We start from the raw sequence: 119,475 nt of genomic DNA, 5'->3' as shown, positions 1-119,475 counted from the left end.
TTCAGAACCAAAGAATGTTTCCCACTTTGTAAATTGCTTTCCTGTATATTTATAATCCCAATAGGTAGTACTTAATTTTATAGAATAAGCTTTCCTGTTGGAAGGCGGTTTTTCCATTAAAAGTGATCTAAATTTGTATCTGCATCTGCTGGGTCAAATTGTATATAAAAGATAGATTCAACATTCATAAACGGTTTGACGTGTAATCACTATGGAGAGAAATCTCGTATCACTTAAATGGGGAGATGGATTTAACCCCTTAAGGACCAAACTTCTGGAATAAAAGGGAATCATGACATGTCACACATGTCATGTGTCCTTAAGGGGTTAAGGTGATTATTACTGGCAAGTAGTTTTTTTTTGGTGGTGATATATTCCACCTCTATGGAGGCATGATTTAGTGACAATGCTTTCCAGGAAAAAGTGATTATTGAAAAGAGAAGTTTGCTCTATTTTTCTCATTGATATATTTAAAGATACATGAAAAGTTTCCTTTACTCTGAAGGCACAACGTATAAAATGGCTTCCTCAGGAAAAAATTATAGCTTTTTTAAGTTTAACCATTAAATAGAGGGATTTTTGTACAATTTAAGCTGGGAGTAATAATTACTCATTTTTTTTCCTTTGATGATATCTTCCTTTTGGAGGCATGACCTATTAACAAGGCTTTCCAGGAAAAGTGATTAACAAATACTATAACAACATGACTGAAGATAGAGGTCACTTCCTGATTTCTAGCAAGGGTTTTCCTTGCTAGAGCGTCGCTGGACATCCTCACGCCGTGTGAGGACCTCCAGCGTCGCTCATTTCCCCATAGGAAAGCATTGAAAATCTTTTTCAAAGCTTTCCTATGGGGAGCGCTAATGTGCATGCGCGGCATTGCCGCGCATGCGCATTAGGTCTCCTCGGCCGGTAGGCGGGATCAGTCTCGCCGCTGCCTCAGGTAAGTGACTGAAGGGGTTTTCACCCCTTCAGTAACCGGGAATTGGTGGGTGGGAGGGAGAGGGACCCTCCAGTGCCAGGAAAACAGATTGTTTTCATGGCACTGGAGTTTCCCATTAAGAGTTATAAATCTCTTGAACTATTTTCATAAAGAGACAGACATTCTGTTTTATTTCTCTCAGCCTCAGCTGTGATACATTAGACTTCCTTGGCAAAAGCAATAACAGAACATCATTTGAAGCTGAAGAAGCTGTAAATACTTTTCTATATTTTACTCTCATTGAACCTCACTTCATTCTAAATCTATAAGCGGATATTATTCTCCTAAATCGATTTACACAGGTCGAAAATCTCTTTTTAAGGCATAATGCCCTTCTCCAAAGAAACCGTTACCTGAGAATTATTTTGATCGAACTATTGGCTCTTCAATCCCTGTTAATCAAAAAATGTTGTCGCAAACATTGGACACTTTATTGAAGAAGATCAAGATGGAATTTAAACTGAATTCAGGAGAATGAACCAACAGATTACAACAATCACAGAAAACTTGGAAAGAAATTAAAATTTTAACGTAAGAATGAGAAACATAAAAAATTCACAATCAAAATTTAAGTAAAACTGAATATAAACTGGCCGATATTGAAGATCGTTCAAGAAAGAACAATTAAAGAGTGAGACGTGTATCTAAAAACATCCCAAATTAACTTTCAAAACCAAATAATCTGATTCTAGCAGATAAACCTAGAGACACAATAATATGTTTTAATAATTCATATGTAAAGGATTTATTCACCAGAAAAACATGAAAATCCTATAATGTTTTCAGACCTTTCATTGTATGCAAGGAATAATAGGAAGAAATTTGGTGTAGCAACTGCTTTTTAAGATGGCTTTTTCTAACAAGACTATCTGTTACAGTGGACAAACACACTTATGTATTTGAGGATCCTTCTCGAGCTAAGACCAAATTGCATATAAAGAATATACAGGGTGTCGTGCTTCTTTCTCGTATCTGTTTTGTGGGGTGGTTGCCCCTGGCTAAGTAACAAGACTTAACTCTTAGAACAATAAATCATACATCAGAGGAAAGAAGAATATATTAAAGGAAAAGAAGAAAAGACAGCTTATCCTGCCTATGGAACCATTGGTGTGATTGTTGTCGTACCTATACGCGTGTGGGGCTGCTGTCTCTGTTGTGTCCTGCCTGATCCATCATATGTGTGTCCCCTCATTTGTCTGATTTTAGAAAATTGATCCAAGGACCCCAAGTGGTGACATGCAGGCCATATTTGTGTGTCAGGGAGTAATGGGTATCTTCCATCAAGTGGATGCACTTGACTTTTTGAATCCATTCCCTAACCACAGGGGCTCTCGGTTGTTTCCAGATTGTAGGGATAAGTGCGTTCGCTGCTGTCAATAATTGTATGATAAGTGATTTTGTAGACCTGGGTATTGGTTCGGGGAAGTGAAAGAAAAGAGATGTTTCCCGCTTGGTGGGCACTTTGATATTTGTTACCAACTGGATCATTCTGAGTATTTTGAAACAATATTTAGTAATGATTGGGCAGTTCCACCAGATATGACCCGGTCTGCCCGCAGGGAGCTTGCATCTCCAGCAGGAGTCAAAGGCATTAGGAAAGATCTTATGTATTTTAGAAGGTATTAAGTGTCATTGTGTTTAAACATTTGAAATTACATTCTTGAGTGTATGTACTAATACATGTCTTATGGATGTTAAGGGAAATGCTTTTTCCATTTGGTTTGCGTTAGCTGGAGATTCGGTTCAGATTCCCAAGAGCTTGTGTATTTGCGTAGGGAGTGTAAGTTGACGTTTGTTAGTAGTTTATACATAGTAGATAAGTGTTTCGTTTTTATGTTGCCAGAGGTGCAGTGATTTTCAAATAAAGTTTGTTGTCTCTGTCCCTTGGGTAAATCTGGAGTAGAGGAAAGAAAATGTGCGATCTGGGAGTGCTGGTATTTTTGTAGCACTATTTGGGGGATTTCAGCCTCCTGTGGGTTGGCTTGATCATTGCCTTGGAACTGTAGCACTGTGCGTAGTGTTAGGTAATGTGTGGCTTGGAGGGATGCACATGAGGATCGATGGGTACCTGGTAGGAATTGTGGGTTGCGTGTAATTGGGTATAGAGGGGATGGGTGAGGGGCTATATTCTGTGAGAGTCTAATTTTTTCCCATATTTTCAGTGTTGGTGTAATAGTGGGGTGGTGAGTGTGTATTGGTTTAAGAGAAAGTTTGCCCTGTGTTTGCCAGGGAATAGTGCACAACGGGTGCAGGAAGGCTGCTTTTTCTAGTAAAACTCATTATTTGTTGTTAGTAGGGAGTGCCCAATCATAAATTCTGGATAGCATGACCATTCTGTAATACATTTCTATATCCGGGAGGTTCAGGCCCCCTTGGTGTTTGTATGCGGTAAGTAATTTGAATGGTAGCCGTGGATGTTTGTGCGACCATACAAAACGGGTAAACAATTTTTTGATTTCTGCAAGAAGCTATTTGGTAGGGCTATAGGAATACCCTGTAGGAGGTATGAGAGTTTCGGCAGTACATTCATCTTTATAATATTTATTTGGCACAACTAGCCAAAGTTAGGCTTGTGCCATCTCGTTCGGTCTTGTGAGATTGTTTGGAGAAGAGGTGGAAAATTTAGTTCATAGAGTTGGGCAAGGCATGTAGGCGATTGAATCCCTAAGTACTTGACTGCTGTGGGTGACCAAATAAAAGGGAAGGACTGTTGTAGGGCCGCTACTTTGTATTCAGTTCCTTGCACTGTAATGCCATGGATAGTCAGGTTGTCCCTGATACCTTGGAGAAAAGGCTCCTTAACACCTTAAGGACACATGACATGTGTATCATGTCATGATTCCCTTTTATTCCAGAAGTTTGGTCCCTAAGGGGTTAATCAGGACAAACAGTAATGGTGAGAGGGGGCACCCCTGTCTCGTGCCATTAGATATTGGGAGGGATTCGGACAGCTGTCCGTTAATCCTGATACATCCTCGAGACTTGGAATAAATGGAGTGTAGCCATTGAGACCAGTTCGGGCCAAAGCCCATAGCCTTGAGGGTCGTGAATATCAGGGACCAGTCCACCCTGTCAAATGTTTTTTCAGCATCTATTGCTTAGAGCAGGCTTTGAGATTGTGATTGTCGCACCATATGCATTAAATGTAATAGTTTTGTAGTATTGTTTTTGGCCTCGCACCCGAGCACAAAGCCCACATGGTCTGGGTGGACTAGTTCCTGCAGGAGAGGGCGTAGTCTGGTGGCTAGGATTTTTGTAAAGTTTTGAGATCCGTTTTAAATAGTGAAATCGGGTGGTAACTCCCGCACATAGTGGTGTCTTTTCCTGGCTTGGGGATTAGGGTGATGTGGGCTTCTAGTGCTGAGTCTGGGAGTTTTGGGGTAGTGGTGAGTGAGTTGAATGTGATCACAAATGGTGTGGCTAGGAGTTCAGAGAATGTTTTGTAATATTTGACTGTAAAGCCATCTGGTCCAGGGCTTTTACCTAATGGGGATTGCTTGACTGCTAGCAGGAATTCTTCTGGTTGTATTGGCGAGTCTAAATGCTATAAAAGGTTATTGGGTATTGCCTGTTTGATGCGAGGGGTTAAGTATCGTTCCAGTTCTGGAATCGTTGGCGATGTCGTGAGAATGTTGTAGAACTCAGTGTAGAACTTATGGAATTCCTGCAGTATGTCTGTGATTTTGTGAGATATATTCCCTGATTGTTTTTTATCTTGGAGATGAATGTATTCTGTCTAGCGTCTTTGAGTGAGTTGGCTAGGAGGCGTCCACACTTGCCTCCTCTGGAATAGTAGGAATATTTAGTGAATAACATCTGGCATTTCATTTGGGCATTCATGAGTTTTTGCAATTTGGTCCTCTTTTAAGTCAGTAGTTTCTAGGGAGATTCTAGGGAGATGTTCTGTTTATGTGTGTTTTTCAGAGATCTAATGTCAATTAGGAGGGAGTTGGCCTGTCCTGTGCATTTTTTCTTGAGTTTGGAGGGTATAGCAATGAGAGATCCCCTTATTACACACTTTTGGGCTTCCCATACTATTGTGGGTGGCGTTGTTTGTGTGGTGTTTTCGTCAAAGTATTGCTGGATAGCTAAACGAATGGATGCAGACGCGGATGCGTCGTTTAGTAGTAAATCATTCAATTTCCATTGGAATGAATGAGGTGGGAGGTGGGGTATTTGTATGTCAAGAGACAGGGGTGCATGGTCAGACCACGTAATTGGTCCATACTCACAGGAGCGGACATGGTGTAAGTATATGTGTTGTGCAAAACGTATATCTATTCTTGAGTATGATTTTGTCGCATGTGAGTAGTATGAGAAGTTGTTGTGAGTGGGGTGGGTTATGCACCATATGTTGAATAGTCGTGTGTCGTGTAAGAGTGAGACTATCCTTCTTTTGGCAAGGCTTGGTACCTGGGTGCGTTGGATGTTGTGTCCATGTGCGCATCTAACGATATGTTGAGACCCCTGAGCAGAAGTTTTACTTTTTTTTTTTTTTTAAATTCTTTATTTTTAAAAGATTTTTGTTTTATGGGGTGGGGGTACAGAAAAGAAAACGGGGGGTTTAAAATTTGTAGTACAAATTTCACAAAACATACATGTAATTTTTGCGATAGACAAACAGTTCAAGTGTGTATATCATATAACTGTTGGTGGTTTCCACCTGTTTTAGTTGCAAATAAACAATTTCTACCTTCTGGTCGATATCTTTTGTATCTGGGGATTGGGGTGGGGTACAGAAATGAAAAAGGGGGGGGGGTGGGGAACCTATTCCTTAACTTTGCGTCTCTAGCATTGTTCCGGTAATGTTTCCTTGCATTGTTTGTGTTTTGTAACCAATATTGGGGGTGTCGTTCCCATAGACTATTTAACACATTTTCAACTCAACCTAAATAACATACAGTTATGTAACTTTGTAGCGTTATGATGAGCAGTAGTTAACCTTTGCTAGGTGTAGGGGGGGGGGACATCACTCAGGGGTGGGGTATGTTTTATTTTTGGGGGGTCCCCTGTTTTGGGGTGTCTAGAGGGGTAGTGGGGGGGGGTTGAGGGGTGGGGGCGTAGGCGTCCCTGACATCTGGGTTGGGTGATTGCTCGTTATGGACTCAGGATGTTTTAGTGGTATCAAGATTAGCCCTGTTGTGTGGTTACAAGTGAGACCGGGTTTGAGTATAGATAGATCTTACTGCCTGTATGATAGCTTTCACAGGTCTGGGGTAATTTTCGTCTGTGGTGGATGTATCACTTTGTATGTCGTTTGTGTGTTCCACCTGAGTCGACCAGGTTATGGTTCTCCTGTGTACCAGTTGCCAGTCTCACGGTGTATACGCTTTCTCTGCCCTCTGTTTCCTAAGTGGTTGTGGAGGGTTCCATGAGCCACAGGTCCCATATTTTATTGCAATGTGTTGTGGTATCGTGTATGAGCGCTGATAAGTTGTCCATCGACCTGGCCTCGTTCATTTTCTTTTTAATGTCTGTGAGTGTCGGGATTGTGGGTGCACCCCAGTGGGACGCTATGGCTCTCCTAGTGGCCAAGGCTAATTTGGCTAGTAATTTGTTGTGGGCTCGCGGTGTGTTTTCGAGCGGTTTGGATAATAGCCATAGCCACGGGTCCCTTGGGATATTGTCGTGTAAAACTTTTGAGGCAAGGGCCGCTACGTCTGTCCAAATTTGTGTGATGTGGGGACATTCCCACCACATGTGGTAATAAGTTCCTTTGTGGCCGCACTTCTTCCAGCATCTATCTGATGCGGATAGTCCCATTTGCTTGTGTCTTAGTGGGGTGTGGTACCAGCGCATTAGGGTTTTGTATGCCTGCTCTTTATGTGTTACACATATTGTAACCGTTGCTGTGGCTTCCCATATGGCTGACCAATCAGTGGGGTCTGCAGGGGGTCCTAGATCCCTTTCCCAAGCTGTGACATACCCTGGGGGCCGTGTCCCCGTCGTTTTGAGTAAGTGTGCGTAAGTCGTGGAGATCTGGCTTTTTTGTATGGGGGCATGTATACATGTTTGTTCGAAGGCTGTGAGTGGTGTGAGACCGGCTCGTTTGTATGTGGGGGTTTCCAGGAGGTTTTTAATTTGTAGGTATCGGAAGAAGTCGTGTGTGGTGAATGGTCTGTTTTGAGGTAGGTCTGTGAATGCAATGATTTTCTGGTTTTGGAAGAATTGGTATGTCCGTATGAGGTCATTGTCTTCGTAGTGGGTGAAGTCTTTTGGGGTCATGCCTGGTGTGAAGTGTTTGTTTCTCAGGATTGGTGTCATGGGGGAGGGGTTCGTCGTGAGTGCATGTTTTATGGAGAGTTTGTTCCAGATTGCTATGGAGGTGTCGAGTGCCGGTGTGGTGGGAGGGGGTTGTGGTCTTGCTTGTTTTGGGACCCAGATATAGAGGGAGGGGAAATCTTGGCCAAATAAGTCATGCTCAAGGTCCACCCATCTTTTCAGTCCTATGGGGGTGTGCAGTGCTTTAATCTGAGCTAGTTGAGCTGCGTGGAAATAGTGGAGGAAATGGGGTAAGCCAAGACCTCCGGATCGTGTCGGGAGGTAGAGGACGTCTCTCCGTATCCTGGCTCGTTTGTTGGCCCAGACAAAGCGGTCTATTTGTGATTGCAATAGTTTAAAGTCCTTGGCGACTACTTGGACCGGTAGTGTTTGGTATAAGTATAAGAATCTCGGGAGGAGATTCATCTTTATGCAAGCTACCCGTCCTAGCCAAGAGATGGGGTGTGATTCCCAGGTTTTGAGGTCGGCCGTTGCTTTTAGCAGTAAGGGGGAGTAATTGAGTTGGTATGTCTTGGATACGTCTACTGGTAAGTCTACACCTAGATAGTGTATGTGTGTGAGGTTGAAGTGGAACGGGTAGTCTGATTTTAGTGCGTCTAGGTCCTCTGGGGGGATTTGTACCGGGAGTGCTTCCGTCTTGTCTAGGTTGAGGCGGTAGCCTGAGACCCGTGCGTATTCTTGTATGGTGTGTAGTAGGGATGGGAGTGAGTTCCTCGGATCGGTGATGGTGAGGAGTAGGTCATCGGCATAGCCTGCCACTTTATATTCTTCGTTTCTAATGCGTACTCCTTTTATTGATGCGTCAGTGCGCAGGGTTTGGAGTAGGGGTTCTAATGAGAGGGCAAATAGGAGTGGGGAGAGGGGGCAGCCCTGTCTCGTCCCGTTGAAAATGCGGAAAGAGGGGGGCTGAGCATTTGGGATTAGGAGGTTTGCTACCGGTGTGGAGTACAGGACTTCTAGTGCGTTTAGAATTGTGTCCGGGAATCGGAATTTGTGCAGGGTGGCAAAAAGGAATGGCCATAACAGTCGGTCAAATGCCTTTTCGGCGTCTAGGGATAGGAATAGGGTGGGAATTTGTCGGTGAGATGTCGTCCATAGGAGGTCGAAGGTTCGTCTTGTGTTGTCGTATGCCTGTCTAAGGGGTATGAAGCCCACCTGGTCTGGGTGGATAAGTTTGTGTACGTGGGGGTTGATCCTGTCCGCAAGTAATTTTGTTAGTAGCTTTACGTCTACGTTTAGTAAGGATATCGGTCTGTAGTGGCTTGGATCTAGGTGGGTTTTGTTAGGTTTGGGGAGAAGGCATACATTTGCTCTTAGGATGTCGGGGGGTATGGGGTGTCCTTGTAATATTGCGTTAAAGAGGTTGCAGAGGTGGGGGAGAAGGATGGCGGGGAAAGTTTTGTAATATAGTCCTGTGAAACCGTCCGGGCCTGGGCTTTTATTTGGTTTGGTATTTTTGATGGTTTTTGCAATTTCTTCGATGGTGACTGGTTCACTTATTTTGGCTATTGCTTCCGCTTTTAAGGCTGGTAGGGGTATTTTTTTTAGGTATTCGTCTATGGATCGTCTGGTCTTGTCGGGGTCTAGTCGGGTGTTGGGGCTGTGGTCGTATAGCGTGGAGAAATATTTTTGGAAGACCTCCCCGATCTGAGTTGGTGCTTGGTGTTTGGTGCCGTCTGGTGATTGTATTGTGTCTATTCGCTTATGGTCGGCCCTGCGTTTCAGTTTCCTGGCAAGTAGGGTGTCGGCTTTGTTAGATTTTTCATAATAGGTTTGTTTGGTCCATTGCATGGCTTTGTGTGTGTCTTTTGTCATAAAGTCCTTGATTTTGGATCGGCATTCTGTGATTTCTTTGAGAATGTCTTGTGTGGGGTTTTGTTTGTGGCTCGTTTCCAGGGATCGGAGGTTTGTGAGGGCTGTAGTTAACTCTGCTAGTTGGGTTTTTTTCAGATGTGATGCTAGGCTTATAAATTTCCCTCTCAGGACCGTCTTATGGGCAGCCCATAGTATGCCTGGTGAGGATGCTGTGGGTGCATTCAGTGTGAAGTAGTTTGTCAGTTCCGTGTGTATTGCCTCTGTTATTTGAGGGTTGTGTAGTAGCGTGGGGTTAAGTTTCCAGGACCAAGGTCTAGCTACGTCGGGGACTTTGATTGATAATGTAATGTCTGCGTGGTCTGACCACGTGATGTTGCCTATGTCAGCCGCTTGGGTCATGTGCGTGAGGGATGGTGATATCAGAAAAAGGTCAATGCGGGAGTACGAGTTGTGGGGGTGGGAATAGAATGTGTAGTCCTTAGTGGTCGGGTGGAGTATGCGCCAGACGTCTACCAGTCTCTGTCTTTGTACGAATTCCTGTAGTAGTTTGTCCATCTTGGTTGTTGTGTTTTGATGTGTCCGGGTTCGTCTTCTGTCCACTGTAGGTGACAGTGTGGCGTTGAAGTCGCCTCCTACGATTTTGAGGTGGCCTGGGGTTAGAGCTAGGTGGGCTTGGAATGTGTCCCAGAACTCTTTATTTGGGGTGTGTGGCGCATATAGTGAGGTTATGGCGTAGCGGGTGTGTCCTGCTTGGCCTGTGATCGTGAGGAATCTACCTTGTGGGTCTTTGAGTATTTGTTTTATGTTGAGGGGGCAAGTTTTTCTCAGTAGGATAGCCACTCCGTTTTGTTTGGTCCTGGGGGAGTTTGCTGTGTAGTACTCTCTGTAGTGTCTGCTAGTAAGGGGGAATGGTTTGGATTGTGTGAAATGGGTTTCTTGTAAAAGAATTATGTCTGCGTTGGTACGGTTTGCCCATCTCATTAGTTTGTGTCTCTTTGCGGGGTTATTGAGTCCTTTGCAGTTGATAGATACGCATGTCAGTTTGGTGTTCATGGCGTCTTGGTGTGTGTGGGGTGGGTCGGTGGGTGGGAGGTGAGTGTGGGTCCGGGGTGGAAGGGTTATCTGTTCCGTTGTTGGCTGTTGAGTGTGAAGAGTCGGGTCTTTGAGTGAGTGAGGTCAGGGGATCGCCTTTGGGTCGGGAGGAGGGTCGGATATGTCCTGGTCTTATACCTACGCTGCCAGGTGAGGTGGGGGCGGAGGCAGAGGGGGTGTAGGTGCCCTTGTATCGGTGCAATCCTATTCCAGGTCCCTCGTGGGTGTTCTATGGGCCTGTTGGAGATGGAAGCGGGTTTGGTCGCTTGTTACCAGGTGGATGTAGTTAAGGGTAGGATGTGTGAGTTGAGTCGGAGGAGTCTGGAAGGGGTAGAACCTCGCTTCCCGTCCTCTCCGAGCCATGGGTGTGTTACCTTGATCGTTTTCTTTTGGCGGGTCCTTGTGGCCCGGTGACTGGGGTTGCGTTTAGGAGGAGGCCTCGGCATGGCCGGGTGTGTAAAGGCGGAATAGGTTCTGCGGATCTGTGGAGAGAGTGTACATATCGTTAGGCTTTGTTATCAGACGAGGGGTGAGCTGAGGTGGCTGGGGGTCCCTGGTGGGTGGTACCCTGGGTTGTCCTTTATGTTGTAGGCTTTACGCCTGAGTGGTGATTGTGCGTTAGTAATCTCTGAGGGGGGGACCCCCTGTGCTGGTGTATTTTGTGTACCTTTACTCTAGGTTGTGTCTCCCTTGGTACTATCACAGGTGGGGTGAGCTTGAGGAGTGTAACCGTATAAAAGTTACACGGTGCAACCTGTTGGGGTAGATAGTTCTTAGTCCTTATCCGGGGTTTAGCGGTAAGATCTGCTGGGTGAGAGGAGTGTCCCTTGGCTTTTGTGCCACAGTATAGAGCGAGTTATAACCTTTTGGTCCTAGTATGGGCAGGGTATTGCTAATTGTTACTCATGTCGTAGTGGATGGGGGGAACAGTGCCTCCATACTCTTGCGTCATAATATCGGAGGCGTTAAACGTTGTGTGGGATTTTTATGCTCGTGGCTCTTTGGGTGGCTGGTAGTAGAGAATAGTTGGCCCGTGGCATGTCCGCTTTTCGTGCTGGCGGGTCGTACCATGGCCTGCTGAGCATTGGGGACATAATTTGGGCTGTATAGAAGTACCTGCCATACCCTCGCCATTTTGGCGGTTCGATGCTGTGGGGGATTGTGAAAAGAGAGAAAGGGGAGAGGGTTGTCTGTGGCCTAGTTGTAGTAGGCTTGGCCCTCTGGTCTGGCATATTTATTATGCTGGTACATCAGTCTGTTACCTCTCATATAGACTTAGTAGCAAGGGTAAGCATAAACAGTATAACAATAAGATATTTCAACATTGTAATGTAAATGGGTGTAGCTGTCTACGTCCCCGTAAGAGGCATAGCGGTAGGTTCCGCTGTAGGGAATACGTGTCTATTGACCTTTGTGCCACCGTGAAGGGGGGACAGTGATACCGCCGGATTTGAGTCCTGGCAGGGTGATTTCTGGTAACAAGGGGGTCAGCGTTGTTTGGTGCCCCCGTCTCAATTGGGGGGGGGGAGATAGCGCCTTGTCATTAATGAGCCCTGTTACTAGTAGCGTAGTGCTACCCAGAGTAGTTGTGTTGGGCTTATTCGCGGGGTGGACTAGCGTGCCCGGGTGGCGGGTTATATCCTGGCTCTCAGGGTAGAGGGAATGTGAGGTGGGCCGTAGAGTGGTGTCCGCCAAACCCTCATCTTCCAAACGGCCCAGTATTGTGGGTGATTATTAGGGTATCTCAATAAAAAATTGGGGAGGTAGGGACGGGGATTTTCGGCTGTGCTGGTGGCTTAAGCCTTTTTCCCCCGGGTCTGGTGTGTTTTGCGTGGGGGTGCGCCAGCCTATGATTTCACATATTAAAACCTCTTAACGGGAGTGAGTATTAACAGAAAAGAAAGTAAACATTAACACAATTCAACATTTCGGTCCTTTAAGGTATACAGGCCTGAGTCCTTGTAGGGTTTACAGCGGTATGGTCCACTGGATAGAGAGAAAGTCTACGGGCCGTGAACGTTTTGATCAAGTCCCAGTGGCCTGGTTTTCAGTCCCGGTTGTCGGTGGGGGCCCATTCCTTGTTTGGTGTCGGTGCGATGGGTGAGGGCGGTTGGTCGCGTTGGCCTCTCTGATTTCGCTGTTGTTGCGTCGGTCTCTTGGCGGTGCTACGGTGGCGAGCTGTAGTCCCAGGGCCGCTGCAAAGTCCTCCATGGCCGTTGGGTGATGTAGGACATGCTCCTGTTCTCCAATGCGTAATTGGAGTTTGAAGGGGTGGCCCCACCGGTATCTTAGCCCTTGTTGTGTCAGGGCCACTGTAAGGGGTTTTAAGTCTCTTCTCTTCCTCAATGTTGTAGGGGCTAGGTCCTGGAAGAAGGCTAGTGTGTGATTCCCATGCTTTGGTTGTGTTGTTCTGGCCGCCGCCATGATTTTTTCCTTTGTGGCAAAGTGTAAGAGGCGTACTATCACGTCTCGGGGGACTGATGGGTTGAGGGCTGCTGGTCTCAGGGCCCTGTGTGCCCTGTCTATCTCCCTGTCTTGGTCTGAGGAGTGTGGGAGTAAGGATCTGAATAGATCTTGCAGTGTGGGTAAGATGGCGTCAGTGTCCACAGTCTCTGGCATACCTCTTATTCTGATGTTGTTCCTGCGTGAACGGTTATTTAGATCTTCAAGGCTGTCTTCCAGAAATTGCACTTTATCACTTAGATAATAGATGTCTTGTTTATGCTGGGTGGTGTTCGCTTTAATTTGTGTGATGTCGGTTTCTGCCTGGGTGGTGCGGTCGTTGAGGGCCTCGATTTCTCCTTTTAGGCCTGAGATGTGTCGCTCCAGTTCTGCAGCCGTGTGTGCCTTTATGTCTGCCGTGGCGTCTTGCAGCATTTGGCGGAGGTCGGCTTTGGTGAGCGGCTCTCGTGGTGTGCGGTAGGTTGTTGATGTGTCTCTGTCAGGGGCTTCACTTTCGTCGGTTTCTGCCCCGGATTCTTGGGCCTCTTGTGACAAAGATGGCCGCCCGTGTTCCCTGGTGGCGCGGAACATCGAGGCTACTGTTAAGGGGGTGTCCTTTTTTTTTTTGGTGCCTCCCATAGCGATGTTGTGTGGGGGGTTCACTGGCAGGTGTGTACCCCTGAATTTGGAAGCAGATTGTCGGATAAAGGTGCCGATGTTAGCTGATTATGGCTCGTGGACGGGAGAGCTCAGGCTTCACACGTCTTTCTCCATTGGCGTCCAGCAGAAGTTTTACTTTTAAAACCTAAGTGAGTAGGTAATTAGGACTTCTGTTAATTTATTCTTTTTGTTTTTATCTAGTGTTGGTGTAACTAATTTGTTTGTCAATTTTTTTGTATGCACTGTGACTATTTTTGTTCATAATAAATATTTCTTTTTATATCTATATTATTATGGTTAAGTATGGGTGGTGTTAAAGAGAATTTGTATCATTATTTCTGGTCTACTGCAGACAAATAGTGAACTTTAACCCTTTCACAACCAGCACTAAGTCACGCACATTCTTGGAGTACGGTGCGTTTGTGACATGCCCTAGGTTCTTTTTTTAATTCATATTGCACTAAAATTTATATAATAATTTTTTTTAATTTGAATGAAGGTTGCAGTTTAGCACATTATTAGCATATTATGATATGGGTATTAACTTAATGAATGTTTGTGGCTAATTATGGGGAAATATTTTGTTGTATTTTTACGGGTACCAATTTTATGGCTTTGAAGTATAATGGATAATAAAAGTTTTTGCCCTATGCGATTACACCACCTGCACTAGAATGTAATTTTTGTAAATTTGTTATTGTTTGCAGAGTACTTGTTTCTTTGGAAAAAATAATTGTTAGTCTTTCAGGAACTTGAAAATGTTATTTATTTTTTTTTTTTTTTTGCAGTGCAGGTGGTAACAAGCAAGTATGTTATGCCACAACAGCATCAACAGACAGGAATAGTTAGACATATTGGTGCATCGGTATGGCAGGTAATTACTGTGCACTATATTTTGTTTAAGATAACTTGAGAACATTCTGAATAAGCAAATTGATAGATCTTAAGAAGAGATTCACACCTAGTATAGCATACGTTGTACATTTTCAGTTGTGGTAGAATGAGATAGCATATAGCTCATACTAGCCAAGTTTGAAGAACATTGTCATAGTGTATTTAGCTATGTATCTTGATTATACAAAGTATGCATATGGTGCAAGAGAATAGCAGTGTTTAAATCAGGCTAGGTACAGGCTAATACATGTATCAACACGTGAGGTTCACCTATTGTGTGAACAAGGCTACAGCATAGTTAGCATGCTGGATTGAGGCGAGGTGATTGTGCATAGCGATGTGGTTTGGGGGAGAGTGTTTGTGTGAAGCAGTGTGTTGTTGCCTGTGAGAGTAGCCCCTGAACTGCCTTAAAGGGACTCTCCAGGCAGAGTCTTTTACTCACCTGGTTCCAGCGCCGGGAGCCTCGTAAAGCCGCGCCCCCAATTTTGTCAAAATGACGAAATAGGCGGGCGCAAGCAGGGAGCAATCAGACGCTTCCATTTGGAAGCGTCATTGCTCCTTTGTGCGCATGCAGGGCCTTCGCCGCACATGCGCACATACTTCAGAGGGCGGCATTCATGCCGCCCTCTGAAGTCCTGAGCGCACTACCGCGCATGCGCGCGGTCGCGAGCTGACTGACAGCTCAGCCCGCGGTCTTAGCCCGCCCCCCTCCTCTGCTAACAGGCTGGAGAGAGAAGGCGCGCACACAGTGCCTTCTCTCTCCTGCACACGTCAGACGTATTTTAATACGTCTGACGTGTACAGGGCCTTTTTAGGGCCCTGCATGATAGGAAGTCCCTCTGGTGGCCGTCTGAGTGACGGCCACTGGAGGTATTCCTATCAATCAATGTAAACACTGTATTTTCTCTGAAAATACAGTGTTTACATTAGATTGCCTGCAGGGAGCTATAGATCATACCTGAACAACTACATTAAGCTGTAATTGTTCAGGTGACTATAGGTAGGCGGTTAATAAAACTAGGGAACGTAAAAGTTTAACATAAAATCATGACACAATATGAAATTGCTACAAGAGCGTAGAATTGTCCAGTAGCGTACCCAGGTGACCTAGATAATTGCGTGTGTGGGCGCAAGATTATCCACCATTATAAAGAAAAAAGAGTCAACATAATGAACATATTGAGTTCTGCAAGTTTTTTTAAAAGAAGGCAAATGTGATATGGGAACACAGTGTGTCGCACGTTTTGGCTTTGATTAAACAGGTTGTGTGCCTAACATTCACAAGTTCCCCAGAGAGGACGGGTGTAGCAGTCCAATATAGGTAGGTTATGGTGCCACTGCGGTTGGAAAGCGTGCCCCTCATCTCCATTTAGGTGGTAACAGAGGCATAGGTGTCCGGTGTGGCATTCCGTGGTATAAATGGGGCAGTTCTCGCCGGATCTCAGCTGTGGGCCGGAGAGGTGGGGGCTCGAGGTCCCGCTTGGGAGAGTGAGTCCTGTGGCAGGCCCAAGGTGTGCAGAAGATCCGCTGCATCCTGCATGCCGTGGACTTGATGTGTTTTTCCTCCGTGCTGCATGAGCAGTGTGTGGGAGGACCGCCAGTTATATTTTATGTTGTGTCGCTGGAGCATGGAGGTGAGAGGCCGGACCTACGCCAAGCCAGAGTTCCGGGCCAGGATGGGGAGGACAGTAGATCTCCCCCATCTTTATTTAGGGCCCCCACACACCGCGCAGGGGTGGGGGCAGGACACCACCTGCGAAGGGGGAGGGGGGGGTTATTAGGTTTTTTGTTTTTACAGTGAGCAGCTATAGGCTGCTCACTGCTTACTACACATGCCCCTACTCGCGATATAGCGAGTAGGGGCATATTATTTACTAATACTAAGTAATCTTTACTTAGTATTATTAAATTTGTCTGAAAGACAAATTTAGGTCTTTCAGCCTTTTAGTAGATAGCTCCCTGATACCGTGGGAATTAGGGAGTTATCTACTAAGCGGCTGCAAGATGCAGCCGCGGCAATGAATAGGATCGGAGTTTCATTCATTAGAATGAAATTCCGATACGAACAAAGTACCGAATTGCATCCTAACACCAATGGAGAAACTCTTCTCATTCTGTTAGGATGCAATTCGGCAGTTTTGCCGGCGTTCTGTCTAAGTGACAGGACGTTCGGCAATACTGACAGGAAGCATAGTGGGAACAGGGAGGAAAGCTAGGGATCATGGGAAGAGCTGGTCAAGCGGAGGAATCCTCCATAAGGCAAAGAGTCCCTACTTTGTCTTATGATTTTAAAGAAAACTAAAGAAGACAGGAAGAAAAGAATAACAGATCCCGAGAGAGGGGGAGAAGAGGAAGAGATCGAGGAAAGGTAAGTTCAGCATGACAGTGCCGCTTTAAGTGCCAAAGGTTGCCTATGCCTGCTTTATGATAAGCAGGCATGGTTCTTTACTCACATGTCACTGTTATTAATCAACAATACAATTATTAGGTGGTCGTGTTTCAGATAGCCTCATAAGGTTCCCCCTCCTCCCCACCATATCTTTATTTTTTTCTTCACTCTTTATTTTTATTTTTTACTTTAGTGTATGTATTATCCATCATTTGTCTGAAGAGCTTCTCGAGGTCTGAAATAAAGTGTTAGGTTAATAGGTCATATTAAAATATTTTCAGAATACAAACCCAAATTCCAGGAGTTCAAGATTACAAAAAGAGAGGAGGAGCAAAGTAACATATCATTAGTAAATAACAAGTAATCATTTTGACATGACCAAAAAAAAAGGCTACTCTAAATATACTTCTTCCTATTTAAACCATTCAAGTAGGTGAGCACTTGGGAAATAGTGATCACAATATAGTGTCCTTTGAAATAAACTCAAAAAAACAAAAGCACATGGGGTATACTAAAACATATAATTTTAAAAAGGCCAATTTCTGTAAGTTAAGGGCAGCTTTACAATATATTGACTGGCATAAACTCTTTAGTGAAAAGAACACTGAGGATAAATAGAACATCTTCCAACAAATATTAGAAAGGTACATTTCTCAGTATGTACCATTGGGTAATAAATATAAAAGAAACAAATTAAAACCAATGAGGCTTAGTAGAGAAGTAAAACAAGAGATTAAAAATAAGAAAAGGGCATTTAAATCAGACAAATCATATGCATCTTATAAAAGATATAAGGAAGCCAATAATGCGTGCAAAAAGGCGATTAGATTTGCTAAATTTCAAAATGAAAAAATGATAATTAAAGATAGCAAAACCAACCCCAAAGCATTTTTAAAGTACATAAATTCTAAAAAAAAACAAAAAATGAAAGTGTAGGTACACTAAACACTGAAACGGGGTTGTTAGTTAATGAAGACCAGGAAAAGGCAGGAATTTTAAATAACTATTTCTCCTCCCCATATATTAAGGAAGAACCCATGGCAATAGATGTGCAAATGATTGCTACTAAAAACTTGCAGAATAATTGTAATTGGTTAACTCAAGACAAGGTGCTGCAGCAACTAAAGAAAGTTAATATAAACAAAGCTCCAGGGCCTGCAGGTATCCATCCACAAGTACTTAAGGAACTAAGTGTAGAAATAAATGAACCTCTGTGTTTAATCTTTCAAGATTCTTTTCCCTGAGGAGAACATGGTTATCAGCAAAAATTAGCATGGTTTTGTGAAGCACAGGTCATGTCAAACTAACTTGATTGTGTTCTAAGAAGTAAGTAAGTAGAAGTATAGATCAGGGTGTTGCAGTGGATGTGATCTATTTGTATTTTTCCAAGGCATTTGATACAGTTCCACACAATAGATTAGTGTTCAAACTCAAGGAAATCGGTCTAGATGAAAATGCTTGTTCTTGGGTGGAACATTGGCTTAAAAATAAAGTACAAAGAGTTGTCGTTAATGGTAAATTTTCAAGCTGGGCAGAGGGTCTGTTCTGGGACCCCTTCTATTTAACATGTTTATAAATGATCTTGAAAAAAGTATTGAAAGTCATGTTTCAGTTTTTGTAGATAACACAAAACTCTAAAATAATACAATGTGTGCAAGATATTACTTTGCTGCAGAGGGATTTAGATAGACTGGGGACTGGGCACTCAAATGGCAGATGAAATTTAATGTTGAAAAATGCAAAGTTATGCACTTCGGCGTATACCCTTAATGGAAGAGAATTAGGGATAACAACACACGAAAAGGACTTGGGAATTTTTATAGACCACAAACTATGCAACAATGTGTTATGTCAATCAGCAGTGGCTAAGGCCAGTAAGGTATTGTCATGCATGAAAAAGGGCATTAATTCTCGGGATGAGAATATAATTTTGCCTCTTTATAAATCACTGGTAAGACCACATATTGAATATGCTGTGCAATGTTGGGCACCTGTTCTAAAGAAGGATATTATGGCACTAGAAAAAGAGCAGAGGTTACAAAATTAATAAAATAAATGGAACATATAAGCTATGAAAAAAAGGGTAACAAATTCAAACCTTTTTTAGTTTAGAAAAACGTTCCCTCAGAGGGGATATGATATTATATAAATATATTCGGGGCCAATACAAACCATTGTGTGGAAATCTATTCACAAACCGGACTTTACATAGGAGACGAGGTCATGCGTTTAGACTGGAAGAAGAAAAGCAAAGGAAAGGTGTTTTTTTTTTACTGTAAGAACAATAAGGATGTGGAATTCTCTACCTGAAGAAGTGGTTTTATCAGAGTCCATACAGATGTTCAAACAGCTACTAGATGCATACTTGCAAAAACAGAATATTCAAGGATATAATCTTTCAATGTAGGGTAATAACTGCTTGAGCCAAGGACAAAACTGACTGCCATTCTGGGGTCAAGAAGGATTTTTTTTCCCTAGCTTGTTGCAAAATTGGAAGTGCTTCAAACTGTTTTATTTTTGCCTTCTTTTAGATCAACAGCAAAAAACAAATGTGAGGAAGGCTGAACTTGATGGACGCAAGTCTCTTTTCAGCTATGTAACTATGTAAACCACTGTTTCTTTGTGGGGTAAAAAAAAAAAAAAAAAAACCCAACAAAAATACACAATCAAACTTATACACCCCAAACAAAACTTCATAAACAAAATTAAAGAAAATAAACAATGCGATTTGTTGTTTTCTGGTTTATTATGTGTTTTATTGAGTGCATGAACAATCAAAGATGACTAAAAATCGACATTTAAAGTTTTAAGATTTAAAAATAGAATAAATTATGGTATGATGTGAACAATTCACGAAGCCAACCACTTATATTAACACAAGGGGGCTTTGACACATCAAATTTATAAACAGAAAGGAACAACCAGAAGACATCTATATTTTAATCTTCACACCATTACTCATCAAAAACGTGCATAATTTAATTCACGTTAGAACGCTAAAAATTCAGAAGACAATACATTTAATTTTAAACCCAGTGGTACAAGTAAAAGGCCATAATTCATTTTTTTTTTCTTCAAACAGCGGTTTATTTTTTAAATCCATGATTAGGATACCATCATACAGTACTACCAGCATAATGTAAATCTAATACTTTAGCAAGATACTTTGTGAGAATAAAAATAATCAAACTGACACAACTTTAATGACATGAACTTACAAACAAGGGGTTTCTTCCAAAATAAATAATATTTATGTGACATAACTAATTGATGTTGTTACAAATTTGGTTTACTAAACGGACTGTTGTCAGGCCAAGCTGGAATAACGTGAACACCTTAATTTTAAATTCTGGAGGCTTTATCAGTGGAAGCCTGTAACTGCAGTTGTGGAGTCTTTAGCCCCATTATAATACTCGATTTTAAACATTTTGCATCCACAGCCCCAGGAACTCTACCTTCCACAGGTTCTTCTAGTTTTGGACGAGTGGTAGACCCAGATACTCCTTCACCTTCAATAACTGAAATGAATCAAATCTACTAAAAAGGACCATAAGTTATGGGTTTTTTTCACACTGAGAACAGAAATGTTTAATGTGAAGAAAATACATAAAAATAGAAAAACATCTGGCTTTCTGACACTCAGGCATAGCAAATTGCCTTTGCTTTCACTTTGTGTAGTGGACATAATTTATAATACCATGAGCAAATCCATGGTAATTATAGGAAAAACATATTGGAAATACAATACGTAATAACATTACTTCTCACAGCTTATCTTAAGTTGGAATGTAATGAAAACAGAAAGAAAGTGAATCTAGGCTGCCAGTTAGTTTAGAAATTGCTGGGTTGTAAAAAGGCGAAAAAATATGAAATGAAATATTGAGCAGCATCATAAAGTTTGCCAATTAAGTGGCTGTCTAGTTATCTTACAAAACAATGCAACCAATGGCAAGACTTTAGAGATAGTAGCTCTCAATATATTAAGATTTTTCTTTTTTAAAAGGATAGTGTTTAATTAGTATAACAATGTTGAACATATTGGGAACTAAAAATGAATCAGAAGACACAATATGCTGAGAAAAGGATCTATTTATACTATATACTGCTTTGTATAATATACTAGAATATTGCACATTAGCGACAAGCTGTACATCTTATGCATCACTACTACCCTGGGATCCTACATCACTTAGGCACAAAATTGACAACGATAGTTCATGAAATACCAGATAACTGGTAGCAAAGGAATACATTGCCCTAATCTTAATCTTCTGAATGTATTTCTCACTTATCATGACAGTCAAGGGAATAATGCTTTGTGGCTGAAACTATTTCATTAATACTATATAGTGCACATAGAAGGAAATTATTCTGTTAACAGCCCAAGAAAGCAACCAGTGATATGCAGTAGGACAAGGTGCAGGTGCATAGAATATAAAACTGCCCATTGAAAGAATATTGTTGAAGGGACACATGCATATAATTGAAGGTTACAATTAAAAGCTTAAAGGACAACGTTCCAATTTTACTTAGCATTTTTTCAGAGTGCAAGACAATTCCAATAAGCCAAATCTTCTTTAAGATATGAGCATACATAAGCTACTGAAGGAAGATGCATAAAACATTTAGCTCAGTATATTAGTGAGTAAAGAATGACATGTATGTGAAAAGTTTGCTCTCAATGTAAAGTAAAACAGGATCAGTGGATTTAATTTCATCCTCCAAGGAATTATATAACCTTATCATCCTGAGACAGAAGAAAGTTCATATTCACTTGAAGAGCTTATTTGCCTTTCAACTTTCTTCTGTTTAATTTTCTGAACTATGTCCACTTTCTTTTCAAAGTAGCTAACCAGGGCAGCCTCTGTCAGAATTGAGGCCAGAATCTGTTCAAAGGAAATTGACCATTCAGTGTCAATGGTGCTGCCATATTTGGGTGTTGAGTTTCCCCCTTCACAACCTACTAAAACAGTATCATCTGCAATATCCTCACATTGCAGTGAGGTGGCACTGACCATGGAGTAGGAGGACACAGATGTATCGTCCTTTGTTTCATCATCTGAACCTGGTTGTGTTGGAGGGCTGTTTTTTAGTGCTCCCCTTGTTTCCTCTTGTAGTTTCTGGATGTCATCTTGGGTGAGTACTGCTTGAGTATTGCATGACACTGGGATATCCTCCGCAGCCTGTTCTAACTGTTCCACAGTTTTTTGTTGGCCAGTCTCCAAACCCAAACTCTGCTCTTCCTCTTCACTAGATGGCTCCCTGGTCATATTTGCATGTGTATCCCCTGCATTCCTAAGCGGTGGATTGCTGAATTTCTTACCAACCTCTCCAATCCGCAGAAGGAGGCTGGCAACTGTGGCAATAGCATGGTATAGCTCTTGTTCAACAGGGTCTTCACTGAACATGTTGTAGAATGTCTTGCACAATTCAATAAATTGCTCCTTTGTAATAAAAAACAAACAAACCAATAAGTAAAAGTGGATGCCAAGTACACATAATTAAGCAAAACATAGACTAGATTAATTTCAAGATATGTATTGATATTTTATGATTTGTTTTACTTTAACCTGTACACTCAAAAGAAAATATCATCAAGTTATATTTTGCATGTAATTAGTAAGTATGGAGTTCAACTCGTACCCTAATGATAACATATGAAGTCTGTATTACAGTGAAAAACAAACCCAAGGGTAAGAGTTATACTCCAGTGCCTAAATACAATATAAATAAAAAGTACTGTTTAGTAGATAAACTCTGCATGCCTTTACATATGCATTTTTGTCATTGGGGGTATAAAACCTAATTGCAAAACCTGCAGTTTCCTCATCTGCCTTTGTAAGCCCTCCTCTTCTAAAACCACACAGATTCTCTGTGACTGTCCAGTTATAGACTTCCCAATGCAGCTCAATGAGAAGTCTTTGCAAGGCTAATGCTCAGGGCAATTGCTGCCTCTTGAGTTTAGCTCATTTGAGATAATCAAACCAGGAAGTAACAGAACAGGTTGTCTGCTTGAAAGCCAAGAAGGTGTAACCAGGTAAACTTATAAAAGTGTAAATTTCTATTGAAATCTACACTTTTGGCAACATGAGAAAAATAGGACATGCTCTTCACACACTGATTTTCTGCAAGCTAAAGTGCTTTATATGTCTTCAGTGTTCCTTTAAAAAGATCAAAACATACATAAATAGCTTTAACATCCACTGTAAATTCATGTAATTTATTAAATGTATATTGGGTTAAATGTGTGTGTTGTGTATGTGTATGTATAGCTTGTTATTTTTCTATTATCATTTAAACATTATAATCTTGTCTAGAGGTAAATTATTCTTTGCCAGAAATTTTAATTATTTTGCCAACCACAAAAATTGTGTTTTAATAAACACCAAGCAAACTTACTATAATGGTCCACCACTTAAATTTTTATTTAAACTTACCGCTGTTCCAGAGCGGAGTCCAAGTTCTCCCTGCAGGCGATTCTCCTATGATGACATTACTCCCCCTCAGTGCAGAGGGAGGAATTTCAGGGGGAGAGGACTAGAGCCTTCCAAATGTACATTGTAAAATCTATTGGCAATGATATGACTTCTTACCTGGGTTATTTGAGTGCTACTTCCAGCCTTTATGGGAGCCAAAAGCTCTTTAGCTCATTGGCTTAAAGTGATGTAATGATACTCTCAGCCAATAAGTTGACCCTGCACTTAAGGGTTTAGCTCAGGAGAGCTATCAGCCTCTCCATAACTGAAGAGGAAAGAATGGCACATGAACCCCAGGTACAGAAAAAAGGAAATAGTTTGACTCCTTACAATGAGGTCAAATTGGCACTCCTGGTATTATAACCACTTCCGCATGCTGTAAAGTTACAACCAGGGTACAAATTTAATTGGACGAGAAGAAACAGGAAACTTTATATACGGGGATTAAAATTTTTATTTTTTTTAAATAAAAACACAACAAAAACAACAAAACAAACAAAAGCTAAATTTTACCAGTTGAAAACTCAGTTTTACTAGTTGAACAATAGTACATAAACACCCTTTAGCAATGGATGTTTATTTTGGTTTCCTGTGACTAACTGAACAAGGTGCAAATATCTTATAATGGGTATTTCTTACCAATGAAAATAGTAACATCAATACACGAATAGATTGGGGAGACACTATTTTATATTGACTACTACCATGCACCATTCTGAATTTAGGATCAGGAGGGGTTGGGGTATTAGACAGTCTGCATGACGAGTGCAGTATAAAACAGTGTTTTTTTCCAAGCTCTAATGCCTTCAATTGGACAATAACACTAATAATAACCAAGATGGCTCCTCACCTGGTTCATTTTTGGTAAGTCCTTAATAGTCTCTTTCTTCTGCTCTTTTTCACTAGCCCACATGCGCAGGTAATACTTGTAGTCAGGAGCACTATTTGTTTTCTCTTCTGTAAGATAAAGAAATATAAATATTGAGGGAAAATATTGAAACTTTCTTTTGGATTACACGGCACTTTAATAATTACCCATGTTTCAGATTTTAGCACTTTCATGAAAAACAAAACAAAATTTTGCTATGTACAAGAAAATAAGGGAAGTGACAACAATGTTCAAAAACTGTCTGGCGTACGATGTACGAAACAAAGTTATAGTCTCTCAGAGCTGCTTCGTTCTTTCCTCCATTTTGTTTTACTTTCTGAAAGGGTGCACTTCAATAGTAGGATTCACAATTAACCTCTTCAAGTCTAAAGACCTTTACAGTTATTCCATTTATGCTACAGGAATTGCAGTGGCAGGTGCACTTTCTTTTATTTGGAGTGTCCCAAGACTTGTTTTGTGATCAAACTAAATCTAGGAGTGATGTCCTTTCTAAACCTGTAGACTTGCTCTTTAAGACTTTTCTCTTTGAAATAGGTTTATTGCTAAATATTCCGTTGGTGCTTGTATAGTCATAGCCAAGATTTTGTGACTAGGAAGTCCCTTCCTCCACTTGTGGTAGTGTACAAACTCAGGGACATCCATCTTAATAATCTCATAGCTAGAGTTAGAGATTCAGCAGCTTAATTTCAGAAAGTCTGTGGATTATGATGTTTATACAGGGGATGTACCTCATTAGGGGATTATTAGAGATGCAAAACTGTTTCTTCTCTCGTGTTTGTTTTAGGTTTATTATTTTATTGAAACTATTCCAGTGTACAATAAGTTGGAACATTGCAAGAAAAATACCATTGTGATATGGAAAGAATGACTTTTAGTCAAAGCACATTGACAGCAAAAACGACCCCCTCCCCCCCCCCCCCCCTTTCAGTGTTTTATATTTTATATTGTAAAATTGGACTATGTATTGTCACCTTAACAAATGGGCCTTGTTTGTGTTTTAAGCCCAGCATGGCTGACAGAGGTGGTTACTAGTTTGGCTATTGTTACATTACATTTGAAATTCAGTTTGAATCTCACTTTAGTGAATAAACACGTATTCAAAGGTATTGCACATCTCTAGTGTGTGTTTTGGCCATTATTTTGCTAGACCATATGCTGGTTCATATTTGTCAAGTCAGTCTACAGCAAGGACACCACAGACCATGACAACTGAAAAGCAAGGAAACTCAAGCTTGATTAGTAATATATATTTGTGTACATACATATGTTAGATATCCAGTATTTAGTATACTTTATTTTATTGCAGTAGGAGTATTTGCCATCATTGTCTATCTATACATTGTGCTGGCAGTGTATAGATTAGGAGAACAATCTATTTGAAAAAGAGATTTTTCTTCCAGCTGCCAGTCAATGCCTCTAGAGTCCCATCTGTTCTTCACCCATGGAATTCAGGGAGTATCAGAACGGAGAGCTGTGATGTAACTCCGTTCTTCTGCTGGCACTGTGTCCAGAGTGTCGACCTCTCTGATGAGATTTGCCATGCTTGGCAATCCCAAGCAAGGCAAATCAAAGAACACAGAAGGCGGAACAGAGGACGGCCTGGAGGTGGTTGTTACACGCAGAGTAACACTAATGAAGTGGCTCTGTAACAGAGAAAAGGGAGTAAATCTCTATATTTATATATAATCTCTATATTTTACACTGAATACACAATACATCTTTTTGATATAGGGTGCATTCAATGTATATGGGAGCAAGTTAAGGTAAGTGAAAATTGTCATTACAGATTCACTTTGACCTCAGAGAGCATGCCGAGGCTGAGTTTAACCCCTTAAGGACACATGACATGTGTGACACGTCATGATTCCCTTTTATTCCAGAAGTTTGGTCCTTAAGGGGTTAAGACAGCTTGTAAGATGCATCAACACAAATGGCATCCATTCTGTGTGATGATTTAGCAACCCATCATGAATTACCTTTCACTACTGAGCACTTTGTAATTGAAAGAAATGTTAACATAAAAAGTATTTGCAGTAAAAGATGCATAACTAGTATATAATTAAAACCGTGAATGTGTGTATAGATTAATTTGCAGACAAACCTATTCAAATTATGTAAATTTACACAATCTTTTTTTTCACTTATTCGTTCAACCATTATAAAACTATTTTGAAAATTAAAAGCTGTATTTAGACAGTATACAGGGTCCTTTATCTTGCAATATTCTCTGAAATGTTAGTACATGTGCAAAAATGCAATTTCTCTCACATATAGTAGCTGTACTGAAAATAGATAAATATGGTCACATACCTTGCTTATAGGTTATTTGTAAGAAGCGTGGAGGCATTACTAAAAAAGACCACTTCTAACAAACCTGAACAGTGCTCAGATCACCTACAGCTTGAAGGAAAAGGCCTTCTGCATATCTGAGTTTCTGCAAGGTACACTATGGAGGAAACTATCTACTCTTAATACTGGACACTATAATTGTATTGAATTTTAACCACTTGCATACTTTTAAACTATGTATCTCTAACCACCATTTCTTTGTCATTGTATCTTAACTGGGTGTGCTTGTTCTTTAATATATATGTGTGTGTGTGTGTGTGTATATATACATATACATATGTGTATTTGTATGTAGATATATAGATATATATATATATATATATATACACAGATGTGTGTGTTTGCTCACACATACATGCATATATTCTGCAGTTTATCTTGTCCTGCATGCTAAGGCTAGTTGCTCCCTGCCCTGCTCATCACTGGTTTGTTAACTTAAATGTTATTTAACATTCTGCTTATCTCTAAAGACTTTCTCTGTTATTTTTGCTCTCCCCCCCTTATTTTATTGATACCCACCCAAATGTCTTGCTTGACCAATCCTCACCTCTTCTGTGCATCTCCATTCCATAGATTTTATTGCAGTCCTGTTTTGACCCTATCATCCCTGTCTTCCACAGTCAGAGTTTTAAAAGACCACTTCTAACAAACCTGAACAGTGCTCAGGGGGGTCCCACCCACCCCTCCCCAACACCACCCCACCCCAACTTTCTTACTACATTTATAGATAGAATCCCTCACACAACTTTAGATAACTCCAAATAGCAGCTGCAAACACTACCAGTAATGAGCACAATCCACCTTCTTAACCCCTAACACTCAGTCCTCCTTCTTACTTCGGCTCCTTCTCCTTTCCTCTAATTACCTACCCATCAGAGCAATGCTCTATACTCTCCTCCTCTCCTTCTCTCTTATCTCCCTCAGAATCAAAATATCTCATTCCACCCACCTCCCTCAACACACTCACATTTACATCAATCCCTCTTTGCGTGTAGCGTGTAGCAAAGAGGGATTGATGTAAATGTGAGTGTGTTGAGGGAGGTGGGTGGAATGAGATATTTTGATGAGATATTTTCCCCCCTTCTCTCATCTCAAGCCCTGCACTCATTTCTCTATTCTTTCTCTCCTGCTCTAACCCAATCTCACCTTAGTCGCCGCCCATATAAAACCCATTCACACCTCCTGTCACTATCTCTCCTCCTACTTCTGGCAGCTGGTGACGTCTCTCCCAACCCAGGGCCCCACACCTCATCTGCTCACACCAAAATATATAGAAACCATGCAAACCTCCTCCAAATACCCTGCAGTTTATCCAACTCTACCAAAATTCAGTGTGCACTCTGGAACGCTCGCTCCATTTGTACCAACATCAAATCTACAGCTATACATGACCTCATCATCTCTAACTCGCTCACAATATTGGCACTCACTGAGACCTGGCTGTCCCCATCCGATACCGCTACTCCTGCTTCTTTATGTTTCGGTGGTCTACAGTTCTCCCATACTCCTAGACTCGACTGTAAAGGAGGTGGTGTAGGCATCCTTCTCTCCCCTCAATGCACCTTTCAACCTATCCTCCCTGCCCCTGCCCTATCCTTTACTTCCTTTGAAGTTCACACTGTACGCCTTTTTAAGCCCACTCCTTTAAGAATTGCCATCATCTATCGCCCCCCCGGTCACCCTAAACTATTTATTGAACACTTTTCCTCCTGGTTACCCCATTTTCTTTCCTCTAGCACTCCCTCTCTCATACTTGGGGACTTCAATATCCCTATCAACAAGCTCAACTGCCCTGATGCCTCCCGTCTGCTCTCTGTAACCTCCTCCTTTGGACTCACACAGATTTCCTCCTCCGCAACTCACACTGCAGGAAACACTCTTGACCTCATCTTCACCAATCTCTGTACCACCTCTGATCTCTCCACTGATCCATTTCCTTTGTCTGACCACCATCTGCTAACATTTAACATCTGCATACCTCATACCAAAAGTTCAACACCATCAACTCTCCAACCTCGCAGAAACCTCAACTCCCTCGATCTCCAGCACTTCTCCACCACACTCCAAACACTCCTTTTACCCATCTCAAATCTCAACTGCCCTAACTCTGCAACCTCACTCTACAACTCCACTCTCTCCTCTCAACTTGACATCATGGCACCTCCTACAGTTAAACGCAGCAAGCGCCCCCAACTACAACCCTGGCACACTAAGCTGACCCGTTACCTCCAAAAATGTTCCAGAACTGCTGAACGCTGCTGGAGAAAGTCTCACTCTGCATCTGACTTTGTCCACTATAAATTTATGCTGCGCTCCTACAGCATGGCTCTTTCCTCTGCAAAAGTAAACTACTTCAAAACCCTCATAAGCACACTGTCCCATCAACCCAAACACCTGTTTCACACTTTTGATGCTCTTCTTCGCCCTGTGACTACCCCTCCTTCCACCACCTTGTCCGCCACAAACTTTGCATCTCATTTCACTGAGAAGATCTCTACAATCAGGAAAGAGATCTCTAATCTCTCTCCTTCCCCTATCATTATATCACCCAACCCCACTCCCCCTGCCATCCTATGCACATTTGCACCTGCTACAGCACAAGAGGTTTCTGCACTGCTCCTGTCCTCCCGCCCCACCACCTGCTCTCTCGATCCTATTCCCTCGCATCTCATCCGCACTTTGTCTCCCTCTCTTGCTCTTCCTCTCGCTAGCATTTTCAATCTCTCCCTTTCCTCTGGCACATTTCCCTCACCCTTCAAACATGCAACCGTAACCCCGATTCTGAAAAAGCCCAACCTTGATCCCAACTCCCCATCCAACTACCGCCCTATCTCGCTACTCCCATTTGCCTCCAAGATCCTCGAGAGAGTTGTGTACGCCAGATTGACAGACTTTCTCGAATCCAACTCTCTGCTTGACCCCCTTCAGTCTGGATTCCGCGCTGGTCACTCTGTCGAAACTGCTGTGACCAAAGTATCCAACGACTTAATTGCTGCTAAATCTCACGGCCAATACTCTATCCTAATCCTCCTTGATCTTTCTGCCGCATTTGACACTGTTGATCATCAACAGCTTCTTCACATTCTTCGTAACTTTGGTCTACGGGATACTGCTCTCTCCTGGTGCTCCTCCTACCTCTCCCAGCACTCTTTCAGTGTTTCTTTCTCTGGTTCTGCCTCTTCTCACCAACCCCTCTCTGTCGGCGTCCCCCAAGGATCTGTCCTCGGCCCCCTATTGTTCTCTATCTATACTGCCTCCCTTGGTAAACTCATCAGCTCCTTTGGTTTCCAATATCATTTATATGCAGATGACACGCAAATCTACCTGTCCTCCCCTGATCTCTCTCCGCCCACCTTGACTCGTGTTTCTGACTGCCTCTCTGCTATTTCCAACTGGGTGGCTGCTCACTTCCTTAAACTCAATCTGTCCAAAACAGAACTTCTAGTTTTTCCTCCCTCAAGTGCTGCTACGCCTGTTGTCTCCATCCAAGTCAACGGCGCTACTATCACCTCTACCTCGCAGGCTCGCTGCCTAGGGGTTCTTTTCGATTCTGACCTCTCTTTTACTCCCCATGTCCAATCGATAGTCAAATCCTGTCGCTTCCAGCTCAAGAACATAGCGCGCATCCGCCCAGATCTAACGCCGGACGCGGCTAAGATATTGGTTCATGCTGTTGTTCTCTCTCGCCTCGACTACTGCAATCCCCTTCTGACCGGTCTTACATGTTCCCAGCTTGCACCGCTGCAATCTGTAATGAACGCGGCTGCGAGGCTTATTTTCCTGTCCGGTCGCACCTCCCACGCCTCCACGCTCTGTCAGTCCCTGCATTGGCTTCCAGTTAGATATAGGGCCCAATTCAAAATTCTGGCACTTGCTTACAAATCCCTACATAATGCTGCTCCAACATACCTATCCTCCCTCATACACAAGTATGTCCCGTCGAGAACCCTGCGCTCATCCCAAGACCTGCGCCTATCCTCTGCCCGGATCCCCACCTCTGACGCTCGCCTTCAAGACTTCTCTAGGGCTGCACCTATTCTGTGGAACTCACTTCCCTCCTCAATCAGACTTTCACCCAGCCTCCACTCCTTCAAAAAATCTTTGAAAACTCACTTCTTCGTTAAAGCGTATCAATTAAACTGTCAGCAGGCTTCTCATCCCCCACCCCATGACTCCTTTCCTGCAACTGTCAAAAATGACCTACCAAGCACTCAATAAACCCTTCTCTAACAAACGATTTAATTCCCCTACTTTAACCCGTTTGTGTCACTATACCCCACTCCCTCTAGCATGTAAGCTCATTGAGCAGGGCCCTCAACCCCCTCTGTTCCTGTACGTCCAGTGGTCTGATCTCAATTATGTGTCTGTTAGTCCACCCATTGTACAGCGCTACGGAATTTGTTGGCGCTATATAAATAATAAAATAATAATAATAAAATAATAATAATAATAACTAGACATACAGGTAACTAAAAATGGCAACAAAATGGAAAAATAATACCTGCATTTCAACATTCAGACTGTGTAGCAGAATACAGAATGTCTCTGGTATACAAGAGTTTTAAGGTTGTGAGATATTTAAAAACTGGGTATAAAAGGTAATTACACAGCATTTATGCATAACGTGTATAAAAGAGGAATAGCATTCCATATAATGAATACACCCCATTTTCAGAGGAGATCAATGAGTACCTTTCTTATACTGGGTGTCCCCATGCTCAGCTGCAGATCCATTCCCTTGACCTTCAGAATCTTAGGAAAAATAATAATGAAAGTAATTTTTTTTTTGTGGTCAAAATCACAATAAACCTTAACACCCAACAATACACTGAGGAGGAACATAATTAACTAGCATCAAAAAGGTTAACCTTTTCTATTTGTAAACCTACTACTATTGTCAAATCGTAGTGATTTTGGACAATGATCTAACAATCAGGTTTTACTCTGGCAAAAAAGTCCAGCTGACTGCATGTAAGGGTTTATGGGTAAATTGTACAAATATAAACTGACCTGGGAACTCACACTGAAGAATAAGATCCAGTTCGGACAGAAAGGGAGATACTGCAGTCAGAAAGAGAGGGGAAAAAGTTGAGGACGAAAGAAAGAAAGGGATGCAGAAAAGAAGTAAAGAACAGATTGGAATTTAAAGACAAAGAACAGATTGGAATTTAAAAACAAAGACCCATGCAAAAGGAGGAAAGATGGGTGATACCTAGGTGTCCCTGGTTTAAGACAAGGAATAAGTAACCAGTGGCTCTAGTGACTGATGAACTTAATCTATATACACATGGACATCAGTGATGGGAGGATTCATGGTGGGTATAGCTCACTAGTATTACGCAGATTCAGGCGGTCTAAATCTGATATAAGATTTAAAAAGGTAAAGTGAAGTTTTAAATATTTCCTAAAAATAGTACAATCAGCGGCATATCGGTGTATATTAAAGCACACATTTATATATTTATGTGTATATTTTGTCAGGGAGGGAAATTGTGGGTCCTAAATATTTTATTAGAATGCCTGGTTATGTCAGGTAAAATTGAAGTGGATAAAACAGAAAATAAAAACAAAACAACTCATACACATTTGTGCCCTTAGTACACTAAGCACCAAAACCACTTTGGTTTAATAGAGTTTTTTGGTGTATAGCACATGTCCATGCAGTCGCACAGCTCAATTCTCTGCCATACCTCCCTTGCATGTGACCTACATACAAAATGTGATTTACTCCTAAACTGGCAGAGAATAATGCAGTGATACTGCAGGGGGCATGATCTATACAACTAAACTGCTTCATTACACTGAAGTTTTTTTGGTGCTTAGAGTATCACTTTAAGTTCCGAACAATTCTCACTTTAGTGAATACTCCTAAAAATGCTACGGCAAATTTACATAAAACATGTGATTTAAAAGGTTATAAAAGACAGTCTACAGGGGAATTTCTCATTTTGGGTTTTTGAATTTGTAACCCTAACACCCATATTGTTCTGTTCAATTTCCAATAAAATGTTGGAGGGATACAGTCTAAAAACAGATGGATGAACATCAATCCTGTCATTGAATTTCAAAGTTGTCCTTTACTAAATGTATTCAGAACTCAAATTCCGATTACCTTCTGGCGTTATATCCTCTGTAAAAAAACTTGTTGCTTCCAGTGCAGATTCTGTTTCTTCAGAGCCAAGAGCTGTAAAGAAGCAAAGAAAAAAAGAATGATCAAAGAAAGATTAAAAAGAAGGTATGAGTCAAAGTTAGAAGGTTATTCTAACCCAAAAAAAAAAAAAGTGTTTTAGTTCCCCCATAGCCTAGTCTTCCTTGATGAAGTCACATGCCTTGACAAGAAGCTGTCGAAGGGAGGATGTCTGAGGGAAAGACAGGGGTGCCACCATTGGCTGTCAGATGCAGTGTGCTGTATGATGCATGTGCTGGCATCACATACAAACCAACATCTCCGGCAGCTAAGGAGTTAATCGCTGTATGTACAGTTTTTCAAAGTGAAAACGCTGCATATACAGACTCCATGCACCATAACCTCTGCATATAACCACTGAAGTTGTCATGGTGCTTGGTGTATTCAAACAAAAAGATGAACCTCAGTTAAGAAGACAATCAATACAAAAATTACTACTTATGGAGGGAGAAGGGCGCGACACGCTGGGCACTCGACACCATAACAACAACAGGGCACTGTCCTAGTTCTATTGTCTGAAGTGTTCCTTTATGGAAATGATCTTATCTGCAGTAAGGTCTATATCAGGTAAAGGCAACTTTTGGCACTCCAGATTTTGTGTGGCATTATGGCTATAAGAGTTATATGTGATGTAGTCCACATCTGGAGTGCTGAATGTGAGCTAGCCCTGGTCTATATTTTCTCCTATTTTATCTTTTGGCATGGGACTGCATGTGCACTTATGTTTCCCATAGTGAAAAAAGGTTACTTTTATTTTATTTTTTTTACACATTTATTTATAAATTACCTTAAAACATAGTTGTCAACGGAAGAATTTAGAACGAAAGCAGGGCATGGTACGACACCACAAGAAGTGCATCAGAAAAGCTCAAAGACATATTAGCACAAACGATTGGCTCATGATATGTTACTGGTGACATTTGGTGTCCGTTAATAGCCGTGACAGGCCAACAACCAGAGTAACAGGTATTTAGCAAGTACTGAAATGAGGGTTAAAAGTAGTAACAATAACGAGGCCAGTGTTCCTAATGAAGAAATTCAGTCTTCCAAAATGGGACAATTATCTGAAAATATCAACACATGTGCAGCATAGACCCATCATTACCACAACACCAGTGTAAGAAATTAACATCAGCAATTCCAGGAAATAGCATCTGACACGCAGAGTAGCATACCAAGTTATTTAACAGCATATGAGAAGCTTGTACTTCATTAGTGCTACTTTTTTATCCAGTAGTGACTGTTACCATTTTTGCTACTGCAACATTAACTGAGATAAGGAATGTGTAGCAGAGAGAACTACCGTATTTATTCGAGTATAACGCGCACCCCTAATTTTCGATTAAAAATCGGTATAAAATGTTGTACCGATTTTTAATCTAAAATTAGGGGTGCTCTTTATACTCGAATAAATATTAGCCCAGCAGAAAAGGGAGGGGGTGCTCCGATAATACCTCCCAGGACAGCCGGGCAGCAAGCGTTTACTCACCTCCCTGCAGCTCCTCCAGCTCCCCAGTGTAAATCTCGCGAGACCCGCGGCCGTCAGAGCTGGTAATGAGCCCGGCGGTCCTGGGAGGTATTATCGAAGCACCCACTCCCTCCCTCTTCTGCTGGGCTAATATTTATTCGAGTATAACGCGCACCCCTAATTTTAGATTAAAAATCGGTACAAAATTTTGCGCGTTATACTTGAATAAATACGGTACATAAAACCCTGCCCCTTCTTTGCACCTGTGGAAGTCTGGAAGTGTGTACTGCTATTACAGCATGATATTCTCAGAGTTACTGTGCATGCTCAAAAATCTGTTTGTGTGGGGCTAATAAAGAAATCTGCATTAAATGCTAGCTGTGACTTAAAGGAACAGTATTGTATTAGGAATACAATAGAAACATAGAAACATAGAATGTGACGGCAGATAAGAACCATTCGGCCCATCTAGTCTGCCCAGTTTTCTAAATACTTTCATTAGTCCCTGGCATTATCTTATAGTTAGGATAGCCTTATGCCTATCCCACGCATGCTTAAACTCCTTTACTGTGTTAACCTCTACCACTTCAGCTGGAAGGCTATTCCATGCATCCACTACCCTCTCAGTAAAGTAATACTTCCTGATATTACTTTTAAACCTTTGTCCTTCTAATTTTAGACTATGTCCTCTGGTTGTGGTAGTTTTTCTTCTTTTAAATATAGTCTCCTCCTTTACTGTGTTGATTCCCTTTATGTATTTAAATGTTTCTATCATATCCCCCCTGTCTCGTCTTTCCACCAAGCTATACATGTTAAGATCCTTTAACCTTTCCTGGTAAGTTTTATCCTGCAATCCATGAACCAGTTTAGTAGCCCTTCTTTGAACTCTCTCTAAGGTATCAATATCCTTCTGAAGATATGGTCTCCAGTACTGTGTACAGTACTCCAAGTGAGGTCTCACCAGTGTTCTGTACAATGGCATGAGCACTTCCCTCTTTCTACTGCTAATACCTCTCCCTATACAACCAAGCATTCTGCTAGCATTTCCTGCTGCTCTATTACATTGTCTGCCTACCTTTAAGTCCTCAGAAATAATCACCCCTAAATCCCTTTCCTCAGATGTTGAGGTTAGGACTCTATCAAATATTCTGTATTCTGCCCTTGGGTTTTTACGTCCAAGATGCATTATCTTGCACTTATCCACATTAAATGTCAGTTGCCACAACTCTGACCATTTTTCTAGTTTACCTAAATCATTTGCCATTTGGCTTATCCCTCCTGGAACATCAACCCTGTTACATATCTTAGTATCATCCGCAAAAAGACACACCTTACCATCAAGACCTTCTGCAATATCACTAATAAAAATATTAAAGAGAATGGGTCCAAGTACAGATCCCTGAGGTACCCCACTGGTGACAAGCCCAAGCTTCGAATATACTCCATTGACTACAACCCTCTGTTGCCTGTCACTCAGCCACTGCCTTACCCATTCAACAATATTGGAATCCAAACTCAAAGATTGCAGTTTATTGATAAGCCTTCTATGTGCAACAGTGTCAAAAGCCTTACTGAAATCTAGGTAAGCAATGTCTACTGCACCACCCTGATCTATAATTTTAGTTACCCAATCAAAAAAATCAATAAGATTAGTTTGGCATGATCTCCCTGAAGTAAACCCATGTTGTCTCTGATCTTGAAATCCATGTGTTTTTAGATGTTCAACAATCCTATCCTTTAACATGGTTTCCATCACTTTCCCCACTACTGAAGTAAGGCTTACTGGCCTATAGTTGCCCGACTCCTCCCTATTACCTTTCTTGTGAATGGGCACAACATTCGCTAACTTCCAATCTTCTGGGACTACTCCTGTTAACAATGATTGGTTAAATAAATCTGTTAATGGTTTTGCTAGTACACCACTAAGCTCTTTTAATAGCTTTGGGTGTATTCCATCAGGTCCCATTGACTTATTTGTCTTTACTTTTGACAGTTGAAATAGAACCTCTTCCTCTGTAAACTCACGTGTAATAAATGACTAATTTATCCTTTTTTTTAACAGAGGTCCCTTTCCTTCATTTTCAGCTGTAAATACCGAACAAAAATATTCATTGAGGCAGTCAGCTAGACCTTTATCCTCATCTACATACCTTCCTTCTTTTGTTTTTTTTTTTTGTAATTCTTTATTTTCAATGACAGAAAAGGAAACAGGTATATGAGCAGTGCATAGGCTTACGCAGAAGCTATGATTTGTATTTTACAGTGGTTTCACATTAATACAGAAAAGCAGAGAGTATGTTGTTAGGTGTAGATACCACTGTGTAAGCTTTCAACTTGTACTGTTTCTTTCTGACAGGTTTTTTGTTTTTAAGACATAGTACAATCAAGAAAACAAGAAAAATAAAACATAGATTTAACTTTGTAAACATAGAAGGTGATCGTGGGCCGGGGTACCGGTAAACCCGGACCAGTGGTGGGTGGAGGGGAGGGGGGGGGGGGGGAGCATCCTGGTTGTCCGTTCTTGTATAGGAGTACGTCTGGTCTGGTTATAGGACTCAACTGTTAATGTAATTTTCCCAGGGTTCCCAAGTCTTAGTAAAGGCTTTGGTGGAGCCACGAACTCTGGCCGTAAGTTCGTCCATGAGGTGACAGTCCTTGATCTTGTTAATAACTGCGGACACCGGGGGGACGTCTGGCCTTAACCACGTTTGGGCTAAGGCCCTTCTGGCTGCTAGGGTGAGTTTGTTAAACAGGCGTAGGTCTGAAATGGGCCAGTCCTCTACCGGTCTGGCCAGGAGGAACGTCCATGGGTCTATCGTGATGTGTCTATCCATAACTTGGGAGATTAATGATTGGATTGCCTTCCAGTAAGGTTTAATTTTGGGGCAACTCCACCACATGTGAATATAAGTCCCTTTTTCTCCGCAGTTGCGCCAGCAGAGATCATTGGGTATCTTGTTCATGTGGTACAGTTGCACCGGGGTGGTGTACCACCGGAACATTGTTTTATAGGACTGTTCCTGCATCGTAACGCATATTGAAGTTTTAGTGTTTGCCTCCCATATGTCCTGCCAGTCGGTGCCTTCTAGGGTTTCCCCTAAATCTGATTCCCATTTGTCAGTGTAGTGGAGGGGTCCCCATTCTTGGGTAGAGGAGCAGAGGTGGGAGTATAACTGAGAGATCATACCCCGTTGGTATCGTTCTGCGTGGCAGATTCTTTCAAAGAAGGTCTGCTTGGTTTTGGCGGCTGTTTTCACGGTCCTTAGGTTGGCGTAGTTCCTCAGTTGAATGTACCTAAAAAAGTCTGCTGGGGTTAGGGTAGTTCTGGTTTGTAGGTCCGCAAAGGGGATTATTGTATCTCCAACGTACAGTTGGTGGACCCTTTGTAGGCCCGCTCTTTCAAGGCCTTTAAAGTCCCAGGGTCGCATACCCGGGGTAAAGGCCCTGTTTCTTAGTATGGGGGTGAGGGGGGAGGTGGCGGAAGTGAATCCGTATTTTATGGCTATTTTGTCCCACAATTGGATAGAGTTAGTGATGGCTGGGCATGATGTTCGTGGAAGTGCCCTGAGTTCCCTGGGTGTCCAAATGTAGAATTGAGGGAGATCTGACTGCATGAGTAACGATTCCAGGTCTACCCATCTTCTAGTGTCTGGGGGGGTATGCCACATCGCTATTTGTGTCATTTGGGCTGCTAAATAGTAAAAGTAGAGGTGGGGGAGGCCTAGGCCTCCTCTCGTTTTGGGGCGATAGAGTATGTTGCGGGCTACTCTGTGCCTCCTGTTTTGCCATATGAAGCGGTCTATTGTCCGCTGGAGTGGTATTAGGTCTCGTTTCGTGACTGGTGTGGGCAGAGCTTGGAATAGAAATAGGATACGGGGTAGGACATTCATCTTGATCGAGTGTATCCTCCCGATCCACGATATTGTTTTTTCCGTCCAGGTCTCTATATCTGCTATGAGTTTGGCTATAAGCGGAGTATAGTTTAGGCTGTAGAGCGCTGTGGGGTCCGCCGGTAGTTTTATACCGAGGTACGTGAGTGAGGTGGGTGAAATGCGGATGTGGTGTTCTACCGTAATTTGATGAATGGCCGATTGTGTAAGGTGTAACGGGAGAGCGCTGGATTTTTCCATGTTAACTTTATATCCTGATAACTCGCCGTATGTCCGGAGGAGGGGTAGCAGCGCTTGCATGGAGGGAATGGGGTCAGTCATGGTGAGGAGTACATCGTCGGCGTACCCCGAGACCAGGAATTCTTGGTTCCCAATCATAGCTCCTGTTATTTCTGGGTGTTCCCTAATTGCCTGGAGGAGGGGTTCTAATGTGAGCACAAACAGTAGTGGAGAGAGCGGGCATCCTTGACGGGTGCCATTGCGTATATCGAAGTGTGGACTGTGGGCTCCTGTTATCTTTATTTGTGCGGTGACATTTGTGTATAGAGCGCGCACTGCCGTAATGTATGAGAGGGGTATGTTTATGTGTTCCAATAGCGTGAACATGTAAGGCCAACTCACCCGGTCAAACGCTTTTTCAGCGTCTAGGGAAAGAATTAAGGACGGTGTTTTGGCTGTGGTAAGAGTCCAGATTGTGTCTATGTTTCGTCTGGTATTTTCGAATAGTTGTCTGTTGGGGATGAACCCTACCTGGTCTGCGTGGACCAATTGTGTCAGGTACGGGTTGAGTCGAGTTGCCAATATCTTGGCCAGTATTTTGCTGTCATGATTGATGAGCGATATTGGTCTATAGGCCTCCGGTTGGGTGTGATCTTTGTCTGGTTTGGGCAGGAGTATAATGTGTGCCTGTGTCATGTCTTTAGTGGGGGCTGCTCCATGCATTAGGTCCTGAAATAGGGTTTCCATGTGCGGGAGCAGTTCTTCTCGGAAGGTTTTATAGTAGCTCCCCTCATATCCGTCTGGGCCTGGGGCTTTGTTACTTTTTAGGGAGGATATGGCTAGGTTGATTTCGTCCGTGGTGATTGGTGTTGAGAGATCCGCAGTAGCTGTTGTGTGGAGCTTGGGTAGGTTTAGTCGGGTTAGGAAGTCAGAGGTACCACGATGGGGTCCTGTGCCAGCAGCGTCCCCTGTTGTGGGTTGGTTGTAGAGAGCTTTGTAAAATGATGTAAAGGTTTGCGCTATCTCTGATGGTGAGGTTTTCAGCTTTCCGTCAGGGGCTCGTATGGATGTGATGTGGTGGTGTTGTGCTCTGGGTCTTAGTGTGCGGGCTAGGAGCGTGTCCATCTTATTGGATTTGTCATAGTATGTGCGTTTGGTCCATGTCAGTGCGCGGGCCGTGTCGTCAATTAGTAGTTGTCTGATGGCTAAGCGTGTGTCTAGTAGGTGTTGTAACGTCTGTGGATTCGAGTCTGTTTTGTGGCGTTGTTCTGCCGTACGTAGGGTGTCTAGCAATCGTGTAAGTCGTTGGGTTTTTAGTTTCTTTTTGTGCGTCGCTATTTTAATGAGGTGGCCGCGAATCACTGCCTTGTGGGCGGCCCACACCGTCGCAATTGGGACGTCTGGTGTCAAGTTGTCTGTGAAGTATGTATTTATTTGTTGTTTAACGTCGTCTACGACTTGTTGATCTTTTAGGAGGGACGTGTTAAGTTTCCATGTCCATGGAGTGGGGCCGCAAAGGCCTTCCAGGTATATGGCAATATCGGCATGGTCCGACCATGCTATGGACCCTATCTCTGTTTTTTGGGTTTTAGTGAAGCCGGTGTGGTTGGTTAGGAATAGGTCGATGCGGGAGTAAGTATCGTGGGGAGGTGAATAGTACGTGTAGTCCTTATGACCGGGGTGTTGTGCTCTCCACGCGTCTATGAGTTTTGTATTCTGAATAAAGTGGTGTAGATGTTTGTCTTGTGCGCCCAAGCCGTGGGATCTCATCAGTCCCGGGCGTGTGCTTCGGTCAATGGCTGGTGCCGGGGTGGCGTTTAAGTCGCCCCCTAGGATTAGGATTCCCGTTGGCAATGACAAGACCGTGTCTGACATATTATTCCAAAATTGTAATGAAGGGCTGTTGGGAGCGTAGACATTAATCAAGTGTATAGGCTGTGCGTGTATGTGTCCAGTTGCAATGACGAACCTACCCCCTGGGTCTGTTATTGTATGTGTGAGCTGTATTGGGCACCTCTTGTGGACTAGGATTGCCACTCCATTACGTTTTTGAAAGGCTCGTGCTTCTGCGGCTACGTGGTATATATGATCCCGGAGTGAGACCCGGGTGGCTCTGGGTAAGTGTGTCTCTTGGATGAATGCGATGTCTGGGCTTAGCCTTTTTAGTTCCCTGAATAGTGTACGTCTCTTGCGAGGCGCGTTGAGGCCCTTAACATTAAGGGAGGATATCTTCATGGTCATGATAGTGGTGTGTGGTGGTCTCTGATGAGGTGTTGGCGTTAGGCAAGGGTCTCGGGCGAGATCTGTTCCCACCCCTGCTCCTCAAGCCTGACATGTCAGTGACACAGTTGTTCGGTATAATGTAGTTAGATCGGTTGTCGCCCAGGATGCTGGATGGGCGGGGTTGGGGTGTATAACGTAGGTAGGTGAACTTGGGTGGATAGGAAGGGGAGAGGAGGAGGTGGTGGGGAGTGTGGAAGGCGGTTCGTCTGGTCTTATTCCTTGCCAGACTGTGGGGGGGTATTTGGACCCTAATCTCCGGCCGTTTTCCTGCCGTCCGGGGGGTTAGGGACATGAACCACGTCACTAGGAGTATCCCCTTTACAGTCTGTTGCTAGATTGGTTGCAAGAGAAATGCGGCTACCAACCGTTGTTGTTGAGGTCGGGTTTGTAGCAATGTGCCGCTTGGAAGTAGTTGTTCACGAATCTTGGGAAGGGGGGGGGGGGTCATCGTTAAATTGGAAGTGTACGTTTTTTCTAGGGGGGGTTATTTCTCTGTTTTTGATAGTTATATATATATATACATACATACACATATACATACATACATATATATATACACACACACATACATACATACATATACAAAACTATTTTTTATTATATATTTTTTTTTTTTTTGTCTGCATTTTCCTTGTGAGCTGGGTCGTGGAGATTGTGCGTACTGACAGGGTGGATACATGTGGATCCCATTACGGGGCAAAGTGATGTTAACCGGACCAACTGCTAGTAGATCACGTTAAAACGTGAGCAGTGGACTGCATGATGCAATCAGTAGTGCCGTTTGTTAGTTTCACACATTCAATTACACAGTGCATCTTAGATGAAACAATACATTTATGCATTCTCTAATATTGCGGAGTTGTCTGGGTAGCGTTGCAATTGAAAAAAGTCGGGTCTCCTGGTCATCTGCCTCGCTGCGCTCGGACACGTAATCTAGTAAATTGAGCGTGTCCCCAGTGTCTATGTAGCTGTGTGGACCACTAGGTTTTTCGTATTTATTGTATTTTTTTAATTACATATGTGTATGTATTCATTTTTAGTGAGCAGTGGCCTACATGATGCAGTTAGTAGCGTCGTTTGTCGGTTTACATATTCAATTATACATTACATAGTAGAAGAATACAATACATTGGAGCATTCTCTAAAATTGTGGGGTTGTCTGGGTAGCGTCAGTATTGGATAAGAAAAAGTCAAATCTCTTGGTCATCTGCCTCGCTGTGCTCTGACCCAGTGTCTAGTAATTTGATTGCGTCTTCAGTGTCAAAGTTGCTGTGTGGACCCCAAGGTCCTTTCATATTTTTGTCATTGTATTTGTGTATTTATTTATAGTGAGCGGTGGTATGCATGATGCAAATTGTAGTGTCGTTTTTAAGTTTACGTCTTCAATCAAGAATGTTTTTTTTTTTTTTTTTTTTTTTCTTTCTTCCTTTGTGTTTTTTTTTGTGTTGTTGTTTACTTTTCATTTATTTATTTATTTATTTATTTTTTTTTTTTCCTTTTGTGTTTTTTGGGTATGAGCTACGTCAAGTAAAAATAAAAGAAGCTGTGTCAAAGTAGAATGGCAGTATATCAGGTCTGATCAAGAGTCTGCTCACACGGAGCAGTGTCTGCGTTAATAGGAGCGCTTGTGTCTGATGCACTGTGTGAGTCTAGCGGTCATGGCTAAGTGTGCTATCTGTCGTGTCTGGTGCCAGGAATACAAATAATATAATACATTACAGGTCCGTTGAAAGGCAATTTGACCGGTCCTGGGGGATGGAAGTAGCACGTGAAACCATCGATGGGGTAGCATGGAACTGATGGAGGCTGCTACACCGCTGTGGTGATCATAGGTCAGCCCCTAGCTCTCATCCCACTGGAGGGGTACTCCTTAGGCCTGTCGTGGTGGTCCTGTGGCAAGAAGGAGCTTTGGGGTTCTTCTGCAGTAAAAGTCCAGGAGCGCAGGTGTGATGGGTAGTCGAGGTGTCAGGAGCTAGTGTTCATCAGATCTTCTCCGTCTTTCGTCGCCGACGTGTGTAGAGTGCAGATGTGGGTGCTCCGGTGGCTCATCGAGGATTCGTGGCAGACTCAGCTTGTAAGAGGGCTGAGAAGGGTGTGGGTGTGAGTCCAGATTGCCGGGTGGTGGGGTTGTGGTAGGGCTAGATTGTAGGTGTTCGGACAAGGAAGGCCTATTCTGCTGCTGCGTACCAGTCTCGTGGTAGTGCTTGTAGGGTTGGGAGCGCGGAGGTGGGTAGAGTGAGGTTATTAGGCGGTGTAATGCCCAGATTCCGTAGAAAGGGGGTTGGATTTGCCCCTGGAAGGAGGACGTGGGGTCTGCCTTGTTTGAAAACTTGCAGTTTAAAGGGGTGACCCCAGGCATACCTCACTGCATTAGCCCTCAGCAGATCTGTGACCGGCCGCCAGTCTCTCCGGCGTTGGAGGGTGAGCGGGGCCAGATCCTGATACAGTGCAAGATCAGTGTTGTCATACTTCACCGGGATCTCCCGGGCCCGTCTCAGCACCGCCTCCTTCGTTTGAAAGTGGAGGAAGCGCACTATGACATCCCTGGGCCTCGCGTTTTCCTCCCTTCGGGCGCGTAGGGCCCTATGCGCTCTGTCGATGTGCCAGCGATCGTCCGGAATATCTGGCAAGAGAGGCCGGAGGATGGAGAGGACAGTGGCAGAGAGTGGGCCCTCGTCTGCTTGTTCGGGCAGGCCACGTATGCGCAGGTTGTTACGGCGCGAGCGGTTTGCTAGGTCCTCTAGTGCTGCCTCCGAAGCCTCCAGCCTTGTTGTGAGGCTGTTGATGTGCTCAGTGGCTGTGTTATGGGCCGCTACAGTAGACTCGACCCGTTGTTCCAGTTCAGCAGTCCGGGCCCCCAGAGTGTGTATCTCGGCCATTACAGCTTTGGAACTTCGTTCAATTTCTCGGGCTAAGAAGTTCTTCATTGCTGCCATCTCAGCTATAATGTGGGCTGTCTCCGATGTAGGCGAGTGCTGCAGCCGGTCGGGCTCGCCATCCGTTGGTGAGGCTGAGGCCCTCGGGCTGGTCTGGCCGCCATCTTGGCGGGCTTGCCGCGAGGCCGCAAAGAGATCCATCACTGTGGCTGTCCCGTCTGTCTGCTTTTTAGTCTGTTTTCGCGGCGTGCGCCTATCCATGGTGGTATGTAAGCAGGGTGGGTATGGTGGTGGGCACAGATTCGTGGTTTTTACGCCGTTGTTAGCTTTCTGTATCGGGGTTAGTGAGGAGCGCTAGACAGACACGTCCAGCTTGGTTCCCGGTCAAGCCACGCCCCCCCTTCTTTTGTTTTTAATCTAACTAATCCTTGTTTTACTTTTCTTTTCTCATTTATGTATCTAAAAAAAGTTTTGTCCCCCTTTTTTACTGACTGTGCTATTTTCTCTTCTGTGTGTGATTTGGAAGCTCTTATAACTTGCTTAGCCTCTTTCTGCCTAATCTTATAGGTCGTTCTGTCTTTCTCACTCTGGGTTTTTTTATAATTACTAAATGCTAACTTTTTGTTTTTTACTATTTTGGCCACATCTGCGGAGTACCACAGTGGTTTCTTGAATTTTTTGCTTTTACTGACAAGCCTAATGCAATTTTCTGTTGCCTTCAGTAGTGCAGCTTTTAAATAATCCCATTTATTTTGGACTCCATTTAAATTGCTCCAGTCTGATAATGACTCCTTTACACATATTCTAATTTTAGAAAAGTCTGTTTTTCTAAAGTCTAAAACTTTTGTTTTTGTGTGGTGTGACTCAGTCACTGTTCTTATATTAAACCACACTGACTGATGATCACTGGATCCTAAACTTTCACCTACAGTAATATCTGATACCAAATCTCCATTTGTTAACACTAAATCTAGTATGGCCTCTTTACGAGTTGGCTCCTCAACGACTTGTTTTAGAGACAGTCCCAGTAGGGAGTTTAGAATATGTGTGCTTCTGGCACAAGTAGCTATTTTTGTTTTCCAATTCACATCAGGAAGATTAAAGTCACCCATGGTGATAACTTCCCCCTTCATTGTCGTTTTAGCTATTTCTTCAACTAGTAGATTATCTAACTCTTCAATTTGTCCTGGGGGCCTATAAATCACACCTACACGAACTACTGTGTGATTACCAAATTCTAACGTAACCCAAATGGACTCTATGTTCGTCTCACTAACCTTTATTAGGCTAGATTTTATGCTATCCTTCACATACAGGGCCACCCCTCCCCCTTTCTTGCCTTCCCTGTCTTTTCTATATAAAGAGTACCCTGGTATTGCTATGTCCCAGTCATTTTTTTCATTATACCATGTCTCAGTAACAGCGACTAAATCTACACTATCAGTTGCCATTATTGCCACAAGTTCATGGATCTTATTCCCTAAACTGCGAGCATTTGTAGACATGACTCTAAGCTTATCATTTTTTAACACACTTGCTACAGGCACCTTCTGTCCTTGTTTTGGGGGACAATTGGATTGATGTTTTATCACCCTTTTGCCCCCCCATCCTAGTTTAAATACATACAATGCTGTATTCCCAATACTAGAGTGTCCTTCTGAACACCCAGCAGCCCTTTCTCAATGCTAAGGTCCTTTAATGTCCACTAGCAGAGGACATTAGCATTGAGAAAGGGCTGAAATGTTTGCTGTTTGAATTTTGTCCTCAAATAAACTGCGGTAGCAGCTGGGTGTGCACACTTATACTGGATGCGCAAGACTCTAGTTTGTTTATTGTTTGAATTTTGAGGAGAGGGAGCACCACATCCTCTTTAAATGTCAACTGTGGACACAAGTAGATAATAAATATGCAAAATAATTTTGAATGTACCTGGAGGCAAATGCAGCTTATACAGAAACTTCAGTTTTTCCGTCATATCTCCATGATACATCCCACCTGCATTAAGAATAAACAAATAGAATCTGATGTAAAAATAGCATATCCAATAACACAAGATGTTTTGCTCTTGCTTCATCAATGGTCAGAATTTTAGAGTCACACAATTCTATACAGATACACAAAACAAAAAAATAAAATAAATAAATCGAGGGTCTTAATTCAAATTAATGCTGTTCTTACTAGTTTATCAGCTTTAAACTACCGGTACTTGAAATTGCTTTACCACGGACAACTGACTCTGTTTAGGATATTGTATTCACATGTAGAACATTTATTTCTGAACGTTATCTCTAAGCATCTTGGTGGCTGTGTGAAAAGGTGTCTGCAAGAAATAGTGAAATAGAAATGGTGTATAGGCACGTCCACTTTTGGTCCCTGTTAAATCAACAAAAAGGGCAATTTCAGGGGGGAGGGGTGCGCTTGCTTCTCTTGTCCTACACTGTGGATGCCAACAGCTGTGAGTTATGTTCTCCAGGTGTTCCTTTCACACAGTATTTATATACTTCTTAGTATATTGTTTGAAAACAAAAGATTTCTTTAATTTAGAAGATTGCCCTGAACAACATTAACCCCTTAAGGACAGACGACGGATATATTCCGTCATGATTCCCTTTTATTCCAGAAGTTGTGTCATTAAGGGGTTAAAAACGATTCACACTCTCACTTTCACACTCTCTGGGTCATTGTTTCCAGTAGATATGTTCACCTGTTATTACATCATTAATGCATTACTTACATAAAACATATAAGGCACTCTATAAAACATTCCAAAACATACCAAGCCCTGTCACAAATTCCTTGAAATTTATTAGAGAGTCCTTGTTACTGTCCAGCATTCGGAATATTCGGGCAGCAACAGTGTTGGAGTGTTGGCCAAAAGACCAAGGTGAGAGTTGATTAAATAGCTCCAGAAACTGTTCCACATCAATACGGTATTGCTCCAGATAAGGCAGGCTGGGGTCGTGTCGACTGCTGGATGTGCGGTTAGCTCCCCAATAGCAGCTCATTAGATGCTGTGTCTGCAGAGATGAAAAAAAAAAATTATAAATATTTTCAATTTGTGAATATATGTTATTGTGTTTTTTTTTGGTTTTTTTTTTAACAAAATAACAAAACATGCAATTTTGACTGGGAATTGTGGTCGTCCTCAAACCATAGACAAGTATTAAAAGTAACAAAATAAGTTGACACGTGCAAACAACCGTACAGGTCACAAATAAACCGTGTTACAACATTTTGTGATACACTGTTAGCAATAAAAAAATCTGTTATATTTATCACAATGCTGTAAAGAATTTTTTTTTTCCCTCAGAAGCCCTCGTGTGTGCAGATTTTTTCTTAAATCTTTGCTACAGTTTTTAATTCTCTAAATTGCAGGGAATTGAAATTAATATGTCAACAAATAGGCTAACCTTTTCTTTAGTCCACACTTGGCTTATAGAGCTTCAATTTTTTATTCAGATTTCAATTCACTACTACTTAAAGGACCACTATAGGCACCCAGACCACTTCAGCTTAATGAAGTGGTCTGGGTGCCAGGTCCATCTAGGGTTAATCCTGCCTGCTGTAAACATAGCAGTTTCAGAGAAACTGCTATGTTTACATATGGGTTAATCCAGCCTCTAGTGGCTGTCTCATTGACAGCCGCTAGAGGCGCTTCCGCGCTTCTCACTGTGATTTTCACAGTGAGAAGACGCCAGCGTCCATAGGAAAGCATTGAAAATGCTTTCCTATGAACTGACTGAATGCACGCGCAGCTCTTGCCGCGCATGCGCATTCAGCCGATGACGTCCGAAGGAGGAGGAGATTTTAACCCCTTCCTACCCCTTCAGCCCAGCAGGGGGGGGGGGGGACCTATTAATACTATAGTGCCAGGAAAACAAGTTTGTTTTCCTGGCACTATAGTGGTCCTTTAACCCCTTAAGGACCAAACTTCTGGAATAAAAGGGAATCATGACATGTAACACATGTCATGTGTCCTTAAGGGGTTAAAGGTACACTATAGTCACCAAAACAAATTTAGCTTAATGTAGCAGTTTTGGTGTGTAGATCATGCCTCTGTCTTCTCACTGCTCAATTCTTAGTCCTTTCTGAGTAAAATCACGTTGTTTATGTAGCCCCTAGTCACACCTCCCTGCAATTATGTTTAATTTAGAATTTCTTATTTCCGTCTCTGTTAACCGCTTGCTAGACCCTGCAGGAGCCTCCGGTTTGTGATTAAAATTCAATTTAAAGAGCAGGAGATAAAAACTTTACATCTGATTGAAAGTTAAACCATTTTTTTTCATGCAGGCAGGCTGTGAGTCACAGTCAGGGGAGGTGTGACCAGAGCTGCATGAACAGAAACAAAATAATAATTGAGCAGTGACGCATAATCTACACAATAGCTTAATTAAGCTAAAGTGTTCCTTTGAGTAAATATACCTGTAGCTTGCTGAATTGATTATGGCACTAGTTTCCCAAGGAGGCTGCAGGAGCCATCCTCTAGTTTTGTGTGAAATTTTTCAGAGTACCGTATATACTCGAGTATAAGCTGACCCGAATATAAGCCGAGGCCCCTAATTTTACCCCCAAAAAATGGGAAAACTTATTGACTTGAGTATAAGACTAAGGTGGGAAATGCAGCAGCTACTGGTAAATTTCTAAATAAAATTAGATCCTAAAAAAAATTATATTAATTGAATATTTATTTACAGTGTGTGTATATAATGAATGCAGTGTGTGTCCTATAGTCTGTAAGCTCGTTTGAGCAGGGTCCTCTTCAACCTATTGTTCCTGTAAGTTTTCTTGTAATTGTCCTATTTATTGTTACATTCCCCCCCCCCCCCCCTCTCAAAATATTGTAAAGCGCTACGGAATCTGTTGGCGCTATATAAATGGCAATAATAATAATAATAATATGAGTGCAGTGTGTGTGTATGAGTGCAGTGTGTGTGTGTATGAGTGCAGTGTGTGTGTGTATGAGTGCAGTGTGTGTGTGTGTGTGTATGAGTGCAGTGTGTGTGTGTGTGTATGAGTGCAGTGTGTGTGTGTGTGTATGAGTGCAGTGTGTGTGTGTGTATGAATGCAGTGTGTGTGTGATGCAGTGTGTGTTTGTGTGTGTTGCAGAGCCTTGGTGGGGGGGTGGGCATTTTTATTATTTTTTAATTATTATAATTGTAATATTTTTTTGTTATATTAAATCTTTTTTTTTATTATTATTTTTTTATTAATATTATATATTTTTTTTTTGTTCATCCCCCCTCCCTGCTTGATCATAGCAGGGAGGGGGGCTCTCCCTCCCTGGTGGTCCAGTGGCATTGGCAGTTCAGTGGAGGGGGGCTGGCAGGAAGCACTTACCTCTCCTGCAGCTCCTGTCAGCTCCCTCCTCCTCCGCGCCGGTCCGGTCAGCTCCCCTGTCAGCTCACAGTGTAAGTCTCGCGAGAGCCGCACTATGACCCCTGCGGCTCTCGCAAGACTTATACTGAGAGCTGACAGAGGTGCTGACTGGACCGGCGTGGAGTAGGAGGGAGCTGACAGGAGCTGCAGGAGAGGTAAGAGCTCTCTGCCAGCCCCTTGTCTGTATTATGGCAATGAAAATTGCCATAATACAGACAGTGACTCGAGTATAAGACGAGTTGGGGTTTTTCAGCACAAAAAATGTGCTGAAAAACTCGTCTTATACTCGAGTATATACGGTATATCAATTCTATCCACATATGGAGAACAGTGACACTCATAACTGGCAATAAAAAAAAGTGGGGACAGGTCACAGGTGCCACTAAAGCTCCGAGGTTTTGTCAAACTGCTTGAAAACGGTTTGACACAGAACCAGGATCTAGTAGTTATGGTGCTTACAGATCCCTTTATACATACATTTGTTCTGTCCTTTCCTGGTTAACACTCCCAGAAATACAGGCATTAAATGCATTCTTACAGATAAATAAATTAGATTTGAGTATCTATTTTTTTTTTTTTTAACCAGATCATCAATAAAAGAACAAACTGGCTTTTATGAAACTATGAAGATACAATGCACCATACACTATACCAACCTTGAACAACACATACAAATCTTCCAGTTCTTCCATGGAAAAGCCAAGGTCAGTGGAGATGGATCTCACCTATAAACAAAAACAAAAAAAGATCAACCCTTAAAATAAGCTAACTAATGTATCTACAATGACTTAGTAGGACATACACACACATTGCCTCCAGTGGGCTATCTACGAACAAAGTATCCAAAAAAGGAATAAACTTTATTGCAAAGGTAAAAAGATACAGCTGAACAAAAATGCCTAACTGGGGAATAGTGCACAATTACCTCTAAGTATGTGGGTCAGCTACCCCTGGGTAAAATCAGGACAATGCATGTCCTACGTACTGATAAGTCAAAGCCTCCAAATGATGCTACTGACTAAATATGAAAACAAAACCACAGTGGGGTTATTCGCTAAACAGAGCATTGGATATACATCAGTTTTATTTTTATTCCAATATACTTTAACAGTTTGGAATAAATTCCTTTCCCTGGTTTTGGGATCCCTTCCTTTCCACATATTGCATTATTTATAGGGTTCAAGCCCAGGGTGAGTGTGGTACCACCCACACTGACCACTCTGTTCCAAGTCCAAGTTTATCTTGGACTATGACAGTTCTCCTCTAGTTGAACCCTTAAAATAATACTGGGAGGCAATTATCTAGGATCACTTACTCCAAGTGATTATGGATCTATAATGTAGGATAGCAGCAACAGCATATATATATCTGAACAGTCCAGTTCCTGCTGGAACCTAGGAAAGCCACCCACACAACCAGACATACACACTCAGCTGCAGAAGAAGCCTACCCCACACGCATATACTACAAACCGTCCACATGCAAACACACATACAAAGCCTCCATAAACACAACACTATTGACAACCCACATACATGCACACAATCCCACAGACAGCCTGTTACACACAATACCACAATCAGTCCCACACATACACACAATACAGCATATCACCCACACACAATACCACAAAGAGTTCCCCTCACACAGTCCAAGTTAACACCCATAACATGTAACACAGCCCACATACATAATTAACACACATAATACCACAAACTGCTTATGCACACCCAATATAACATAGCCCATATACGCACAGAGAGATACTTAAAGGTCTTGTTTTGGCAATTTGTTCCTAAAAGGTTGCCTACTATGGTTACTGCACACATTTTTACAAGCACCTTGATTACTGTATATAGATCTCCTAAATTCAAAACTGAGAGGTTCACTTTAAGCTCATTTCTGTGTTCTCTTACCACACTCCTCTTTGCTGTATCCTCCAGAGACTGGATCACTTTAAGCCTTTGTTTAAACCGCATCTGTTCAATGGCATCTGCTCGCATGTCCACAAACTTCTACACAGACAAGATGATTTACTGGATTAGAATTGTGCCTTTCTTACTCCTTGGTGTATTATCCGTCATCTTAGTGATTAAGCGTGTCATATTATTTTGTGGTAAAATCACCACTAAGCACACATCTTTGTTATATTAAAATAAGTACCATGACATATTACCTCATATGATGCCTTGATGAGATCAAATATGTCAACCTCCACGGGAGGGTCATCTCCACTAGTAAGTAGAGCATGCAAGTGAGGGATTGGAGGAGACACACTCTGCTTGTTCACTACGTTGTCCAAGTACCTTACAAGAGAAAAGTCTGTGTTAGTTAGAGTGTGTATTTATATAACACATGCTACAAATATATGAACATTGAAGATGCATTATTTTGTCCAATAAAAAAAGTGTCCCTCCATACTGCAATAGTCCTGTTATTTTGTCATCTTACTAAAATTGCTGGGTGTCAAAAAGATTGTGGTGAAACAAAACACATTAAAGCTCCCCATAGTGCAAATAGAAATATTATTGTTATGCATCCCTTGGCCACAGAAACTCAAGAAATCATGTTTCCACAACTTTCTCAGAGTTCCCAGCTTGATATGCAAATTAACACCACAAGCAAGACTCACTCTGCATTTCTGCAGACACCTTTAATAATGGATGCCATTTTTAACATAGCTTTTTTTAAAACCAAAGCATGGGTTGTGATCCAAAAGAACCAGTTGCCAGAAATCAGCCATTGACTGTATCTTTTGGGTCTCGTCAACATGATATTAGTTCTGGTCTGAAAGCTGAAATCTCACTGTGCTCATTTGCACAACTGGACACCAGAGCAACATGGTATTGGTTCTGGTCTGAAAGTTGAAGTCTCACTGTGCTAATTTGCATATCAAACTGGACACCTAGCTATAGGCTCTCATAGAGAATGTATTTAGAACAGCATATATTGCCCAGTATGTATTGCTTTGTGAAAACATTATGCCCAATGGAGACCTTTCCAACGTCCAACTTAAATAATGCCAGTGATGCAAAACAGTATTTTTTTTTTTATTATATATATATATATATATATATATATATATTTGTAGTCGGGGACATAAGCCGTATAGAAAGATAAGTACATAAGCATATAACAGTCGGTTGTGGTGTGCCGGAAACGGCGTATGGGGTAGGCCTGTAATAAAAGAGAGCAAAAAGGTTGGTGTAACCAAATAACTTATTGAACATGAGTTACATTGCTAGACCTTTAAATGTCAATCTTAATTCTTGTTCTGGTTGTGGAATGTAAGTGGCGTATGCAGTAGATTTCCACTGCCCTAGTCTTTTAATTATGAGTCGGGACGTTGTGGCTTGAAGCCGCAGAAGCGGCTCCAATTCTACATGAGTGTCCTGAAAATCCTGTGGGGTCAAGACCGAGTCTGATGAACAAAGTTCTGATGTAGTGTATGAATTTCTTGTGGTTAAGGGGTTACCATGTAATGAAAGTAGTGGAGTATTAGGAACGAGACCTGCCGGGGTAGCAAGATATGCGTCAAATAATGTGACAGGGCACCTTTTATTACTGGTGGGATAATAGCAGACTTTGGTAGGTGGACCTAGCTGATTGTTAAGGTGGCAAAAGGAGATAAATGCAATAATAGAGTCTAGTGAATGAGTGTCGCTTATCTGATAGTCTGTCGTGAATTTGGTATATAGGGTAAATGCTCGATTGTATGCACAGGATGTGTTAGTAGAGAGGGCTGTACCAGCTAGGTATCTGCCGTGTGACAGAGGGGGTACTGATCGGTCTGGTGTTGGCTGTAGGATGGATCCTGAAGAAGATCATGTTAGCCTTCGTATTAGTTTCATGATAGTGAGTGAGGAAGTTCTTCCCTTGTTTATGATGTCACAGGCTGCTTTGTTATCGGAGAAGCATTTTATTGCTTTCCCCTGCCATAGGTGCCCCCATACTCTGGAGGCTGCAACTATCGTATAGATTGTGAATAGGGCAGATGTAGTGTTGAATGCAGGGAAACCAAGGGTCTCTACTGGCCAGGAATCTCTAAACCAGTCATTACCAAAGATGGGTGCAAACCCTGTGTGAGCTGCGGCATCGGTCCATATGACTGGGGAGGAATCTGATAGGGGTATAAGGAACATGGCTTTCCCATTCCAATGAGATAGGAACCGCAGCCACATGTGTAGATCTGCCATAGCGTGAGCATCTAGTGATGAGGAGCTGGTGTCGGTATTGAGCAGAGGGAGAAGCACAATAATCCAGAGATTAATGCCCGGCCTTGTGGAATAATTTTCATGGCGAAGTTCAACGTGCCCAGTAAGGATTGTAGGTCTGACCTGGTACACGTGTTCCTGGCCAGAAAATATCCAACAACTCTTATTTGCTGCGCCTTCTCCCCTGGTAACTAGCCTGTAAAGTGACAGTGTCTAGGTGAATACCCAGAAGGGTAAGATATGGTAGTCGGGCCTATCGTGTTTTCTTGGGACAGTGGTACCCCCAGTGCTGCAAGTAGGGCCAGGGTCTTCTGGAGACTGACTGGACAGGACTGAGGTAGTTCTATGGAAAGGAAGTCATCAAAATAATGTAGAACTGAGGGGCAATGAGTGATGTTTAGAAGTAGCCAACCTAGTGTGTCGGCACATATATCAAACAGTTTCAGACTGCTTTTGGCTCCAAAAGTTAACTGAGTCGCAAAATAATATATGTTCTCCCACCTTATGCCATGCACATGTCACAGGGATGGGTGAATGGGTATGAGCTAGAAAGCTTTAGCAATATCGTTTTTCCTAACCAAGCTCCTAACCCTGCCCTTAGAATGGCCTGAATGGCATATCCACTATGGTATATTAATGCTGGGGGTAGCTAAAGAATGTGGAGCGGACAAATCGTAAATAAGCCTTTTTTATTTTTGAACTTTCCAGTGACTATACGTATTGGTAAATCACACTTCCGGATATGTCTGTAAAAAATAAATATAACACGCACAATAGTGTAATAGAGTTTGTATAACTGAGCAGTGCAGAATTCTCAAATGAGGTACTCACAAACGTGGAGCCAACGACGTGTGGCTCTCACTGGTATCGCCTTGGGACGTTTTTTGGAAGGATGTCCCTCTCCTGACTGGCTCTCTCCTCCTACTTGATTTCCAGACGATTTCAAGATGGGTGAATGTTATCAATTTCTCAGGAAAAGTAAATAGATAAATCAAACTCTTCAATATAAAGAGAATGGCATAAATAGCCAATGAATTTATTCGTTATAAAAGCAAAATATAAAAACACTTAATGTTAAAATAACATATAAAATGATGCAGAACTTTTAGCTAAAAACTGCTAAAAGAAAAGATAGCCCAATGGCCAATGTAAAGTCCGAAACGCGTTTCGCCCCTGTGTGGGGCTTTGTCAATCGGTAATGCAGTCCAAACTCTTCTCTGGTGGCTTTTTCTTCCATTGCGTCCTTTTACTTCCGGGTTCCGGCTGGATTTCGTTGTGGAACGCACTGTGCGTTCCAAATCACTTCCGGGTTCGGGTTTTTTTTCATTTGGAACGCATTGTTGCGTTCCACTTCATTCTCTACGTCACTTCCTGACCCCAAAAGTCGATCTTTCGCAGCACTTAATGCATGTTCCCCATACACGAAATAGTCTTTTATTATAATATAGAGGAAACAGTCTCTTTGTAGCCTCAATTAAATAGATAAATCGCATTAGTAATTTTATCTCCAAAAAATGTGTACTTATCTTCTATTAAACCGGAGTGAAGGAAGGAAGAAAGGAAATGACTCTAAAATGTGTGAAGAATAGCCACTAAAATATGCCAAATCCATCTATTTTATGACTAATAGGTATATAATGTAAATAAAAAAGTCTTCTTTACTACTATTCATTTTTAAAGGGGCAATGGTTAACATCCCTTACATTCTGTAGAGGCTTATAACGACATGCAATTAAGAACACATTTTTCGTGCATCTAAAAAAAGTGGCACACCTCAAAATCAGAATTCAGACCGTGGGGTGCAAGGGTATTAAAATTATATATGAATTGCATCTCTTCTTTCCCTATTTTTTGGTTCAAAGTCGCCTCCCCTCCAATCTCTTTTAACTGTTTTCAGAGGACAGAAGAACAAATTATCGGGATTTTTTTGGTGATATCTCTTAAAATGATTGGACACACTGTGTGTTTCTATCCCATTTTTAATATTTCGTATGTGTTCTGAAATTCTTGTGTGCAGGCATCTTATGGCCCTCCCTATGTATAGTAATTTACAGGGACATTGTAGTACATAGATCACTCCCTTTGAAAAACATGTTAGCTGGTCCCTAATATTAAAATCCTTATTAATGTGCTCTTTCAGGTTAGTTAGATGTCTTTTCTTACTTTTAGTGCTCCTGCATGCTAAACACGTTCCGCATCCATAAAAACCTTTATTTTGATTTAAAAAGTGTGTGCTCATAGTTGGACCATCACTAATGTGGACCAAAGTTCTTTTAAAATTTGCCGCACCTCTGTAAATTATATTTGGTCGGATAGGTAAAATATTTTTTAAAATGGGATCTTCATGTAGAACGTGCCAATATTTCTTTATAACCTTATTTATACCTCTATGATTACCATTAAAATTGCAGATAAAGGGAATTTCTTTGGAGTGTGTTTGTTTGTTAGATTTTGGTTTATATGTCAGAAGTTTTTTTCTTGTTATTTTTTTGACATCTTCTATGTCTTTCTCCAAAGTTGTTTTCTCGTACCCTTTATCTTCAAACTGAGCTTTTATTCTTCCTGCCTGTGCTATATAATCATCCTCATTGGTGCAATTCCGCCTGATTCTGAGGAATTGCCCTTTTGGTGCATTGTTTAACCAAGGCCTGTGGTGGCAACTCGATTTCTCTATATACCCATTAGCGTCCACTTCTTTAAAATAATTTCTAGTTTTAATCTGGGCATCTTCTATAAAAATTTGTAAATCTAAAAATTGTATTTCTGTCTGGTTGTGGGTAGTGGTTAGTAAAATTCCCCATTCATTGTCGTTGAGATAAAATATAAAATTCTCTAAAAACTCTACAGGGCCATCCCAAATGAACAAGATGTCAATGTATCGAAGGTATGACACCAAATTCGACACCCAGGGCTGGCAGGAAAAAATAAAATGTTCCTCCCAATATGCCATGAAGAGATTCGCGTAACTGGGTGCGAATTTGGTGCCCATAGCTGTGCCTCGGACTTGGAGATAAAAAGTATCATTGTACCAAAAGAAATTATTTGTTAAAATGAGGTAGATTCCTTCCATAATAACAACATCTATTTGTTCCCTCCTAAAATCGGCTTTGATTAAAAAGTGTTCGACTGCTTTTATCCCTTTCTCATGCGGAATCACAGTATACAACGATGTGACATCACTTGTGGCTAAACGGTAGCCATCTTTCCATTGTGTTGATTCCAAAATTTGCAGGGTGTGAATGGTATCTTTGAGATGAGCTTATGTTTTGGTAACTATGGGTTGTAGTAATATGTCGATATATTCGGAAATACGTGAGGATATTGAATCTATACCGGAGATAATAGGGCGGCCTGGGGGGTTAACTGGATTCTTGTGCGCCTATGGCAAATAATAGAAAACTGGGATTTTTGGATGGGCTATTGTTAGATACTTGCCTTCTTTCTCCGTAAGAATATTCTCTGCAACTCCTTTTTTGATATACTTATCGAACAATTCCTTTACTCTCTCAGTGGGATTAGAATTTAATTTTCTATATGTTGTTGTGTCAGATAGGATTCTCTCGGATTCCTTCATATATTCCACTTTCGACAGTACCACTATCCCTCCCCCTTTGTCCGCTGGTTTTATTACCAGTTCTTTGTTCTTCTGTAGTTTTTCCAGTATTTTCTTTTCTTTTATCGACATATTGTGCTGAAATTTGTTCAACTTTTTCATTTTGTTAATTTCTCCCATCACCATGGTCTCAAAGGTTTTCATCTTATCTGAAGTCATGTGTTTTGGGTAGAAAGTAGATTTCTCTTTTAAATCAGTTTGTATGTACCTTGTACTTGTGTCTATTTCTTCTACACTAGTGGTGCTAAATTCTTTTTCATTAAAGAACTTTTTAAGACAGACTCCTCATGAATTTGTTCATATCTATAAAAAAGTTAAATTTGTTCATTTCAGCGGTTGGAGCAAACTTAAGTCCTTTTTGTAGGACTTTTATTTCTCCTTCTGATAGTGGACTGTTTGTAAGGTTGTAGATTCCACTGGAATCTACATTCGTCCCCTCTTTTCTTTGTTTCCCCCTGTTCCTTCCTCCGGTTCTAGTTCTCTTGATCTCTGGCGTTTCCCTGGAGATTCCCACAGTATGGGTTCTTCTTGCCATTTGAGTGTTTCTATTGTGGGGTCCTTCTGAAAAACCGGTGGGCATTCTTGTCTTCTCTTCGTATGTCGTTGTTCTAAAGGGGGTTCTCTTCTGTCTCTGCCTCTCTCTTGTAGTGTGTCTACTCTTCTTCCTTCTTCTTCCTCCTGTCTTTGCTGGCCACGTTTACTATCTCTAGTTACCTGTTTGGGACTGTTGCTTCTACTTTTTCTTTCTTTCCTTCTCCAATCTATCGGTAATTGTCTTTCTCTTCTGTATTTCTGGGTGTCATGTGGTTTTTGGGGGGATTCATCCTGTATTATCCGCCTACCTTCTTTTACAACATCTCTATAGCTCCTATTAGGGTGGTAGTATGTTGAGGTGGATGCTTTTTGGGACTGATGGTATTCTCTGTTATTGTTCCTATTATACTGGCTACTTATTCTTTGTTCGGTCCTTCTGTTCGTGATATTGTCATCTATTGGCTGTCTATTTTGTCCTTCCTGAATTTTATACTCTCTGTTGTGTTTTGGAACATTTTTATAGAGATTGGGGTTCTCATTTTTTCGGTCACTATAATTGTGTCTATTATTTCTTCTTTTTGGAAACCTGATATTGCCTGTTTTATAATCGTTAGTGTCTCTTAGATATTTTTTTCTTTTAATGGCAACTGTTTCTTTCTCAGCTCTTTCTACTTTTATTTTAATTTCTTTTACAGTTTGATTAAAAATATCTGGACTGGAGGTGTCACTAAGTTTCTGTTTCCACATATTAACTTCCTCATCTAGCTGTAACAGTGTTTCCTCTCTTCTGGACACTATGTATCCAATTACGCTGAAGGAGAAACCTTCAAGTAATTTATTCCATCCTGACATAAAATTTTCATTTTCCCTATCAAATGTAGGGTCTTTTTCGAACCTCAACCCTCTCGAAAAATGTGTTCTTAATTGCATGTCGTTATAAGCCTCTACAGAATGTAAGGGATGTTAACCATTGCCCCTTTAAAAATGAATAGTAGTAAAGAAGACTTTTTTATTTACATTATATACCTATTAGTCATAAAATAGATGGATTTGGCATATTTTAGTGGCTATTCTTCACACATTTTAGAGTCATTTCCTTTCTTCCTTCCTTCACTCCGGTTTAATAGAAGATAAGTACACATTTTTTGGAGATAAAATTACTAATGCGATTTATCTATTTAATTGAGGCTACAAAGAGACTGTTTCCTCTATATTATAATAAAAGACTATTTCGTGTATGGGGAACATGCATTAAGTGCTGCGAAAGATCGACTTTTGGGGTCAGGAAGTGACGTAGAGAATGAAGTGGAACGCAACAATGCGTTCCAAATGAAAAAAAACCCGAACCCGGAAGTGATTTGGAACGCACAGTGCGTTCCACAACGAAATCCAGCCGGAACCCGGAAGTAAAAGGACGCAATGGAAGAAAAAGCCGCCAGAGAAGAGTTTGGACTGCATTACCGATTGACAAAGCCCCACACAGGGGCGAAACGCGTTTCGGACTTTACATTGGGCTCTCTTTTCTTTTAGCAGTTTTTAGCTAAAAGTTCTGCATCATTTTATATGTTATTTTAACATTAAGTGTTTTTATATTTTGCTTTTATAACGAATAAATTCATTGGCTATATATGCCATTCTCTTTATATTGAAGAGTTTGATTTATCTATCTACTTTTCCTGAGAAATTGATAACATTCACCCATCTTGAAATCGTCTGGAAATCAAGTAGGAGGAGAGAGCCAGTCAGGAGAGGGACATCCTTCCAAAAAACGTCCCAAGGCGATACCAGTGAGAGCCACACGTCATTGGCTCCACGTTTGTGAGTACCTCATTTGAGAATTCTGCACTGCTCAGTTATACAAACTCTATTACACTATTGTGCGTGTTATATTTATTTTTTACAGACATATCCGGAAGTGTGATTTACCATCTTTTGTATGTATTCATTTATGTTATATTGAGTGGTGTGAGGGGTTTTCCCACTCAGGTGGTTTGTAGCACTTTAGCTACCACACTTGTTTGCATTGTTTATACTGTATACACTCTTTATTTACACTATACGTATTGGGTTGGTACGCCAGCTGGGAAACGGAGGATGAGAGAAAGGGCCCCAAGATAAACCCGTTGGTAACTCTTTCATGAGTAACAAATCTGTGGTGACAGGGTCAAGGAGGGCTGACTGTAGGTTGGGACATTCATGAATCCCTGTGGGGAGTGTAACGAGGCTAGTGTGGAAACCGTCGGTGAAGCCTTGGATCAGGAAGACAACTAGGTGATGGGAAAGGTATGCCTGGAGGTAAAATGCCAGGTTGTCGATGCTAACTTCGGTTAGTCATTGTTTTGGGTACAGACGATTTGGACACATAGTTTTGGTGTGTGCCCTGAAACAAATTGAGCAGATGTGCAGCAGTCTGCACAAGCTAAATCCACAACTTCGAGATTTAAAGTTATTGCAGATTTGAGCATTCCCAAGGTATACTATGGGTCTGCCCAACCTGTCTTTCAATCCTCTGTGTTCTGCCGTGGAGGAACCGAAGGAAGCACCACTAATGGTAAGAAGGCTTGGATTGACTGGGCACAAGTTGGTGGAGTGTGAGATGGAGGCTTTTGGCTGGTGAAATTACAGCAGAAAAGTTCTATGTCCAGCTTACTCCAGTTGGTATGGTGTTAAACCGAGTAAGGGATGCCGCTGCCTAGCCAAAAAGATTTGTGATAATCATAAAAGGATAAGCCACCATACTTGTGCCCTAGGTCCACCAACTTGTGCATTTACAAATCCAACTGCTCCCTACGGTGCGGGGAAGTGGTACACACTACGTCATGATAGAAGCCGAAGGCAAGAACAAACTCGGGTATGGTAAGCTTTCAGTTGAGTCTAGGGTTTCTGGCTTTTAGCACAACCGAAAGATCACCGCGCAATAGGCCTTGTTCTCTACTACGTCCTGAGAAGCGATAAGCAATGATACTAGGTTTATGTCCTTGCCTTCAAGAATATCTTTACGTATGGTCGGGGTTACAAAGTGTGCAGGCGTGATGATGTAAGTGGATGTGCTTGGCTTTGGGTTTATGGGGGTGTCATTACCGTGGTGAAGGGGAGTCGAAGTGGGGGTTGGTATGGGTGAGGTGACTGACGATGTCTGGGGGGATACCAACTTGTCCAGCCTAAAGCTGGAGGCCAGGAGAGATGACATTAGGCCCTCGATCTCAGTATAATTCTCGGAATGCAGGACCACTCCGGGCTGGGGGGTGCATGTGTTGGCAATGAGTATTTTATATAGTTCGGCCTAGCAGGCTGTAGCTGGAAACGGGACCCCGATGCGACGTAATTCGGCTGCGAGCTTGGGGTTAGTACGGACTGGCTGGTTCTAAGTTCTCGGTAGGGGTGCTTGGGCCGGCCAGAGTGGTAGGCCTAGTTGGGGTATAGCTAGTTCTTCTTCTTGGTCGGGAATTTGAGACATACTAGATGAAAGCAGAGTAAAGATATGGCCTTAATCGTGAGTAAAGTGTCAACTGGTACTAGCTAGGCCAGAGGCGAAACATTATCAGTCCTACAAGAAAGGTGAAGCCCTGCTAGTGCCAAGTGGCGAGAGAGGCTCTATCTATGAGGAGGGCCGAGTGGACGGGGGCCACTTGAATGACGTGGCAGGATTGTTGGCCTCTCGGTGACTGTAACAAGACATAATTTGATTGGGTGTGACTGGTGAGGCCCTAACTGGTAACCGACAGCAGTTGTAGTGAGGCTCTAGCTATGCGTTGGACCGAGGGGCGTATACCTCCAATGAGGATGGATGTTGGCCTCACAGGAGTAGTTTAACTTATGATAGGCTAGGGGCAATACGCTATTCATTACCAGTTGACAGCCCTACTTATTTGGGATATAGGTAGTAAGTGTCAAACGATGAGGTACCTAATAGTGAAACGTAAGGGTTCACCACGGAGAATAGAGGATACTTGAGAATCTGAAAAATTAGAAAAGCTGGTTACGTCTGGGTTGGCTTGATTGGGGTTACCAATATAATTTTTTTTGTGAGTGATCTCACCTGATGGATTGGTAACAGTGGTGCTGTCAGGAGTAGTACTTTAATGCTAGTTCGGGGTGTTATCGGAGGATAAAGCTAGAGTTATCCTCTATACCATCTTAGTCATATATAACACAGGGGATGAGCTGATCTCTTGATATAGCTGTAATGGATTAGGAGTGGGAGTCCGATGAGTCCCCAAGGTTCGGGGGAAGAGTTGAAAAGGTGTCAGGGGGCCTGGAACAAAATGAGGGCGAGTACAGGAGGTAGTGGTTACTCATATATTCAGAACATATAAAGGACGGAATAGGCCGTACATTATCGGATAAGCTGGAGTCTGCTAGAGTAGGTTAGTGGATTGTTTTAGAAATTTGCGATACCTGAGAGGGGAAGGGTGAGGGAGTTAGTGATTTATGTAGGGTTGCATGTATCACCTAGGTTGCGTGAGAATAACACCTAAAAGGTTTTTTTTCTGATTTAAGAGAACCAGAATACTTCTTAAATGGGTATAGGAACTGAGGCAGTCAAGTGCGACCGCGAGTAGAAGTAATGTTAGGAAAAATACCTAGCATGGGGGATAGATAATATTAGTAAGTTTAGTAACGTGGAAAAAAGAGTAATAGTCGTGTGGAATTATTATAATATTACCATTAGCATATTAGTAGGGTATAATTAACGTGAATATATGGGGGTACCGATGGTGACCCAACAGCAATGATCATATAAGGTACTATATATAGTTTAAATAATTAAGGTAGGGAAAGAAGAGGACGAAAAAAAAAAAAATTCATGTCATAATATTTTTCGCTACCAGGGGTCGTTGTGAGCAGCCGCATGTTTGGCAAGTATTATTATTATTATTGCCATTTATATAGCGCCAACAGATTCCGTAGCGCTTTACAATATTATGAGAGGGGATTTAACTATAAATAGGACAATTACAAATAAACTTACAGGAACAATAGGTTGAAGAGGACCCTGCTCAATCAAGCTTACATTCTATAGGAGTAAGGGTGTAAAACACATTAGGACAGGAATTTGCAATCAAATAAGGTGTGCAAGAGACAGGTATGTGAGGTATGGGTTAGTCTTGGAGGCCATAAGCTTTCCTAAAGAGATGGGTTTTAAGGCACTTCTTAAAAGATGCAAGACTAGGGGAGAGTCTGATGGCGGTAGGCAGACTATTCCATAAAAAGGGAGCCGCCTGCGAGAAGTCCTGCAAGCGCGAGTTGGCCGTACGGGAGCGGACAACGGACAGGAGGTGGTCACGGGCAGAGCGGAGAGACCGAGAAGGGACATACCTATGGATCTGTGAGGAGATATAAGAGGGGCTAGAGTTGTTCAGTGCTTTATAGGTGTGAGTTAGTACCTTGAATTGACTCCTATAGCATACAGGAAGCCAATGTAAGGACTGGCTGAGGGGTGAGGTGTGAGAGAAACTACTAGAGAGGGAAATCAATCTAGCAGCAGCGTTCATTACGGACTGTAGGGGTGCAGTACGGCTATTGGGACCAATCAGGAGAGGGTTACAATAATCCATGCGGGAAATTACTAGAGCATGGACAAGTTCCTTGGTAGTATCTGGTGCAAGAAAGGGGCGGATGCGGGCTATGTTTTTAAGATGGAATCTACAGGATTTGGCAACATGCTGGATGTGAGGCTCAAAGGTGAGACCAGAGTCAAGTATGACGCCAAGACAGCGCGCTTGCAAGGATGGACTGATGTTGGTACCACAAACTTGAAGGGAGAGCGAAAGAGGAGGATCAGTATTAGGAGGAGGAAAGACAGGGAGATCAGTTTTAGAGAGATTGAGTTTCAGAAAGCGGGAGGACATCCAGTCAGAGATGGAAGAAAGGCAAGCAGTGACACGTTGCAGGACGGGAGGGAAGGGGTCCGGGGAGGAGAGATATAGCTGGGTGTCATCAGCGTACAGGTGGTAGTGGAATCCAAAAGAGGTAATACGTTTGCCAAGAGAGGCAGTATAAAGAGAAAATAGAAGGGGACCAAGGTCGGAGCCTTGGGGAACTCCAACCGAGACAGGACGAGGGGAGGAGGTTTCATTAGAAAAAGAGACACCGAATGAGCGTTGGGAGAGATAAGAGGAAAACCACGAGAGGAGAGAGTCAAAGAGACCAAGCGATTGAAGAGTTTGAAGAAGGAGAGCATGATCAACTGTGTCAAAGGCCGCTGAGAGGTCAAGAAGAATTAGTATGGAGTAGTGGCCTTTGGATTTAGCTGAGATTAGGTCGTTAGTAACTTTGATAAGGGCAGTCTCTGTAGAGTGGAGAGGGCGGAAGCTAGATTGAAGGGGGTCAAGGAGAGAGTTGGAATTGAGGAAATGAGACACACGGGTAAAGACAAGTCTTTCCAGCAGCTTTGAGGAGAAAGGGAGCAGGGATATGGGACGGTAGTTAGAGGGGGTGGATGGGTCGAGGGATAGTTTTTTAGTATAGGTACTACAGTGGCATGTTTAAGGTCAGCAGGGAAGATGCCAGAAGAGAGTGAGCAGTTGAAGATGTGTGTTAAAGAAGGCACGAGACAAGTGGAGAGAGATCTAATAAGGTGAGATGGGACAGGATCGAGTGGGCAAGTGGTGGGGCGAGAGGAGCAAAGAAGAGCAGCCACCTCTTGGTCAGTAGCTGGGGAGAATGTCTGAAGGGTAGGAAAGGCATGATCTATGTGTGGTTGAGAAACAGAAAGGCAAGGAGGGGAGAATTCTTTCCTTAGTTGTTCAATCTTGTCAAGTAACATGCAAAGTTATCAGCAGTAAGGTTAGTTTGGGGGGTGGCCACAGCAGGGCGAAGAAGAGAATTAAAGGTGTCAGAGACGCCTGGGATTGCGGGAACATGAACTAATGAGAGAGGAAAAATAGGACTGTTTGGCAAGGACTGCACTGTATGAACACAATATGAATCTATAATCGAGAAAGTCTGATTGGGTGCGAGACTTCCTCCAGGAGCGTTCAGCACAACAGGAGCATCTTTGCAGGTAGTGCGTTGATTTAGTATGCCATGGTTGGGGGCGGGTCCTCCTCGCTGCAGCGTTCAGAGGGAAGGGATGGACAGCAGTCGTGAATCAATGTAAGCTGACAACTGCTGGAGATCAAGAGAATTAAGGTCCCTCCTGAGTTGAGTGGGGGTTAGGCTGAGGTTGTTGGGTGAGGGGGTACGCGAGAGCAAATGATAAGAGGTGGTGATCAGAGAGTGGATATGGAGTGTTGCAGATATTAGATACTGTACATGCATAAGTGAAGATTACGTCAAGGGTATTGCCAGCTACATGGGTGGGAGAATTTGCCCACTGTGATAGCCCGAGGGAGGAAGTAATTGAAAGTAGTTTAGTGGCTGCAAAGGTCAAAGGTGGGTTTATAGGAATATTGGAGTCCCCGAGAATTAGGGATGGAATGTTAAAAGAGAGGAAATAGGGTAGCCAGGCAGGAAAGTGGTCAAGGAAGAGAAGAGGGGAACCAGGGGGACGGTAAATAACAGCAATGTTAGCAGAGAAGGGTTTGAAAAGGTGAATTGAATGTATTTCAAATGACGGGAAAGAGAGGGAAGGGGGGGTGTGAAGAGGTTTAAAGGAGCAGTGAGGGGAGAGGAGAAACCCAACACCACCACCTTTACATTCAGAGTTTCTTGGGTTGTGGGTAAGTTGGAGACCACCAAAGGACAAAGATGCAGGGGTGGCAGTGTCAGAGGGGGAGAGCCAGGTTTCTGTTACGGCTAGTAAATCTATTGAACGAGAGATGAAGAAGTCATGGACAGCAGTGGATTTAGTTATATTGCAAACAGAGCGTGTATTCCAGAGGGCAGTATTGAAGGAGGATTTAGAGGAACATGAGATGGGTATGAGATTGGTGTGGAACCTTGGGTTAGTATGTGGCGAGTTTGTTGAGAGGGGACCGGGGTTTGGAGAGACATCACCAGCTGCTAGGAGCAGAAGGATAGAAAGGAAGTGAAGGTGGGAGAAGTATTTGAAAGTTTTGTAGGAGGGTATGTATGTAGAGGATTTGGGAGGAGTTGGTGGAGATAGGCTGGAAAGGTATGTGTAGAGTGCATGGGATGAATAGAGAGGGGAGGGGAGTAAGGTGGAAGTAATGATGGTGTTGCCAGGGACAGGTGAGCGAAAGGATAGGGATATTTTAGTAATGAGAGAAGTTAGTGTTAAAGTGAAAAATAGAAGGGAGAACATTAGAGAAAATGTGTATTATATAGATATGTAGATCATATATACAAACACACACAAATATCAATGAGTGTTTAAACCATTGTAAGGATGCAGTGTGTTAAATGATTTTAGGTGAGGAGAGGTCTAGTGACTTGATTGGTGTGTTAAAGAAACCAGCTGATGTGCACTATCTATAAGTAAGTTGATGACCATGGGGTGGGATGGTGTGGGGAGGGTGGGGTGGGGTGGGATGGTGTGGGGAGGGTAGGGTGGGCAATCTTCCAGAGATGATACCTCTGCTCAGAAGATTCTGCAGGACTTGGTTGCTTGGGGGTGCTGGGTGTTAATGCTGTTTTAAGGGGCCCAGTTTGAAATATAAGGTTTGAGGTTAGAAAATTTTTTTTTTTAAAAAATGAAATAAAACACTTTTGTAAGTATGATTAGAATGAACTTGTTCGTTTGACGAATGACCAGCTTGCCGACCAGCGTTGGAGGGTAAGTGCCAGAGTGGTGAATGCGCATGCGTGGAGTGAGATCCCGAACGGAGCACGGAACAACAAGGTAAGTATGAATGAAAGTTGGGTGAATGAGTCTGGGTGCATAAACGGGCGCCAGGCGTCTGGCTGAGTGTGGTGTGAATGGGCGACTCACGGTTCTGGGACCCTGGAAATGGAACACTGGAGCAGGTAAGTATAATCTGGCACTGTTACGCCGCGATGGTGGCTGAGCAGGATAGGAGTTGGAGCCATAGTCAGTCTGGCAATATGAAGTAGGAGGACCTGACAGCAGGTAAGGACGCCGACCGGATGGCACCGAAAACGGTCAGTAGGAGGCAGGTAGCACTTGGTCGGAAGCAAGAACAAGTGGGAGTGATGTCCAGGTAAGTTGAACCCGAAGTTAAAGGTTCTGCATGAACCTAGCGATACCAGTTCTGATTAGGAGGGGGCCTGAGCTTATATAGCTGGGTAACCCCTCCCACAATTACAGGCTACGCCTTTCTATATATACACATATACAACAAAGAAACATAGAATGTGATGGCAGATAATCATTCTAGTCTTCCCAATTTTCAAAATACTCTCATTAGGTCCCTGGCCTTATATTATAGCTAGGATAGCCTTTTGCCTATCCCACACATGCTTAAACTCCTTCACTGTGTTAACCTCTACCCCTGTAGCTGGAAGGCTATTCCAAGTATCCACTACCCTCTCAGTAAAGTAATATTTCCTGGTATTTTTAAACCTTTGCCCCTCTAATTTAAGACTATGTCCTCTTGTTGTGGTAGTTTTTCGTCTTTTAAATATAGTCTCCTCCTTTACTGTGTTAATTCCCTTTATGTATTTAAATGTTTCTATCATATCCCCCCTGTCTCGTCTTTCCTCCAAGCTATACATGTTAAGATCCTTTAACCTTTCCTGGTAAGCTTTATCCTGCAATCCATGAACCAGCTTAGTAGCCCTTCTCTGAAATCTCTCTAAAGTATCAATATCCTTCTGGAGATACGGCCTCCAGTACTGCGTACAATACTCCAAGTGAGGTCTCACCAGTGTTCTGTACAATGGCATGAGCACTTCCTCCTTTCTTCTGATAATACCTCTCCCTGTACAACCAAGCATTCTGCTAACATTTCCTGCTGCTCTATTACACTGTCTGCCGCCCATCTTTAAATCATAGTGTTCTGTACAATGGCATGAGCACTTTCTTCTTTCTACTGATTATACCTTTCCCTATACAACCAAGCATTCTGCTAGCATTTCCTGCTGCTCTATTACACTGTCTGACGTCCATCTTTAAGTCATATGAAATTATTACCCCTAAATCCCTTTTGTCAGATTTTGAGGTTAGGACTCTATCAAATATTCTATACTACAAGATGCATTACGTCCAATATGCATTATCTTGCACTTATCCACATTAAATGTCAGTTGCCACAACTCTGACCATTTTTTCTAGTTTACCTAAATCATTTGCTATTTGGCTTATTCCTCCTGGAACATCAACTCTGTTACATATCTCCGTATCATCAGCAAAAATACATACCTTACCATCAAGACCTTTTGCAATATCACTAATAAAAATAAGAGAATGGGTCCAAGTACAGATCCCTGAGGTACACCACTGGTAACAAGACCTTGCTTTGAATATACTCAATTGACTACAAACCTCTGTTGCCTGTCACTCAGCCAATGCCTAACCCATTTAACAATATTGGAAACCTGAAAACAAGATTTGCAAAGAGAGGAGTTGTAAGAGAAACAATGGTACTGTTTTTCTCCAGGGGAGTCTGGGCTTCAGTGCATTTCTGATCTCAGAGATAGAAACAATATAGTTCCTTTAGACACGCTAAAGACTAGATATGCAATGTTCCTTGATGACTTTTTCAAGTATCTGCAGGTAGCAGATTTTGCTCAAAAAACAGAAATATGAAAAGCAGCGTCTACTCCTTTAATGGTCTTTATACTGAACAGAGGTTACCAAGAAGGGACCTATTATAGCTTTATACCTCACATTGAATTCTGCTTTGTCTAATGGATACACCTACCTATGTCTGTTAATGGGAGGCTGAATTGGCAGTAAAGAGAGGGAAGATGGAGATTGGGAGGATACGTAGGAAGCAGCATCCAAGATGCTTCCAGTTGTCGGAGGCATAAAATATTAATTATGTGGTACACAACCAATGTAGATCAGGACGGGGTGCACTGGTACTGGCGATTGCATTTTTGAGGCCAGTGAGGATCTTATATCTATATGAGGTGGGCATGACCCAAGGTGATTCCCTACTGGAAGAAAGTTAAGGGCCTACTATCTGGACTATTATTATGGATCACTGTAACTTTCCGCCGTCCCAACCTATGGAGTGCTCACCTCTAACCAGCAAAAATGTTTAACAGAATTACCTTGGCAGAAAGTAGAACCTTAGTTGCCCTAGTATTCGTTATCTCTTTTTGGTATGATTGACTGTATTTTCATTTGTAGTTTTCTATGGTATTCTTGAGCAGATAACCAATATTCTTATTGTAACTTATTGTATGACAAACACCTTGGTAACAATTGTAGAACATGTATATTCATCTCTTGATGCTGTACAATCTTGCTATTTGAACGCCTTCTCTGTATATATGTATATTTATCACTCACTTGAGAACTATTGTAGAAATAGTACGTCAGGTAGACAGGTTTGCATTAACTAGTGACAGTGATTATGGTCACTATAATAGTTCTTAATAAAAATTAATCATCTGAAATGTGAAACCCTTAGGCAGGGGTAGGTCACCTTCAGCACTCCAGATGGGGTTGACTACATATCCCCTGAATCTTTGCCAGCATAATGTCTGTAAGAGAATGATGGCCACAAATATTTATTTTTTATGATAAATCACAGCATTTATTGAACTTTGCTGTACATGTAGCAATACAAATTTATTTCAGATGACCCCTAAGCTTTTAAATACCTTCCCAGGATAGTCATGGCCTCTCCTTCATCACAGGAGTTCAGAAGGCTCTCCATGTTGGCCTCCAGGACTGCTAGAGATAGTTGCAGAATAAGTTTGATTCCTTCATAGAAAAAGCAGTCCACTACAACCACTGCACTCTCAAATGGCATTACACTCAGGAACAAGGTGAGGAACCATGAGAGAGAAATTGTGGAAATCACTCCTAACTCCTGCATTTTCTCTGATAGTTGAGGAAGGCTTTCCCGAGTCAACTCTTCAAACACACCTTGGTCGACCAGGGCTCCTAGGCAAAGAAGAAATAACAAATATTGGCATATCCACAAGTTCCTGGTTGCCGTCTTCTCTCCATATTTATTATTGAGACAGCAGACAGGGATTTATAAAAGTACAACTATACCAATTAAATAAAGTTAGGGTAAGAAATTGTATCAAATTCTAAATCTGATCAGTATGGTGAACTGCTACATGCTTTATGACCTGTCACAGCACATACAGAGTGGCAAGTTAAGGACTAATTAGTTTAGGTAGCTATTATGTATTGGGAGGCAGATTAGCTCTAGCTGGGCAGACAGCAGAGTGGGGAGCTAGTCTGAAATCGGCTGGGGTGCAAAGAACAATTTTTCAGGATTTGCCTGGGAGCTGTGAAGATGATACTGGAAAGTTCTGAGAAATTTACCAAAGTTCAGTATGAATAATGCATAAAAATAAATAGAATCTAACTGTAATTGTAGCAGAAATTAGTAATGTAGTAAAGGCTTAGTAAAATGATCATAATATGCCTCATTAAATTGCCAAAGTAGTTTTCTTCAAGAAAAGAGCATGCCAAGCCATTAGCATCGTTATTTCCCCCCAAAAAAATATGAGCACAGTAAATCAACCAATCAATGAGAATTGGAAATTTGAAAACAAATTATCATGTATGCAATTTGACCCTAAAATTCGCCAAACTATGGTCTACATTGGGGGTATTATCGTACTCAGAAAGTGAACCGAACATCCCTCGCCCTACCAGTTTGATTGTGACTGCTGCAAATTCACTGGCTAAGATAATCATTATTGATGATCTAAACCAATCCAATGCTTCTCCATAGAAATGCACTGGGGGCCTACTGGGCAGGTGTGACAATCATCATAGATTATACCAATGCGAGGGGTGGAGCCTGACCGGGGAGCTGCACAGACACGCTTACTGTAGGCTCCGGAGCCTGCACCCGGTTTTCAGCGAAAATCAGCGGGAAATTGACAGATCCTGCACCCCAGTTCACCCTGCCTTGCTACACAAGGGAAGAGGTACCGGGGGACACCTCGCATGCCTAAATGCCCGCTGTGATGCTGGACCGAAGGACCGAGGCCTACATCTCACAGGGCTGGCGAGAGACGGCCGCTCTCCCAGCTCACCAATCCATGCAGCACCCGCAGTATCGGACCTCCCTCCCCCCCCAGGACCGGCGGGGGTTATCCCGGTCCCCACTAGCATGTATTGCCGGCCCACAAACGCCGCAAAAGCTGACGACACTCCACAGCAGGCTCTGAACCAGCAAGCTGAGTACCACAAAATGGCGACCACAAACCTTAACGCCGAGCCTGCGTCCCCTCAGCCCCTTCAAGAACGCCTGGATGCTCTGCTGCAAAGTTTTTGGGAGAAACTGGAGCAGCTGGGGGCTCAACGAACCCCCATCCGACATGAGGTAATGGGGCAGCTGGAGGCCGCGAGATGGAGAGGGCAGATCCCGGGCACAGCCGCCTTACACTTGCTGGCGGAATGCCCTCCTAGGCAGGGGCCCAACAGGAGACTCACTCCAAAACACCGACCACACCGCAGGAGGGTCGCTCGCCGCCGGCAGCGGAGAACCATCAGAGCCCTCCACAGCGCCCACAATGGGAAAGACCCGGCCCCGAGAGGTACCCGAGTCTGTGGACTCGAGGTGTGGGCCCAATCTAAAGCCTGGAGTTGGGGAGAAGCTTCGCGCCGCACTCCATTCTCCTCCACGTTGACCCACCTGACACCTCCGCAGCTGAACAACCGATTACCCCTCCAACCAACATCAACCATAATGCTGACAGGGATCGGCTGAATGAAACCAAGACCGAGACATAAAGGCCAGACCACAAGCTGACGAACACTTACTACCTGGCGCAATGTTACCCAAGCAACCTGCCTACGTGATATGAATATCCCCATGTTTTGTATTACCAAGTACTGCACTTAAGCCTTACTAGTTATTCCCATTTTTCATAGGGGCATTAGCTGTGCCAGTCGCGTAATCTCTAAGATATATATTTAGACCATGCGACCACCAGGTGGCATTTTTAAGTGTCTTGCCGCCATAATTTTATAACTTACATCTCTGACTTACTACTATAGATACATTAATGGAGATAAACATTTTGGATTGCTACTGCATCCAGGCTGACACCAAGCTGGCAAGGAAACCCGGCGGGCTAGGTGGTCATATATCCATCTATATACGCTGGTGCCCACTATAATACTCTGCGTGATTAGGAACGCATCTAGCTACTGTTTTGAGCGCCCAGCGAATTAACTCGTAGATTGCCCTATAACTACCTTGACGACTAAACATGTTAGTTACACACGTTATAAGATTCACCGTATGTCTTTGCAAAGCTACCTTCATAACTGCTACATTATACGTGTTATTACCTTTTTGGAAAGCTTGCTTAATATAAAATGAGGCTGCCATTCGTAGGAGATGTACTATTGTGTTAAAGTGATCCCATCCTGTACAAATACCGTGCATCCCCTCTTCTCTATTCTGTACCCCATTTAACTCCTACCTCAATAAAAGAAAGATTGACAAAAAAAGATCATACCAATGCATCTCTATGGGGAGTATTCAGTGTGTGCAGAGATTAAGGATACTGAACTTCAGTCCGGAAAATATTAAATTACTATAATTGGGACCACTTTTAATGGTAAGCACTGTTCTTAGTGAAAAGTGTAAAAACTGCCTTTTCACAGGAGGATGAGGCAATGGATGGCTGGCAGCACCCAAATAAATTGTCAAACCATTTATAACTTGAAATAATCAATGATAAAATATATAGCTAATTTGTCAAGTGCGTAGTAGAAAGACCTTGTGTTGTTACCACCTGATCTATAGCAGGGTTGTAGAGAATAAAAAAAATAAGAAAAATCTACTTGTCCTATGGATTAAAGTGGATAATCTTACTGCCACAGCTATGCATTAACCCTTTGCAATGTATTTAAGACATTACTGACAAGAGAAGGAAAGTTTGTTATTTTGTTTGATATTGATGTAAATATTGTTCACTGATCTCTCACAGGGACATAATTTGCATAACCTGATTATATGCAGGTCAATATGTTTTGCTCTAGATCTGTAATATACTGATTCAGATAGTGGAAAGAAAATCATTACTTCACTGATTGGCAAGAAAAGGGAAATTGGCTGAAAAATGGCAGACTAGCAGCACAGAAGCTACTAGTCTGCAGAAACATATTGAAGGTAGTTATTTACTTTGAATTGCACAACTATTTATGTAAGTGCAAAGTAGTGATGAACCAGTAACAAATGCACATAAAATATAGAGGGACCAGGGGGAAGTTTAGCACACAGAGTCCATAAAGCAACTAGGAATCCAAGTGAATAAATGTGGAGTTATTTTTTGTATTTGCCTTAGTTGTATACTACCATAAGCAAAGCAGTAAGAAATGTATTTTCGTTTTTCTTCCCCATCATTTTACATTTTGTTTATACTTTGTTTTTATGTATACAGAAATCCCTATTCTGTCCTTTAAAAAGAATATCAACAGTATCTCTCTACTGCTGTATAAATCTACAAATGGCTAAAGACTAGACTTGTCTTGTCCTCTATACTCAGTTTCTCTTTTCAATGTTGCTATTATTGTCAATAATGAGATCACTGGCTCCTCACGTATACATCTATCGCAGATTGCAGCCTGATTGCTTGCAGTTTGGCTTCATAACACCCACACAAATTGCTATACAGTTTTGTTGCATGTTAACATTCTCCTCAGCTGCTTTGCTACTGAACCGGTTGTCGGTACATGTATTTGTACTATTGCTCTGTTAATTTTATGGTAGGCAATGTTAGTTTGGTCAGTTCCTCATGGAATGGATATATATTTATCTGTTTTCTTAAATCTACATCACTGGACTAATACGGCTACAATCTCTACTTGAACAATATATAGTTCACGTATAAATTGTAGCCGTATTAGTCCAATGATGTAGATGTAAAAAACAGATAGAATTTGTATCTTGTAATACCTTTTCTATTGGACTAACAGAATTTTTTAATGACAAGCTTTTGGGAGAACCTCCCTTTCTCAAGTTTCTCATGTCGCTTTAAGCCCTGCATCACAACTCAACTTTCAATTCTGTGTGTCATCTTGCTCAGAAATGCTTCAGACTTGAGAAAGGGAGGTTCTCCTGAAAGCTTGTCATTAAAAAGTTCTGTTAGCTCAATAAAAAAAGGTATCACACGATACAAATTTATTTCTGTTTTTTTACATAAACATATATATATATATATATATATATATATATATATATACACACACACACACACACATATATACGTTAAAATGTACGTAAAAAAACAGATACAATTTGTATCTTGTGATACCTTTTTTATTGAGCTAACAGAATTTTTAAATGTATATATACACACACACACACACACACACACACACTATTTTTTAAAAATCATTTTTGCTTGAGAGTGTCACATATTTGTATATTAACTTACCCACCACTCGTGTGTTGTAGTAATCTGGGAGCATGCGCTCACACAGAGAAACCAAAAGCCAAAATGCTTCCTCTTCATTACAGTAAAGTAGCAACACTGAGGTTACTATATTCATGGCCTATAGGAAAACAAACACAACAAAACATTGTCTAATTAATCACAGACTTGGCCCTGTTTAGTTAATTTCAACTCAAGGAACATTTGTCAGCCTTGAGAGAGCATGCACATTTTACAGATATAAATACTTTCCATCAGCAGAGTGTGTATGTGCACACAGCAACAGAAAAGGGATGCATTCATAGGTCTTCTGTATCTCAAACAGTGTATTTATTTATATGAATATAATTGTTAAATTACACCAAGGCAATAATCCAATATCACAAAATGGTTGAGTGTCAATCTCTTAATGGCAGGAGCTGTAATTAACTCCTTAAGGACCAAACTTCTAGAATAAAAGGGAATCATGACATGTCACACATGTCATGTGTCCTTAAGGGGTTAAAGGAACATGAACAGCAGAAATCATGTGATCAAATTAATATAATGCCATCTCAACATATTGCAGATGTTCATAATTATATCTCCAGAATGCCTCAACTCCATTATTGTCCCATTATACAGGGAAATATATATTTGACCCACAACTTTTACAGCAACTCTAAGGTCCCATTACAAAGTGTAATCACTCTAAACAGCCCACATCAGGTGCAAGGAACCACATTCCCACCAAATTAATGGGGTCTTTTTTATCTGCATGAATCTTTATTAGAAATGTATACATATTGCAGTGGCTCAACATATGCAACGTCTTCTTTAAAGGAACACTCCACACCAAAAATAAAAAATAAAATAAAAAGAGTAGGTCTGTGATTAGCAATTGTGGAGAAGGCAGGCACGCACAAGAAGAGCATGCCTGTCACTCAAAGGAGCAAACAGAAGGAGGAAGTAATATGTCAACTGTTACATTGACATATTGGACACTGTTTCACAATGTAGTTGTAAATGTGCAAATTGTCACTTTTATAATTTGCAAATAAAATGGGATACTTCGTGCACATAAAGCACTTGAGCAAGCAAAACTATTCTGTGTGTGTGGAGTGGTTCTTTAATCTATACACTCATCACACTTGAAGATGATCCCTTTATTATAATCAAGGGGTAAATGGGCAATATAATTAAGTGTTCCTCTCATATTCATCTGTTACATAAAACACTTTACATTATACACCATATCATATTTTTTACTGTTATTAGTCTGGCATTAAGCTAATGTTTTGAATAAATTTTTAACAGGAATTTATTGATTTACTCTGGGTGTACTGTTCCTTTTTGATCGACTGCATTACTTTTACATTTTGCTTTGTTTTCAAAAAAACATTGTGCCTGCACTCACATATCTGAATCGTTACCTGGCAATAACCAATGTTAGGGTTACGAAAAGCATATGCTGTTAGCACTCGTCGAAGAGCAGCTATGCCAAGCTCATTTTGAAAGGCTGGGTGTTCTGGCATGGAGCGATGAAGATCCCTTTCTATTTCATCTGTTGCAAGACTGACTTTTCCCATGGATTTCTCCACTAAATCAGTATAATAGCCAGGGTGTGTCGCCATCTCGTTTGAAGCCCCTGAGGGGAAAAAAAGCGTGTTCACAATTCTGTTGCTTGCTCACTCATACGATACAAACATAGAAACCTGAAAAGAAAATCTATTTGGCCCATCTAGCCATGTTCAAACAGTTTAAAAGTCCAGTTGCACAGACCAAGATGTGTGCTACATTCCGTACTGGTTGTTCATGAAGGGTATTGGACTAACCTGAGAACAGAAGCCAAAGTTCTCCTCTGAGGTTCTCTGGAATGCCCTTTAGCACCAGTTCTCGAGTCTTTGATGTGCGGTACATGCAAATGCCACGACCATACTCAAAGAAATGAATATTCCAAGACTCCTCCTTCATTTTCTCTTTGGCCTGGAATATTAGAAAATAGTTCTGTTGCATTAGAAATTAGTATTTTTTAATTTAGAGTAGAGGCTAGGCTGAGGGAGAGTGGGCTTACAAAATAGCTATGGGCCAAGGGATTTCCAATAACATATTGCTTTGTTAAAGATTGTTATTGTGAAGGTATTTTAAAAACCACAACAAAATACCATGCCAGAGGAATGCTCAGTCCACCTCACAATTAACTCAAAATCTACTAAAGTACAATGGCAGATCTTGCCATGTAATAATCCACCCCATGCTAATGAATAGGATTACTTGTAGGGGGAAAAGTATAGGGCTTATGGCTGCTTTGTACTAACTATGCTGCTCAGATTTTCTTCAGGACTACCCACCCACTTGTAATTAAACCATATAAGATGCATGCACATCTCCCTTATTTAGGGGGAACCATTGGAAATATCCACTTTCTTAATTGAACCTCGTCCAACCCTGCACACAGGCTGAAGTAGACAGGGGAATTTTTTTTTTTTTATTGAATAATTTATTTTTTACTGTGCGCCATGTAGCATTATCAGACTGAGATCTTAGAATCTGCTATTAAATTCCTCTCATTTGTCAAATATGGTAGACATTTGTTTGCAAACCTGTCTTTTGATTTGAGAAAACTGTAAAATTAGCAACCAGATTTAATTTAGTGAATAACTGAATTGGATCATTTTTAAATGTAATCCAAGTCTGGTATTGTTGACGTCTCTCTGCAATTAGGGCTATCAATAATAAATGTAAAAATAAATCCGTATAGACACTGTAAAAGTTAATTAAGACAAAAACATTGCACATTTTAGTTTTCGGTGTCAGAAAACATACCCATTTTGGTCCCTCTTCTTCAGCCCCTCCTCTTGGAAACAGTTTGAGAAGACCCTGAGAAGCAGTGGGGGCATGTCCAGAGGAAGAATTCTGAGGAATGGAAGGTGAAGGGCCAACATCAGTTGGACTACTAGTAGTGAACTTGGCAAGGTCCTATTAAATTTAAAAATAATGGTGAACACTAACAGGCAGAAGTATGCTTTGTAATCAAATTGAATAAGAGTATATTATGTTTTCTTTATGTTTAGGTAAGATTAGCCATTTTTGCAATAACACCTATTAAAATGAATAATTGAAAAAAAAGTTCAATCTCTTGATACCATCATAGCTGCTACTCATACACTTTTTCCACCTGCAAACCAAATTCAAGTGATTCAACCTAAAACCCACAAAAAGCACACCATCAAACCAAGGTAACCTCCGTGTGTGATCCCATTAGAAGACACAACGTTTCCAAAGTACAGAGCAAGATCCAGACCAATAAGGAACAAAACGGCTATTATTGATGACCCTGTTAAAACGTGATTTAGAATGCATTACAAAATCCTGGCTAGATGACAATGCAAGGCCTATTCTAGAGACAGCTGTTCCAAGCAATTATACATTGTTTCACCACCCAAGACAAGATCGCAAAGAGGTGGAGTAGTGATCTGTCTCAAATCATCCTTAAACCCCAGGCCAATATCAGTCCATATACCCCAATCTTTTGAATGCGTAGCTGCCATCATCTCCATAGATGATTCCAGTTGCTGTTAATATACAGACCCCCAGGAGATGGGAACAGATTTATTAAAGGTCCTTTGGCTTATTTAAACCCCAGATGGCTTATATTGGGAGACTTCAACACATCGATTGATGACACCTTATCCCAACTTGAGCAGGACCTACTTAGATTGATGAGTGCACTCTGCTTCATACAAATTGTTGCTAGTTCCACCCAGAAAAGGTCATACCTTTGATCTAATGTTCCAGTCTGGACTAGAAGTGTCGCCAGTTACTTTAAATCCAGTTGTTTGTTCAGACCACCACACCATACAATTCTCCAGTGTATCACAATCAGCCAGACCCCCAGCGTCAGAACCTGAACACTCATTAAAAGTGGTGACGCCATTGGGTGCAACCTCACATCTGGATCTAAGTGAACTAATGGACACTTGTGAAGATCCCAGTTCCTTAGTCCTATTCTACAACAAGACCATAAGACACACCCTGGAAAGCATTGCACTAACATGCATACGCAGTATCAAAACTCATAACCATGCACAATGTTTGATAGCACGATCATAGAAATGTAAAGTTTGTAAATGTGAAGTTGACGCAGAATAAAGGACAGAGGATAAAGTAATTCTTACAAAAGATCTCAATGAATACCAATTGAAGATAACTCAGGAATTAAAAAAAAAAAAAAGAAATCATCATTCACAAAATTAACTCTCCCACAAGAGACCCAGGCAACTGTTTTGCATGCAAATCTCCACCAATTTTTCTCAGGATAAGTGGGAAGATTTTGCAATATTTTTCACAGACAAGACTTTCTCCATCTGAGCCTCCATCAGAGCAGGCCAGTTATACACCATAACCACTACAGTTGAATGCCAGATTGCTCCAGTTTATGGACTACGTTTACAAATGTGGATATAGAGGAAGTTAGAAGCACCATGAAAAAGCTGCACCCCACTATGTGAGACTTAGTCCCTGCTTCAGCTCATCGTATTTCCGCATGCATTGAAACACTCACACTAACTCTCACACAAATAGTGCAGTCTTCACTAAAATCTGGAAACTTCACAGATCCCTTCCTAAAAAAAAACCCCTTCACTAGACCCAGACTGCGGGGCAATTTACAGACCAGTATCCAATCTTCCATTTCTGGAACAGTTTGTGGCAACTCAACTGGAGGCCTATCTATCAAACTAAAATATCTTTGATCCTTTTTAGTCAGATTTCAGATACCGCCACTGTACAGAACCAGCACTAGACAGTGTTGAAGGATGTCTTTAGGGCAAGACACAAAGGTTTGTAATAGAGCTTATGCAGCACATCTGCGGTTTAGGAGGCACAGTTCTTAACTGGTTTAAATTTTTCCTCACTGGTAGATCACAGAGAGTAACACCAGGCTCAAACTCATCAGCACAAAAAAAGTTGGCCTGCGGAGTTCCAAAAAGATCCATCCTGTTCCCCATGCTATTTGAAATTTACTTGATCCCACTGGGGGACATCATCAGGTGACATGACCTAAGATATCATTGCTACTTTGATGACATACAACTATACTACTCGTGTGCTCCAGATACTAAAGACCCAACATGCCTCATCAACGTTTGCTTAGCAGAACTCAGAGTGGATAAATGCTAGTTGGCTAAAAGTGACACCAAACAAAACCGTTACTCTTGAGTGAGAGGACCCAGAGCAGCAAAATATCTCATGATAACCCAACTGGCCTGGAACTTGGTGGCTCTGAACTCATTAGTTCAACAGAGGTATGGAATCTGATTGCTGATTGACTCTGGACTATCATTTAAAACAGCAGATTTCCTCCATAATAAAATCTGCCTTCTTTTATCTAAGAAACATAGACAGGAAACAACACTTAATTCATGCATTTGTGTCCTCTCGTCTGGATTACTATAATGTACTCTATTTAAGCCTCCTAGAAAAAGAACTCCATCACCTACAGACTGAACAAAATGTAGCAGCTAGACTACTGAACAACCAATATAGGCCAACAAATCTATCCTGTCAGTACCCAGAATAAAGACAAACTCAGGTTCCCGGGCAAACAGCCTTGCTGCCCCCACATTCTGGAGCTCTTTACCTTCCTAAATCAAAGAGGCACCATCCTTACAAACTTACAAAAGAAGCTACAGACCCACCTCTTTTATCAGGCAGTCAGTCAGCTCATCAAACTATCAGAAATTCTTAACTTTTAGGTCTGCTTTATTTATTTCTAAAGTGGTTTGGGTCTGTAAATCAATCTGGAAGTAAAACCATTATATGATTACTTTTATTCCAATAGTATTCGTTCATAAGTTTTCTTTTAAGCATTTACAAGGAAATAGTAGCAGGCACCAACACACCTCTAATCCATGATTCCCGATGCTTCCTTTTCTGTACTCAACTGTTGACTCCCCACTATTGTCAACTGCAGTTCTTTTCGAGGACGTCTTCTGAAGAAAGTCAGAGATACGCTGCACCAAGAAGTTTCGGTCTTTAAGATTGGCAAAGAGGAAGGTCATTTTACCCTTGGTGCTGATCGAAAGTGGGCTGGGTAGCACACTTGAACTGTCTGCCTTCTCCACAATAGTGACCTGAAGAAGAAATTGTGAAACAAATGTACACTAGACTTTTGAGTACAATATTCACCTTGGTAACAAAATAGACCTAAACATGTCCAGGGACAGCTGTGGCAAGGGGAGTCTACAGATATACTTTAGACAATATGGGAGAGTCACGAATGACTTTTTATTTACATTTATTTGCATATGTTTTCACATATTTTCGTTTACAATAAATACTCATATTTTTTTGTTATAACACTTTTTTTGTAGAAGTTCATACCTGCTGCTGTGTGACAGAAAATGTCTAGAGGGTAGTCCATTGGATGACTTATTAAAGTTAATGGAAAGAGGATTTAAAACATATTTGCCGTAAAGCAATCCATAACTGAAGTTCAAGAATGGAGTGTTGTATCCAAATATCAAGTAGAAAGAAATACAACGCAATGTGTGAATGTCAACATATTTATTGTAATATTGATGATTTTTCTTCAAAGTTGCACAAATGAATACAATAGGGTTTTGTGTCTCTAAGCATAGATTGTTAGATGTACAGTAGTGATTTGAGTAAATATATAAGACATATTCTTAATGGATAAAATTAAGTTTTTTTTGTTCTGACAAACCTTATTTCATGTGCACATACCATTAATACTGACTGTAGGGAGTTGATCAGTGTCTGATGATTGAAGGAGGTACAAATTATACAATTATTTCTAGAACTTCAGAAGTCAAGGTTTTGCTTGGTATACCATATGAGATCAGGAATTTGTATCAACCTAGCAATAAATTATGTTTGCAAACCATAAACATATGCATTACCTATTCAAATTGTGAACGTAATCAAGAAGCAAAAAACGAGGAATACTAGTGAATGAATGTGAGAGTTCCTTACTTACTTCGCGAAGGGGTATAATAAGAAGACATGTATCCTCCTCTTTGCTTGAAAAGCAAATGTAGTTATTGGAGACAAACATCTGACCAGGGATGTGCATTTTTGCAAAAGGTGTCCATAACGTGCAGTCTGTGTGGCCATCCAGTCGCTCATCTCTGGGTAGTCGGAAAGTGGCTCTATACCGTTCATTCTTTGCCCGGGCATCCAGGTCTCTGAAAACATATGTTAAATAGGATTTGCTACAATCGTCAGGAAAATGTTGAGTGGCTAGTGAAGGATTTGTTCTTTTAAAGTGGCACTGTCATGTCGTACTTCCCTTTCTTTAATCGATTCCTCTTCTCTCCCTCTGTCAGGATCGGTTCTTCATTCCTTCCTGTCTGCTCTAGTTTTCTTTAAAACATAAGACAAAGTAAGGAATACTTTGTCTTATGGAGGTTTCCTATGCTTGACCAGCGGAGGAGCAAAGTGTGCTTCGTTTCCGGTGATCAAAGCCATTTCCCCACAATTCTCACCTTTGATCCGTGATCTTGCGATGCTTCCTGTCCGTATTCCTGAGTGTCCTATCACTTAGACAGAACGCTGGCGCATCTACCGAATTTTGTCCAACAGAATGAGAACAGTTTCTCCATTCATGTTAGGACGCAATTCGGGACTTTGTTCGGATAGGAATTTCATTTGAATGAAATTCCGATCCAATTCGTGCCGTGGCTGCATCTTGCAGCCGCTTAGTAGACAGCTCCCTAATTCCCACGGTATCAGAGAGCCAACTACTAAAAGGCTGAAAGACCTAAATTGGTCTTTTAGACAAATTTACTAATACTAAGTGAAGATTATTTACACCCTGTTCCAAATTATTATGCAAATTATATTTTTCTCATTTACTTAAATAATTGATGTAAATAACAGTCAGCATAATTCTCATGTTATCAACTATTAAGAGTACAATTCAAATTTTATTGAACAAACCTCCAAATGATAACAGTATTTTTTTAAAAACATAAACTTACAATGCCCTGTTCCACATTATTACGTACTGTAAGTTTCAAAAGACTTTATAGGTTGTAAAGAACTGAAAATGTTCATTTGTTGTGTTTGCAGCAAATTTACTGAAATCAAAAGCTATTTCAATCAAACTTATAACAACATTTTAACAGGTCACGTTACATTTTAATATAGGACCCCTTATTTGATAGCAGCTTCACAAGTCTTGCATCCATGGAACTTGTGAGTGTTTGGACAGTTTCTGCTTGAATTTGTTTGCAAGATGTCAGAATAACCTCCCAGAGCTGCTGTTTGGATGTAAACTGCCTCCCACCCTCATAGATCTTTTGCTTGAGGATGCTCCAAAGGTTCTCAATAGGATTGAGGTCAGGGGAGGATGGAGGCCACACGTGACTTTCTTTCCTTTTATCCCCATAACAGCCACTGATGCAGAGGTATTCTTTGCAGCATGAGATGGTGCATTGTCATGCATGAAGATTATTTTATTACGGAAAGCATAGTTCTTCCTTCTGTACCAGGGAAAAAAGTGGTCAGTCATAAACTCCACATACTTTGCAGAGGTCAATTTTACACCTTCGGGGACCCTAAAGGGGCCGACCAGCTCTCTTCCCATGATTCCGGCCCAAAACATGACTCCACCACCGCCTTGCTGACGTCGCAGCCTTGTTGGAACAGGATGGCCGTCCACCAACCATCCACTACTCCATCCATCTGGACCATCCAGGGTTGCACGGCACTCATCAGTGAACAGGACTGTTTGAAAATTAGTCTTCATGTATTTTTCTGCCCAATGCAGCCATTTCTGCTTGTGAGCATTAGCCGAATAGAAGGTTTATGCACAGTTGCAAGACTCTGGAGGACTCTACACCTTGGACTCCAGAGGCACCAGCGGCTTCAAATATCAATTACCAGCAGCTTCAAATATTAATTTGCTGCTATGTAATGGTATTTTAGCAGCTGCTCTCTTGATCCGATGCATGGATCTGGCAGAAATCTTCCTCAATGTCTTTATCTGCACAAACCCGTCTGTGCTCTGAAACAGCCACAGATCTCTTAATAGTGCGATGATCACGCTTATGTTTTCGTGAAATATCGAAAGTTTTCATACCTCGTCCAAGGCATTGAACTATTTCACTCTTTTCAGCAGCAGAGAAATCCTTTTTCTTCCCCATATTGCATGGAAATGGTGCTCTGCTTAATAATGTGGAACACCCTCCTTTAGAAGTTTTTTCTTTAATTGGGCTCACCTGACAATCTAATTATCACAGGTGTCCGAGATTGTTTTCAGTGATCAAAAGAGCCCCGAGACACAATGCCATCCATGAGTTAAACTGAAAAACGAAATATTTAATCTTTGTGACACTTAAATAGAATTTGCACAGTAATTTGGAACAGGGTGTAGTATTAGTAAATTCTGGCATGTCTAGTAAACAGTGGCCTGTGGCTGCTCACTGTTAAAAAATGAAATAATAATAAAAAAAACCCTCCCAAGACCCCACCTGTGACGCAGGAGTGGGGGCTATTAAACTGAACGGGGGACACCTATTGCCCCACCCAACGGCAGGGGCCCTAAATAACAATAAGGGGGACATATCGTCCCCCCCGGGTCCCAACTCATGAGTGGAGGGTGGGGGCCCTAAATTATAATAAGGGGAGGAACTATTGTCCGCCCCCGGCCCCCACCCCTCACCCCTGAGCGGCGGGTGGGGGCCCTAAATGAAAATGTGTGTTGGGGGACACCTATTATTCGTCCCCCAGCTCCCACCCCTGAGCGGCGGGTGGGGGCCCTAAATAACAATAAGGGGGGGACCTATTGTCCTCTCCCTCAGACCCCACCCCTGAGCGGCAGGTGGGGACCCTAAATTACAATAAGGGGGGGCTATTGTTCTCCCCCAGCCCCTCACCCCTGAGCCGCGGGTGGGGGCCTATATAACAATGAGGAGAGGGGGACCTATTGTCCTCTTCCCCCGGCCCCCACCCCTGAGCGGCGGGTGGGGGGGCCTATATATCAATGAGGGGGGGGGGAGAGAAACCTATTGTCCTCTCCCCCCCCGGCCCCCACCCCTGAGCGGCGGGTGGGGGGGCCTATTTAACAATGAGGGGGCGGAACCTATTGTCCTCTCCCCCCGGCCCCCACCCATGAGCAGCGGGTGAGGGCCCTAAATTTATAAACCCCTACCTACCCCCCTTACCCTAAAAATAGTGAGGGGAGAACAAGAGAACTAAATACCTGTAAAAACTAAATAAAGCTTACCATTTGATGTCTTCTTTTTTCAACCCCAAAAAAGGCCAAATAAAAGTTGCTAATGCCCGTCGCACTTTGAAAATAAAATAAAAAACCCGAGCACAAAAAAAAAAATCCATCTTCACCAAGCGAGGGCACAGCGCAGACTGAGCTCCGCACGGCAGGGAAAGGCTTATAAAGCCTTCCCACGCCCTGCAATTAGGCTCAGAGCGCTCCGATTGTTTGGTTTGTTTAAGCCAACCAATCCGGGTGCTCTGACAGGTAAATGAAGAGACTGACAGGAAGAGACACAGTGCTCTGTGTCATTTTACACAGCGTGGGAAAGTTCTTTGGAATTTTCCCATGCTGTGTAATTTGACTCATAACAACACTCTGATTGGGTGCTATCAAACAAGGGGCTTCGGGTCCCCTAGTCACCTGGGTGGTTAACATTTTCATTTAGGGTGACCACCCGCCGCTCATGGGTGGGGGCTGGGGGGGGGGGGGGGAGGGAGGACAATAGGCCACCCCTCTTTTATTATAATTTAGGGCCCCCTCCCGCCCAAGTAATCTTTGCTTAGTATTCGTAAATTTGGCAGAAAGACCAATTTAGGTCTTCCAGCCTTTTGGTAGATAGCTCATTGATACCGTGGGAATTTGGGAGCAATCTACTAAGCGGCTGCAAGATGCAGCCGCGGCACAAATCGGATCGGAGTTTCATTCATTCGAATGAAATTCCCATCCAAACAAAGTCTTGAATTGCATCCTAACACGAATGGAGAAACTGTTCTCATTCTGTTAGGACGAAATTCGGTAGTTTCGCTGGCGTTCTGTCTAAGTGACAGGACGCCTGGGAATACTGACAGGAAGCATTGTGAGATCACGGATCAAACTGTGTGAAAATTGCTTTGATCACCGGAAACAAAGCACACGTTGCTCCTCCGCTGGTCAAAACTAGTCAAGATTAAGAAACCTCCATAAGACAAAGAAGTACCTACTTTGTCTTATGTTTTAAAGAAAACTAGAGCAGACAGAAAGAAATGACGAACAGATGCTGACAGAGGGAGAGAAGAGGAATCGATTAAAGAAATGTAAATTCAGCATGACAGTGCCACTTTAAATATCTTTCTAGATATGCATTGATGCCAACAAATAAATGCACACATCCCTTGCTTAAAATGCAGCTTAGTATTACTTACAATCTCAATATTTAATGTGGTAGTTATTGCGAGCAGACAACACAAACTCAATTGGGCTGAAAAGTTACTAACATGAATATGGTCATAAGTGTTAAAATGGACACTATAGTCACCAGAACAACTATTCTGGTGAGTATAGTATGTCTCTGCAGGCTTTTTCTGTAAACACTGCCTTTTCAGAGAGGTACTTCCTGGGTCAGTATCTCCGTTGAACTTTTCTCATAGAAATGCATTGATTCAATACATCTTCATGAGGAGCTGCTGATTGGCCAGGGTGGTGCTTGGCTCCACCTCCTTGCTCACCTCCTTGGCTCAGATCATCAGAATTGACAATCTCAGACAATCCAATGCTTTCCTATGGGCTGATATCATCAATCCTCATGACGGCAGCCAAGGAGACGGATTGGTGGTGGAGCCAGTGCCAGCAGACCCATGTTGTGCTGAAAATTAGGTGAGTTTTACTACATTTAATGGGGACAAGAAGGGGCTAAATAGTTTAACACTATAGGATCAGTAATACATGTCTGTGTTCCTCGCCCTATAGTGCTCATTTAAGTAAACCTACAGTTAATTGAATCAATAAATCACTAATAGTTATCAAAACTGTAATACGTGTCTGCATGAATACTTTGGGCTTTAATATTGCTTTTAGCAGCACTTTACACCCATACCACACACACTAACCTTAAAGCTGATAACTTTTCATGCTATAATACTAAGAACATTAATCAGTTAAGAATAGAATTTGTAGCAGATCCTCTGGTCACCTAGCAGGGTACATGTCTCCCCAAGCCTCCACCCCTCTCTCAAAAATATTCAATGCACCTTTATGAGGAGAGACTGATTGGTGCAGTGTTTTGCAGTCAATTCTTTGGGAAAACATTGGATTGGCTCAGATCATCAAGCTTGATGATCTTAGCCATAGAGGCAGGGCCAGTCGAGGGGAGACCAGCATGTCGTGGGAAAAAAAAAAGGGGGGGGGGGAAAAACACCATTCCCTTTGCGAACCGAAGGTGTCTGGTAACCTAAACACACACATCATGACACACACGCATATACCATGACACACACACACACACACGACAGACAGACAGACACAAACCATGACAGACAGACACACACACCATGATAGACAGTCCCATACATTCAGACACCATGACAGACACACAATACCATAACAAACACACCACAACACAGACACTATGACAGAGAAACCCATACCCTCACACTATGACAGACAGACCATGCCTGTGGGGTCCAGTAAGTGACCGGCTGGGGGATCGTGCAGGCGGGTGTCATGCTGGGGGATCGTGCAGGTGAGCGTCAAGTAGGCTGGTCGTGGAGTCGGGTGGCTAGCTGTGCAAATATTAGGTGGGCGGTGAGGGAGCGGTGATGTCCCTGCTCTGCTCTACCTTGCGCTGCTTAGTGAGACCGGGGCCGGTGCAAGTGGGTTTTGCGCCCTTTCTTCTGATTGGGCAGCGAAACCCCTCTCCTCCCTGAGCGCTGATTGGCACGAATTTGTTTCATGCCTTTCAGCGGATTGGCTGTTGCTTGGTTTGGGTGCGAAGTTTGAATTCACCAGACCAAACCAAGCGACACTGTGGAACAGATTTCGGGGATATTACGAGCCTCGAGCCCCAGACTTTAGACACTGGTATCTGTAAACCCGATAGCCCCGCTATTTGCAAGGATCCCAGATGGGACCCGGGGCTATCTAACGATGTATGTTTACCTGTGTGACCCCTTCCCTTCCCGGGGCGCCAAGCCCCAAAGTTTATCCCCCCTGTATGTAATGTGTCTTAAGGTGTAACCCTGTGTGCTGTTGGTATCTCCCAAAGCGGGAGATGGTTATCTATAACCCAGCCCCCTCCTGTCTGGGATTGTGTTATGTTAAATGGAGTCAGTGCTTAAACCTCCAAAACGGTGTGTCCTATTGTTATTGGAGGGAAGGAAGATTTAACCCCTGCAATGGGGAAAAGTCCTTGCAAGGACTAAGAGCTTCCAGGGCTGAGTGTCATCTCTGCCTGGGAGCGCATGGAGCTAAGTCCCCTAACCATTTAAGAGTTCCTGATCGGCTGAAGGAAGGGAACTAGCGAGAGCAACTGGTTGGGTTACCGAGGCGTCCCGCTACAGGCAGTATTCGGAGGTAGCACAGAGAGTGCTTAATACAGGTCTGGAAGAAGGAAAGGGCAGGGAGGTCAATGCCTGCCTGGAAGAGGTATAAGGATTGATACCTGAGGCCCCGGGTGCTCGAAGAGGAGGGATGGACAACATAGTGAAATGGGTCTGGATCCCATGCCAGGGATCAGTCACCCCTTGTTTCTGTTACATCCACCCTGTCACTCGGTAACTCCCCACCACGCTGCCCTTTCTATTGTGTTTTCATACTCCATCTCTAGATTTTAAGGTCATTACTGTCTAATTTTTTATAACTTTTAAAGCACTGTGGAATAAGTTGATGCTATATAAACGATATTAATAATAATACAGGCTTAAAAGGTATGCATCTGGATGAAAAACAGATTCCTATCTCAGGTGGCCAACCTGCCATTACTTCACTAGAGAAAATGGGCTAGAAAGTTGCCGATCTGTTGATACTGAGGACTGACATTAAAGCAGCTCTGTCACTTCTGAGTATTTCATAAATATAAAATATTTATGAAATACTCATGCTGGCTGTGTTTCAATTACCGGTACACGGAAATTCCAACACAACAAAAACATAAGACAAAGAAGGTACTACTTTGTCTTATGGGTAAGCCTGAGGTTGAGAAAAGTTGGAGCTTTGCCATCAGCTTTTGTCAAATACCAGCAAATGTCGCATACGAGGACTCTGGGAATCAGGAATCCTCTAGCACAGGGGTTCTCAACCTTGTCCTCACGGACCCCCTACCAGTCCAGGGTTTAGGGATTACCTGGGTGTGTCTAAGGTGCTTAGAAAAAGAAAAAAAAAACACCTTAGAGTCTAAGGTGTTTTCTTTCCCTTTTTCTAAACACCTTAGACACACCCAGGTAATCCCCAAATCCTGGACTGGTACGGGGTCCTGAGGACTGGGTTGAGAACCCCTGATCTAGCACATTGCAAGATGTGTGCTATGGAGGCTCTCATTGTCTCCTGGTAAACTCTTGTGCATGCACATTAGTACAACACTGATGTAGATACTGAAAACAGAAGCTGAAAACAATGCCCAGGATGGTAGTGGCTGCAATAGACAGCTTCAGGTAAATGAACTGAACTTTCACTGCACCCTAAGTAGAGCGGTTACCTTTAGGGATCTGTGCAAAATATGCAAAAACATGCAAATGCATATCCCTTAAGTGACATTTCCACTTTAAGGGGACTCGTCAGACTGGATTTTTATTTAAATTATACATGAGACACAGAAATATACATAAACAAAACATTTTTGATTTAAAAAAAAAAAACCCTCCTACCTTTTCAGAGCAGAGATGTTTTTCAAGGGACGGGTAGGTTTTGGAAGGTTTCTATCCTCTAAGAAGCCCTCGTTGTCCAGGAGCTGCCTCATAGCGATGTTGGCCAGCTGCTCCATCAGCTTGAAAGTTTCGCTAATGTTGAGAAACATCGAAAAATAATATTCGCTGTCACGTGTGTTGACCTTGATGCACTCCGGAAAGAGCAGGGTGGCATTTTTTTCAAGCTGAGTGACATCAAGCCACTGGATAATCAAGGTTACTGGTGGATGAAAATGGAGATGATCAGTAGAATGTGGAGATAAAAGCAAGAACACAAAAGCAGTAATATGTACAAGTCTGCTTTTGTAAGTACATCTGGAAACAAGGTAACATTGCATTACAACAGGTACTCTGGTCACAATTTCAACAAATTAAGGGAACAGTCTAGGCACCATAACCATTTCACAACACGTCAACCTTCGGCTCAATGTAAACTTCAGCAGGACAATACTGGTGTGGTTTAAATTAAAGGGATTCCATAGTGCTAGAAATACATATATATAAGTTGTATTCCTAACACTATAGTGCCTTCTGATCCCCCCCCCACCTCCGCATGGTACATAAAGGTTTAAAAACAATACTTCAGCGCCGATGACCCTAATGCGTGGCGAGTGCCGCAAGCGCATTAGGCCCACCCCATAGGAAAGTATTGTCTCAGTGCTTTCCTATGGGGATTTCACGGACACTGGACGTCCTCATGCAGAATGTATGACATGGAGCACCTTCACTTTTTATGCTTTTTGTGTGTAATGTACACACTTACTCATCATGTGTCACCTTATTGAAGTGGCAATGGTGATTGGTATCCCCTGGCATAAACTCACTATTCAGTTTTAGACTTGTTAAGCAGTTAATGATTGTTTTCTAATGCCTGCAGTCTGGTCTCTTTCTGCAGCTCTGACTACTGCTTTTGCATTAGCCTGAGCAGGGATGCACAGCAGTAATGGGCTCAGAGGGCCATGAGCAATGTGCAGAGGACTTGCAGGCTTGACAAAATAGAAATTAAACGGAAATAAAAACATTAAATCAGAGTGGAGTGGAAGAACCCAAAGGAAAAGAAAATGTAAGGGAAAAATAATAATTGTATTTTCCTCTAATCACCAACTCCAGAATCACAAGTATAAATGTAATCAGCAGAATGTACTTGCAATATTCACTTCACCTTAAACTGCATCAAGGCAAAAAGTGAAAATACAAAAATAAGAAAATAAATATATAATAAGGTGAAAAAAAAAAAAAAGAGGAGACCAAAAGAAAGACATATGCCTGACCTCTCTTGTCTCACACTTCCAATGGTGGATACATACACGAAACAAACCAAACAGAAACAGCTGTATTTTCTGTACATTTTCACTTTTTGCTCCATTCAAATCAATTACAAGTATGTGCATAAAAGCCACATGCAGTTTCTCACAACTTTAAAAATAAATTCATAACATTCAACAGAACGTTACAGTCAGTTTCATTTAAAATGCAAACTAGGGGTTTTCATTTATTCAAAAAAGTGATAGCTGTTACTATAAGTTAACACCACTGAATGGCCATATCAGGACAGCTTTAGGTAGGTAAAGAGGTCCTACCTTCTTTGCCCAGCAAGAAGGAGTAAAAGCAGAGATGATTGACGGTAAGGTAGAGCCAGCCTTGCCTAGGCACCCGTCCTTTCCAGTAGCTACAAGAGTAATAGTTGACCAGTTTTTCTACCTCAGGCATCCCAAACTGTTTCCGCATCTTCAGTTCGGCTTCTTTAAACTTTCCAGGGTCCTCCTCATCCTTAGGTTGCAGACTCTTATTTTCCTCAGCAATGATGCCCTATGAAAAATGAATAGGTGACAGAGAAAGAAATCTTTTACGGAATCTGGTTGGGTTTCTGAATTAGACAATCCGATAAAAAGGAGCACATTTTAATAAAAAGAAAGCAGTCTTCAAGGAAAATGTAATGAGCAATTCAGTAGCATGGACAAAGATCAATCGCCATGTACATTGCTCAGTCATTTCTTTATGCTTGGTGTACAAAGCTTTTTTTTTATGTTGTTGAACTGTGCAAAGATAACATTTTACACAATTAATGCTTTCAAGATGCAATGGTTACAACTACAACATGGATCACAATGAAGAAGCACCCTTCTTTACAAACAAAACGCATGTCAAATTAACACCCTGACCTTGTGTGTATGGTTCAATAAGCCTTTAGGCAGTGTTGCATTAAAATGCTACCTGCTAGTTACTGGAAGTGTGCAAATGAAGTGTACATAAATCATCTGATACACCTATCATCAGGTGGACTCTGCTTTCCACTTTCCCCATAGATTTTACCTTTTGGGGGTTTGTGGCATACCATGTGATGAGTACTTTTCATTATGTGCTCAGAGGCATAAAATTAATTGAAAAATAGATATGTACGTATTAATCTCTTAACCAAGACAAACAAATGAAAATTACACTAAAATTAAAGTTCAGCTAGTTTTTTTTTTTTCTGTATAAAACTACATTAAAGCGGCACTGCCATTCCCCAGTTTGTTATAATAATTGTGTTATTAAGAAGCCATCCCCAGAGGTATATTGAGAGGAGCAGATTTCTCTTGATTAATATTCCACACTTTATTTTTTTTATTTTTTATATAGGCAATATGGACCTTTTAAAAATTATAGAGAAGAAGAGAGATCTTCCACAAGAGATAAAATTAATGAAGGCATTACACTCTTAGCAGATGCATACTTTAAAACCACAACATATTTTCATCAAAAGAGATCTAATACAACGAAACTTGTGTTTTGTCAGCACTATTTTAGGGAAATCAAGCTGGTCAGTATGCATAGACAAGGAGGAAGTTAAAACAATGATAACAGTAAATTGCTGTTTTGTGTTTAAACAAACAGGAAAATGTGAATGTAATCACTTTACTAGAATAGCTCAATATTTAGGTGTGGCATGTTCACAAATCTACCAAGTTATGTTCTGTGGACAACTATGACAGCCTATATGACATTTTCAACAACACATGACACACGTGAAATGTTACATGTTTAACATATTGATATATGGGTGTAACATGCAAACCTTTAAAAATGTCTCATGATAAATTAATGTGCTAGCACGGCTTACATAAATTGCAACTGGCAGCTCAGTACTTTTTTTTATTGATGTCTGCCGTGAGGCCATCTAAATTACTCCATTTGGTCATTTAGAATAGTAATGCAATCACAAACAGATAAGTTATGAAAAAAAGAAGTTCCATTAGTAGCACTAGTTAAGTCTTAATATGAAGGATTAGTGCAGGGAGTTGCATGAAAAATGAAAAGCCCTTGATTTTAGTACTGAGTCACAGTCAATATCAAAATTACTACAAAGCACTCACCGATAAATGTTGTGTTTATGCAGATAATCTATCACTGGGTGAGGCTTGCAGGAGCACTTATTAAACTACAGTTCATCTTTACTGTATGTCAACAGCAGAGATGGGTACTGAAAAGCAGAGCTAAGTGGAAAGAATGTTTGCTTATTTTATTTTTTACACAGTCATGATGACCTAATATGACAAAAAAGTCAAACGTCAAAGTAGTTAAAGAAAAAAAAAATACAAAAATGTGAAAATGTGAACCACAAATCTTACTGGACCCGGTTTTGTATCCAAAACTCTATATACAGGGACTTTCACTGATTGAAATAAGAAAACAAAACTGCACCTTGTTTTATCAATGTAAGTTTACACTTTAAGTACTTATTTTATACTGTAAGTAAGGTACAATAAGTTTAGTAGAAAAATGTATGCATACAATGACGCCCCACAAACAAGTCAGCAAACGTTCTCACACGTTTCTTAAGGAAATATTACTTACACAGGCAAACAATGTCCACAAAGATTATCTTTAACCTCTTTATACACAAACACCCTTACTCGCATATTTGCTGTTTAAGACAGCTTTCACAACACATCCCATAGTGCAGGGTCAGCAAAATGTTTTACTTATGCTTAAATGACCACTATAGGCACCCAGACCACTTCAGCTCAATAAAGTGGTCTGGGTGCCAGGTCCATCGAGTGTTAACCCTGTAGCTATGTTTACAATAAGGTTAATCCAGCCTCTAGTGGCTGTCTCATTGACAGCCGCTAGAGGCGCTTCTGCTTTTCACGGTGAAAATCACAGTGAGAAGACGCTGACGTCCATAGGAAAGCATTGAGAAATGCTTTCCTATTGACTGTTTGAATGCGCGTGCGGCTCTTGCCAAGCATGCACATTCAAAGCTGATGTCGGAAGAGGGAGGAGAGTTCCCCAGCGCCGAGGGAGCCCGGAGCTTGAGAAAGGTAAGTGTTTAACCCCTTCAGCCCGGCGGAAGGGGGGCCATGAGGGTGGGGGGGGACCTAAAGACCCTATAGTGACAGGAAAACGAGTTTGTTTTCCTGGCACTATAGTGGTTCTTTAACATGAAAGAATGAAGATATAAGCATATCTAAAGCTGTTAATAAATAAATTGTACTTGAGATATTTTATAAAGAATTTAACAAAAAGGACACGGTTGTACAATATCCTGTTTAGCATATTAAAAGATCATTGAGAGTGATACAAGTTACTCTGCTAGTTGTAAAATAATGGTAGGTCTAAGGTTTTTATCTTATCTTCTTGGTCATAACTGCTCTTAATTTAAGAAGGGATTATGGTAAAAAATGGCCAGAGTTCAAAGAACATTTTGGTGGGGTGTTAAAGGGGGGTTGTGTCATGTTTACCTCTCCTCTAGATGTAAAAGAACACTCCAATGTTAAAAATAAAAAAATACATTTTAATTGATTGCTCTTTTTTAATTTATTTTTTAATTCTTTATTTTTCACGTGCAAAGAGTGACAAACAAGCTTGAAACACCACGATAGCTGTATCAAGCACATCATAAACAATCAGCATAGGACAATTACATGGCTATATATAGACAGCACATTTTATATTTAAGTAATAATAATAGAAACGTAGATATTCACTAGCTTCGGTCGTGAAGTAGAGAATAGATTAGCTTAGGACTAGCGTGTGAACGTATCTTGCTACTGTTGCGCGTCGAGGCTAAGTGTCTCTGCAGGTCATGACATCTCCTGTGCTTGATGTGTGTGTGGTTCGCCTGTGGCTTGCATGCGTGGAGTGCATGTGTGGTGATGTAATCATGTGTTTTGTGGCCAGTAGGGTGGTTTAGTATCCCCGGTTACCCTGGGGGTGGGGGTGGGGAAGAGTGAAAGTTTAACACGAGTTCTAGGTGATATTTCAATGTTTTATTCAGTAGTGTTCATTTCAGACAAGAAACAGTTTCAGTTGAAAACAAGTTACAGGTGATTTCCTTTGTTTTATTAAAATAGTATAATTTTAGAAAAGTGAAATTTCCAAATAATAAGAGAGATCTGTAATTCATAATGATCTGTAACAGAACAAATTATCCATAATAGAACATTATGGATATTGTGCCATAGTGTGCCATACAACATGAAGCAAACCTTACATGGATTTTTCCTTTGACAAAAGTAGTGATGTCCTCCTCATTTTCAAAGATAGAGAGAGTCTGAAGCAGATTATTCTCTAACCATTCCCAGTGTTCTGTGATCTCCTTTCGAGAGGATCCTGGAGTGAAAGAGAAATCACAAGAATGTCTTCAAATCTCATACAGCATTATCTCCTCTGTTGCTTAAAACAGAAAACAAACATTGCCATATTGCTCATCAGGCAAATCTAGGTCACTGCTTTGGACCCAGTAGGGGGTTCAAGAGTGGGCTGGTTGGGGAGATCCGCAGTTACTTCTGAACCATGATTGGTCTGCATGAATAATCTACTTTTCATTATACTAGCCTGAGAATTAAAAGGAAAGCATGGAAAAGAAAATCATGAGAGAGAGCTTTGATAACATGTGACCAAAGGCTTTTTGAAAGAAATTTGAGTTTAGAGAATGTGAGGATATTTATGGGATGATTAGTTTCATAATTTTTTATTATATCAAAATTTGATACATTGGCAGTGTTTCCCTTAATTGACTTAAGAAGAGTTACCCACTATTTTCCCCTCTTATAGACCCTGGAGTACATTTTTTTTTTAGAGAATTTGTATTTCACATATGATTCAAAAACGATTAGAAAAAATATAATTTATTGTGACAAAAAATAATAATAATATGTAACATGTGTGACAATCATCAGTGAATATTTAGGTATAGCATAAGTATACAATATGGCAACAGTTACAGATAGCTCAATAACAACATTAATGCAATTTTCAACAAGATTTACTACAGAAAACTTTGGCTTTGCTAGCCATTCCTTAACACAGAACACAGCATCACAGCTTATAGCCATACATTGTTGCTGTCAATTTGAAGCACACAGAGTTAACTCACTCACTGCTGGTTACAATTCTCACAGGAAAAACAGCTTTAATATTGCAATTAACACATACAATATTTCTCACAAGAATATCAGTTTATTACCAACTTACATATCCAACGATTAATTTTTAAAAAATAAAACCAATCAAATGTTTACATTGCAGATGAGTAACGTTCCTGATTAAAGATTAACTATCCATAAATTCAGATAAGTCAATATCTCTGGATAATAGCTTGATATGCTAAACTTGGCAAATTACCAGTAAATATAGTGTTCATTTATTCCACCTGCAGGAATGGAATTTGGAACCCTATATTTCCTCAGCTAATTTAAGATTTCAAAAATTTTTTTAAATCTGACCAGCTTTTAACCAGATCTATTTCTGCTTTTAGTACAAAATTAATTAATTTAAATTAAATCAGCATATTTACCAGCTTGGTAGAAATTCTTTAGGCTTAGAGACACATTCCATGAATGGTGTATGCAGTATGAGATAGAGAATTGTGGAAATAGGAAGTTATCAAAAGACAAAGTGTTAACGTTTTTTAAAGTTCCAGAATTTAGTTGGAAGAGATACAGAGAGTTAGGTGTCCATCTTTTGGTTAATGATCAAAGACCTCGTTTCCGACTATCCTCAATTTTTAAGAAAACGCTTATCTTAACTTTTTTTATTAATTTAAAGTGATCAATTGAGTCAGGTGGGTGTGCCTTGTCTACAGGTTGTCATCTAGACTTTGGTCAATATATGGCATTGTAACACAAGAAATTCTCATCAGGAAGTCCAACTACCACTTTGTGTAAGAGGTTAATTGAATTTCGTGATGCATTTGACGTCAGAGTTGTCTTATCTTTATGGGTACCGTTCATCAGAGATCTGTCAGTCTTTAAAGGGTTTTTGGTCCTTTTCAGCCGACAGGCAGTCTCCATTTTGAGCCATAAAGTATCTTGACAAGTAGTGAGCTCTTTTTCAACTTTCTAATTCAATGGAACCTTGTAGCCTCCATTATATTTAAAAAGTAAAATTAATTAATTACTTAAGTAATCTTTTTCTGGTATAAGTACTTAGTAATGTGACACACATTCAGCTAAGATTAGTTTAATAATAATAAAATTTCTTCATTGGGACTATCCATGACTATTCAATATTATTAACATAGGTACTAGTTATATATGATTAAACATAATTATAGTTAGTATATGTGGATATATATATCCTGGCTGGGCTCTTTCTACCCCCCTTGTTACAGACATAAGTTCTTGTTAACGTTAGCGAATTCCCGAGTTTGAATGAATAGTTACAGAGAAATAAAATGTGTCTGTCTATGCATTTTGTTACAAAATCAGGTCACATCTGCTAAATGGTGACTTACAGTATACATTTTTAATTTCAATCTTACCCCATAATGTCTGCTAGTGAAAATATACTGACAAGAATCAGGCGACAGTAAGGAAAAACGTAGGAAGAGAGAGGTGAAAGTAAGAGATGTGGGGCAGGTAAACTGATACCATGCCTAGGGCCCTGTGGTATGTTAACACCAACACTCCAATCATCCCTATAACATGTAGTAGAAGGAGGGAATCCATGGCAGACTTCAGCTACGAAGTCAAAACCTTCTAAAATTGTTTGACTACTTAGAATTAAGGGGGGAGTCGCAGTGCACTGCTTAGAGTGTATCCTTAATCCAGCTTAGGTATGTGCTGTTATCTCTGATATTTATAGCTCAAACATTGAGTTAATGCTTTCCTATGGGGAAAGTCTAATGCGCGTGGGGCGCTCGCTGCACATACACATTATGTTCCCCCTATGGGCTGATGTAGGAGGAGGAGACCGTACCAGTGTCGAGAGACCTCGGCGCTGGAAAAAGATAAGCGTTTAAATGGTTATTTAAGTCTTTTATGGCGGGGGGAGGGGGATCATGGAGGCTCAAGGACACTTTAGTGTTAGGAATTGTTAAAAATTTCGAACACTATAGCGTTCCTTTAAGACAAGTCTGTTTAAAGAATAATTATTTATTTCAAGAATGACAGAGCTTGAAGTCCATGTCAATATGTCTGCACAATATACCAGTAAATAACAAGGGATATATGTGATTATAATAGCAGTGCGGTTTGGAGAACCAGCATATGATTCTAGATCAATATTGATCAATCTTTTTAATAATGATTGATACAAAAATCTGTAAAGGAAAGCAATTGCAATACAGTACTCAACTTATTGGGGAACACTTTCAAATAAAACTTATAGTTATACCTATTCCTAGCTTAGTCACATTACTCATTCGATTTGTAAAAAAAAAATTGCTTCTAATTTTAGTTTAATTTCATTTAAAAAAGGCTAGGGTGTCTTTTTTTTTTGTATACCCTCATATGTTTTAAGTATATAAACACAATGTGCTGGATTAACAAATCAATAAATGGTGATGTATTTAAAAAGCCACAAAGTATAACATTTTCTTTCAGAATTTTGTTGCAGACTATCATGATACACACTGCAGTCATGTGTGCAAACACTCCCACCAAATAGTTAGAAAGCATGTGATGACTTAAAGGAACAATCATGAAACTTTGTGGTTGATAGAAAATAAAACCACAAACAAAAACTAAAAATTAATTGAAACTAAAAAATGTCATCCAACTAACAACTGATGCCATTAATACTAATTTACACTCATAATACATGATGAAGTATCCTAACTGCATTCAAATCTTGTGTGGTAAAAGAAATAAAGCATTAAATTGCTGTACAGAAACACTGCTAAAAAAAGAAAATAGACATTTAATATAGTAACATAAGATGATAATGTAAGCTTAAAAGAACACTATAGTGTCAGGAATACAAACATGTGCTGGAGTGGCTAATTAGGCCCCCTTCTCTATGGGGTGAAGAGGTTATTTTACTTACCTTTACCTCGCCTCGGCTGGCTCAGCTTCCATGGCTGAGATCATCAATCTTGATCTCAGCGAATCCAATGCTTTCCCATATAAAAGCATGGGAAAGCTATTGCGCATTCAAGGCAAAACACTGTGCTGCACAAATCAATATCTTCTCATAGAGATGCATTGAGTCATCACATCTCAATGGGGAGCATTCAATGTCTCCATGCAGAGTGTGGAGATGCTGAATGCCAGTGCTGCACGTGTGAGTGTTACTAGAGGTGTTACAAGCCAGCAATGTAAACACTGCAGGGGCATGCTATAGACACCAGAATCTACTACATTAAGCTAACTATAGTGTCCCTTTAATGGAACACTCTAAGCACCAAAGTCGTTATGGTTATGGTGCCTGGAGTGCTCCAGCGCCCTCCCAGAATACGTAGTCATACCGTTTAGGAAGTGCCAACATATCTCCAATGAAATTTGATGCTTTAGCCCTCGTCCAGGGCTTTCCTCAGGATCAAACGTCGATTTTTTTTAATGGATAGACTACCATAAAGATTTGCCATCATAGACCGTGAGTGCCAGCCTTTTTTTTTTTTAAATATATATGTATTTTTGGCTTTGGCTGTTGTGCACCTGGCAATAATCCGAGTTGGTCTGAGTGCAAGGACCCTGTTGAATGAATGAAATATATATATATATATATATATATATATATATATTAAAATTCTGCACACCAGTGGAACCATAAGACTTGCTTTCCCCACAGAAATCACAAATTTGCAGAGATGTTACTACGGCACAGGATTCTGGGTGGGCATATGCAAATTAGTTCAACAAAGAATCTAATTTTTGCCTCATTCTGTGGGAAATGCAAATCTTATGGCTTCACTGGTGTGCAGATTTTTGTTTAACATTGTATTGAATATAAATATATATATACTTTGAATCCCCAGCACTCACATTTACTATATAACAACGCCGGGCGCCAGACCAAGGCTCCAAGTAAATAGAAGATCCAAATGAGACAGGCTGCTCTCCGGGCTTAAAAATTCCAAATTTTATTGTAATGAATTAAAAATATGACCAACGTTTCGGTCCCCGCTCGGGACCTTCCTCAGGGTCAAGTTCAACAGGACAATCATTGTCCATTGTCCTGTTAATAAAGTTGTGTACTATACATGCTTAAGCTTTTTTCATTCCAATGTTGGACTAGTACTTTAATAAGGGTAATATGATTGGTATTGGGGTTGTCTTTCCCTAGTCTGTACTAATCTTCTTATTGATTCAGGAGATATGAACTACCAAACAGGGGGAGCATTCGTACCCTGAAATTAAAACAATCCCTTGCATGGTGTTCGTACAGAAACCCCCGAACAGAAACCAGCCGGGGCACCTATTCCCCTGGAGCTCTTTTGGGCTAGCGCCTCGTGGCCGACCGGTCAAAACTTTACCTCAATGGCATTCCCGTTTCACCGAACCGATCTGAGTGATATTTGGATATGTTAAACACTCAGATTGGGTCTCTCCGGGGATGTAACTTTTGTGGGGTTCCTAGTTATGGTGGGGCACTTTTGGTGTATTGTAGGTTTTGTGTAGATTTTCTGTACCTGAGAGAATTGAATTATAGTTTTTTTTCATGCAATTATCTCTCAGGCACAAAGGATCCTGGGAATGAAAACCCTGCAATATTGTATTGGAGACCCCATGTAGGGGTATATGCATAAAAGCCGTGTGTGGTCTGGAATAAATCAGTTGACTCCCAGAACTATGTTTCGTCTGGTTACTGGGGGAATGGATGTCTGCTTGTTTTAATGGTTCCAGATTGGCTGAGGGAAGGAATTAGCAGAGGTAACCAGTCGGGTTTCCCGTGGTCCGCTACACATGCAGAATATTATCTGCTAATTTCATAGTCCCTGCCCTAATAAAATTATATCCTTATGAAAGTCTGAAAGGTGACAGTGCCACTCGAAAATGTTGGCAGCAGTGTTAGTGTCTATAACTTTGCAAATATTGAAACTAAGTAACAAGGACATCACCATGATGAAAATGTTCAAACTCTGGGCTCTCTATCTCCACTTTTATTATCGACTTTCCTTTCTCCCTTGCATTGAAAGAGGCATGGATGCCGTTTATTAGCATCCTAAGCACATTAAACCAGCAGGGACCATGACACAGGATCTCATGGTCCATTTTGCACTTGTCACAGCATAACCCATTATAAGTATTGCAAACTCACCATTGATCACCCCAATTAACTCATCAGTAGAGTAGTTTTAGTGCACTCACCGCACGCCACTGTCCAATAGATTTGAGATTCTTGTGTCTGATGCAATATTCTGTATGGTGCAACACGAGCACTTGAATCCAACACAACATCCAATGTTCCCACCAGTAAACCTTCAAAAACAGAAAATAAATAATAAAAGGTGATTATATTCTTCTCAGCTAGGAAAAAACAACATGTCTATGTCTAGCTACATTGTGGTAAGCACAGTGTTAAATGCCCCAGGTAATACACCTCATTAGAAAAGGTCTATGGGGAGGAGACCTAACAACTCACTAAGCTTTGCTTAGCAGTCAGCACATACATAATTAACATACTATAACAAAAAGATTAGTATGTGGGGTTTTTAAAGAAAATTCTTTACCGCACAGAATTCAAAGCATAAAGAAAAAAAATGTTCACATGACTTCCCCTCTAGTACATGTATATCATAAGCATGTGACAGCACTATAGTCATAGCGAAGAAAACAATTGCCAGCTCAGTTGAGGAACTAAACAAATATATGTCTTTGGTCTCTATCAGTGTGTTTTTTACAACCAATTTAACATTATATGATTCTGTTCTAAAAATTACATTAACTCTATTTCATGTCAAATGTAAGTTTCAACAACATTTATTTTGTTATATTTCTATTTTTAACTCCGTTCTCACTAATACTAGCTTAGTTAAAAAAAAAAAAAAAAAAAATCAAATTTTTCTAAATTATTTTGAGATATAAGCAATTACTTGCCACAAGCATGGTAAGAAGAATAAAAAAAAAAGTCAAAAGATGCTTCAATTTCTAGAGTTTTTACAAACACCCACCTTAGAGTTTCCCCGCTACACCACAGCAAAAATGTTTTAAATAAAAGTGTTTACTTTTAATAAAATAAAATACAAGTGGTATATCAAATCAAAAGTTAATACATTGAATACATTATTATATATATATATATATATATATATATATATATAAAAAATCCAATATCCCCCGCACTCACGCTTAGTAGGTTTCCAATGTGCCGGGTGCCATAGCCTGGACTCCAAAGGTATAGTTCACCAAAAAGCAACTGCTCACCGGTCTTTAAAAGTTCCACATTTTATTAAGTATAAGTTAAAAGGAGAAGGAATGTGGTCTATACTCAAAAATTTGAGTGAGGATAGTGGATGCCCCTTCTCCAAAAAATGTTTGGCCACCGGTTTATCAGATTGGCCATCACGATAGGCTAGCCTGATACTAGACCGGTGGCCCAGATACGCTCACATATAGGGGTTTCGGTTTTTCCCACATAGTATAGTCCACAGGGACACATGAGTTTGTAAATGACAAGGTGTTTTACATGAAATGGTATACCTGATGTCATATATTTTATTAGTGTGAGGGTGGCTACATTTTTTGGATGGAATCATGTGTCCACAGGTAACACATCCCAGGCATCGTATACAGCCACGTATATTGCTCTTTAGGGTCTTGGTGTAACTTTCCACAGGATCTGTATGTACCAACAAATCGCGTAAGGTTTCTATTCCTTCTGTAACAGATCATGGGCGGTTCTTTGAAAATCTTGGGAAGTGAGTCATCCGTTGATATCATTTTCCAGTAGTCCTTGATCAATGCTGCTACCTTGTCGGCTGAGTTATGGAATTATCTCAACATATAGAAATCTCTCAATATCTTCCCCTGATTCATCTTTGGCGTCGCTACATTGATGACATGCTCATAGTGTGGCTGGGGAACCTACAAGAGTTCAATGAGTTTGTCCGCATCTTGAACATTAACGATGAAAACCTAAGATTCACGCATGAATTTGGGGGGCAAAGTCTTAATTTTCTGGACTTGACGATCTCCATCACAAATGAAAATAAAATACATACCACTCTCTACCGCAAACCCTCGGCGACCAATAACCTTCTAAGCTGGGACAGCTTCCATCCGACACCCCTCAAAAAAAGGTATCCCCACGGGTCAATACCTCAGGGTCAGACGCAATTGCAGTACTATTGACGAATTCAAGATCTAGGCCAAAGAACTTAGGTGTCACTTCAAGGCAAAAGGCTATCCCAACAGATGCCTGAAACGGGCATATCCGAGAGCACTTGACTCAGATCGTAACGACTTGCTGAGGGTTGACACCCCTAAAACATCAGAAGATTCAAATAACAATATACGCTTAATTGCTACTTACGACGCAGGTTGGGAAAATATAAAAAGCTCCCTCAGACGCTTTTGGCCATTGTTAACTGGCGACCTGCATCTTCAACAAGTACTGGCCCCTAATGTCTCTATTACGGCTCGTAGAGGAAAAAATCTACGAGACCTCCTGGCCCCGAGTCATCTCAAAACTGTACCAGACTTCTTTAACTTGAACCTATGGGTGCAGGAGGTGCATTTCATGTAAATTCATGAAAAGAGATTCTAAAATAGTCAAAGACAGCTTCGAAAAGGAGGCTTTTACCATAACCTCTTTCTTTAACTGCAACACATCGGGGTTGTATACCTACTAACGTGTGAATGTAACAAAAAATATGTAGGTAAAACATTCCGCCCCCTCAAGAAATGTATACAAGAACACGTCAGATCATGTAAATATCCAGCTGAAACCCCTATTTCTAGACATCTTCGTGAGTACCACAATAGCGACCCTAAAGGGTTACGCTTCTGTGGCCTGGAACTGGTCAAAAAGAATCCCAGACGAGGAGACTATGACAAATTCCTCAGACAAAGTGAATTTTTCTGGATTTACTAACTTAAGACCCTAAGCCCTAAGGGTCTTAATGAGGGGTTCTCTTTTTCACCTTTCCTATAACCATTCTTACACATATATGTACAATTATTTCACCATGTCTATCACTTATGGGTTATGTGTGTAAATTTCAACTCTCAAGGCACATCAACATCTGGTACTGTCTTTATAAATTTTCAACTCCTCATGGTTCTAACTATGCAGAAATAGTTTTACTATGTACATACTCTATATAATTTCAGCCTTGATAGGCACTTTTTATTTTATTTAACTTAGAATGATACTAAGAGAGTAGGTTCTGCTCTCCAAAATTGCGGCTTCATTTAATATATAAGGATTTGCCCTTTAAACCCATTTTCTGGATACACATAAGTGAGGGATTATTATCCCTAACGTTTACTGAACATGTGTTTTCCCAGCCGACAATATTTGCCGGTCCGAGCAATCCTGAACTCCTCCCCCTCCCGTGACGCGGCTTTACATGATTGGCCATGACGTCACGGGAGAGGCGGGCACTAGCCCCTTTAAAAGCCTTGGCGGTGACGGGACCTCATTACCGCTCTTGAAAAAGGCGCCACATAGCGCCGAAACGCGCGTCGAGTAGGACGCTGAACCTAGCCAGATACTCTAATTACCTCTTTGATTTATATGCTTTACTTAGGCTTTTATTTTAATTTGTTTACACTAGGGGTTGGGAATATGTGGGTGCTTGGCTTGGCTGGTTGGGAGACGTCTTTTTGATTCGGGAGGCAGGGGTAGCCCTATGTTCCGGGATCCATCTACTAGGGCAGCCTTCTCTCAATATATACAGCAGCTATTTATTTTTCCTATTTACTGCTTGATATCACTGCTACTCTGTATCCCTTTTTTCATTAACATAATTGGGATACTAACACCTTGAAAGTAAAAAGCAACTTATTTACTCATTGCTGCAACTTTGTCTGCAATTTCCTTTTTGAAAGCTCCTCACTATATGAGCTTAGGGGCTGACTATTATCTAGGTAATTTGAGTTATTTGGGTATCTATATACAAGGGGCTTTCTTCTGATACTATGACTTTACTTCCCCCTTGTATTATATCATGATCCCTATTTATCTCACTAGTGTAATCAGTTACCTTTTTCAATATTTGATTACTACCTGTCAAGTAGGATCAGGGCTTGTCTCAGACTCCAGGGCAGGACACTCTGTCTATTGGATACCTCTCCTAAAAAGCAGCTTTGGAGCATTTTTACAGACATTCCCTCACTATATACCTGATTGGGCAATAATCTGTATCATTCACGCAGACATTCCTTTGCTATATGCTAATTTATGTAGTTAAGCTCTAGGTGGCTGCATGGTCCAAGTACTTTACAGAACTTCTTAAAGTGATATCTATACTGTACCTACCCTGTTGCCTTCCACACCGATAATACAGCCTTATGAGCCAGTCCCTACTTTTGGACTCCAACCCCGTGTATTTTTTACACAGTCTCTTTACGTGTATTGTGTTTAATTTTCTATTAAAGATTTATTATTTTTTTGCTTTCCACACCAGGGGAGTTAGTATCCTCCAATGTGGGCACACCCTCAGTTGAGTGTGATTTGGTAGATGGACCTTCGTCCTCCCTTCCAAATACCTTAACCTTTGGGATCTCTCTTTTCTCTATTGCTCTGGGTTAGGCCCACTTAGTTCTTTTTTTTACTCCAGGGCTTGATCATATTCTAGCTCTTCAGTCATTTATTTTCTTCCAAATGATATCAATGGATGACTCACTTCCCAGGATTTTCAAAGAACCGCCCATGATCTGTTACAGAAGGAATAGAAACCTACACGATTTGTTGGTACATACAGATGCTGTGGAAAGTTACACCAAGACCCTAAAGAGCAATATACGTGGCTGTATACAATGCCTGGGATGTGTTACCTGTGGACACATGATTCCATCCAAAAAATTTAGCCACCCTCACACTAATAAAATATATGACATCAGGCATACCATTTCATGTAAAACACCTTATGTCCCTGTGGACTATACTATGTGGGAAAAACTGAAACCCCTATATGTGAGCGTATCTGGGGCCACCAGTCTAGTATCAGGCTAGCCTATCGTGATGGCCAATCGGATAAACCGGTGGGCAAACATTTTTTGGAGAAGGGGCATCCACTATCCTCACTCAAATTTGTGAGTATAGACCACATTCCTTCTCCTAAGAGGGGTGGCAACAGAGGTCGGATGCTGCTCCAAAAGGAAGCCTTTTGGATATACCAGCTGGGCACTTTGGCACCAAAAGGGCTTAATGAGAATATCCCTTATTATTCATTTATTTGAACTCCATTAGCTTGTACTGTATATATATATATATATATGTGTATATAAATGTGTTCTTTTTATCATCATTATTATTATTATTATTTTTATAGCTGTGTCATTTGTGTTTTGTATGTAATGTGCAATATGTAATATAGTTGTATAGTCACACTTGTATATAACCTCATTAATTGAAGGGCCATCACTTATTATCAGTGCACATCACGGTGGTCTTTTTGTACCATATATTATACACACTGTGTTTTATAGAGAAGTGATTTCTGTATGTACATAGTCAACTATGCACTTTATAGACACTAGTTCGCTTTTGTCAATTGTATACACAGTATCTCTTTTCACAATATGCACTTTATTCTTGCAACACATATTTACCTCTCCTGTTACTGTTTCCAGGACATACACTGCATGGGTTACATTTACGCAGTGGTTTGGCATAGGTGGTTGCTACGCAACCTTATACACAGTCTCACGAAATCGGCACGCATCACGTGCACGTAAGGGGGCGGAGCGCATTGACGCATGCGCGCGCATACCCGGAAGTGCACCGGATTACGGCCATCATGAGTACTCTGCACCCGGGTGAGTTTTACTTAATTACTTTCATACTATATATTGTCATTTATGTGATACCATTATATATTGTTTTGTTACCCTGAGGAAAGTCCCGAGCTGGGACTGAAACGTTGGTCTCTTTTAACTTATACTTAATAAAATTTGGAACTTTTAAAGACCGGTGAGCAGTTGCTTTTTGGTGAAATATATATACACACACACATATATATATATATACATACATACACACACACACAACAAAATTAATAACCACATTATTTTATATGCATTTTAAATAGTGCATACTCTTAAATATGACAGTATACCATGCACATATTGCACCCACAATTTAATTTTCACTTTTTTTTTTTTTTTTTTTTTTTTAAATGGGGTGGCTGGCAAGCAAGAGCAGACCTGCTGCCACATTTAAAAGTGAGTAAATACATTTTTTTTTATCAGGGTCAATATGACTACCATATTAGTACAAGGGAGGTTTTACTCTTACTTGAGCTAGCCCCTACCATGCTACTGTTGGAGGCATACCTATTAAACGAGCAGCTGCTTACTGTAACTATAATCTAGCTGTTTCAGGATTCCCTGTTATTTTACAAATTCCCACCAGCTGCTTATTTTTTAGTAGTTTAGCTCATGTCCATGGCAGGTGGGGGCATAACGGAGGTTAAAAACCATCCCTTATAGTAATAGGAATGGCAATATTGTCCCCCGTAGACCTTTTTCCCACTTTTCTAATGTGACAACTGGCCAGCCACTAGAGCAGACTTCCCCAAACTCCGGCCCTCCAGATGTTGCTGAACTACAACTCCCATTATTCTCAGCCTATCTATTTCATTCATAGAATCATGGGAGTTGTAGTTCAGCAACATCTTGAGGGCCGGAGTGTGGGGAAACCTGCACTAGAGGGTGCTTTTGCTGCAACAAGTCAGACTCTGTTCTCTAAAGTTGGACATCCTTACCCTTGCATGAGGACTTTGAATGTACTCTAACATTGATCATATAGAAACACTGGATTCAATTGGATTTTATCCTGTTTTTTTTTTCTAATGTCAAATAGGTGTGCCCTTAACTCTAAATAGGAAGAAGAAAACTATAGCGTTAAGAATATGCTTGCATTTCTTTAAAGTGTGCAAACGTTTAACAAATATTAGCCCAAGTTTAAATCTAATAGATGCAGCCCAGTCCCCAATTACAAAGCATCCATATTCAGGAATCATTCCTAGTTGGCTGGTTGTGTGACCAGCCAAGAAATATGCAAGTAGCCTAACCATATAAAGACTTAGCGATTGTTTAGCTCACTAGTAAAAAGGTTCTGCTATTTGTTTATTCTGTGTAAGACTAGCGCAACAGGTGGGTTAATACAGTCAGTACGGCAGAAACACAAGTTTAAAAAGTTTGCCATTTCAGTTAAAGGAACACTCCAAGCACCAATACAGATAGCAGTGCCCTCTCAGTCAATGAGCACGGCTCTGCACCTGCAGACTTAGCTCAGTGCCAGAGTGTCAGGCTGCAGTGATGGGCACCAGGCAAGACCCAGGTAAGTTTTGAAACTTTTTGTAATTGGTTTGACTGCTTACGCTACCAGAATGCCATTAACCCTTTAATATGGCCCAAATTTGTTGATTTATTGCAAGAAGCTCAGAGAATATCTGGAGCAATTTAGAGGAAATTCTCAAAATGTGTCAAAATAAAAAATAAAATAAAAGCTTAATGTACTTAACCAGTAGAATGTTTATTTCTTGTTTTCTTTTTTATTTTCTCTTATACCACTCCTGCAGTTACCTGCTATAGAGCATGTCTGATTTACTATGCATGTCTCATATATACACCCCAGCTTGATAAGTTTCACTACCCTAATCCTGTTTTATGCTCTTACTTCTATTGATAAATCAGTTTCAATATAACTCTGTATCAAACGTTACTTATCTAAAAATGTGCTAAGTCTATCCCACTGCCTAACTTATGCAAATCTTTGTTCGACTTTGCATGCTCTTGCTGTTGTGGCAGGGCGAGCTACATGTGACATTCCATGCACAAATAAAATAAAGAATTAAAATAAAGAAAAATAAAATAAAATAAAAACTACCCACATTAGCTTGATAATTTATCCTAGTTGATGTCAATTTACCAGATAATGCAGCAAAATTAACAGTTTGGGAATAACATTTCAAACTATCTACAAAAATAAATAAATGGGCACACAAGCGATAGAAATAGTGAAAGGTAAGCGAAAGCAATTTAATATTTCTAATTCCGTGAAACAGTTCAGTCATTCAAATTGTGGATCACAAGTGCATTAATTGGCAGTGTTGGATTTGACAACAACATATTAAAGGGACACTGCAAGCACCCAGACCACTTCATCTCAATGAAGTGGTCTGATTGCAGTGTCCTTTCCCAATACAAAACATGGCTGAAATTACAGCAATATTTACATTGCAGGATAAGCACATATCCAATGGCTGATACCCTGGCAACCACAAGATGGTACTTCCATGTCCAGAGCTGTGTTTTACTTGGCTCTTTATGTTTGGCACCTTTACTTATTGCACAAAGATGGATTCAATGAGTCTCCATGAAAAGCATTTGATTGGTGCATTACAACGATTGACATGCATGTGCATTTTCTATGAGAAACATCTGATTGGACAAGCTTGATGACATTAGTTGAGGCGGACCAGGCTGCAGAAAAGTAGCTGTCTTGGCGCCAGAATTGCAGATAAGTAAAGGATTTTTTTATTATACGGCCCTATACAGTGTTCCTTTAACCCTTTGAGGACACATTACATGTGTGACATGTCATGATTCCCTTTTATTCCAGAAGTTTGGTCCTTAAGGGGTTAAAGAAACATTTTAGTGTCCAGAATACAAACATTTATTCCAGATACAATAGTTCCTTTGTGTCTAATTAGGTCCCTTGCCCCCCTTTTTTTCCGATGCCAGGCTGGTCTTGCTGCAGCTGACCTTGCCTGACTGCCTCCATGGCTGAGATGATCAATTTCTATGATCACAGCCAATCCAATGCTTTTCCAAAGGAAAACTGTGCTGCGCCAAACAGCATCTCCACATAGAGATGCATTGAATCAATGCATATCTATGGGAAACATAGTGTGGAGACACTGCATTCCAGTGCACTGTTTGAGTGACTGCCACCAGAGGTGTTACTAGGCACCAATGTAAACATTGCATTTTGTCTGAAAAGACAGTGTTCACATTGAAAAGCCTTCAGGGATAGGCTAGAGGCACCATAACTACTACATAAAGTTGTAGTTGTTCTGGTGACTATAGTGTACCTTTAAGGGTTTACTCTATCCCCCAAAAAACAGTGTTTTGCTTTTGGTTAGATTAACGCTTAAAAGCACAAAAGGAAAACAAAATGGAAAACGTATCTACGATCCCACATTGAAGGTAGGTTCTCCTTGCAGCCTTATCCTCATCAGCTGACGTCACTCTCTATGACTACAAGACAGGCTCCGGTGAGGGCTATGCTACTATTGCACAGCACGCTAGACAGATGCAAAATATGCACAGAATTAAAGGACCACTATAGTGCCAGGAAAACACACTTGTTTTCCTGGCACTATAGGGTCTCTAGGTCCCCCCCCCCCCCCCACCCCCACCCTTAGGGTCCCCCTCCTGCCGGGCTCTAGGGTGAGGAAGGGGTTTAACATTCACCGGGCTCCCTCTGTGGTGGGGACTCTCCAGCTCCTTTCCCCGTCATCGGCTGAATGCGCATGCACGGCACGAGCGCAATCAGTCCATAGGAAAGCATTCTCAATGCTTTCCTATGGATGCTGGCGTTTTCTCACTGTGAAAATCACAGTGAGAAGCACGGAAGCGCCTCTAGCGGCTGTCAATGAGACAGCCACTAGAGGCTGGATTAACCCATAGGTAAACATAGCAGTTTCCATAGCAGTTTCTCTGAAACTGCTATATTTAATCCTAGATAGACCTGGCACCCAGACCACTTCATTAAGCTGAAGTGGTCTGGGTGCCTATAGTGGTAATTTAACATTAGCCAGCCTAGAAATCTCATTTTAAATGAGATTTAAAAGTGTTCATGGTGCATGGACTAACTCGTTAATTTTGGATTTCGTAACAAAATATTGAGTCAATATTAATGTCAACCGGACGATTCACTAAACCATGAATTGTTGGAAAATCTACCAGGGAACTGAAAATTTTAGGGTAAAATAGCCAAAGCTGAAAATATAGCAGACTTGGGAAATATTTCCACTTGGGCTGTGAAGGATTAAAATATGGAGTAAGTTACAACCAAGATATGCAGTAAGTTACAACCCCGGAACTGATCAGGAAACTGCTGCCATAATCTTACTGTATTATTCACAGACTCAGAAGGGTTTAAAGATAACTAATGTGGCCTAAAATGACCAGTCTCTACTCTAGGCTTAGTGAATGACCCTGTGTTATTCAAAAAGCAAAGCATGGACAGAAATATATAAACAATAACAAAATAGTCCACTACACTGTAAACAATAATAAATACAGAGGCAGTGTACTACATAACACAGTAGGTGCAGCAGAATGGAGGCAATAACATGGGATGTCAACAATAACAGAAGGTTCGCTGAACAGAGATAATTAACACACTGTGGGGAGAGGGACGGTTAATAACTAAACACCGAATTGTATTGAAATGAAAACCAAAATGCAAAATTTAGGCAATAAATAATACAAATAGCAACAAGAAGTTAGAATACAAACCGCACAGGTTGAGAATAATGGAATAGACAAGGTGTAATGAATGATACAGACACCCTGTGCAGGGAGAACCCTCGGGGTGTTAGCCCCCCACACAGTGCAGTCACAGTCCCAGGGTGTTAGCCCCCCACACAGTGCAGTCACAGTCCCGGGGTGCTAGCCCCACACAGTGCAGTCACAGTCCCGGGGTGCTAGCCCCACACAGTGCAGTCACAGTCCCGGGGTGCTAGCCCCACACAGTCCAGTCACAGTCCCGGGGTGCTAGCCCCACACAGTCCAGTCACAGTCCCGGGGTGCTAGCCCCACACAGTCCAGTCACAGTCCCGGGGTGCTAGCCCCACACAGTCCAGTCACAGTCCCGGGGTGCTAGCCCCACACAGTCCAGTCACAGTCCCGGGGTGCTAGCCCCACACAGTCCAGTCACAGTCCCGGGGTGCTAGCCCCACACAGTGCAGTCACAGTCCCGGGGTGCTAGCCCCACACAGTGCAGTCACAGTCCCGGGGTGCTAGCCCCACACAGTGCAGTCACAGTCCCGGGGTGCTAGCCCCACACAGTGCAGTCACAGTCCCGGGGTGCTAGCCCCACACAGTGCAGTCACAGTCCCGGGGTGCTAGCCCCACACAGTGCAGTCACAGTCCCGGGGTGCTAGCCCCACACAGTGCAGTCACAGTCCCGGGGTGCTAGCCCCACACAGTGCAGTCACAGTCCCGGGGTGCTAGCCCCACACAGTGCAGTCACAGTCCCGGGGTGCTAGCCCCACACAGTGCAGTCACAGTCCCGGGGTGCTAGCCCCACACAGTGCAGTCACAGTCCCGGGGTGCTAGCCCCACACAGTGCAGTCACAGTCCCGGGGTGCTAGCCCCACACAGTGCAGTCACAGTCCCGGGGTGCTAGCCCCACACAGTGCAGTCACAGTCCCGGGGTGCTAGCCCCACACAGTGCAGTCACAGTCCCGGGGTGCTAGCCCCACACAGTGCAGTCACAGTCCCGGGGTGCTAGCCCCACACAGTGCAGTCACAGTCCCGGGGTGTTAGCCCCACACAGTGCAGTCACAGTCCCGGGGTGCTAGCCCCACACAGTGCAGTCACAGTCCCAGGGTGCTAGCCCCACACAGTGCAGTCACAGTCCCAGGGTGCTAGCCCCACACAGTGCAGTCACAGTCCCAGGGTGCTAGCCCCACACAGTGCAGTCACAGTCCCAGGGTGCTAGCCCCACACAGTGCAGTCACAGTCCCAGGGTGCTAGCCCCACACAGTGCAGTCACAGTCCCAGGGTGCTAGCCCCACACAGTGCAGTCACAGTCCCAGAGTGTAAGCATTGCAGTGTTAGCCCCGGTTCTGGTCCTGTTCTAGCCCGGTTCTGGCCCCGGTACCTGTCAGGCCGCCGCCTTTGCCATGGCCCCTCCGTCGCTGCAGGATGAAGAAAGGGTTGGCTCGTTCTGTCACCCATAGCGCGTTGGCTAGCAACACCTCCTCCGGGTTTAGCCACATGCTGGCCGTTCGGGCCCTGCTCTGGTCAGTCTGGGGACCCTGGACACATAGCGCTCGGTCGGTCAGTACTGGCCTCTGCTGCCGCCCCTTACAGCCAAGTCCGGAGCGCAGGCCTCGCAGGCCGCCGATTGCAAACAGCTCCACCTGCTGGAAACATTGCGGTATAACACCTACAAGCTCCTACATGGTTTTTTTATTATTAATTTTGTTCATAGATTTATTATCTTGCAATATATGCTTTCACTATACTTTATACACACAGATTTTTAATGATTGTGTTTAAAACCATTTCGCAAGGCCATCATTGAGAAATGTGAATTATTTGTTATTCCTGACAGCTTTCGTAAACATTTTATGACTTTTTATTGTTGTGCTTGCATGCTTTGCAGAGATACATTTTTTTCTGTAGTAATGTTTTATAGTCCTAACAATTGCTTTAGCAGTTTTTAATTTTACTGATCAATACTTTTTAAAAAGTAACAATCAAAATGTGCAATATGACCTCAATTTCTGGCATGTTTGATTTGGGCACTGTGGGCATGTGCTTTGTCATTTTTTGAGCCTTGACCATCTTTTGTTTACAGAATTTATTTTGCACTGTAATTGCCACATTGTCTTGTGGTGGAATCTCGGTAAAAATAAATTTAGTAGGCCTAGATTACCACGTGGCATGTGTACGTGCATATGCTGACGTATCGATCAGTTGGTTGCACGAGGCAAGATACGATCAGTAGTGTACGGAGCATGTGCAAGAATACAGGATGTAGTATTCCCCTCCTCCATTGTGCTGGACAGGCCATGCGGTCAAGCAGGAAGTTAATTCTTATTTGTATTGATTGGTCAAGAGAATGTGCGGGTGGAGCTTAATATGGGAGGAGTTATGTGCCTATATAAGGAGCCTGCACTATTGTCCGGGGCTCAGAACTTGCTGTATTTTGGTGACATTAGTCCCTCTGAGTCCCGATCGGTGATCCAATAAAGAATCTCTTCCTTCCTGAAGAAACCTGTGTCCATCTCTCTGTGCTTGGCTTCCGTCAGTTTCTCCTGTATCATTTGGTGCATTGGCCGGGAAGCTCATCGTTCAACGGTAGCTGAGAGGCAGAGGCGTGAGACGGTCTATCTTTGCCCACGTTCTCTACGGCTGCACCCCTGAACTTCTGCGTGGACCTCCCTTCGTCTCGGCGCCACTGGTCTGTTGTCCAGGAGATCATCGGCCTCTACGTAAGAAGTGCTGGGGTGTCCCCGTCGATGAGTGTGAACTCAGGTTCAGGAACGAGGAGGTAAGACAACTGCTGTTTTAGACGGCAGACCCACTAGGGGTATACCGATTGTGCGGTAGGCCCAAAAGGGGTTTAAATCTGTGTATGGAATCTGCCCCCTCTGTCGGAGGGAAGGAGCGAAGGCGCACCGCTCAATCGAACGCTCTTTAGTAAGACCGTTTGATTTGGTTTGGAGTCAGGCATAAATAGCCCTAGCCGGACACCGGTGTCTTGTCTAGACTAGCGTTCTAGGGTGTATATTTTGTTCGCTAGGTCGGAGGGACCGGGAGACTAAGCGGCGTCTGTGTAAATTCGGTTCGCTAGATCTCAACCTATCTTGGCTAAGTGGGAAGGCGTGTAAATTTGGAACCCACTAGATTTTTGATAGAGTAAATAGACTAAGAGGGTTCTGTTGTAAATTCCGCCCTCTAGTTCGCTATATGTGGTGCTTGGGCAGTGTGGCTAACCAAAACGGGTGTACATAGTTTTAGGTAGTCCATTCAAGGTACTGGCCAATAGTTTAGTTGGAATTGTATATGTGTTAAAGATTGTTAGTAAAGTGTATATCTTGTTAGATAGCGCAAGCTCAGCTGTCTAGCGAGAGTGTTAATAGTGTGTTGCTGTATCATAGTGCACGGTACCATAACCCTGTATATTTACTGACACTGTATATAAGTACTAATCATTGTCGTCTATTGCATGTTTAACACCATAACCACTAATAATTGTATTGTGACCTTAAATTGTGCTTTGACCTATGCTAACCGTACTGTAACCGCTATTTGTAAAAGACGATGTTACTGGGGTGTGTTATAGACGGGTAATTCGTATATAGAGAATTATAGCGTGGGTGACTGTATAGTTTCGCCAAAGGGCATAATATTGATTATTTAGTGACTGGTGTAACAGCTGTGTGTGTACGGGAATTCCCTGAGTGTTTATTGTGTTATTGTGTACGTTTCACTTGGTAACCGTACCACGTGGTGCTGTTGCCAGAGGAAACGGGTGTGACTGTTGAATAGAACGCGTGCATAGTATTCGTTGTCAACGACGTTCCATTGATAAGTATGGGCGCGTCGGAGTCAACGATTTTGGATCCCTTAGGTTGTATGGTAAAGCATTTTAAAAAGGGATTTAAAACATGTGATTTGGGGGTTAAAATGTCTCCTGTACGTTTGGTCACTTTGTGCACTAGGGAGTGTCCTATTTTGGTTGCGGCATGGCCGCCACGTGGTAGTTTGGATCCAACCCTGATACAGCGTGTACACGTGGCTGTGTCAGGTAGGCCTGAACTTTACGGACAGTTTCCATATATTGATTGTTGGAGACAGGCCGTAAATGACTCGCCAAAATGGATTCAGATATGCCACGAGGAGCAATGTCGCCTCATGGTGGCCAGGACTTGTTTGTCCACTAGGACTGTGGTTAGGCCCATTTTGGACACGCCCCCTGAGTCCGAGATCCCTTTGCCGCCCCCTTACTTCCCTATAGGAAGAGGTGACGCGAGTGCAGGAAGTTCTATACCCCTCCCCTCATTGCCCTCATCCACTTCCGCTTCCTCCTCCAGTACAGAATCCACCCCCCCTCGTATTAAACCTCCCCTTCCGGAACCAGAACCAACCCCCGTTAGATCTGAATATCCTGATTTGGCGCCACTTCAAACTTCCGGTCAAGCTTCTTCTAGCTCGGCTGGGAGTATTCTATTTACTAGCTTTTCCCAAAATCAAGCTCCCACATCCTCATGCCTTATTTCCCCCCGACTGGAACCCATAACTGACGCCCCTTCACGTAGCCCTATACTAACCAGACAACTGACCGGTACCCAACAACTCAAACATTATCAGATGCCTCTTCGTCTGAATCCTGGGTCAGCCTATCTCGATGCCGCAGGTCAAATGGCACATGCTGACCCAGTCTTCGTATATGTCCCGTTCACGACTACCGATCTCTTGAATTGGAAGACCCACAACTCCTCGTACACTGAGAAACCACAAGCTATGACCGATCTGTTCACCTCGATAGTTCAGACACATAATCCGACATGGGCTGATTGCCAGCAGTTATTAATGACATTGTTTAATAATGAGGAAAGGACAAGGATTAACCAAGCGGCCATTAAAGCGCTAGAGGATAGAGCCCGTGCTTTAAATCAAGCCAATCCGGCAGCATGGGCCGCAACACATTACCCTAATACCGATCCCGATTGGAATGTTAATGGCGCAGATATGGTTCAACTCAAAGCCTATAGAGACGCTATAATTGCTGGCATGAAATCCGGAGGGACGAAAGCTATTAATATGTCGAAGACAGTTGAGGTGATTCAGAAAAGTGATGAAGCGCCCAGTGTCTTTTATGACCGATTATTGGAGGCATACCGCTTGTATACCCCCTTTAATCCGGAAGACGCTGATAATTCCCGAATGGTAAACTCCGCCTTTGTCAGCCAAGCTTACGGAGATATTAAGCGCAAGCTACAGAAGTTAGAAGGGTTTGCAGGAATGTCTATTACCCAACTAATGGAGGTAGCAAATAAAGTATACATGAACAGGGAAACAGAGACAAAGAAAGAGGAAGAGCGCAAGATGCGTAGAAAGGCAGATATGCTAGCGGTAGCGATCGCAGGCGTAGATAGACGGGGCCCAGATAGAGGCGATAGTAGATGGAATAGGGAGCCTTTGAGTAGGAATCAGTGCGCGTATTGCAAGGAAGAAGGGCATTGGAGAACGAGTGTCCGCAAAGAGAGCAGTACGAGAGAGACCCACCCAGGGCAGGTTACGGAAACTTTAGAGGCAGAGCGAGAGGTAGAGGAGGCCCCGGAGGGAGCAATGGTAGTAGAGGAAGTAATGGGAACAGAGGAAGTGTAAGGGAAGATAGGTACTATCCAGCAGCGCAAAGGTCCCGCGATAGAGAAGGTAGGGACTTTGTAGGATTGGCTGACACGGTCATGGAGGACTATTGATACCGACCGGGCTCCATCCCCCTTGGTCGAGCGGAGCCTATGGTCGATGTATCAATAGGGGGAAAAAGGAGTGCGTTCATGATCGACACTGGTGCTGAACATTCGGTGGTGACTAACCTAGTTGCTCCTCCATCTGGAAGAACTATTACTGTAATAGGAGCAACTGGAAGAAGTGCTGCAAAACCGGTTCTTAAAAGTCGACTCTGTACATTGGGAGGCCACGTAGTAAAACATCAATTCCTTTATATGCCTGAATGTCCAGTCCAATTGCTGGGACGTGATATGCTATCCAAATTACAAGCGCAGATTACGTTCCTACCAAATGGAACAACATCCTTAAAGTTTAATGGACCTTCAGGTATTATGACATTATCCGTACCAAAGGAAGAAGAGTGGCGACTTTATACAGCGTTGACTAGCCAAACCCCTAGGAGTGATGAATCCTTATTCAACATACCAGGAGTTTGGGCAGAGAACAACCCACCAGGACTGGCCCGCAATATTCCACCTATTAAAATCGAACTAAAACTTGGGGTTTATCCAGTGAGCCTAAGACAATATCACATCCCGCAGAAGGCTAAGAAGAACATCCAATCTTATCTGGATAAGTTCATACGGTATGGTATCCTAAAATTCTGTACTTCCCCCTGGAACACCCCATTGCTGCCTGTTCAAAAGCCCGGTACAGATGAGTATCGACCTGTGCAGGACTTGAGAGCAGTCAATGATGCGGTTGTTAGTATACATCCAGTTGTGCCCAATCCATATAACCTGCTTGCTTTAATTCCGGGCGGGGCTACTTACTTTACAGTCCTAGACCTCAAAGATGCCTTCTTTTGCCTCCGAATTGCCGCAGAAAGTCAATGTATCTTCGCTTTCCAATGGGAAAACGCTGTGACGGGCTCAAAACGCCAAATGACCTGGACAAGACTGCCCCAAGGGTTTAAAAATTCACCTACCCTATTTGGGTCAGCTCTAAGTCAAGATTTATTAGATTTCGAGTCCATCCCAGGAGAGTGTGTATTGTTACAATATGTAGATGACTTGTTGATAGCAGCAGTTACAAAGGAAATATGTCAGCAAGCAACGAAGAATCAGTTGGCTAAAATGTGTCAGGAAACCCAACTTAAGTGGCACGATCTACTACACATTCTCTGGAAGGCAGGATACAAGGTGTCTAGAAAGAAGGCTCAGTTGTGTTTGCCAACTGTCAAATATCTGGGATTCCATATCTCTGAAGGTCAAATAATTATGGGGCCAGAGAGAAAAGAAGCTGTGTGCCAAATACCGATACCCAAGAATAGAAGACAAGTGCAAGAATTCTTGGGGGCAGCAGGCTTCTGTAGGATATGGATTCCCAGCTACGCGATACTGGCAAAACCTCTGTATGCAGCTATCAAAGGTACAGAGCACGACCCCTTCTTATGGACTCAAGAACAGCAAACGGCATTTGAAGATGTGAAGAAGGCTTTGATGAGTGCCCCAGCATTAGGTCTACCTGATCACACACGACCATTCTACCTGTATGTACATGACCAAAGAAGAATGGCTGTGGGAGTATTGACACAGTACTTGGGATCATGGCAAAGACCTGTTGCCTACATGTCTAAGCAACTGGATGCAGTGGCCAGCGGACTTCCACCTTGTCTAAGAGCCGTAGCTGCAGCCGCCCTGCTGGTAGCTGAAGCCGATAAACTCACTCTGGGTCAAGAACTTTATGTACGAGTCCCACATGCAGTACAGACGTTGTTGGATTACAAAGGAAATCATTGGTTTAGTAACAGCCGTATGACCAAGTATCAAGCAATGTTGTGTGAAAACATTGCATTTAGAGTGCATTTAGAGACTGTTAATACCTTAAATCCAGCTACCCTTTTGCCACAACCTACTGAAAGTCAACATGATTGTTTGGAAGTAATGGATGAAGTATTTTCAAGTAGACCAGATCTTCGTGATTTTCCCATCCAGAACCACGATGTTCAATATTACACCGACGGCAGTAGTTATGTGAAAGAAGGGATCCGCTATGCAGGATATGCAGTAACAACGATAGACAAGGTGATAGAAGCTCGGCCGCTGGCAAAAGGAACATCAGCACAAAAGGCAGAATTGATAGCACTGACACGAGCGTTACAATTGGCTGAAGGTTTAGGAGTGAACATCTACACGGACTCCAAGTATGCATTTTTAACCACTCATGCACACGGAGCTTTGTATAAAGAAAGAGGACTATTGAATTCAGAAGGCAAAGAAATCAAGTACGCAGCTGAAATCCTACAACTATTGGAAGCAGTGTGGGAGCCGAAAGAAGTCGGTATTATACATTGTCGAGCGCATCTGAGAGGAGATGGTGATGTAACCAAAGGAAATCGGATGGCAGATAGTGCAGCTAAGCGTGCCGCTGAATCGGGAAGACAAGAGTATGTGGGGCATATAGCTGCTCTTATACCAACTCCACTGTCTCAATGGACTCCAGTTTATACAGCTCAAGAAGAGGAGTGGTTAAAGACTGAACCTGGAAAGTATTTGGAGAACAAATGGTATCAGTTAGAAGATGGAAGAATAGTCATTCCAGCATCACTAGCGGTAGAAATTGTCCAAAACTATCACAACGGGACACATTCTGGGAGAGACAGTACAGAAGAATCTCTCAGGAAACATTTCTACATACCAAGATTGTCCAACTTGACTCAGGCCATTGTACGAAGATGTGTAACGTGTGCTAAGAATAATGCAAGGCAAGGACCAGTAAAGCCACCAGGAGTCCAGTATGGGGGGACTCCCCATGTCCGATTTACAAATTGACTATACAGTGATGCCTAAATCTGGTGGACATCGCTACCTACTGGTAGTTGTGTGTACCTATTCAGGCTGGGTAGAAGCATGTCCTACTCGTACGGAGAAAGCAGGAGAAGTTGTGAGATTCCTGCTACGAGAAATAATACCCCGATATGGACTACCCTGCTCTATAGGATCGGACAATGGTCCAGCTTTTGTTCATCAGTGCCTACAACAACTGACTCATATGCTTGGTATAAAGTGGAGGCTTCATACGGCATATAGACCCCAGAGTTCTGGTAAGGTAGAGAGAATGCTCTATTGCGAATCCGCAGTACACCTACCAGAAGGATGGGCCTCTCTCCTTTTGAAATCATGTATGGGCGACCACCTCCCGTACTTGGTAACTTAAGGGGGGATTTGAGTCAGTTGGGAGAAGGAATTACCCGGCAGCAGGTTGTAGAGTTGGGTAAGACTATGGAGGAGGTACAGAAATGGGTACAAGATAGATTACCTGTGAATATTTATCCCCCAGTTCATAGTTACCACCCAGGAGACCAAGTGTGGATTAAAGAGTGGAATACTGTACCGTTAGGGCCCAAGTGGAGAGGTCCTTATGTTGTTCTTTTGTCTACCCCTACAGCGATAAAAGTAGCCGAAGTGACTCCGTGGATTCATCACTCCAGGGTTAAACCAGCAGCAGTCAATTCTTGGCAAGCTACAGCAGATCCAGAGAATCCCTGCAAGATCCGGTTAAAGCGCACGACCCAGTCGGAGTGACGAGGAACCTTGTGGATTACAAATTTTATTGTTTCAGAGATTTGGTAAGTGAGTGAGAAGGCCATAATAAAGCCTGTCCGCTTACCAACGAGTGTATAAGTCAGGAAAAGTCTCGAAGGGACCCCTGTGAAGACGAGCAGAACTCCATTCCCTGCAGCCCTTACATCCTGG

At 41.9% G+C, this 119,475-nt stretch overlaps 1 protein-coding gene across 3 annotated transcripts; it reads right to left on the bottom strand.

Moving 5' to 3' along the window:
- Positions 1-19,283: 19,283 nt before the first annotated feature.
- On the bottom strand, positions 19,284-111,663 carry TBC1D9B (TBC1 domain family member 9B). 3 transcript variants are annotated; one of them, XM_063447903.1, is made up of 22 exons: positions 111,411-111,663; positions 99,713-99,823; positions 93,673-93,791; positions 89,777-90,005; positions 88,158-88,416; positions 80,302-80,509; positions 79,205-79,435; positions 76,128-76,280; positions 75,137-75,287; positions 74,735-74,949; positions 73,326-73,443; positions 68,568-68,853; positions 50,746-50,875; positions 50,486-50,584; positions 49,226-49,294; positions 45,970-46,210; positions 45,123-45,188; positions 32,383-32,454; positions 31,281-31,331; positions 30,963-31,022; positions 23,883-23,989; positions 19,284-22,000 (listed from the first exon to the last, which is right to left on the bottom strand). In XM_063447903.1, exons 1-22 carry the CDS (start codon positions 111,526-111,528, stop codon positions 21,299-21,301), a joined length of 3,795 nt encoding a protein of 1,264 aa, XP_063303973.1. In that variant the 5' UTR covers positions 111,529-111,663; the 3' UTR covers positions 19,284-21,298. The 3 variants fall into 3 exon arrangements, with proteins under 3 accessions (XP_063303973.1, XP_063303975.1, XP_063303974.1); XM_063447905.1 differs by having other exon boundaries at positions 76,128-76,217; XM_063447904.1 differs by lacking the exon at positions 31,281-31,331.
- Positions 111,664-119,475: the final 7,812 nt, after the last annotated feature.

Source organism: Pelobates fuscus, chromosome 3 (genome assembly GCF_036172605.1).
Source record: "Pelobates fuscus isolate aPelFus1 chromosome 3, aPelFus1.pri, whole genome shotgun sequence".
Classification (NCBI taxonomy): domain Eukaryota; kingdom Metazoa; phylum Chordata; class Amphibia; order Anura; family Pelobatidae; genus Pelobates; species Pelobates fuscus.
This window is presented reverse-complemented; position numbering and strand designations above follow the sequence as displayed.

What these genes read in the sequence shown, in the direction of transcription:
- TBC1D9B (XM_063447903.1), bottom strand. Translation starts at nt 111,528, where the DNA reads ATGTGGCTAAACCCGGAGGAGGTGTTGCTAGCCAACGCGCTATGGGTG. An exon ending in TCGGGAATCATGGATTAGAG is followed by an intron (nt 76,281 to 79,204) that starts GTGTGTTGGTGC and finishes TAAATTTAATAG; the next exon opens with GACCTTGCCAAGTTCACTAC. An exon ending in GGAATTTGTGACAGGGCTTG is followed by an intron (nt 45,189 to 45,969) that starts GTATGTTTTGGA and finishes TTCTTAATGCAG; the next exon opens with GTGGGATGTATCATGGAGAT.